The sequence below is a fragment of the Oncorhynchus mykiss genome, chromosome Y (assembly GCF_013265735.2).
Source record: "Oncorhynchus mykiss isolate Arlee chromosome Y, USDA_OmykA_1.1, whole genome shotgun sequence".
In the NCBI taxonomy this organism is placed as follows: domain Eukaryota; kingdom Metazoa; phylum Chordata; class Actinopteri; order Salmoniformes; family Salmonidae; genus Oncorhynchus; species Oncorhynchus mykiss.
Window position 1 is genome coordinate 7824659 of NC_048593.1, and position 120793 is coordinate 7945451.

Sequence of the window (120793 nt, forward strand, 5' to 3'; positions counted from 1 at the left end):
CAGGCAGGTCTGAGATACTGTTTAAAGCCGGATTTGGATACAAAAAGATTTCCCAAGCTTTAAACATCCCAAGGAGCACTGTGCAAGCGATAATATTGAAATGGAAGGAGTATCAGACCACTGCAAATCTACCCAGACCTGGCCATCCCTCTAAACTTTCAGCTCATACAAGGAGAAGACTGATCAGAGATGCAGCCAAGAGGCCCATGATCACTCTGGATGAACTGCAGAGATCTACAGCTGAGGTGGGAGACTCTGTCCATAGGACAACAATCAGTCATATATTGCACAAATCTGGCCTTTATGGAAGAGTGGCAAGAAGAAAGCCATTTCTTAAAGATATCCATAAAAAGTGTCGTTTAAAGTTTGCCACAAGCCACCTGGGAGACACACCAAACATGTGGAAGAAGGTGCTCTGGTCAGATTAAACCAAAATGGAACTTTTTTGCAACAATGCAAAACGTTATGTTTGGCGTAAAAGCAACACAGCTGAACACACCATCCCCACTGTCAAACATGGTGGTGGCAGCATCATGGTTTGGGCCTGCTTTTCTTCAGCAGGGACAGGGAAGATGGTTAAAATTGATGGGAAGATGGATGGAGCCAAATACAGGACCATTCTGGAAGAACCTGATGGAGTCTGCAAAAGACCTGAGACTGGGATGGAGATTTGTCTTCCAACGAGACAATGATCCAAAACATAAAGCAAAATCTACAATGGAATGGTTCAAAAATAAACATATCCAGGTGTTAGAATGGCCAAGTCAAAGTCCAGACCTGAATCCAATCGAGAATCTGTGGAAAGAACTGAAAACTGCTATTCACAAATGCTCTCCATCCAACCTCACTTAGCTCGAGCTGTTTTGCAAGGAGGAATGGGAAAAAATGTCAGTCTCTCGATGTGCAAAACTGATAGAGACATACCCCAAGCGACTTACAGCTGTAATCGCAGCAAAAGGTGGCGCTACAAAGTATTAACTTAAGGGGGCTGAATAATTTTGCACGTCCAATTTTTCAGTTTTTGATTTGTTAAAAAAGTTTGAAATATCCAATAAATGTCGTTCCACTTCATGATTGTGTCCCACTTGTTGTTGATTCTTCACAAAAAAATACAGTTTTATATCTCTATGTTTTGAAGCCTGAAATGTGGCAAAAGGTCGCAAAGTTCAAGGGGGCCGAATACTTTCGCAAGGCACTGTAGTTATACCCTAACACAGTAGTGTTGTGAATCTCCTAGTTTGCAAGTCACATTAGGCTGGCTTGCAAAGAGATATGCAATTCCTATTGGAATTCAGCCGGAGTTAGGATAGCCAACAATTGGCAGTGTTAATCACCCACAACCTGCATTCAGAATGACTGCCAGGATAGTCACCCTTCAGTTCAGAGACTATCTCAATCATCTAAACTGGAACAACCATCTCAGTAACGGGTGCAATGAATCAAACAATGAACGGGTGCAATGAATCAAACAGATTGGACTAGTTTAGAAAACTGTATGTTATTTATCTTTGTGCAGCATAAAATGTTTTAACCAATCGATGTACATGCAAAATCACAGATATTACAGTAAAACAAACAATCTTGAAAATCTCCCTGCAATAGAGCATCCTGGGAAATGGTATATATGGTTCTATGTAGGACCCTTCTTGCCTTCCAACGATTCCTTCTTGCCTTTCAAAGAATCATGAAAGAACCCTTTCTTCCAAAAACTGTTCTTAGTATGTTAAAGTTTCTAGGCAGAACCCTTTGCCTTACAAAAAACCCTTGTTGTCCTAAAAATGGTTTTTCTGATCAAACCAATTATTGGTAGAACCCTGTTCCTCGCAAACAATCCTTTTGGAACCCTTTTTTTCTAACAGTGAACAATAAAACTGAGGACCAGTTAATATTGCCTGGTATACGGCTTAGATCGGTCAGGAGACCAGCCCGGTCTTTCTAATACTCACATTAGTATTTCACTCTGTCTATCTCCCACCCCAAGGATTCTAGGACAATCTGTTTTTATTGCAGTTTCCATCTCTCTCTTTCTTTCTTTTGACGTCCTTCCTCAGTTTCTGTCTGTCTGTTGTGCCTCTATGGCTGCTGGCAGTCTGAACGAGGGAAGAATGTGGCCCAATTCTTTATCTTGCTCTGATTAGTTAGTGTCTAACGGCTAGGAGGCATCAGTTAGCCTTTCTTCCTAAGGCTACTGTCAAACATTTTGGCTCATTCTTGAATTGTGGTGCATTTGCGTCCCTTGCCTTTGCAACCATGAAAATACTTTTAAATAGTTTGACAAATAGTTACACATCATACATGTTTTTGTTTCATATTGAACTGTTTATCAATGATAAAACATAATGCAAGTCCTTTGACTGCAAATTGTTAAATTGATGCATTGTTTAAAGTCCTTAGGGTAAGCAAATTGGCTTATCTCAGTGGTGATGTGTAGAGTTGTAGTGACATGTTTTGGGGATTTAGAGATATCTATTTATTATTTTGAATGCTAGAAAATGAACAAAGGTATTTCATATATTGTATAGGTCAATAAAAACAAAGAAGGCTATTAAAATACCTATTTACTAGTATAATGTGTGTCCCTCAGTATTATCTCTCTGGTGCTCCCGCTTTGAAAATGACTCATTACAAAAATACACATTTACAAGTACCTTGAGCATTCCCTCCAGTGGCAAATTGCTGTTGGGCCAAGGCGGGTATATATTAAAGAAAATGATTTGCTTATCACACCTTTTGATTATGTCATACATTTGAGGATGCTATTGATCATTTTCTGTGTCTAAATTCAAAGTGTCACTTGGTGATACTCAATTTAAATTGAGACATAACAATGTGAGGAAAGGTATTAATCATATCACTTTAAGAAATTATTTTTGATGGGTTAATCACCTTAGATTTGAGCATCTCTGGCCTCCATTTGAGAAAATCCTCAGTAAGCAAATGTTGAAAGATGGAACTAAAACATAAAGCATTTTACTTGTTTACCACAAGAGTGATGGTAGTCATGTCCTTTTATGATTATCCTTTGCAAAAATAGAGTAGTAACACCGGTTTATACACAAAGTGTATAAAAACAAAGTCACAAACACATGAGATGTTATTGGATACCCTAAACAGCAAGAGCTCAGCCTGCAAGACACAAGACAGAGGCGTTTACACAGGCAGCCTGGTGGTTAGAGCATTGGGCCAGTAATCAGAAGGTTGCTAGATTGAATCCCTGATCTAATCTGTCATTCTGCCCCTGAACAAGGCAGTTAACCCACGTAAGAATTTGTTCTTAACTGACTTGCCTAGTTAAATAAAGAAAATCATGCCACATTTCTATGAGTAATCAAATTCCTCTTACATTCTTAGAGGCCTATCTTTCTTTCCATCTCAATCCTATGCACAGTTGTTCTCAATCACTCCAGCTGACAAAGTTCTTATTTCAGAGGGGTTGTGATAAAATGGGCTTCTCATAAAACCCTGTGAAAATATTTCCCCCGCTATAATAACAAACTGTGTTTCTCTGAGTTTCTTCTTTCTGTTAGTGAGGAAACCCAATCCAGATTGGGGGGGATGGATGAAAGGCTAGCCAGTCTGACCAGGTCTAGCCCGGACTGAAGCTGATCAGGGGGTGAACGCCAGTCGGTCATAGACGTGACCCCGTTATCATCAGATACCCCAGACTCAGTAGAACTCTCGGGCTGTGTCTGACATCCCACCCTAGCCCCCCTTCCAGCATAGGAGAATATCCCACACCCGAACGCACGCCATGTCTATTTCTATAAGCACAAGCACTGTTCATGACACAAATTGTTCACAACCCCTCTTGTTGGAGGAGATAAAAATGTTGCAGGTTTAAAGCTTACTTCCTGCAATTCTATACAATTTGCCATGGAATGGATACTTTTTGGGGGCCATGTTAATGCACATTTTTTGCAATTCTACACATTTTGTCATGTGGTGCAGAGAAAATGTTGCAGTTTGAACGCTAATTTCCCGCAATTCTATACATGTTGCCATGTCTTATATGTCTTCATGTGATATTTGAATGACTCAAACATTACAATAAAATCGATGGGCTAAAAAAACCTAGCTAAAAAAACGTTAGCCTACATGGGCTAGTTGATCTGGACATTTCTGACAAGTTCTAAATAGCTCTCTAAGGTTTGCAATGACAGACATAACAAGAGGAAAACTGCTGAGGCACTACCCTTTTGAAATGGCACCTTGTGCATTCTACTATTACAACTTCCGGGAGTAAGTTGAGAGTCGGACTGAGTTCCTTAAAAAAAAAGGGTGCCATTTCAGACGCAGACATAGATATGACCTCGGTGTCATCTGACACCTTTGGTTTAGCAGACCTCTAGGTCTGGATCAGAAGACCAACACCTTCAGACTCTGGGATGAGGGGGAGACGGGAAAGAGGGATAATCTCCCATATGACAGACTGGATACCATAACTGTAGCATAGGCTAACTCTAACAAGCTGTTAAAGCAGCAGAAAGACCAACCCGATACACAGACACAACACACACACACACAGTCACACACACACCCACACAATGTATTCTATCATCATGCATTGACAACATACCCAGAACACTTTGGACTTATGACCTTGCTCCAACCAAGGTGCATGAATAGAGGAGCACACTGAAGAGAAAAATATATTCAGCCACTCTTTGAGGAGAATGGAAGTTTATTGGAAGCACTGTGTACAACTGCCGAGAAAAGTACCTAATAGGGTTCAATCCCAGGTCCCTCCCGCATTAACAACATGTCCTGTTTTTGTCCATCACACAAAAGGCAGTGTAGCTTGAGTGGCATGGAATAACTGACAGATTTCTTTTTCTAAATTATTAATCTGATCGTTCCGGTTTTACTTAGGATGGTCAGTGCAAAATTGATCAGCATTGGTGAGTTCTCACTGAAAGTCCACGTGGAAACTAGAATATTGATACCTGGAGGCTGGAACTTCCTACTGTTAGTAATCGTAAAAATTTCTAATCCATATAAACTGTACAAAGCTACAAAGCAACACATTGTCCGCTAGATTTACTGCTCTGTCCTGAGATGACCTACACTCTTAGAATTAGTGGTGACTCCTGGAACCCTGGAGATCCTCAAGGAACCCCCGGAGTTCCTTGAGGAACCATTGCTAGTCAATGGTTCATATGTACACCTTTGGTTAGCTGAGGTGTTCTTGGAGGAACCTTTAATGGTTCAATGTAACGGGTTCGTGGAGGAACACTGGAGCGTAGGGGCGTGGCTTTCAGATAGATAGTTGTTGGGCCACGTGCTGTATTGTCATCACATGTTAAAAGTCAGTCTGATTTCCATGTAAAATAGCCTTTTGAGTGGCTAAAATATCCCCCATAAAACATTTTTGGGCTAGATATTTTTTTTGTATTACTTCTCTCTTGGCTAACTACTGGGAAGTTTGAAAAGACAGGCTGAGTGGGCGGAAAGCTTACATTCATGAACTGGCCTTGACTGATATCCCTTTGAAACACCTACTGTATGCAGTGAGCAATGTTGCAGTAAAACTATCTCCAGCAAATTTGGTGACGCACAAAGAAAGTCAAATAGCATTGAAATTGCATTCTAAATGTTTCTATACTGTACCTCTCCCATTTGGCATGTCTCTTGTGATGCGGTTCACAGCAACACTGACGGATGTGTTGACATGACAACTGCGTCAGAGTTTTGAATGACCCTTCTCCCCCTTTTGTTCCATGCTGGCTGATGACCTAGCTAGCCAGTAACTAGCTAACACCAGACACAGATGAAAGGGGAAACATATAAGTATCGTTGCCATAGATGAATAGTGTAAACTTTTAATTAAATCGCTACTTATTTATACTGAACAAAAATATAAACGCAACATGCAAATTGTTGGTCCCATGTTTCATGAGCTGTGTGGCATATCAAGAAGTTAATTAAACAGCTTGATCATTACACTGGTGCCCCTTGTGCCGGGGAAAATAAAAGGCCACTCCACATCCGGCTTCTTCACCTGCAGGATCGTCTGAAACCAGCCACACGGACAGCTGATGATACTGAGGAGTTTTTCTGTCTGTAATAAAGCCCTTTTGTGGGGAGAAACTCATTCTGATTGGCTGGTCCTGGCTCCCAAGTGGGTGGGCTTATGCCCTCCCAGGCCCACCCATGGCTGTGCCCCTGCACATTCATTAGGGCCTAATGAATTGAATTCCTTATATGAACTGTAACTCAGTGAAACTGATGAAATTGTTGCATGTTGTGTTTATATTTTTGTTCAGTATAAATTAGGTCAAATAATCTAATGTTACCACTGGTGTATAAAAATGAGAATCAAAGTGTTTGACATGAGGGAGGGGACCAGTAACTTTATGATCAAACTTTATCAACGTAGAAGCAACATACATTTTTCATGCGTCGCTGTTAGCCACTAAATTACATGAATTCCTGTTCATGTGTTCTGTTGAATTGTCAGCACTTGTTAATTAACATGCTAACAGCTGTATATGATTTCCCCAAGAGCCTATGCAAATCCAAAAATTGGAATAGTTACCATTTTATTAGTGTATGTCATTAGCAATGTTTATGTTATACAAAAACATGCAATATAGATAAATATTCAAGGAACAGGAATGAGACTTATGCTTACGGGTGGCCCAAAAAATATATATCTTAAAGCCACTCCCCTACTAAGCCATGCCTCCACGCCAGGGTTCTGGTAGGGGGAAAAAACAGTGGGCAGAGACGTGCTAGGTTTTCTACAAGAAATCTGCCTCCTGAAAAAGCTTCTCCCAAGTGGGTGTGACACCTACTCCCGTTGCCTACTGCACTGCAGCTTGGTTTCTACCTGGCGATCTGTTCACCGTCTGCCCTGTCCTGTCTCAGCATGTCTGGTACAGGTACCCCCACCACACACTTCCCTCTCTCCTCAGCTTTCGCTCGCCTCCAACACACACGCACTGTTGGGGCGAGTGACTCTGAACTTACAATGGCTAGCCCCAAGTTGCTATATTTTTTTCCTGGTGCCTTATGCTATTTGCCTCATGACTAATGTTTGCTTTGTTGACTATGAACTTGCTTATTTACCCGACCGTGGGACAGACTATGTTTGTTCCCACATTCGGGACTCTGACTCTCTATTGGTTACACGGACTCTTGGCCTCCCATCCTATTCTAACCACCTCTCACCGGCTTTGCATTCATGTTACCTGATGAAATTGCTGTACAAAATGATCTTGTTGTTATCTGATGCACATTCAAATGTCATAAAAAATTGAAACTGCAGAGCTCTCCCTGTCCTCTGCCATGCCCTGATGGTATTACTGCTGATGATTTCTGGAAATGTGCATGTGCACACTGGCCCACCTACTGTTGCTAGCCCAAATTCAGACTTATTCTCTGATATATGCTTCACTGATTTCTGGTCTCGTAAATGCCTGGGTTTCTGCAAGAAGCTTATTACCTAAAATTGATAAATTGAAAGTAGGGATGCACCGATATTACATTTTTGACCGATACCGATATCCAATATTTTCCCTGACAAAAATCCCCAAAAAGTCATTTTGTTGCATTTACGTATGTCCCCATCAAAACCTATTTCTTTCACTTACTTGCTGTGCTGTTTTGTTGTTCAGTCGTTTCATTCTCAATCAGGATTTCATCATATATGCCAAGCAGTGAAGTTTCAGCTCTGTCTTTCCGTGGCCTCTCTTCCAGCGTGCGCACTGTCACTGTGTCCATTTCCATCTTGTCCAGTTGTGTCTGTAACATTTCACGTAAACCCTGTTTCTTGGTTGCATCGAAGTAGCGGTCCTTGTACCTAGCATCGAGCATGGTGGTGACACAATAAAGCGGCTCAGAGAGAATGCCACGGAATCGTAGGTCACAGCCTCTTGTAGAGTACTTTTCCAAGTTAACCCCACGATCTGTGTCGGCAGTTTTGTTGAGCAGGTGTTTCAAAGCCATGACAGAGATATCACGTCTGTGGCAGACGCAGTTGATGAGCTTATTTCTCGAGTCAGTTGTTTGAATGGAGCTAGGATTGTGTTCATGTTTCCAAGTTTCAAACATGTTCTCAAATGCCATTGAAATGACAGCAGCGGTATGAGAACCAACACGTTCTTGAGCATGCAATACAGCTTTCCTCAGTACAAAATCCTCGTCGACCCACTGTGCTGTCAGACTCAGCATGTTCACGGGGCTGACATTGCTGTTCCAAATGTCAGTCGTGAAGCTAATAGCAGTGACGCAAATAATAAGTAGCTCATGGATGTGTGTTTCAACAATACTGTGTAACTCCGGTAGGGCCACATATGAAAAATAGCAGATGCTCGATGTTGGCATTTTTAGCTAATATCGGCCGATTCCAATATGCTTACCGATATATCATACATCCCGAATTGAAAGTGTGGGTTCAAGGCTCCAATCCAGATGTGTTGGTCATTACTGAGACATGGTTAAGAAACAGTGTTTTGAACACTGATGTTAACCTTTCTTGTTATAACCTTTTTTGGCAAGACAAATCTTCCAAAGGTGGCGGAGTGGCAATATTTACCAAGGAACACCTTCAGTGCTCGGTTGTCTCCACCAAGTCTGTCCCCAAACAATTTGATTTGCTGGTTTTAAGAATTAAATATTTAATTTGCTCTTTGTTGACTGTTGCTGGGTGTTATTGTCCACCTTCAGCACCGGCCTGTACCCTAAATGCCCTAAACTCTCTTCTGGCCCCTTATACAAAGTCTGAATTTGTCCTGCTAGGTAACCTAAACTGAGACATGCTTAAACCACCTGACCAAGTCCTAAAGCAATTGGACTGCCTAAATCTTTCTCAGATGACTCCAAACACCCAGAAAAGGCTACTCTCCTTGATGCTATCCTCACAAATAATCCTGGTAGGTATCAGTCTGGTATTATCTGTAATTACCTTAGTGATTACTGTTTTACAGCATGAGTTCTTAATGGCTGCACAGTGAAATGACCTGTCCTGATTTGTCATAGATGCTTGCTAAAAAAAACTTTAATGAGCAAGCCTTCCTTCATGACCTGGCCTCCGTAAATTGGTATAGAATCAGCATGATCCCCTCTGTCGAAGATGCTTGGACCTGCTTTTTTATTTGGAAGCAGGTCAGCCCCTGGTTCGGCCGTGATCTGTCAGAGTTACTCCACCTCAAGAATTCCATTTGGCGAAAGGCTCAGCACGCAAATACTCAGGCTGATTGGCTCTTGTTCAGGCAAATGAGAAATAAGTGCACTCAGGCTATCCTGAAGGCCAAAGTTAGTTACTTTAAGGAGCAGTCTCTGTGGGTCTAACCCCAAGAAGTTCTGGAAAACAATTTAAGACCTGGAGAATAAAGCCTTCTCCTCACAGCTGCCAATGTCCCTTAATGTTGATGATGTGGTTGTTACTGACAAAGAGCACATGGCTTAGCTCTTTAATCACCACTTGATTAAGTCAGGATTCCTATTTGACTCAGCAAATAGCCTTAGGGTACTCCCTTGGTGACAGGCAGTGGCTGAGACAGCAGATGTTCTGACTTTATACATTGCACTCTTTGAGAGAGTTAGTTAGCAAAACAGGCCAAAGACCCTTCAGAGACACCAATATTCCTTAGCCGGCCACAAGAATGGAATGGTCTACCGTATCAAAAGCTTTGACCAAGTCAATAAAATAGCAGCACAACATTGCTTTGAATCAAGGGCAATGGTGACATCATTTAGGACCTTTAAGGTTGCAGTGGCACATCCATAACCTGAGCAGAAACCAGATTGAACACAAGAGAGAATACTACAGACATCAAGAAAGCCAGTCAGTTAATTATTGACAAGTTTTTCCAACACTTTTGATAAACAGATCAGCTTGATCTCCCCCTAGTCGCATTAGCAGGGGTTGGAGATCAGGAAATGTTGGACGGGCAAGGAGGCGTTGCTCATGAGTGGCGCAGCGGTCTATGGCACTGCATCTCAGTGCTTGAACCAGACACCCTGGTTCAAATCCAGGCTGCATCACAACCTGGCTGTGATTGGGAGTCCCATAGGGTGGCGCGCAATTGACTCAGCGTCGTCCGGGTTTGGCCAATGTAGATTTATTCATTAACTGACTTGCCTAGTTAAATAAAGGTTAAATAAATAAAGGTTGCTACATTGAACCACCACTAATTTTAACAGTGTATAGTAGATCTCAATGTGTCACCAACAGACATCCATCCATCCCTCTTCTCTCTCTCATTCTACCTATCCAACTCTCTCTCTATCCCTCTGTCTCTCTCTCTCTCTCTCCCAACCACATCTCTCTTTCTCGCTCTCTTATTAGTCAGCTTAACGATGCTGACATACACGTGAGAGGTCCTCTATCAGACCCACACAGCCACAGAGAGAGAAATAGAGATAGAGATGGAGAGAGAGCTGATCAAATATTAACGCTCTACTCCCTCTCTGCTCCTATCAGGGCTCAGAGACACATAGCCATGTTAATTAACTATTCAACACCTATAGAACTGAACACTACCCTGAGCAATGTACAAGGTCACTTCAGTCCATGGGTATGTTCAATTATCATACACTGGAAAGCTAAAAAAAAATCTGCAAACTTTTATACAGTATGTTATATTGCCAATTACAAAGTGCTTTATTTGTCTAAAATGGATTAAGAGTTTTGACACGTAAGTAGGCCTAGGTCTTTATCAGGGCAAAGAAAACACAACAGCAAATATTCAGTGGTTGGGTATTCAACTTCTGCAAGAGTAAACCACTATAATGTACTGCGTTCACCTCCTACCCAGTCCTTGACTCCTTTCTGAACAACTAGGGCTGTACATACCACATTCCAACCAACAGGAATTCTTGATGAACAATCTATTCGCTGGTCATGCTCATTTAGGCCTTTGGACTTGCTAGCTAGCTGCGTTTGGGCAGGCATCCACATGGAGCCCTCTTGATTATATTGCAAAAGGTCCTTCATGAGTTTGTTAACCGGATGAAATCAGAGCAAATGAATTATCATCAGCCAAAGCACTACACACAATGGCTATCACTGCACCCCTATCTTCTCACCCCCCCTCCTCATCCTCATCCCCATCCTCCCTTCCCCGTTCCCCCCTCCTCACCCCCCATCCTCCCTTCCACATGCCCCCTTCTCTCTAGAAGTACAACCACACTGAAAGGGATCCAAGCCTAAATGGAATCCCCTAACCTTATCTCCCTTTTCTCTGAGTGGGGTAACTGGTGGGGTAAGGCTGGGGGTATATTTAGCTTCACTCCATAGGCTGATTCTATCGAGGGTGGTCTTGTTTCATGTAACCCCCAGTCTTACTACCATCTGTAGGGGAGAAGCCCCCATCTTACCCCCCCATGTGTAGAGGCAGAAACGGGGAGGTATGTACGCCTGGCGGGGTGCTAATGAGGAGTTGGCAGTGTGTCTCAGCGGGCATCATTTGGAGTGGATACGCTCAGGTGAGGGAGTGCGGCTGTGCGGAGCTGAGGAGTGTGGCTCAGGTGTAAAGTCTCCACCAATTAGCAGCAAATCGGAGAAGGTACCAGGTGTCCCTGTCTGTCTGTTACTCAAAGTGGATATGAGTATTCGGTACATATGCTCAACAGATCCTTTCACTCTTTGCTCATACCCTACACGTCCCACAGGTGGAGGGCTGTTATACAGCCTGTCTGTTCTGTCTGTTCTATGGGGATTAATCAGCAGACCAGAGTCAGGCCAGGCCAGGTTTGTTTTTGGTGGCTGACTGTAGTGGGCGAATCCATAGAGGCCCCTGGCCTGTTTCCTAAACATGTGGCAGTGGTTACTCCAGAGGGGGGACTGGTGGGGGTGGAGGGCGGATGTGGGTCGGTTAGGATGGAGGGGGTGGAGAGAGAGGTTGGGCTAGAAGACGGGTAAAGATGGGTTGCAGTAGCGTGACTCTCCCTGTGTCTGTCTGTGCTCTTGAGATGGCATTTTGTGGTTGGGATGATTCAGTCAGAGCAGGATGACTGTTTTTATTTAACCTTTATTTAACTAGGCAAGTCAGTTAAGAACACATTATTATTTACAATGACGGCCTACCAACAACACACTAACACATGACAACAAACATGGTAGCAACACAACATGGTAGCAGCACAAAACGTGGTACAAACAGTATTGGGCACAGAGAACAGCACAAAGGGCAAGAGACAACAATACATCACACAAAGCAGCCACAACTGTCAGTAAGTGTGTCCATGATTGAGTCTTTGAATGAAGAGATTGAGATACAACTGTCCAGTTTGAGTGTTTGTTGCAGATCGTTCCAGTCGCTTGCTGCAGCGAACTGAAAAGAGGAGCGACCCAGGGATGTGTGTGCTTTGGGGACCTTTAACAGAATGTGACCGGCAGAACGTGTGTTGTCCTTGGAGAATGAGGGCTGCAGTAGATATCTCAAATAGGGGGGAGTGAGGCCTATCTGAGATATCTACTGTTTAGTCTCTCTCTGACAACAAACATTAATTCTCTGACTGTCTGTTCCCAACATAACCTTTTCCCTTTCCCTGTTCTATTTAGTTCAACATTGGGTTGTATCATACATCCTGGGAACAGAATTTGCTATATTGTTTGTATTGTACAATCTGAGACCTAGAGTTCGTTCCTAGGAAGAATCACCATGCCCTCTGTATTTTTATTCTATCCCCTTCTAAAGTCTGGGGATGTGAATAGCATGAGTCAACGGAAGTGTGAGTCTTATTGTCAATGGTAATGATTAAACAAAGCTTAATTCATCCTTACCTCCGAGGGCAAAATGTCGAGAGCTGAGGGAGAGAGGAGAACAATAGCATAGCATCACAGACACACACACACACACACACACACACACACACACACACAACCTGCTACTGTGTTTCCCAGACGTTATATTTTCTGGGGATATTAGTTGTTTCCGCTTCATTCAGCTGTGTTGGAGAGAAAGGCCGTCTGAAACCGTACGAAGCTCATTACAGTAAAAATATCCGGGTAGAAACACAATGTTACCTTGTAGAATACATTAATGCCACTCTCCTGCATCATAATGGAGGACCATTTACATTTTTGTGTGGAAAGGAAACACAGGGGAACAAACGATTCCAACCTACATAACAGGTTGTTGGTCCATTCAGTATATGACTGGTTTACCAAACAGGGTTAAAGGGTACCTAACCCCTCTCTGGCTCCACAAGCATTACCTAGAGGGTCATTTGCATCCCAGAAGACGTGGCTAGTGGAATTTCCATCTCTAGGAGAAGCAGGCAGTAGCCTTGACGCCTTTTTGAACAAGGCTGGTGTGTGTGTGTGTGCGTGCGTGCGTGTGTACGTGCGTGCGTGTGTGCGTGTGTGTGTGTGTGTGGTGCTCTAGGGTCTCTCCAGGCAGGCAGCTCAACAGCAGAAAAACACTACTGTGCTGTGATTCTGGGTTAATTAACATTCCAGCCTAGTTTCTCAGGGTATAGCATACATGACCTACAGCCCTAGGGCATCTTGGGATAGCAGAGGCCCGTGGTGGAGAGAGCCATCCTGACACCTTAATGACCTTTGACCCCAAATGAGCATGGCTCAGGAGTTAAACAGCAAAGTAAATGTTGGGAAACAAATAGTTTTTACCGATAAGAAAAATAGCTCTGTTGCAGGTGGTTTTCTGTGGTGATTGAGGTGCGGAAGTCAAAAGCCTGGAGCATCGACAGTGTGTAAAGATATTTACCCTCATCTGAGCAATATAAATAATCTCTTTCTCTCTATCATTCTCTAATCTCTTCTCACACACAACATAGCACACACAGAGAAACAAAATACTCTGGAAACAAAGCACATGACATGCCTGAGGAACAGGGGAAATGTGAATATTGAATGGCAACCTTTGACTGACCTCAGAGATACAGAGCTCTCTCCATCGGGATTGGACAGATGTCATCCCAGGGCCATCCCTGATTGGACAGATGCCAAGCCAGGGTCGTCCCTACTGAGTCGTGGCCAAAGTGGACTCATCCATGCTGGAGAAGGGCCAAAGTGATGACTCAGTCAGGAGTACAGTGGAGGTGTGAGGCCCACTAATGAGGAGAGGAGAGGTTGATATGCGAGAATGGAGGATGGCAAAAAAATATGTCCACTAACGAGTTCCAAACTGCCTCTGGAAGCAACATCAGCACAAGAACAGTTTGTCAGGACATTCATGAAATGGGTTTCCATGGCCGAGCTGCTGCACACAGGCCTAAGACCACCATTCGCAATGCCAAGCGTTGGCTGGAGTGGTGTAAAGCTGCCCCCCATTGGACTCTGGAGCGGTGGAAACGCATTCTCTGGAGTGATGAATCACACTCCACCATCTGGCAGTCCGACGCACAAATGCATAGTGCCAACTTTATCCTATTACTCAACAATATGAAAGCAGATCTAATGAAATGGAACAATCTTCCCATAAATCTCACAGTTAGAACACACCTCTTCAGAATGGCATGGCTTAAAAATACTATACCCTATGCAGTGGCGATTTCAGCATGTACAGTAAATGTTGATGGGCCAAAATGTTTTTTTTAAAGAAGTGGGACGCATGCCAGCAAAGCCACTACCCAACACAAAACTAAACAATACATGAATTGCACTAAAACGGTGACAAACGGTGCCCACAAACTGTTAGGGCCTACATAAAGCTGTCCCAACAGCAGTCCCAACGTCTTACAACTGCTACACCTGGCTATCAGAGGAGCCTTGGCTATCAGAGGAGCCTTGTCTGGCAGCGAAACCATTCATTCAGTCTCTTTTACTGCCTTTTAAAATAGCATAGCTCATTTGGCTGACTTGCTTTAACAAATGTGGTGTCTATAGACATTTCAGATGTACAAACTATGGCATAAGGGGATGACAAGCGGATAAGAGGCAATCCGTCAATTCGATTAAGACATTAATGAGCGGGCTAGGACAGACGTAGTCAATATAACTATTTGTTCAGCACTTTTTGAAATGTACAGCGACAGAATTCAGAACATGGGCCGTTCTTACAGTGTTCTCCGTGTACACCAAGTCAGAACCGTAGAATAAATAAAGGGGGCATATAAGCAGACAATGAATGCTCTTACAAAATTCGATGATTACATTTCTCTAAAACAGGTAATAGGCTACATGTGCACCACCAAGTCAGAACAGTAGGCGAAATTAAGAGGAGTAAATAGGCCAAATTATAGGGGTGGGCACATGGGCTACTAACAGCTTACTACACAACTTACACTTAGTGTTACTTTCTTAGCTACAGTATACATATCTCCCTGCCATATTACATAATTTACGCAATAGAATAAGAGACATTTTTGGACTCACCTTCTTGTGCTGTGCTCACTTGAACAGAAAGGTGGCACGGCAGTCCTTCGTGGGCAAATTTTTTCATCAAAGGCATTCTCTGAATTTATGGTGCTTTCAAGACAACTGGGAACTCGGTTGAATCATGATGACGTCATTCATCTTCAGGTCGTAGCTCTAGAAAGAGTTCCCAACTTACAATTCCGAGTTGGATGACCGTTCAAAATGTATTTCCCCAGCGGAGCCTGTTTTTTCCAGAATTCCCAGTTGTCTTGAACTCACTGAAGTCAAGTTTTCGCAGTTCTGAGTTAACAGTTGTTTTGAGCACTGCACAAATCATGCTTCATTGATAACATGGCCAATGTTGAATGTTTATCATTTTAAACATGGAAAAGAGACTGATTCCTTTCAAACCACTCATGGTTGAATTTGCGATTTCCAACTTGTTGTGTCATGTTTATGTCCAATGGACGATGAGCACCGATACGTTTTATCTATAATTTCTCTTCATTATTTCTCTTCAAATGACAAGGATTAAAAAGGATTTGCCAGTAGATTGTCGACTTGGTTCATGATGATGACTGCTAGCTAAGATTTTGAAAGTCAGTCCAATCAAAGCTACTATAGATATAATGTGATTTGACGTCATTTTATCTGTGGCCAATGACATTGAGCCTTCTTGGATGGGCATTTCTAATGTAACTCTATGGCAGCACCCAAGGGGCTTGAATTTTCGAGGTCTACCCTTAGACTTGGCGGTGACGTACTGTCCCCACGAGTGACAGAACACTGAGCTAATCATGGCGCAACTAGAGAACATTACCAACACCTACGCTCCATATTTTCCGTTTGCTGCCCCACCACCACAGAAAGCACTGAGCTAGGATGAAACACCTGCATTTTGGAGCTGCCTTACTCAAGAAAGCAAAAAAGAGCTTTTCAGAATTCACTGATAAATTGTTCTATCTGGAAAGCTACAGGCATAGAAACTGTAAATGACTTGGTAATAGAAAATACATTTATTTCCATGACCGAATTAAAAAGCAATTTTGGACTGACCAATGTAGATATTTTGAAATACATGCAACTCAACCCATAAAAGTCTAAGCACTGTCTAAGACAGGGGAGGGGTGCATGGGAATTGTTATATATGGAATTGTTTGTCATAGTAAGGATCATTTAGCAATTTGATTTTGAATTGTAAATCCTCTTTAAGTAAAAAATTATAATGTATATATAAAAAAAAATATTTGATGAACATTTGTATTTGGCCTTGCAATTAGCCCATACACACACATTGAATAACAGATTCACTACATGGAACAAGAAATAGTCCCGGAAAAAAATATGTTTGTTCTGAAGTGTATATCCTATATCTGAGAGATATAAGAAAGATCAGGAAACATTTGATATAATTTTTTTTTTTTACATGTAATTGAACCTCTTATTTTTATCACTTAACAGCCTCCATATATACTTACATTTTTTTAACTGGTAATGGGGGACTTTCAGGTGAGTCTTGTGAAGCCTGTATACATCTTAGAGTTAAAACAACTGACATGTACATGTTCCTGAGAGTCTCATCTTTCCACAGTGGGGTATTAGTGTGTGTCCCAAACTGTTCGGACGCTACAGACAGAAGTTGGCAGATCGGCTGTACCGACTTCAGACGAGTCTCAAGACACTTGTGGGTCGTAGAGCAAAACGGAGAACACCATTATGTTCGTGAGAGTCTCATCTTTCCATAGAGGGGTAATAGTTTTGTAGGCCAAACCATTCGGACGCTACAGACAATTTTGTCAGAAGACCGATTTTTGGGGACGACTCATGGTCTGACAAACACCGCTCTGGACCTGTCACCTTTCACCGCAGATGCGGTGTGACAAAGGCAGATGTGGTGGATTGAGACGCATCCAATGCAAAAAAAAAAAAGATATCTCTAGCTTAAATTGACAAATTTTTATGGGGATTTTTTGTATTATGCTATCAACCTTATTAATTTTAAATATTTTTAATATTTTGGACACCAGAATAATATGGAGGAAATCCTATTTGAGTAAGAAAAGGATATTCATATGATAGGTAAGATATACACAACTTTTCAGAGAGCATATCCAACCGACAATCTCTTAGAAAATATAAACTACTGTAACCAAAACTTTAAAATAACTGATATTGACACAAGATGGAGGGAATGTTGGAATATAACAAAACTACAGTGAACGAAAATGTACAATCAATCCACTATAAACTAATGTGTAGAATGTATTACACAAGAGACAAAATTCCCAAATTCTACAGCACATGTCTTAAGTGTAAAACTAACAATGACTCAGTAATCCATGCCTTCTGGGAATGCTATAAAGCCCCAAGGTTATGGGCGGAGTTACAAGGTCAGCAGTCAGAAGTTTTACAATGTAAATGTACTTCTAATCCATCTGTCTACATATTTCAAGACATGGCATATGAGGGTGCAGTGAGATACCCGATGGGTTGGACAATACTTTTCTCGTCAATCATCTTGAACAAACGTGTAGTTAAAAACTGGAAATCAACCAATCCTCCATCATTAACACAATGGAAAGATCAGATAGCCTAGTGGTTAGAGCGGCAGATAGCCTAGTGGTTAAAGCGGCAGATAGCCTAGTGGTTAGAGCGTTAGACTAGTAACTGGAAGGTTGCAAGATTAAATCCCAGAGCTGACCAGGTAAAAATCTGTTGTTCTGCCCCTGAACAAGGCAGTTAAATTAACCCGCTGTTAATTGAAAATAAGAATTTGTTCTTAACTGACTAGCCTTAAATAAAGATTAAAAGAAAACTTTTTTTTTATTGTCTAAATGTTAAAAGTGCGTGGGCGACGCTGAGAAACAAAAGGGTACAATTTGAGGCCATGTGGCGGAGAGTGATACGGGCACTGGGGGTGTGAGCAGGGGTGATGTTGGTGTGGCTCGGTATGTTGTCGTTTGTATGTGTATGTTTTGTATTGTACCAACAAAAAAAATCTGAAATAAAATCTTACAAAAAAAAGAAGGGAGGATAGGGCGAGAGGAAAACGACAACAATATGTACAGAAAAAGACCTGGGATAATTATGAATTGAGAACAAAAAAGCAATTCAGTGCTTTGGTTCAGACATGTTTCATGAGAGATAGCATGATGGAGTGAGATGGGTAAACAGAGCACTGAATACACAGTTTACACTATACATAACTAATTACAGTATTACTCAGGAGTGAGATTTATTTCATGCTACACCAAAGATGCTTCAGGTCAGGAGATGTGCGCGTCAGACAGAGCCGCTGGGAGTAGTGAGAAGGAACGACCATTGGAGGGACTGCTTTTTAAATGGAAAATGTTCCGGAAGATCAGTCATGAGTGAGGGATGGAAGCAAAAGGGAGGAGGGAAGGAGAGATGAGTTTGATGGATTTTCATGGGGTCTAATAACGTTGGTGCACACAGAAAAGAAGAGATGGGAAGAGTTGAAAGTTGAGAACTGGGTCATGGTCTCAGAGGATGTTAATGTCTACAGAGAATGAGGGTTAGAGATAATGATGCAGGGAGGGAGGAAAGTGAAATAGACATCCACTCAACAAGATTTGAGGTTTCTTCTGAATTCCCCTTGAAATAGTAATTAGGAAAATATGAGGAATTTAGAAACTTAAAAATAGCCTAATACAGCTTATTGGTTGGTATATTCTGAGAAAATGAATACGAAGTGTTAGAGTCAGTATGAAAACGGGGAAGGTCCCAATGTTTCTATAAAATGAGAGAGAGGAGAAGGTTCTTCCCACGTCCGACACATCTGTTTCTGTCCCCTCTGCAGCATGATGGTATGCTTTGACGGGGTCTATTCAGAACAAATGACAATAGCTCTCTACTTCTCCCTCCCTCTCTCTCTCTCTCTCTCTCTCTCTCTCTCTCTCTATCCCACACTCCTATCACTCGGTCTCTCTAGGTCTCTCTCTGTCTCTTTGTGTCTGTCCGTCTCCTTCTTTCCATCCGTCCGCCTCTCTCAATTCAGTTCAAAGGGCTCTATTGGCATGGGAAACACGTTTACATTGCCAAAGCAAATGGAATATACAATAAGCAAAACGCAGATAAACAAGGGAAATAAACAATCTCTCTCTTTCTCGATCTCTTGAATATGTGCTAGCTTTTCCCTTGTACCACTTGTACCTGTTAGAAGCCCACATTTCTAACTTGCTGAGTGAGGGTTGGGAGGTGACAACTTTTACCTGCTCTACAGAAAATGGTCTTTGATACTCTGATACAAGGACAAGGATGTGGTCTCAGGACTCAGGATTATTATTATATATATATATTTTTAAACATAATTTCAATTAAATTCAAAGGTGCTTTATTGGCATGGGAAACATATGTTTACATTGCCAAAGCAAGTGAAATAAACAAAAAACAAAAGTGAGAAGAAACAAATTTGTCAACAAAAAAACAAAACAAGAAATGAACAGTAAACATTGCACTAAAAAAGGTTTTTCAAGTGTTATATTATCAGCTATGAACAGTGCTTTTGCATTGTGCAAATAGTTGTATTATGAATAGTGGGGGAAGATAAATAAGCAGATAAATATTGTTGGTATTTACAATGTTGTTTATGCTCCACTAGCTGCCCTTTTCTCATGGCTCCGGGCCACAAATCTTGCTGCTGTGTTTGCACATTGCAGTATTTCGCCTAACAGATATGAGAGTTTATCAATGTTTGATTTGTTTTCAAATTCTTTGTGGGTCTGTGTGATCTGTGGGAATTATGTGTCTCTAATGTGGTCATACATTTGGAGGTTAGGAAGTGCAGATCCGTTTCCACCTAATTTTGTGGACAGTGGGCACATATCCTGTCTTCTCTTGAGAGCCAGGCTATGCTCACTGTTGCTGTACATAGTCAAGGATTTTATTAATTTTGGGTCAGTCACAGTGGTCAGGTTACTGTGTAATCTCTGTTTAGGACCAGATACCATTCCAATTTGCTCCGTTTTTTGGTTGATTCTTTCCAGTTTGTCAAATAGTTATCTTATTGCGCTTTCTCATCAGTTGTTTGGGTATAATTATTTTGCTGTAGTGTGGCTCTGTGTGGTGTGTTTGTGAACAGAGCCCTGGAACCAGCTGGTGGTCCCCAGCCGAACGTCTACACTGGCTTCACACGAAGAGTTGCCTGTATTGTATAGAACTTTTGCTCTCCCCTTACTCGCACCCCTTTCCATGCCATCCTGCTGTGGGGGAACCAGTCAAAGTCTTTCTGGGTACTCATCAACTCTGGGGCCGATGAGAGTTTTTTGGATGCTACCCTGGCGTCCGAGCTGGAAATCTCCAATTAACCCCTCTTCATTCCCATGGACGTTAGAGCGCTGGATGGGTGCTCTATAGGCCGGGTCACCCACAATACCATTCTCATCAACCTACGAGTGTCAGGGAACCACATTGAGGCAGTCCAATTCATGCTAATTAAGTCTCCTTAGGTTCCCGTGGTATTAGAATTCTCTTGGCTGCAGCGACACAATCCCCTCATAGACTGAACGGCTGGTGCCATCATGGGCTGGAGCCCGTTCTACACACTCATTGGGTCGTCGGCAAGCATGTCCTCCGGGTTCCACCCTCAGTCCAACGGCCAGTCGGAGCGAGCCAATCAAGACCTGGAGACGACTCTTCGTTGCCTTGTCTCTGCCAACCCCACCACCTGGAGCCAGCAACTCGTGTGGGTTGAATACACCCGCAACACCCTCCCCTGCTCTGCCACCGGGCTCTCGCCTTTTGAGTGTTCCCTGGGTTATCAGCCCCCGCTCTTCCCGGAGCAAGAGGTCAGCATACCCTCGGCCCAGATGTTTAGATGTTTGTCTGCCGCTGCCGCCGTACCTGGAAGAGAGCACGGTCAGCTCTTCTCAAGACCACCTCCAGGTATCGACAGTACCCTGGCACCCCGGTATCACCTCGGGCAGAGGGTATGGTTGTCCACTCGAGATCTGTCCCTCCGGGTGGAGTCCCGCAAACTTTCCCTCCATTTAACAGCTCTTTCCCCATCTCCAAGATCATTAGCCCCTCTGCTGTTAGTCTTCTGTTGCCCCGTACCCTCCGTATACATCCCACTTTTCATGTGTCTAGGATTAAACCTATGTCTCACAGCCCTTTGTCTCCTGTTTCCAGGCCCATTCCTCTCCCCCATCGACGACCAACCGACATACACGGTGAGGCACCTCCTGAAGGTTTGACCAAGGAGCAGGGGAATCCAGTACCTGGTTGACTGGGAGGGTTTTGGCCCGGAGGAGAGTTGCTGGGTCCCCTCTAGGGACATCCTGTACCCGGGCCTCATCAATTCTGCTCTGCATGCATTATTGGGGGTTTTGCATTGTACACATTGTATATCTTTGCAGAATTCTGCATGCAGAGACTCAATTGGGTGTTTGTCCCATTTTGTGAATTCTTTGTTGGTGAGTGGACCCCAGGCATCACAACCATAAAGGTCAATGGGGTCTATAACTGATGTATTTTTAGCCAGATCCTAATTAATATGTTCCTTTTGATGGCACAGGCCCTTCTTTCCTTGTCTCTTACAGCCTTGTGATGTTGATGTTTAGGCCGAGGTACGTATAATTATTTGTGTGCTCTAGGGCAATTGTGTCTAGATATAATTTTTATTTGTTGACCTGGCAACTGGACCTTTTTTGAAACTCATTATTTGTGTCATACTGAGATTCACTGTCAGCGTCAATGTCTGACAGAATCTGTGCAGAAGATCTAGATGCTGTAGGCCCTCCTTGGTTGGGGACAGAAGCACCCGATCATGTGATCATGAGTCCAGTAGGGTGATGCCAAGTACTGCACACTGTTCTAGTGCCCTTGCCAAATTGTTGATACACAGTACCAGTCAAAAATCTGGCCACACCTACTCATTCAAGGGTTTTACGTTATTGTTACCATTTTCTACATTGTAGAATCATAGTGAAGACATCAAAACTATGAGATTATTCAAAGCCGCCAGCCTTTGCCTTGATGACAGCTTTGCACACTCTTGGCATTCTGTCAACCAGCTTCACCTGGAATGCTTTTCCAACAGTCTTCAAGGAGTTCCCACATATGCTGAGTACTTGTTGGATACTTTTCCTTCACTCTGCGGTCCAACTCATCCCAAACCATCTCAATTGGGTTGGGGTCGGGTGATTGCGGAGGCCAGGTCATCTGATGCAGCACTCCATCACTCTCCTTCTCGGTCTCACACAGCCTGGAGGTGTGTTGGGTCATTGTCCTGTTGAAAAACAAATGTTAGTCCCACTAAGCGCAAACCAGATGGGATGGCGTATTGCTGCAGAATGCTGTGGAAGCCCTGCTGGTTAACTTTTTAAGGCTAGGGGGCAGTATTCGGAAGTTTGGATGACTGAGGTGCCTAAAGTAAACTGCCTGTTATTCAGGCCCAGCAAGGATATGCATGGTATAATTGGATAGAAAACACTCTAAAGTTTCTAAAACTGTTAAAATAATGTCTGTGAGTATAACAGAACTGATTTTGCAGGCGAAACCCAGAGGACAATCCATCCAGGATTTTTTTTGTTGAGGTCATTGCAAGTTTCAATGCTTTTCTATGGGGAAGTTTAATAATTAGGACCCAGATTGCAGTTCCTATGGCTTTTACTAGATGTCAACAGTCTTTAGAAATTGTTTCATGCTTGTTTGTTGAAAAATGAAGTATGTGTATTCTTTCGAAGTATCCCTCTGAAGGACTCTAGTCGTTTGGAGCGCGTGAATGAGTGCGCGCTCCTCGTTCTTTTTCTCCGGTATTGAACACAGTATATTCTGTCTTAAATTGTATCGATTATTTACATATTAGGGTACCTGAGGTTGGATTAGAAATGTTGTTTGAATTGTTTGGACGAAGTTTACAGGTACCTTTTTAGATTCCTTTGTAGACATGTTGGGCGAGTTGGAACAGGTGGATTTCTGAATCAAATGCGCCAAATAAACTGACATTTTTGGGATATAAAGAAGGACTCTATCAAACAAAATGACCATTCATTGCGTAACTGGGACCCTTTGGATTGAAAAAGATGAAGATATTCAAAGGTAAGTGATTTATTTTATCGCTATTTTTGAGTTTTGTGAGACCTGTGCAGGTTATGAATTCATGTTAATGCAGGAAGTGGGTGAGGCGCTGTCCTCAGACGATCAAATGATATGCTTTCGCCGTAAAGCCTATTGTAAATCAGACAAAGCGGTTCGATTACCAAGATTCTAAGCTAAAGAATGGTGTATAACACTTGTATTTTTATGACTGTTTAACATTACTACTTTTGTATTTTGAACTTCGAGCTCTGTATTTTCACCGGATGTTGTCGAGGAAGGACGCTAGCGTCCCAATGATCCGAAAGAAGTTAAGTGTGCCCTGAATTCTAAATGAAGCACGGACAGTGATACCAGCAAAGCACCCCAGATTTCCAATGGACAGATTTCCAATGGTCTAATGTCCATTGCTCATGTTTCTTGGCCCAAGCAAGTTCTTATTGGTGTCTCTTATCGGTGTCTCCTTATTGGTGTCTCTTATCGGTGTCTCCTTATTGGTGTCTTTGCAGCAATTCGACCATGAAGGCCTGATTCACACAGTCTCCTCTGAACAGTTGATGTTGAGATGTATCTGTTACTTGAACTCTGTGAAGCATTTGTTTGGGCTGCAATTTCTGAGGCTGGTAACTCTAATGAACTTATCCTCTGCAGCAGCCAGTTACATCGTGGCGCATTTCAAAGTTCTTGAAATGTTCAGAATTGACAGAACTTCATGTCTTAAAGTAATGATGGACTGTTGTTTCTCTTTGCTTATTTGAGCTGTTCTTACCATAATATGGACTTGGTCTTTTACCAAATATGGCTATCTTCTGTAAAACCACCTATACCTTGTCACAACACAAGTGATTGGCTCAAATGCATTAAGACGGAAAGAAATTCCACAAATTAACTTTTAACAAAGCACACCTGTTAATTGAAATGCATTCGAGGTGACTACCTAATTAAGCTGGTTGAGAGAATGCCAAGAGTGTTTAAAGCTGTCATCAAGGCAAAGGGTGGCTACTTTGAAGAATCTCAAATATAAAATATATTTTGATTTGTTTAACACTTATTTGGTTACTACATGATTCATAGTTTTGACGAAGTCACTATTATTCTACAATGTAGAAAATAGTCAAAATAAAGAAAAACCATGGAATGAGTAGGTGTGTCCAAACTTTTGACTGGTACTGTACATGTAGCATACATTTTCCTAAACTAATCTAATCTGTAAGTGGTTGGATTTATTGAACCGTTACTGAGAAGTCTGTTCCAGTTTACATTATGTAGGTGGTCTCCAACAGCAGTGTGTTTATCCCTGCACTGATGTCCATGCTGAGTGTGACATTGCTGGACATTCTCCTTCTTAAATGGATCCCAATAGAGATTGGATGTCACAAGCCACCAAGTCACCATAGCATGACACAATAAGAAATACAGTATGTAAATGAGGCTTTAAACCTCAATGGGACCATATTAAACCCTAAATTACTGTTGAGTTGACTCCATAGGAGATCAAATTAACTATTGCAGTTGTATTGGGAGAGTAAACATTCCTCTAAATAATGAACTCTAGAATATTGAACAACACTGCAGAGAGTTAAAAAAGTAAAAGCGTCATTTTCTATTAACACTGTAAAGAGTGTAAAGCAATGACGCTGAGATCAATATCAACACTAAATTGAGCATGTACAACCGAAACATAACGGTTGTCAGAGTACCTTTTTCTCTAGACAGAGACCAGATGTGATCTGTGGAAGAATCACATTTTCTTCAATTAGAGGATGTTGAAGTAATATGGAGGTTTTTATGAGGTTTCTAGAGGTATAGAGGAATCACGACCTGGTAATAGAGAGTACAGTAGACTAAGCGTAGCTGTATCTCCCTAAGGTATACTGTAGTTGTACAATGAACAAAACTAGCTTTCTTCCCTCCACACCTGTAATGGTTTGCTAGCTGAATCATTTCCAATCTTTTAAATATTAAACAAAATCACCAAACATAATTGAATTGGGAAACACAAAGAAACAGAAGGAATGAGAAACATAAAGGAAGCAAGGGAGCAAGGGAGCAAGGGAGGGAGCGAGAGAAAAATATGAATGCTGTGGAGACAGAGCAGAATAAGTAGATAAAGGGACATTCCTTGGAGCATATTACCCCCATTAAGCTCCAGTATATCATGATAAACCCCAAACAGCACACGCTCCTTCTCTCTCTCCCCTGTCTCTCTCTCTCTCTACCTCCATCCCTCCGTGCTTGTTATCACATTCTGACACGTTGCCATTTATGCCGTGGAATTTTGCCAAAGCAGTATCCTGTATTGCTGCCCTTTTTTGCAATTTATACATCAGCGATTAAATCTACCCCTTGTGCGTCCCAAATGCCTATTCCCTTTATAGTGCAGAGCTATGGTCAAAAGTAGCGCACTATATAGGGAATAGGGTGTCATTTGGAAGGAGCCAAAGTCTCACAAATTCTCACTCGGAGAGACATTACCATCACTGTGTAGAGGTGAGCTAACACGCTCAGGTGCTGTGCCCAGGAGATAAAGCCGAAATAATAAAGAGTCTCATGATTAGCACCTAAGAAAAGGATATCAGCTCATGAAAAGGTCTGTGTGACTGGCCTCAGAATACAGTACTTTCTAATAAACGAGGCATGTATGTTTGTGTGTGTGCGTGTGTGCGTGTGTGCGTGTGCGTGTGTGTGTGTGTAAAAAGAGTAAATAAAAGGTAGCCTTATTGTTTCTAACAATGTAGAAGTATAGCCAAGTATATAGTAAACTATCAGAGACTGATAAGAGGCACTTTCCATTCTTCCATTTCCTTCCAGTACTTCCACTGCCTCTCCTCCCTGCCTGCCCATGTTCCATGGAGCACTATTTCTGCCCCTGAACATATAGTCCTCATTTTTCACCCTGACCCAGTCCTTACGCTGTCAGAGGAATCAGCAGAAAGAATAGTTTCTGTAATAGTCTCTGTGACTTTGTGGAAGGGTAAAGTCATTTTCGACCGTAATTGGAATGCTTTGTCACTTCATCCTATTTATCATGTCTGAACTGGTAGAGAGAGAGAGAGAGAGAGAGAGAGAGAGAGAGAGAGAGACCATTTCCAAGTGTTTTTGGTGCTTAACCCTTATTTTCCCTCTCTCAAACACTTGCAGAGTGTAGCCAGACATACTGTACACACACTTCACTTGCTCACTTGCGCATGCACGCACACATGCACACACATACAGCCATGAGGGAGCCATGAGTGAGCACAGGACATGCACACAAGCACACACACAGACACACACACACACACACACACACACACACACACAGAGCCAGGATAAATCCCCTGTCTATTCTCCAATTAAAACAGTGATAATAGCTGTTAGCATAACTTAGTGACTGCCTAGCCCTCCACCCTGAATCCATCCCTCCTTCCCTCTCCCCCCTTCAAATCTGTCACAGGGGACACACTTAAGCACACTTGCAAGCAAGTGCGCGCACACACGCACATACCCTCGCACACACAGGCAAACATTGCCGGCCGGACTCTTTGCCAGAGGATTGACCTAGATCGAGCCCCACTTCACAAACAAATTTGTGTTTAACACAAAAAGGGATTTGAGCAGATTAAGATGACTGGGACTGAAGGGTAACAGGCCTCAGAATCACTGGCTAGTCCTAAATGGCACCCTATTCCCTATGTAGTGCACTACTATGGACTACTATGCACAACTATAGTTTGGCAAGTCGGTTAGGACATCTACTTTGTGCATGACGCAAGTAATTTTTCCAACAATTGTTTACAGACAGATTATTTCACTTACGTTTCACTGTATCACAGTTCCAGTGGGTCAGAAGTTTACATACACTGAGTTAACTGTGCCTTTAAACGGCTTGGAAAATTCCAGAAAATTATGTCATGGCTTTAGAATCTTCTGATAGGCTAATTGACATAATTTGAGTTAATTGGAGGTGTACCTGTGGATGCATTTCAAGGCCTACCTTCAAACTCAGTGCATCTTTGCTTGACATCATGGGAAAAGCAAAAGATATCAGCCAAGACCTCAGAAAAAAAATTGCAGACCTCCACAAGTCTGGTTCATCCTTGGGAGCAATTTCCAAATGCCTGAAGGTACCACGTTCATCTGTACAAACAATAGTACACAAGTATAAACACAATGGGTCCACGCAGCCATCATACCGCTCAGGAAGGAGACGCGTTCTGTCTCCTAGAGATGAGCGTACTTTGGTGTGAAAAGTGCAAATCAATCCCAGAACAACAGCAATGGACCTTGTGAAGATGCTGGAGGAAACAGGTGCAAAGTATCATATCCACAGTAAAACAAGTCCTATATCGACATATCCTGAAAGGCCGCTCAGCAAGGAAGAAGCCACTGCTCCAAAACCACCATAAAAAGCAAGACTATGGTTTGCAACTGCACATGGGGACAAAGATCATACTTTTTGGAGAAATGTCCTCAGGTCTGATGAAACAAAAATAGGACTGTTTGGCCATAATGACCATTGTTATGTTTGGAGAAAAAGGGGGAGGCTTGCAAGCCGAACAACACCATCCCAACCATGAAGCATGGGGGTGGCAGAATCGTGTTGTGGGGGTACTTTGCTGCAGGAGGGACTGGTGCACTTCATAAAATAGATGGCTTCATGAGGATGGAAAATGATGTGGATATATTTAAGCAACATCTCGAGACATCAGTCAGGAAGTTAAAGCTTGGTCGCAAATGGGTCTTCCAAATGGACAATGACCACAAGCATACTTCAAAAGTTCTGGCAAAATGGCTTAAGGACAACAAAGTCAAGGAAACGGAGTGGCCATCACAAAGCCCTGACCTCAATCCTATAGAACATTTGTGGGCAGAACTGAAAAAGCGTGGGTGAGCAAGAAGGCCTACAAACCTGACTCAGTTACACCAGCTCCAGCTCCATTGAAAATGGGTCATGGATAGGTATTCCAGCATGACAATGACCCAAAACACACAGCCAAGGCAACAAAGGAGTGGGTCAAGAAGAAGCACATTATGGTCCTTAATGTGTAACGTTACCTCGTTACCTAGCCAGTCTCCAGACCTTAATCCCATAGAAAATCTGTGGAGGGAGCTGAAGGTTCGAGTTGCCAAACGTCAGCCTCGAAACCTTAATGACTTGGAGAAGATCTGCATAGAGGAGTGGGACAAAATCCCTCCTGAGATGTGTGCAAACCTGGTGGCCAACTACAAGAAACGTCTGACCTCTGTGATTGCCAACATGGGTTTTGCCACCAAGTACTAAGTCATGTTTTGTAGAGGGGTCAAATACTTATTTCCCTCATTAAAATGCAAATCAATTTATAACATTTTTGATATGCGTTTTTCTGGATTTTTTTGTTGTTATTCTGTCTCTCACTGTTCAAATAAACCTACCATTAAAATTATAGACGGATAATTTATTTGTCAGTGGGCAAACGTACAAAATCAGCAGGGGATCAAATACTTTTTTCCCTCACTGTATATATGCCCCAAAACTGTTACAACACTCTTGTTATAGAACTGTAACACACAGCACTTGTCACGTGAGCTGGGTTAAAATAGTATTCTTTCAAATACTTTAGCTGTGCTCAATTTAAGTTGCCTGATGCAACGGAATCAATGAGATAACCCTAACCATAAATCTAACCCTTCTCCTAATCTCTAATTTGTGTCACTTGTGAGGCACTGAGTGCTCTCCTCTTCCTACATGTGAACATCAGTTCCCCAGAAGAGAAGAGGCCAAACTGCAACTTTGATGTGGTCTGTAAAACCATCAGAGTGTTTGAGTGGTAGATAGGTTTCTAATCGGATGCAAGTCTCTCATCTGTACTGATGCGCAGCTTTGTGGCTTTTTGAGATGTCTTTGGAGCATGTGTGGGCTGTGGTTGGGATGGTGTCTATGAGTGTGGGGGGGGGGGGGGGGGGGGGTCTATGTCTGAATGACTTTGGTTGAGCGCATGCCTTTGTGGGTGGTTGGAAGTGTGTTTAGCACATGGTTGTGATTACGAATTTTATAGAAAAAACACATGATTTCACGTGACATTTCCACATTTTGCACATGTGAAACCATGTGTTTTTGGAACACTTAAAATGTGATTACATTTCACACGAAGTTTCATTTGTGATCGCATAACCTTTCACAATGAGATTTCACAGTTTATGCCCTGTAAACAAAAATTAGTCATTATATTACACACACAGTGCTTTTAACTTACACATTGGACACACATGACTACAATGTGTATGTGTATTTATATAAAACTGTCCACAGTGGTCATATCATCTCGAATAAACTTTTTTTTTTACATCCAAAGTAATCATTATTCAACATGTCGTTACCTGGGATTTGAACTCATAGCCTCTTGGTTCATAGCATTCCAATCTTCCAATTTCAACTGTATTCCTATACTTTGGGTGTCAAAGTTCACATTTCTGAAATAAGTCAATTATATCAATGATGAGAGAATAGTCCGAATAAATTCTAACTAAAATAACATTGCAGTTGGCACTCTTGCTAACTGCAGAGATGTATTTAATTTAATACATGTTTCGGGGAATATTTCAGACTTTGTGGTGCAGCAGAAAGATCAGCGTACCTCAAATACAGAGATTGTGAGTTAAAATTCCAGGTGTGGTTCTAGTTTAGCTGAACAGCAATAACACATGGAACTGCACATTTGAAAACGTGATCACGTGAATTGTTCCAAAAACATGATGTCACGTGAAGTGTTTCAAAAACGTGTGAAATTGGGATTTTCAACATGTGATAACATGAAACAACACTATTAGCCATTGATGCTAATTCGGTGGTACATTTTACAGTCATTATAAGGTACATTTCTACAGTAATAGGTCATTTGCAATAAAACGTCACAACAAGGTGTAGAGTGTTGGATTTGACGGCTGGGGGGCAAGGAGACCCACAGCTCCGCTAAAACCATTGACAACTGTGTGCATTGTCAAAAGAGCATAGTCAAACCTACACATTTCTGACTATCCCATGCAAAACAACTGCGCACATTTAGCTCCATTGTGAGAGATATACAGCAAGTAACTGCATGCTTTTAATTATCAGTAAAACATCAATCGATCATGTCATTTCAGATATGTAGTGTAGCCTCACGATATCTCTCAATATTGGCCACCGTGAATTGACAAGTTAACTAGGCAAGTCAGTTAAGAACAAAGTCTTATTTACAAGGACAGCCTACCAAAAGGAAAAGGAGTCCTGCAGAGACAGGGGTTGGATTAACAACAACAAAAAATAGGACAAAACAAGCATCACGACAAGAGAGACACTACAACACTACATAAAGAGAGACCTAAGTCAACAACACAGCACGGTAGCAACACAACATGGGAGCCGCGCAACATGGTAGCATCACAAAACATGGTAGCATCACAAAACATGGTACAAACATTATTGGGCACAGACAAAGGGCAAAAATGTAGACACCAATACATCATGCGAAGCAGCCACAAGTGTCCATAATTGAGTCTTTGAGTGAAGAGATAAAACTGTCCAGTTTGAGTGGATTTTTTTGCAGCTCGCTCCAGTCACTAGCTGCAGCGAACTGAAAAGAAGAGCGACCCAGGGATGTGGGCTTTGGGGAACTTAATGTGACTATTTGAGTGACATAAAATAAAAGTGAACTATACCTGACAAGTATGAGTGGTTTAGGTTCATTTCCCATCTTCTGTGGGCTCTGCCTGTCATGCAGCAGAAGGGTGCATTTTCCTTGGTACTGTTAGCTGATCATTTACTTTGCATTCTACCGGTAGAGACAGTTGGCTAAACATAGTGGTAATTAGACTTAGTGTACTTTTTTTTCTCTGACCAATGTAGGCCTACCTAGCGAAGTTAGCTGCCATGATGCCCTTTTCAATGTTGTTTTTAAGAATGTTTCATTAGAATTGCTGCTGACAGAAATGCTATAGGCTACATTGATTGATGGGCCACGTCAAATTGGCTAGCTAACAAGTAATTAACCTCTCTAGGGTAGGGGGCAGCATTCGGAATTTTGGATGTAAAGCATGCCCAAATTACACGGCCTGCTACTCGGGCCCAGAATATATGATATGCATATAACTGGTAGATGTGGATAGAAAACACTGTAAAGTTTCCAAAACTGTTAAAATAGTGTCTGTGAGTATAACAGAACTGATTTAGCAGGTGAAAACCTGAGAAAAATAATTTCAGGAAGTAGTTTTGTTTTTGTTTTTGTAGTTTTGTATTCAATGCCATTACAGTATCCATTGACTTAGGACTCCATTTGCAGTTCCTATGCCTTCCACTAGATGTCAACAGTCTTTAGAAATCGTTTCAGTTTCATATTCTTATAAATGAGGGAGTAAGACCAGTCTGAATGAGTGGACCCTAACGTGACGCAGAGTTTTTTCAGGCGCATGTGCATTTCTTGTTTACCTTTTATATTGACGACGTTATTGTCCGGTTGAAATATTATAGATCATTTAGGCTAAAAAACAACCTGAGGATTGAATATAAACATTGTTTGACATGTTTCTATGAACTTTATGGATACAATTAGGATTTTTTGTCTGCATGTTGTGACTGCGTTTGAGCCTGTGGATTACTGACGAAAACTCGCATTTGAGGTTTTTGGGAAACTAATAATTGTAAGATATGCTTTCGCTGTAAAGCATTTTTGAAATCTGACACCGTGGTTGGATTCACAAGAAGTTCATCTTTAAACCTATGTAAAATACTTGTATCTTTTCTGAATTTTTATAATGAGTATTTCTGTATTTGAATTTGGCGGAACCATTCCGTATTTATTCTAACAGGTGGCATCCATAAATCTAAATATTCCTGTTACATTGCACAACCTTCAATGTTATGTCATAATTACTTAAAATTCTGGCAAATTAGTTCGCAACGAGCCAGGCGGCCCAAACTGTTGCATATACCCTGACTTAATATTTTAATATTGCCTACTAACATTAATTTATTTTAACTAAATATGCAGGTTTAAAAATATATACTTCTGTGTATTGATTTTAAGAAAGGCATTGATGTTTATGGTTAGGTACATTCGTGCAACGATTATGCTTTTTTCGCAAATGCGCTTTTGTTAAATCATCCCCCGTTAGGTGAAGTTGGTTGTCTTTGTTAGGAAGAAATAGTCTTCACAGTTCGCAACAAGCCAGACGACCCAAACTGCTGCATATACCCTGACTTTGTTGCACAGAACGCAAGAGAAGTGACAATTTCCCTAGTTAAAATAAATTCATGTTAGCAGGCAATATTAACTAAATATGCTTGTTTAATTAAAAATATATACCTTCGTATTGATTTTAAGGCGTTGATGTTTATGGTTAGGTACACATTGGTGCGACGACAGTGCTTTTTTTGCGAATTGCGCTTGTTAAATCACCCATTTGACAAAATAGGCTATTCAATGATAAATTAACAGGCACCGCATCGATTATATGCAATGCAGGACAAGCTAGATAAACTAGTACTATCATCAATCATGTGTAGTTAAGTGATTATGTTAAGATTGATTGTTTTTTATAAGATACGTTTAATGCTAGTTAGCACCTTACCTTGGCTCCTTGCTGCACTCGCATTATAGATAAATCGGCCATTTATGATTAATCGGGTTGACCTCTACTGTAAACATCTTCTCCGTTGGTTTGTTTTTCATGGTCTGCATAGGCTCAGTTTCTTGGATGTTATGTGATGTTGTCATCTGAATGTCAAACAAATCGCTTAAATAAAAGTAGGCTATATCTGCGCAGTTCGATCCACATAATAATTCCATAATAATTTATTTAGCTGATGCATCTTACTTGTACTAGCTTAGGCTACTGTCTCTCCTACTTTTGATAAGTTTCTACTTAGAATTTTAGACATTTGGTAGGCCATTTGTTCGTTAACTATATTATATATTTCTTTTTTTACCCATCTAACAATAGGTGCCCTTTTTTTGCGAGGCATTGGAAAAACCACAAAAACCTGGTCTTTGTGATTGAATAGGTGTTTGAAATTCACTGCTCGACTAAGGAACCTTACAGATAATTGTATATGTTGGGTACAGAGATGAGGTAGTCATTCAAAAATCATGTTAAATACTATTATTGGACACAGAGTGAGCCCCATGCAACTTATCATTTGACTTGTTAAGCAAATGTTTACTCCTGAACTTATTTATGCTTGCCATAACAAAGGGGTTGAATACTTGACTCAAGACATTTTCAGCTTTTCAATTTTTTATTAATTTGTAAACAAAACTAAAAACATAATTCCACTTTGACATTATAGGGTATTGTGTGTATGCCAGTGATAAGAACATCTAAATGTAATCAATTTCAAATTCAGGCTGTAACAATACAAAATGTGGAAAAAGTCAAGAGGTGTGAATACTTTCTGAAGGCACTGTATATTATATATATATATATATATATATATATATACACTGTTACTTAATCGTAATGTTGTTGTATTGCTATATCCTGATATTCTATTCTAATTACAAAAAATTCCTCTTTATTGTGTCCTTTCAGAAAACACACATTCAAACAGTATATAACATTACTTGCCTACCTCATACCTGAACTGAACATATTTATCAGCAAAGATTGAGGTCAGCTTTTGAATGCTAGCAACATACTGTTTACTGAAGGAAAAACCAGCAAGAAAAGACAAAGGCCTATACAGTATATATATATACATACATACAGTGCCTTGCGAAAGTATTCGGCCCCCTTGAACTTTGCAACCTTTTGCCACATTTCAGGCTTCAGACATAAAGATATAAAACTGTATTTTTTTGTGAAGAATCAACAACAAGTGGGACACAATCATGATGTGGAACGACATTTATTGGATATTTCAAACTTTTTTAACAAATCAAAAACTGAAAAATTGGCCGTGCAAAATTATTCAGCCCCCTTAAGTTAATACTTTGTAGCACCACCTTTTGCTGCGATTACAGCTGTAAGTTGCTTGGGGTATGTCTCTATCAGTTTTGCACATCGAGAGACTGAATTTTTTTCCTCCTTGCAAAACAGCTCGAGCTCAGTGAGGTTGGATGGAGAGCATTTGTGAACAGCAGTTTTCAGTTCTTTCCACAGATTCTCGATTGGATTCAGGTCTGGACTTTGACTTGGCCATTCTAACACCTGGATATGTTTATTTTTGAACCATTCCATTGTAGATTTTGCTTTATGTTTTGGATCATTGTCTTGTTGGAAGACAAATCTCCGTCCCAGTCTCAGGTCTTTTGCAGACTCCATCAGGTTTTCTTCCAGAATGGTCCTGTATTTGGCTCCATCCATCTTCCCATCAATTTTAACCATCTTCCCTGTCCCTGCTGAAGAAAAGCAGGCCCAAACCATGATGCTGCCACCACCATGTTTGACAGTGGGGATGGTGTGTTCAGCTGTGTTGCTTTTACGCCAAACATAACGTTTTGCATTGTTGCCAAAAAGTTCAATTTTGGTTTCATCTGACCAGAGCACCTTCTTCCACATGTTTGGTGTGTCTCCCAGGTGGCTTGTGGCAAACTTTAAACTACACTTTTTATGGATATCTTTAAGAAATGGCTTTCTTCTTGCCACTCTTCCATAAAGGCCAGATTTGTGCAATATACGACTGATTGTTGTCCTATGGACAGAGTCTCCCACCTCAGCTGTAGATCTCTGCAGTTCATCCAGAGTGATCATGGGCCTCTTGGCTGCATCTCTGATCAGTCTTCTCCTTGTATGAGCTGAAAGTTTAGAGGGACGGCCAGGTCTTGGTAGATTTGCAGTGGTCTGATACTCTTTCCATTTCAATATTATCGCTTGCACAGTGCTCCTTGGGATGTTTAAAGCTTGGGAAATCTTTTTGTATCCAAATCCGGCTTTAAACTTCTTCACAACAGTATCTCGGACCTACCTGGTGTGTTCCTTGTTCTTCATGATGCTCTCTGCGCTTTTAACGGACCTCTGAGACTATCACAGTGCAGGTGCATTTATACGGAGACTTGATTACACACAGGTGGATTGTATTTATCATCATTAGTCATTTAGGTCAACATTGGATCATTCAGAGATCCTCACTGAACTTCTGGAGAGAGTTTGCTGCACTGAAAGTAAAGGGGCTGAATAATTTTGCACGCCCAATTTTTCAGTTTTTGATTTGTTAAAAAAAGTTTGAAATATCCAACAAATGTCGTTCCACTTCATGATTGTGTCCCACTTGTTGTTGATTCTTCACAAAAAAATACAGTTTTATATCTTTATGTTTGAAGCCTGAAATGTTGCAAAAGGTCGCAAAGTTCAAGGGGCCCGAATACTTTCGCAAGGCACTGTATGTAATGGTTGCCTATTTTATTGAAGTAGTGGTTGAACAACAAAAACAAAAAGTAGTTTTACTATAGGAGCAAAAACTGCAATAAATATATGTAACCCATGTCACGCTCGTTGAAAAGAGTAGGCCAAGGCGCAGCGTGAATAGAGTTCCACATATTTTTAATAAACTGAAACTTTCCAAAACAAAAAAATAAAGCACAAACGAAACGAGGCGCACTGGAGGCCTGATGTGTGTCACCAGCCAGGTACTACCAGTGCCGACACCACGCACCTCAGGGCAAGTGCAGGGAGGAGGCACAGGACGTACTGGACTGTGGAGGCGCACTGGAGGTCTGATGCATGGTGCCGGCACTGGTAGTAACTGGCTGGTGACACGCACCTCAGGGAAAGTGCGGGGAGGAGGCACAGGACGTACTGGACTGGGAAGGCGCACTTGAGGTACCGGACTGGGAAGGTGCACTGGAAAAATGCCATGCATACTACGCCAAACCAACAGCTCTCTCTCTTCACTCTCCTCCAATTTGTCCAACAGCTCCTCGACAGTCTCTGACTCACCCTTCAACTTCGCCGACCACTCCGTGTGCCACCCCCAAAACAATTTGGGTCTGCCTCTCGTGCTTGCTTCGTTGAGCTCTCTCCTCGTATTGTCGCTGTTCCGTTTTCGCTGCCTCTATCTCCTCCTTCGGACAGCGATACTCCCCGGCCTGCATCCAGGGTCATTTACCATCCAGGATCTCCTCCCAGGTCCATTCCTCCTGTACACGCTGCTTGGTCCATTTTTGGTGGGATCTTCTGTCACGCTCGTTGAAAAGAGTAGACCAAGGCGCAGCTTGAATAGAGTTCCACATATTTTTAATAAACTACAACTCACCAAAACAAAAAAATAAAGCATAAACGAAACGTGAAGCTACTGGTGTGCACTCAGGCAACTCAATGTAAGACAAGATCCCACAAACACAAATGAGGAAAATGGCTACCTAAATATGATCCCCAATCAGAGACAACGATAAACAGCTGTCTCTGATTGGGAACCATATCAGACCAACAGACATACAAAAACCTAGATGACCCACCCTAGTCACTATCACGCCCCAACCAACATAGAGAATAAACAGCTTACTATGGTCAGGGAGTGACAACCCATTTTTCAATATTCATGTACTGATTGAACAACAACTGTATTCTCACCCCTAAAGGCATTTTATCATGGCAGGTCACCTGTCAGGTCAGTCAGTGCAGATTTGCTCAATAGTGCTTGAGCGTATGGTACTCATCAAAGCATAACGCAACACACAGTGGTGTGTCACAAGCTAAAGACGTACTTTGTCAACCTCCCCTGCTTCCTTCTACTGGTGCTGGACAGGCAGACTCTGCAGTGCATCTGTGTGCGACCGCCTTGGGCAGAAATTTGAGGGGAAATGCCTTGCAGTGAGGCGTAGGGGATTGTCAGCAGCAGGACAGCCCCCTGTGGATGGACGCTGAGGGGTGTAGTGCTACTCCAGCAGCTCTCTCATGAGGTTCTCTGTACTTTTGGTAGGTAATTACTTTATCTATGGGGGAGAGGTAGTGGGGAGGGTGATGAGGGAGTGGGTAGGTGTAAAAATATTATTTTATCCCTTGGTAGTTTTCCGAACGCATTTCACAAAGCTGTTCATCATGTTCGCCTTATCCACTGCCCCCATTTTGAGGTTATAGTCAAGTACACAGTCTGGTTTGATCTTTCTCTCTCCCGTCAGTTGGTCCACCTTCCCTGTGGCTGACATGGTTGCTGAATGTGCAATGGAGAAGGCATAGACGTCTCATTTGTCATGCCACTTTACTGCCAGCTGTTGAGCTCCACCTCCCCCCTCTGCATCTCCCGAATGCCGTCCTCCCCTTCCTGTTCAACTGAACTGTGCCACAGTCCCCTGTGCTGTTGGAGAGCAGATGCTGAAAGAGTGTGGGACTGCTGTAACAATTGTCCACATACAAAGTGTGGCCCTTCCCGAGATGAGGAGCCAGCATGGTCATTATCACGGACCCGGACACCCCAAGCCCCTCATAATATTGGATGTCAGGGGTGGACCCTGATGTATAATGTATTGGATAAATTGTGTTCTCAAATCAAATCAAATTGTATTGTTTCATAAACAACAGGTGTAGACTAACAGTAAAATACTCATTGTCAGAATTGACAAAAGATTTTGTGTATTTGTGAGTTGTCTCCTTTTGAAAGATATTGCTAGTGCTACAGCTTAGCCCACTAGCTACATACATAAAAAACAACACTGAAGGGCTCCGAGTGAGTGTCAAAGTTAATGTGATTGACTGCCAGTATGTCCCACTTGTATCAATAAATCATTATCAGAAAAGTGGTTTGTGTGGGAATTATTGCATGCATTCTGATTCTTGAGACTTCTATAATGAGTGTAAAACACCTTTTTGAAGTTTGTACTGTTTATGATTAGCAATTACTAAGCTAATTGTTAGCTATATTTGGAGCCATGTTTGCTAACATCATAAAATGCATTCTGGGTGTCGCGTAAACGTCTGTCAGACCAAAGATTTTTTTAACAATATGAGGTGAAGGGACGGTTCTATCATCTTTCGAGTAAACTTCCGGAAGTGAATTATGGGAAGAGAATGATGGTAGACGACACACCCCCTTCAACATGCATACTGCCTCACCTCTTCTTATCGTTGGTTGATGCGGAAAAACAAACATGGTGGCGCGTACAAACTCTACTCGTCGTCAGATTACTTTAGACTTTATTTTGATCACTGGTAAACTTACCCGTGATGTGAGGAATTGTAAATAGCAATTGCTATTAGGTCAATATTATTATGTTTCTGTTGAAAAACTGTGTGGCCAGCTGATACGCTGACTGTTGCGTCAATCGTAACTTAAAGTTCTAATTAAGTGTTCTAATCACACCGGTTTGAGCTGCAGGGACCATTGTTGAATGATCACACTTGTGGGTTTTTACACGTCAAAGAGTTAAAGAAAACTGAATCATGTATTACAGTTTCTCCTGGCCCATAGATTACCTTCAACTGATTACAGGCTACGACTTACGGCTGGCTGCACCATGTCATTTGAAAACAGTGGAGAAAAACAACTATCTATCTGATAATCAAACGCTGCTATTCATTGCTGACCAGCAGATGTCACTAATGTGCATTTTGAACAAATAATGAAGCGTTGAGTAATTAACACATTTTCGGCACAATTTGGGGAAAGAGCCGAAGCCTTCAGAAAGCCTCGGTTTCCCCTCAATACTTTTCAGGGTGAGAAACCATCTAACATCATGTTGTAAAAATAGTGAACAACTCCTTTATGGCATGACAATGGGCCTCAGGATCTCATCACAGTATCTCTGTGCATTTTCGTTGTCCGTGACTTATACCTGACCATACCATAACCCCACCACCACCATGAGGCACTCTGTTCACAAAATTGAAGTCAGCAAAACGCTTGCAAACATGGCGCCATACACGCTGTCTGCCATCTGCCTGGTACAGTTCAAACCGGGATTCATCCGTGAAGAATGCATTTCTCCAGCGTGCCAGTGGCCATCGAAGGAGAGCATTTACAAAAATTCTCTAGAACGACGTTGTAGGCGGCTTATGGTAGAGAAATTAAGATTACATTATCTGGAAACAGCTCTGATGGACATTCCTGCAGTCAGCATTCCAATTGCGCGCTACCTTAAAACTTGAGACATCTATGGCATTGTGTTGTGTGACAAAACTGCTCATTTTAGAGTGGCCTTTTATTTTCCCTGGCACAAGGTGCACCTGTGTAATGATCATGCTGCTTAATCAGCTTCTTGATATGCCACGCTTGTCAGGTGGGTGGATTATCTTGGCAAAGGAGAAATGCTCATTAACAGGGATGTAAACAAATTTGTTCACAACATTTTATAGAAATAAGCTTTTTGTGCATATGGAACATTTCTAGGATGATTTATTTCACCTCGTGAAACATGGGACCAACACTTTACATGTTGTATTCCTAGTTTTTTTCAGTATATTATGTGTTATGGATTTATGAAACAAGGCAACTAATTACAGTATAACGTTATCAATGTTGTATAGGTAGAGATGGATGGACACAAAAGCGCCTTACCTACTGCAGAGGAGGAGGCCACTGACAGCTCTGATGAGGTCAGACTCATAGTAGATTAGGATGTGGAGGAAGAGGACCATGAAGGCATTGGCTGATTTGCCATTTTATTATTATGCACTTTTAGACTAACATACTACAGTGGGGAGAACAAGTATTTGATACACTGCCGATTTTGCAGGTTTTCCTACTTACAAAGCATGTAGATGTCTGTAATTTTTATCATAGGTACACTTCAACTGTGAGAGACGGAATCTAAAACAAAAATCCAGAAAATCACATTGCATGATTTTTAAGTAATTAATTTGCATTTTATTGCATGACATAAGTATTTGATCACCTACCAACCGGTAAGAATTCCGGCTCTCACAAACCTGTTAGTTTTTCTTTAAGAAGCCCTCCTGTTCTCCACTCATTACCTGTATTAACTGCACCTGTTTGAACTCATTACCTATATAAAAGACACCTGTCCACACACTCAATCAACAAAACTCCAACCTCTCCACAATGGCCAAGACCAGAGAGCTGTGTAAAGACATCAGGGATAAAATTGTAAACCTGCACAAGGCTGGGATGGGCTACAGGACAACAGGCAAGCAGCTTGGTGAGAAGAAAACAACTGTTGGCGCAATTATTAGAAAATGAAAGAAGTTCAAGATGACGGTCAATCACCCTCGGTCTGGGGCTCCATGCAAGATCTCACCTCGTGGGGCATCAATGATCACGAGGAAGGTGAGGGATCAGCCCAGAACTACACGGCAGGACCTGGTCAATGACCTGAAGAGAGCTGGGACCACAGTCTCAAAGAAAACCATTAGTAAACACATTACGCCGTCATGGATTAAAATCCTGCAGCGCACGCAAGGTCCCCCTGCTCAAGCCAGCGCATGTCCAGGCCCATCTAAAGATTGCCAAAGACCATCTGGAAGATCCAGAGGAGGAATGGCAGAAGGTCATGTGGTCTGATGAGACTAAACTAGAGCTTTTTGGTCTAAACTGCACTCGCTGTATTTGGAGGAAGAAGAAGGATGAGTACAACCCCAAGAACACCATCCCAACCGTGAAGCATGGAGGTGGAAACATCATTCTTTGGGGATGCTTTTCTGCAAAGGGGACAAGACGACTGCATCGTATTGAGGGGAGGATGGATGGGGCCATGTATCGCGAGATCTTGGCCAACAACCTCCTTCCCTCAGTAAGAGCATTGAAGATGGGTCGTGGCTGGGTCTTCCAGCATGACAATGAAACCAGGGCAACTAAGGAGTGGCTCCGTAAGAAGCATCTCAAGGTCCTGGAGTGGCCTAGCCGGTCTCCAGACCTGAACCCAATAGAAAATCTTTGGAGGGAGCTGAAAGTCCGTATTGCCCAGTGACAGCCCCGAAACCTGAAGGATCTGGAGAAGGTCTGTATGGAGGAGTGGGCCAAAATACCTGCTGCAGTGTGTGCAAACCTGGTCAAGAACTACAGGAAACGTATGATCTCTGTAATTGCAAACAAAGGTTCCTGTACCAAATATTAAGTTCTGCTTTTCTGATGTATCAAATACTTATGTCATGTAAGTAGGAAACACTGCCGATTTTGCAGGTTATCAAATACTTGTTCTCACCACTCTATATACAGTATATTAGGTCTATCTTTTTAAAATTATTCTCTCCCTCTGTAGGACAGTGTGATGGACTGCCGGCTCTCAGACCTTTTTGAGAAGGACACTGTAGAAGCTGTCCCCACGGGGGCAAGGACTGGAGAGACTGGATAACATGCTGCTAGGGCTGCAGAGAGGGCTGAGGGACAATCACATCCTCACAGGACACACCCTCACAGCCCAGGTGAGCACAATATGATAAGCAAAGGTAAAAGGACACACACTAACACACAAAGGACAGGCAGGTGAACATTGACTGGCAGAGAATCGACATTTGGCTAGCCTGGTCCCAAATCTGTTTATCCTGCTGTATGATTGTTGTCATGCCATGTTACCATAGGAGTTGGCTATATGTTACAATCTGATGGAAGACCACACTAACATTTGGCTGATAGAAGCTGGGTTGTGTGAGAAGTCTGGCTGTCAAACAGACTGAGATTCTGAGGAAGGCATCACACAAGCAGATGGGTCAGTATGTCCAAACACATAATGCAAATATTAAAGATTATGCTCCATATTGATGTTGAATAGAATACCCTTGTGAAACCAGATTGACGACTGTGCTCACACTGGTTTCACTTCACTTGCAGTGAAACAGAACGTGAGCTTGCAAGATCAGGCTGGTTTAGGGAGGTGATAGAAATATGCTTGATGCCATGCCAACTGTTGTAAAAGCCATTTATTGTTATTATATGCCTTATTCGTATCATATTATGTAATTCAACATCGATTTTGATGACAATATCCCTGAGATGAACGTTGTATATAATGTTAAGGCTATGATAGCGATGTAAATTTCACTTTTTTTTACAGGTTTCAATGAGACAATATATACCCCTAACCCTATTATTTCAATAAGTTATTGTTTTATTAATATTATATTACTTGTTTGTCTTTCTTTATCATATGTAAGACTAACTACTATTTGTATTTTGTTTTGATGCAGATTTATGTTTAATAAACTATCCAGATAAGAAAGCATCTGATCACAGAACATTCCATAGAATAAAATGTTAAAAAAAACATTGGTCACTAAAACAGTTTGCAGTAAAAGCTATTTCTATTCTGATTTCAGATATTCAAACCTTAAAACTCAAGGAAGACTCAATGTGCTATATGTTTTTCTGTATCTTCATTAGAAAGTTGTGTAAATGGCAGTTGTTTGGGTGAAAAAAGCATTGATTTTCACATCAGATACCCATTTTCGCAGGTGTTATTTCTTGAATGATTACAATTTGATTGATTGGGTTATATTTTATGTCAAATCATGCACATCACTTGCTGATTGGCAGCATACTGTAACAGCTGCAGCCTATCAGAAGATAGCAGGCATGGCTTTCAACTAGCTCTTTTTGGTTTTCCATAAGCGGGAATTTCGTCCCAGTTAACAAAATGACAAATTCACAGCAACAAGTTGCCATTAAGTTAGTTGAAAATGCACAACAAACTCTTCACAGTGCAGCTCATTACTGACACATTCTTCACAGTTTACAGAACAGTTTACAGAACAGACAGTGTCAAAAAAGGTTATCTACTTACATCCGCACAACCATCAAACTTCTACAACACTTCCACTGATAGTTGGCGCAAATATACATATATTTACCACACCTGCAATGTATCAAATTGCAGTGGTGATCATACCTTATATTCAAAATATTGAGTAGAAAAATATCCTATTATACCTACAAAGAACCGAATGGCACCTTATGAGTTCATATGTGTACCTGGGAAGTGTACCTTTGACCTTTTTGCACCCAGGTAACAACATTGTACCCTAAACATACCCTTATTTTTGGATAATGTAAAGTAGCATGAATAAGTATGAACCTGGTGGCACTGCAGAGGTTGTAAATTCAAATCTGTGTGATCACGTGCTCCGCAGCCGATGTGAGTAAGACCTTTCAGACAGATTACCAGGACGTGTAATCCGAGCATGCGCTGACCAACTGGCAAGTGTCTTCACTGACATTTTTAACCTCTCCCTGTCTGAGTCTGTAATACCAACATGTTTCAAGCAGACCACCATAGTCCCTGTGTCCAAGAACACTAAGGTAACCTGCCTAAATGACCAACCCGTAGTAGCACTCACGTCTGTAGCCATGAAATGCTTTGAAAGGCTGGTCATGGCTCACATCAACACCATTATCCCAGAAACCCAAGACCCACTCCAATTTGTATAATGCACCAACAGATCCACAGATGATGCCATCTCTATTGCACTTTACACTGTCCTTTCCCACCTGGACAAAAGGATGCTATTCATTGACTACAGCTCAGCATTCAACACCATAGTGCCCTCAAAGCTCATCACTAAACTAAGGACCCTAGGACTAAACACCTCCCTCTGCAACTGGATCCTGGACATCCTGACGGGCTTCCCCCAGGTGGTAAGGGTAGGTAACAATACATCCTTCACGCTGATCCTCAACACGGGGGCCCCTCAGGGGTGCATGCTCAGTCTTCTCCTGTACTCCCTGATCACTCATGACTGCACGGCATGGCACGAATCCAACACCATCATTAAGTTTGCTGATGACATAACAGTGGTAGGCCTGATCACCGACAATGATGAAACAGCCTATAGGGAGGAGGTCAGAGACCTGACTGTGTGGTGCAAGAACAACAACCTCTCCCTCAATGTGATCAAGACAAAGGAGATGATTGTGGACTACAGGAAAAGGAGGACCGAGCACACCCCCATTCTCATTGACGGGGTTGTAGTGGAGCAGGTTGAGAGCTTCAAGTTCCTTGGCGTCCACATCACCAACAAACTAACATGGTCCAAGCACACCAAGACAGTCGTGAAGAGGGCACGACAAAACCTATTCCCCCTCAGACTGAAAAGATTTGGCATTGGTCCTCAGATCCTCAGTAGCCTCGGTTTTTCGGATGACTGCCTTGCCTGGTTCACCAATTACTTTGCAGACAGAGTTCAGTGTGTCAAATCGGAGGGCATGCTGTCCGGTCCTCTGGCAGTCTCTATGGGGGTGCCACAGGGTTCAATTCTCGGGCCGACTCTTTTCTCTGTATATATCAATGATGTTTCTCATGCTGCGGGCGATTCCCTGATCCACCTCTACGCAGACGACACCATTCTATATACTTCCGGCCCGTCCTTGGACACTGTGCTATCTAACCTCCAAACGAGCTTCAATGCCATACAGCACTCCTTCCGTGGCCTCCAACTGCTCTTAAACGCTAGTAAAACCAAATGCATGCTTTTCAACCGTTCGCTGCCTGCACCCGCACGCCTGACCAGCATCACCACCCTGGATGGTTCCGACCTTGAATATGTGGACATCTATAAGTACCTAGGTGTCTGGCTAGACTCTAAACTCTCCTTCCAGACCCATATCAAACATCTCCAATCGAAAATCAAATCAAGAGTCGGCTTTCTATTCCGCAACAAAGCCTCCTTCACTCACGCCGCCAAACTTACCCTAGTAAAACTGACTATCCTACCGATCCTCGACTTCGGCGACGTCATCTACAAAATTGCTTCCAACACTCTACTCAGCAAACTGGATGCAGTTTATCACAGTGCCATCCGTTTTGTCACTAAAGCACCTTATACCACCCACCACTGCGACTTGTATGCTCTAGTCGGCTGGCCCTCGCTACATATTCGTCGCCAGACCCACTGGCTCCAGGTCATCTACAAGTCCATGCTAGGTAAAGCTCCGCCTTATCTCAGTTCACTGGTTACGATGGCAACACCCATCCGTAGCACGCGCTCCAGCAGGTGTATCTCACTGATCATCCCTAAAGCCAACACCTCATTTGGCCGCCTTTCGTTCCAGTTCTCTGCTGCCTGTGACTGGAACGAATTGCAAAAATCGCTGAAGTTGGAGACTTTTATCTCCCTCACCAACTTCAAACATCTGCTATCTGAGCAGCTAACCGATCGCTGCAGCTGTACATAGTCTATTGGTAAATAGCCCACCCATTTTCACCTACCTCATCCCCATACTGTTTTTATTTATTTATTTTTATTTTTCTGCTCTTTTGCACACCAATATCTCTACCTGTACATAACCATCTGATCATTTATCACTCCAGTGTTAATCTGCATAATTGTAATTATTTGCCTACCTCATGCCTTTTGCACACAATGTATATATAGACTCCCCTTTTTTTCTACTGTGTTATTGACTTGTTAATTGTTTACTCCATGTGTAACTCTGTGTTGTCTGTTCACACTGCTATGCCTTATCTTGGCCAGGTCGCAGTTGCAAATGAGAACTTGTTCTCAACTAGCCTACCTGGTTAAATAAAGGTGAAATAAAAAAATAAAAAGGTTTTACAGCTGCACCATCAAGAGCATCCTGACAGGTTGCATCACTACCTGGTATGATAACTGCTCGGCCTCCGACTGCAAGGCACTACAGAGGGTAGTGAGTATGGCCCAGTACATCAATAGGGCCAAGCTTCCTGCCATCCAGGACCTCTATACCAGGCGGTGTCAAAGGCCCTAAAAATTGTCAAAGACTCCAGCCACCCTAGTCATAGACTGTTCTCTCTGCTACTGCACGGCAAGCGGTACCAGAGCACCAAGTCTTGGTCCAAGAGGCTTCTTAACAGCTTCTACCCCCAAGCCATAAGACTCCTGAACAGCTAATCAAGTGGCTACCCAGACTTTTGCATTGCTCCCCCCCCCCCCCCCCCCCCCCTCCCACACTGCTGCTACTCTCTGTTATAATCCATGCATAGCCACTTTAATTACTCTAGCTATATGTACATAATTACCTAAATTACCTCAACACCTGTACCCCCTGTATATAGCCCTGCTTTTGTTATTTACTGCGGCTCTTTAATTATTTGTGATTCTTATCTCTTACTTTGTTTTTGTATTTTCTTAAAACTGCATTGTTGGTTAAGGGCTTGTCAGTAAGCATTTCACTGTAAGTAACCTGTTGTATTTGGGGCATGTGACGAATAAAATGTTATTTGAAATGTTTTATGTGAAATCCCCAAAGAATGTATGTTGTACTCTATGTTCTTGAGCACTGCTAGTTTTATTTTGATGGTGATAATTGGATAATTATTTACTTGATTCTGGGCAGCTTTCAGGAAAGTATATATCTTTCATGATCACAGATCTGGTGGTGTAGCTGCACTGTATCAATATAATTCAGATTCCTAGCAACCAAGAGGTTATGAGTTCAAATGTTGAGTCACAGTACAAAAATAAACAATATTTTTTACACTAATTTAAATCAGAATACAGCAGCATACTGTCATTTTATAGAAATAACACCAAGTTTAAAAAAATATATTTCCCATATTTTCACTGCAACTTTAGGTTGCAGTAAGAACTTCAGGTTTATGAACTTCATAGTTCAAATCCCAAGTGAGTCCCAAGTAATCAGCATACAGCATCATACTGTCCTTCAACATGAACATCTGAATGTAGCTGTAAAAATACACTAACCTGTCGTAGATTAACCATATTTTCACCTCAACTAGACAAAAACCTTCCAGGGAACCATGACACAACGTTCTAAGCAGGTCCCTGGAGACGTCCCTGAAACAAACTGGGAACTAGACAAAGTCAAATACTCTAAATTACATTTAACACCTGGGTTTTCACATGTGCTCAACTGTTGTCAGACGTGTAGTTCATGGTATCACATGTTGAACAAATGGAGAAACAAAAGCAGGACACTCATCAGTAGAGTTGGCGTGTGCACAGCAACGCGGAATTCTAAGCAGATAAGAAGAGAGATGAGGAGGAACAGAGGCTTTCACCCATCCAGTTCCCATACACAGCACAGGGACATACAGACACCCTGATGTGGACCACATGGTTACAGTAAGTGAAGCATCCTTGTGATTAATGGACACTACAAGTTTGAAGTTTGACGCTAGACTATATCTCCCCTGCCTGTAGTTGAGATACTGTGTGTGTGGGGGTGTGGGTGTGCGTGTGCATGCTTGTAGCAGAGATACAGTATGGGGAGTGAAGCTGCATGCCACAGGTCAGGGGTCAGTCCTAGTTGGCGGAGAAGAGTGAGTCTCTCTCTTTGAGACCGTTAACAAGCCTGGGGGACAGAGCATAAAAACAGTCAAACTCTTCGCCAGCTGTTGGACATCCTGCTTAACTCTGCTAATTACAAACTCAGTGGGCTTCCGCTCTCCCCAAACTCCCCCTGCACACACACACTTACGCACATGCGCAGATACACAGGAACACATATGCATGCATGCATGCACACGTGCACATACACACACACACACACTCCACCACACACACACACGCCACACTCCACCCTCATTCCCCCACACACACACCCTGTCCCGTCCCGGTCACGTCCGACCCCTACCTCCGCTCCATCTGCTAGCGAGCTGTTTAATTAGGAGCAGCTCTTTTAATTGATGAAAGAGAGTGAAGGCTTGAAAACTTCAAAACCACCGTCTGACTCCACACCACAGCGCGCCTGTGCTCCACTCAACACCACATAAAAGTGCCTCAGAAATGGGCCTCCTCCCTGCTTCATTTACATTAGGTAACGGTGGCTACGCTAACTACCTCATCATGTCAGACCCCATTCATTAATCACGAGTCTTGTTTCAAGCATCGGTAAATAAAGGCTTTTCCTGCAGCTATGTTTTTCCTTGTTTTCTTAACCGTTTTCTATCGGTGGTTGATTTTCTTTGTAGATTGAGGTCTTTGCTCGGGGCTGTTGTTTGTACTAGCTTCCCTGACAGGCTGGCAGGAGCACTGACCTTCTTACTGACAGGTATTTTCATTAGGGGTTTGGTAGAGTGGGGTCAGTTGTTTTCTGTGGAGGGAGAACAGCAAGGAATATTGATTGTTTTGATCCATCTACAACATTGCCCATCATTTGTGTGTGCTGTTGTCTTGTCTGTGGAGAGACAACACTGGACGTCCTCCCCTCCTCACTCAAGTTGTTCCGATGGAGCATCTGACCTGCTTCCCCCTCTTTACTTTTAAGGATTCCCTCCCGAACACAATGTCAAAAGTTTTAGAACACCTACTCATTCAAGGATTTTTCTTTATTTTACTATTTTCTACATTGAAGAATAATAGTGAAGACATCAAAACTATAACATAACACATATGGAATAATGTAGTAACCAAAAAAGTGTAAAACATTTTATATTTTATATTTGAGATTCTTCAAATAGCCACCCTTTGCCTTGATGACAGCTTTGCACACTCTTGGCATTGTCTCAACCAGCTTCATGCGGTAATCACCTGGAATGCATTTCAATTAACAGGTGCACCTTCTTAAAGCTACCTCATGAAGCTAGTTGAGAAAATGCCAAGAGTGTGCAAAGCTGTCATCAAGACAAAGGGTGGCAACTTTGAAGAATCTGAAATATAAAATATATTTGATTTGTTTAACACTTTTTTGGTTACTACATGATTCCATATGTGTTATAATTGTGTTATACGTTTTGGTGTCTTTATAATTATTCTACAATGTAGAAAATAGTCAAATAAAGAAAAACCCTTGAATGAGTAGGTGTTTTAAAACTTTTGATCGGTAGTACACATACCCCAACCAGAAGCCATGGATTACAGACAACGTCTGCACTGAGCTAAAGGGTAGAGCTACCACTTTCAAGGAGCCTCCGGCCCACAACGAACCATCAAACAGGCAAATCCTCAATACAAGACTTAGATTGAATCCTACTACACTGGCTCTGACACTTGTTGGATGTGACAAGGCTTGCAAACTATTACGGACTACAAAAGGAAGCACAGCCGTGAGCTGCCCAGTGAGCCTACCAGAGGAGCTAAATGAATTATATGCCCGCTTCGAGGCAAGCAACACTGAAGCATGCATGAGAGCACCAACTGTTCCGAACGACTGTGTGATCATGCTCGCCATAGCCGATGTGAATAAGACCTTTAAACAGGTCAACATTCACAGACGGTTTACCAGGACGTGTACTTTTAAGCAGACCACCATAGCCACTGTGCCCAAGGACACCAAGGTAACCTGCCTAAATGACTACTGACCCTTAGCACTCACGTCTGTAGCCATGAAGTGCTTAGAAAGGCTGGTCATGACTCACATCAACACCATCATCCCAGAAACCCTAGACCCACCCTAATTTGCATACCACCCCAAGATCGACAGATGTCGCAATCTCTATTGCACTCCACAGTGCCATTTCGCACCTGGGCAAAGGGAACACCTACGTGAGAATGCTATTTATTGACAACAGCTCAGCATTCAACACCATAGTGCGCTCAAAACTCACCACTAAGCTAATGACGCTGGGACTAAACACCTCCCTCTGCATCTGGATCCTGGACTTCCTGACGGGCCGCCCCCAGGTGGTAAGGGTAAGCAACAATACATTTGCCACGCTGATCCTCAACATGGGGGCCCCTCAGGGGTGCGTGCTTAGTCCACTCCTGTACTCACCCATGACAGGGAGTACAGGAGTGGACCAAGCACGACTCCAAAACCATCATTAACTTTGCTGATGACACAACAATGGTAGGCCTGATCACCGACAACGATGAGACAGCCTATAGGGAGGAGGTCAGAGACTTGACTGTGTGGGAACAGGACAGCAACCCCTCCCTCAACATGATCCAGAAGAACAAGATCATCATGGACTACATCAAAAGGAGGGCGAGCACACCCCAATTCTCATCGACGGGGCTGTAGTGGAGCAACTTGAAAGCTTCAAGTTCTTTGGTGTCCACATCACCAACAAACTATCATGGTCCAAACACACCAAGACAGTCGTGAAGAGGGCATGACAACGCCTATTCCCCCTCAGGAGACTGAAAAGATTTGGCATGGGTCGTCAGATCCTCAAAAGGTTCTACAGCTGCACCATCAAGAGCATCTTGACTGGTTGATTCACCGGCTGGTATGGCAACTGCTCGGCCTCCGGTCGCAAGGCCCTACAGAGGGTAGTGAGTACGGCCCAGTACATCACTGGGGCCAAGCTTCCAGGACTTCTATACCAGGCGGTGTCAGAGGATAGCCCCTAAAAATTGTCAAAGAATCCAGCCACCCTAGTCACAGACTGTTCTCTCTGCTACCGCACGACAAGCGGTACCGGAGCGGAAAGTCTAGCTCCAAAAGGCTTCTAAACAGCTTCTACCCCAAGCCAATAGAATGCTGAAGAGCTAATCAAATGGTTGCCTTGACCCCCCCCCATTTTTACGCTGCTGCTACTCGATGTTTATTATCTATATATAGACACATTACCCTTACCTACATGTACATATTGCCTCAATTACCTCAACTAACCTGTACCCCTGCGCATTGACTCAGTACCAGTACCCCTTGTGTATAGCCTTGTTATTGTTATTTTATTTAGTAAATATTTTCTTAATTCACTCTTCTTTTTCTTGAAACTGCATTGTTGGTTAAGGGCTTGTAAGTAAGCATTTCACAGTAAGGTAAACCTGTTGTATTCGGTGCATGTGACAAACAAAAATGTATTTTATTTGAATATTGACATCCTCTGTGCTGGTTCCTCATTCTAATCACCTCTGTGTGTTTGAAAAGGGCAGCTAATAATAGTGGAGGCAGGATCACTGGCAATATCCGAAATGGCACCCTATTCCATATATAGTGCACTACTTCTGACCAGAGCCAATAGGCACTGTTCAACTGCCAGGCAACAGATTAATTGGCACATTCCTAGTTGTAATTAGAAGGCTGATGTAATATATTGTTTTGATTCCACCCCCTGTTAGCTCACTTCAATTGGGGAATAATGTTTACTGTTTAACAGACTTCACTAAAACTCTGCTACTTTAAAGTGAAAAGAATAAAGAACCCACCTAGCTAATTCAGCAACCCCTCCTCCTCTCTCTCACCCTCTCTTTATCCCAACATCAACCTTAACCACACCCCAGCGAAGAAACCCTTAGAACAGCAGAAATTGCAGGGTCAGACGAATGCCTTTGCTTTGAGTGAGAGCCTGATTAAAAGAGAGATGTTATGAGGCTGCCTGCTGCACCGCCCGCCCGCAGTGATTTAGACCTGTACCACACTGTTATTACATCTGCATCCCAAATGACACCCTCTACCCTATGGGACCTGGTCATAAGTAGTGCACTTTATAGGAAATGGGGTGCCATTTGGGACACAGCCTACGTCCACCTTATGAAGCAGTCCCTGTGATGTTTCATCTCCATCCATGAGATAAGCCTCTGAGAGTTGAGGTAAGCTAAGTGGCCCTAAAAGCAATACTTAAGACGTTAGTAATTACGCTCTAACGACCCTAAACACATTTTATCTTACATGAAAGAGTCTGATAGAAAAATCCTTATCGTATATTCAACGAGGCCATGCATTGGGAGGGTTTGGGATTTACAAGCACAAAGTATGAGGGAAGGAAGGCTTTTAAATCCGCTGCTGTCAGAGGAATGCGAGCGGGCAACGAGTTGCTAGGCTGCGACACAAAGGTATGGGACCTCAGCCCCAGTGCTTCGCAGAGAGAGAGAGCAGCAGTCAGTTTTCTTATCAGTATGGGATAAGGAGTTTCATTCCTTCGCAAGGATAAAGCCTTGTAAAATCATTAGCCTCTAGGCGTGAACCTGGAAGATTTGCTGCACGGTGACGTAGGTAGTTGTTGGACAAAGCAGAGCTTTTTTGGGCTCCTCCATATAACGCCCTAATAAAACATATTGCTTCTGATGACATTGCTATGAACAGCCATTTTCACAGGCTTTTTCGAAGTTGACAGCACACACCTAATCTAGAGTAATGTAAACGTGTACAACTATCCAAAGACATTGTCAGAAATATCTTATTTATGGAATTTGGCAATGTACTACATGCATATACTGTGATTGGGCAAAGTCAGACCATTCTGACCCTAGGCTACTTCCCCCAAAAAAGCCTCCAGAATCTGTTGCAATATTGTCTTATTAGTCAGACAAGACTTGACGCCCTCCCCATACGCCAACATCAAATATAGTCCCTTTTGTTAACACTCACATCAGAACGACAGCATTGAGCAGCACATCGTGACCCAAATTGTTTGCCGTGTCACGTCCAGTCAGCATCTGTAAACCCGCTGAGAGGTGTCTGGAATGAGACAGGGACGGATTAGGGAGTATCCTGGTGCTTTATCCCACAGATGAGGTGTGTCAACTCTGACACTAATAAGCCAAGCGGCGCGGAGCAGCTGACTGAGACACCAGGCTCTGTTTCCCCTGCCCTTCTCCTGACACTCACCCATGCTATGTCCCAAATGGCACCCTATTCCCTGTACAGTGCTGTGTGTGCCCTGGTCAAAAGTAGCACACTATAAAGGGAATAGGGTGCCATTTGGGATGCACCCCCAGTCACCGGTCTCTTCACATAAGCAACAACCCCAAGAGCTTGTGTTTTGTTTTCCTAAAGAGTTTTAGGTTTAAGCTTCTTTAAAAGCTTTTTTTTTAAGTCTTTGTAGATCCAATCTGGAAGAGGAGCGAGGATAGAGGCAGAGCGGACAGGCAAGGGTGGTTTGTTGATCCCCAGCGTTCTATTAATTACACTGCGTAACTAACTACCGTCCTCATTCTAATGGAAAATCACTTCCGATGATGTTCAAGTAGGAAATCAGGCACTGATTGCATTTGGAAAGCGACCCAATCAGATCTCTCCCTGAATAGCGCACATAGAGCAAAAAATGACAAAGCTAGGAGGACAAGATGAGGAAGAAGGGAGTTAAAAGAGAATGAGTGCAGAGAGCGAGAGAGAAGAAGAGAGCAAGAAGATATGGAGAGAGAGAGAGAGAGAGAGAGACCGAATGTGGAAGCGAGAGAAGATCAATTGTAATGCGTTCTGACTGGTTCATTATATCCATTTCCAATCACGCTGCAAAGGGTCAAAATAACCATCTCCTCTCTCTCCCACTCTATGGAAAGATTGGGACCTTTCAGATACGAACAGAGCACTTGTACTCATATTCTTCTCTCTAGATTTTCTCTTGTGATGGAGCAATCAACAATCTTTCAGCAAGGGAAGTGCAATCTATGTGCAATCAGATTCCGAATGTCATTTACAACAGTCAAAGATAATCTTCATTTTCACTCTACCCAGCACTATGCAAAACGCAAAAAAAAGACACAGAACCTGACCTGCGTTAAGATACTCTTGTGTGGTCCAGACCTACAGTAGACCCCTGAGCCCCTCGTCTCCTTTACTGCTGCAGTCCAGCGTCTGTTACTGAGCTACTTTCTCTGCCCTTACACTTTTTTTTTCTCGATTTCACTTGTTTTTGAGAAACTTACTCCAACAATTCACTTCCTCATCCTCATTGTGCAGTACAGGGGCTCTGGGGGGGGAAAAAACGAGAAAAAAATGATCCAACAACACCCAAAAAGGCCTATGTCCTTTTAAAAATGGAAACACCTTCAGTATAGTGATGCAGATCTTTAGATTTTGTACACATGAAATTGTGTCATTCCAAACTTTATCCGCAACCACATTGTGTCATTATGAACTCTATTCCCCAATTCCACTGTTTCACGTGTAGCCTACTGCTAAAATGAACAGAGATGTATCGCTCGAGTCGCAACATAATGGAATATAACATTGCGGATAAAGTTCAGCTTTTCCGTTTCTAAAAGTAGCCCCCTATACTGCAAAACAAGGATGAGGAAGTGAATCACTGGTTGGGGTAAGCTTAAAAAAAACAAGTGACATTGTCTGGACATTTACATTTTTTTTAAATTATTTGGTTGTAAAAAAGCAACATTCTCCTTTCAAACCAGTACATCTAACCACTGTGTGAGAGGTCTATGTTTCCTCTCATTAATAATTCAACTGTATCCTATTGACCATTTCCCAACTCCCTCACAGATCAGCAACCTTGTCTCACAATTGGAAATTAAATGGGACCCTAGATTCGACATGAAAATGGCCCCAACATTTGAAGAGAATGTTTTACTTTGTCACTTACAGCCCCTCCAGAGGTCTACACAGTCTTCTGCAGTCTGACTTTCACAGATTGCTGTCTGCCTGAAGCTCCTTGGTCTCTGTGCAGATCTATCTGTATTTTATTTGTGATGTAACATAGCCTGGCCTAAGTACTGTAAAACATACAGTACTTCAGATTTTACTGAGCACCTCCAAGACATATCCCACTGGGCAAAAACAGTTTGAATCAATGTTGTATCCATGTCATTTCAGCCAGAAAAATCTATGCGATGACGTTGAATTAACATGAAAAACTGATTGGATTTGCAGAAAGTCATCAACATAAGGGCATTTTCTTTCACCCAACTTTTAACCAAATCCAATTATAGTTTTTTTACAATCACTTTGGCACTAATTTCGGAACGTTAATGTCATTTTTCAAAACTCTAGAAACAAAACTCACAAACCAATGATCAAAATGCACATTTTTCAAAACTAACACTTTTTCCAATTGCTTGGATACAATACACATAAAGCTAAGATCATTTGTTCATTGAACTAAAATCACCTGTTCAAAATGACACAACTTGACATCAAAGTATTACCATTTCAAAATGCAATTCACACTTTACATCTGAGATGACTGTCTATTCCTTTCATTACAATGATCTAACTATCAATTGATACAACTGCTCAAAATGATAAGTAACTGTTGCATTACTCTTAATGCATAGTTTTATGGAAACTGACATGTTTAGATCATGAAAGTTTCAGGATAACGAGATCCCTTAACATCAATTACCGTGGAACATGAACCAATTGGATTACATTATCTATGGGTGTAATATTTCATCATCATTCTTTATCAGACATATGGTCCCATGTACCACTTTTCCAGACCATGTTTTCAGATTTGACATTACTGTACACTCACTTTATTAGGTACACTTATCTAGTACTGGGTAGGACCCCCTTTTTCCTCCACAACAGCCTGATTTATTCATGGTGTTGTATGTTAAGAGATGCCATTCTGCACACCACTGTTTTAAACAGCTGTTATTTGAACATTTGAGGCCTTTCTGTTAGCTTGAATGAGTCTGGGAATTCTCCTCTGACCTCTCTCATTAACAAGGTGTTTTTGTCCACAGAAATGGCGCTCACTGAATGTGTCTTGTTTATCGCACCATTCTCTGTAAACTCTAGAGGCTGTAGTGCGTAAAAATCCCAGGAGGGCAGCTGTTTCTGACAAGCTGGAATCACCATGTGTGGCATCAACAATCATACCACAGTCAAAGTTGCTTAGATTACTCATCTTGCCTGCACTAATGTTTGGTTGAACAACATCTAAAGCTCTCTACTCTATATACTCTATATACAGTGCCTTGCGAAAGTATTCGGCCCCCTTGAACTTTGCGACCTTTTGCCACATTTCAGGCTTCAAACATAAAGATATAAAACTGTATTTTTTTGTGAAGAATCAACAACAAATGGGACACTATCATGAAGTGGAACGACATTTATTGGATATTTCAAACTTTTTTAACAAATCAAAAACTGAAAAATTGGGCGTGCAAAATTATTCAGCCCCTTTACTTTCAGTGCAGCAAACTCTCTCCAGAAGTTCAGTGAGGATCTCTGAATGATCCAATGTTGACCTAAATGACTAATGATGATAAATACAATCCACCTGTGTGTAATCAAGTCTCCATATAAATGCACCTGCACTGTGATAGTCTCAGAGGTCCGTCAAAAGCGCAGAGAGCATCATGAAGAACAAGGAACACACCAGGCAGGTCCGAGATACTGTTGTAAAGAAGTTTAAAGCCGGATTTGGATACAAAAATATTTCCCAAGCTTTAAACATCCCAAGGAGCACTGTGCAAGCGATAATATTGAAATGGAAGGAGTATCAGACCACTGCAAATCTACCAAGACCTGGCCGTCCCTCTAAACTTTCAGCTCATACAAGGAGAAGACTGATCAGAGATGCAGCCAAGAGGCCCATGATCACTCTGGATGAACTGCAGATATCTACAGCTGAGGTGGGAGACTCTGTCCATAGGACAACAATCAGTTGTATATTGCACAAATCTGGCCTTTATGGAAGAGTGGCAAGAAGAAAGCCATTTCTTAAAGATATCCATAAAAAGTGTCGTTTAAAGTTTGCCTCAAGCCACCTGGGAGACACACCAAACATGTGGAAGAAGGTGCTCTGGTCAGATGAAACCAAAATTGAACTTTTTGGCAACAATGCAAAACGTTATGTTTGGCGTAAAAGCAACACAGCTGAACACACCATCCCCACTGTCAAACATGGTGGTGGCAGCATCATGGTTTGGGCCTGCTTTTCTTCAGCAGGGACAGGGAAGATGGTTAAAATTGATGGGAAGATGGATGGAGCCAAATACAGGACCATTCTGGAAGAAAACCTGATGGAGTCTGCAAAAGACCTGAGACTGGGATGGAGATTTGTCTTCCAACAAGACAATGATCCAAAACATAAAGCAAAATCTACAATGGAATGGTTCAAAAATAAACATATCCAGGTGTTAGAATGGCCAAGTCAAAGTCCAGACCTGAATCCAATCGAGAATCTGTGGAAAGAACTGAAACTGCTGTTCACAAATGCTCTCCATCCAACCTCACTGAGCTCGAGCTGTTTTGCAAGGAGGAATGGGAAAAAATGTCAGTCTCTCGATGTGCAAAACTGATAGAGACATACCCCAAGCGACTTACAGCTGTAATCGCAGCAAAAGGTGGCGCTACAAAGTATTAACTTAAGGGGGCTGAATAATTTTGCACGGCCAATTTTTCAGTTTTTGATTTGTTAAAAAAGTTTGAAATATCCAATAAATGTCGTTCCACTTCATGATTGTGTCCCACTTGTTGTTGATTCTTCACAAAAAAATACAGTTTTATATCTTTATGTTTGAAGCCTGAAATGTGGCAAAAGGTCGCAAAGTTCAAGGGGGCCGAATACTTTCGCAAGGCACTGTATTGAGTTGCAGGCAGCCACATGATTCGCTGTTTGAATGTAACCTTCCTTGATGAGCTAAATCAGGTCTGTAGAGCTGATTGCATGACCTATGTCATTGTGTGGGATAATGTCAGGTTCCACCATGCTCAAATGGTGCAAGCATGTTTTCAGGCCCAACCACAATTTACCACCCAGTACTTACCCCATACTCTCCTTTCCTTAACCCGATTGAGGAATTATTCTCCACATGGAGGTGGAAGGTATATGATAGGCGCCAGTCACAGGCAGCAGAGAACTGGAACGAAAGGTGGCCAAATGAGGTGTTGGCTTTTGGGATGATCAGTGAGATAGACCTGCTAGAGCGCGTGCTACGGGTGGGTGTTGCCATCGTGACCAGTGAACTGAGATAAGGCGGAGCTTTACCTAGCATGGACTTGTAGATGACCTGGAGCCAGGGGGTCTGGCGACGAATATGTAGCGAGGGCCAGCCGACTAGAGCATACAGGTCGCAGTGGTGGGTGGTATAAGGTGCTTTAGTAACAAAACGGATGGCACTGTGATAAACTGCATCCAGTTTGCTGAGTAGAGTATTGGAAGCTATTTTGTAGATGACATCGCCGAAGTCGAGGATCGGTAGGATAGTCAGTTAGAGCTGGCACAACTCAAAGGACATCTCTCTCTTTTCAACTCTACTTTCACAGAGGAAAGGTGTGTGTGTGTGTGTGTGTGTGTGTGCGTGCGTGCGTGCGTGTGTGTATGCTGGTGGGCGTGTGTGTGTGTGTGTGTGTGTGTGTGTGTGTGTGTGTGTGTGTGTGTGTGTGTGTGTGTGTGTGTGTGTGTGTGTGTGTGTACTGTAAAGGCTGAATCAGAGAGCTGCTATATGTGTTACCAGGCGATGGTGACATGCGGGGACATTGTTTTTATCGCCAGAAGGCACGTCGTACACTCTGCCTGTGTGTAAGTGGGTACCTGGGTAGGCAATCATTCTGTTCCTGTTATAAATTAGATGCAGTTTTTCTTAGTCTGAATACACTTCATTGCTCTCTCTCTCTCGCTGTCTCTGTTAGTCCCTCTCTGTCTCACTCTCTCTTCCTCCCTCCATCCATCCATTCATCCATCCATCTGCAACACACACCAGAGGTTTGAAGTGAACTTGGTGAGGACAGACTTCCTACTGTAGAAATCACTGGAGGTCAAGTCATCGTTGGTATGTTATGTTTAGAGAAATAGGAGCTATTTACTGCTAGAAATGATATTCAACTTCCTGTCTTGATTAATAAGGGAATATTACTCACAGAGGGGCACTAGAGGGGCCTCCCAGTCCCTTACACACAGACCCACACATCAACTCATGTGCTAGTCTGTGTATCCTTATTATGCAGTATTGCCGCTGGGGGAGAAGAAACGTACTTACTTAGTCCTCGTCATCCTGGATGGGACATAAGGCCGCAACAATCTAAGGCCGCAACAAGCCCTGTCCCATGAGGAGGAAAGGAAAGAGGGAGGAAAATTCATATAATCTCACTCATTCACTGCAAAAATGGCTGTGCATCACAAACTGTTGTTTGAAGCTGAATGTCCAACCTATTAACTTTTATGCTTCTTTCAGTCGCTTTCCTGTGAAAGGCTGTGTGTGTGTTGTGTTTGTCTACATTTAGGGCCAGGACTAGAGCCAGTTCAACTGGTTTTTCTCAACCTGCCATCACCGATTAGGAGTTGTTTCAGACAATGAATGTAAACAGAAATACTAAGTGGAGCAGAGAGGAGAGGAAAGGAGAGCATAGAAGCTGGACTCCACAGTGCTTGAGAAATACAGTGATAGGCTGAGTCTCAAATAGAACCCTAACCCCATAGGGCTCTGCTCAAATGTAGTGCACTAAATAGGGAATAGTGGCATTTGGTGTGCTGTCTTTAGTGAGCAGCTGGGCTGTGCTGTGTGCTCTCTGCTCTGCAGTATGCAAACTAATGGAATGCTAAACGTGTTAGAGAGAGACGTCAAACACATGGAGTCGACAGTTGCCAAGCAGTTCTGCACTGTATTCTCTGCACTGTCTCATGTGGAAAGATTGAGTGGAGGGAATAGGAAGTGAGAGATGAGGGAGGGAGAAAGCGGAGAGGAAGAGATAATAAGAAAGCGATATAAAGGCTTTTTTTTTCATTATCTCCTTCTATCTCATCCCCCACAGTTTTCATCAGATAAAGGTTACTGTTGCCTAGCTGACTCGTCAGAAAAAGGGAAAGTGTCTGGGTTGTGTTTAGTTTCCTTGTTCCTTCCCTCTCTCCCTAACCTCTTCCCCTTTCTCCCTCTCTCTCCCTCTCCGTTACTGTGACCAGCTGCGATCCCAGAGGAGGAGCGGTGCCGAGACCTGCTTCTTTAACCTCATCAATCCAGCCCCAGCACTGCAGGGAGACCAGCTCAGAGAGAGAGAGAGCAGAGAAGAGCAGAGCGGAAAGCCAGAGGCATAGATAGGGTGATTTCAGTCTCTCCTCCAACAGAACAAAAGGCTGTTTGGATGGATAATACACTGGGCTTTAATACCACTAGGACAATTAAAGTGAACTACATTCCCTGTAAAGCTGCCTAACTATATGAAACGGGGTAATGAGCTCGCTAGGCCTTCATGACCCAACGCTATGGTGCTGCTGATGGAATGAGTGCGTTGTATTTTTCCTCGTACCAACTACTACTCAAGAGTGATGTCAAAATATTTGCAGCAGGTTCATGGGGGAAGTTTGCCTCAGGAGTGATAGATAGCCTATATGTAAAACCTTCATATGCTTTGAGTGTGTAGCCTGGGAAACGTGTTGGATTTTGGTTTAAGCAAAAACCATAGATTAGTTCAAACCAATCTTAAAGAGGCTATTGTGTGTGTGTGCACCAAATAGTTACACAGTTAATATACCAAACATTAGGAACACTAATATTGACTTGCACCCCATTTTGCCCTCAAAACAGCTTCAATTTGTCGGGGCATGGACTCTACAAGGTGTCGAAAGTGTTCCACAGGGATGCTGGCATATGTTGACTCCAATGATTCCCACAGTTGTGTCCAGTTGGCTGGATGTGCTTTGGGTGGTGGACCATTCTTGATACACACGGGAAACTGTTGAGCGTGAAAAACCCAGCAGCGTTGCAGTTGTTGACACAAACCGGTGCACCTGCCATCAACTACCATACCGCATTCAAAGGCACTTCAATCTGTTGCCTTGCCCATTCACCCTCTGAATGGCCCACATACACATTGTCTCAGGGCTTAAAATATGTCTTTAACCTGTATCCTCCCCTTCATCTACACTGATTGAAGTGGATTTAAAATGTGATATCCATAAGGAATCATAACTTTCACCTAGATTACATTTGTCAGTCTATGCCATGGAAAGAGCAGGTGTTTGTAATATTTTACATACTCAGTGTATAAAAGCTCAATTGCAAATAAAGACAGGCAATTACAGTCAAGAGGAAAAGCTCTTATGTTTATTTTGCTATGAATTTCACATTGTGAAAAAAATCTGTCACATGTACAAAACAATGTTGTAAAAAAATGGAAATAAAATTTTACTTGGACATGAAAAAGAAATGAAAGCAAACGCACATTGATAACAGTGCTTTTAAAGATGCATCCTGTCTGAATTTTACATCATTTTGGTGAATGCCTACAGCAAGCCTGCCGGGGAGAATACACTCTCATGTGACCGAGCTGAGTCTCGATAAAGGGGGAAGAGAGAGGGGGCAAAGAGAGAAATGAGAGAGGTGGAAGAAAAATGCCACTCAACAATTATGTGTAAATTGGAGGGGCAGTCATTGTTGACTGTTGCCAGGGTAATTTGTTGTTCTAAAAGGGATTATACTACGGGTGGGTCTAATCCTGAATGCTGATTGGTTAAAACTGCATTCCAGACAGTGTCTATTCCACAAATTACCACCGGCTAAATCTATGACGTTAAAATGCCTGTTTCATATGACTGTGCAATCCACTGTCTCATCAGCCCAGCCAGGCAATTAATAAACTTGATCTCCACTATAAAAAGCATCTGGACATTATCTCACATTTATTTTAGACTAACATTTTGATTTCAACATTGGAGATTTGTATAAACCTTGCTGTCTGTCTCTCCGACATTTGCAACATTGTTTCAATATTCAAATTCGATCTCCTCTAATGAATGAGTCGGGACGAGACAGACAGGCAGGCAGCGTTTCTCAGCCAGTCAAAATCATGAATCAGCTGGCATAATTTTTGGCATATGTACAAAAAAATGTCAATTGAAAAAAGGTTAAACTAAACTCAGCTAATTTGCAGTCTTTCCAGCTTCAGGTTGAAGTGATTGTGTTACTGTAGCTTTATTGTTGGCTAGGTACTCTGAACAACAGTGTCCTGATGAGGGAGCACGTTTTCTATGCCAGGCGAAATCGTGCCTCATTAACTTATTGTTATGGATGTATCCAAATAAATGTCACTAGAAAACAGCTTAAACAAATGTAAATGCAGCTACTTTGCTGTTATTCTGGCTGCACTTTTTGACATGACTGTAAATTACCCGTAGTTGGCTAGCTAACAAGCAAGGGGTAAGAACGTTGCCAGCCAGTATGGCAATGGAACATTTAGAACGAACGATGGTGTCGCGTCTCTAGCAACCATAGATTTGTGTCGGGACTATATCTTGTGGAAGGATTAAATAGTATGAATAAATTAATCAAAATGTTAAAAAATTATGAAAATGTGTCAATCATTATTTGAATATGTTGGTAACCTGTTGTATAAAAGTGATAATGCCCTCCAAGCCGGGGTTTGGAGGATATATTGTCCCGTTTTGCCGGGACAATAACAACACCCATGCCAATTTATCCTCCAAACCCCGGCTTCTCGGGCATGATCACTTAAGTAACCCGCTTGTCTGATTTGTGAGGCCAGTTGGGCAGTGTTCTGTGAACGGGTTGGTTAGGGGGTTGACATCAAGGTGCTAATGAGTCTCCATAGAATTCCTCAAACGATTCCTGCTTTTGTAGGCCTGGGAGGTGGGCTATGAAGTGGGTAGCTCACACAATCAAACAGGAATGTGGAATGTTGCCCATTTAGTTCTTAGGGGTTGAGGCGATTCACTGAATACAACCATTATACATCCTGGGAAAATCTATACAACTGTTAGCTTTTTTGTTGACATACATAATGATTTCATTGATGCTAAACTGTATATGTCAATGTTTTGGCCACCTAGACAGATAAACAGACAAAAAGTCCAGAATTCCCTTTTTTGGTCTTAGGATCTCTCCCCTGTCATATTTCTTCCCATACATCAGTGACACCATTGTGAAAAGCACTGCGGTGTCCGCCTGCCCTTATCAACACCAACACACCAAGATTACAGGATTCAACGAACCCATCCGCTTCCTCATCTCCCTCATTTTCACACTACACTAAACGGGAAGTATTCTGACTTGAGATCGACATGCTCAAATTGTCATGCAAGTCTCCTGTTGATATTAATAAATTATTTACAAGAAAGTCTGATTTACATACACTCATCTCAAGTCAGAATATTTCATATTTGAGTGTGGGACTTAAAGGGCCCAGGGACTCAGAGGGGCCCAGGGACCTAGTGAGGGGACCTAGAGTAACGCCTGAAGGGGTTGAGCCCAGGGTAGATGTGACACAGTCAGTCCCCCAGCTGTTCCAAGGACAGCTGCCACCTTCACATTCCTCACATAACTACACGGGGCCTGGCTAGCGGTGTCAGGGTCACAGGGTGTGTGTTTGTGTGTGTGTGTGTGTGCGTGTGTGGTTTGTGTGTCACTGTGCTGATGTTCCTCACAGTTACTGCACGCCTCTGCCGCTAGCTTCGAACACATACAAATTCTCACAGCCTGCTTGCTTTTGTCGTTAACATTGTTGTTGTTGTTTTTCCTCTAGCAGTGTCTCTGTTGACACAACAACAAGGCCATTTGGTGTAGCGCTTTAGGCCCCAGTTTGACCAGAGTCAGTTAGTTACATTTAATCACATTAAGCAGATATGCCTCATAGAAGTCAACATTAATATGTGAGATATTACACTACCCACTTGCACTCTGGGTAATCTGAGCGACGTCCATCCTCCCCATGTCCATCCCTACTCTGACCCCTAACCCCTGACCTCTTAACCTCTGATCTGTACACCTCACTGGCCAAATGGTTGGAGGTGTTCATACAACCCCCCACCCCACTTTAAAAAGATAAGGTTCCACATTGGGAGAAACTGTGCAAAAAAAGCAGCCCAAATGAGAGAAAAAAATAGAGCAGCTTTAACTTGGGCCATGCATGATATACCCCGTTAAACGATAAACATTCATTCACTTACTAATGTATGAATGCAGGCAGAGAAACAATATATAGGATTAAGCATTATTTTACATAAACAAATAAAGTAAAGTCATTTTCTTATAAATGAAGACTTCTGAAACATAATACATTGCAGCAAGATCAGAAAATTGATATTTTCAGTTTCAGTTTGGGTAAGCAAATTGACAAGATTCTCTTGACCAGAGAATTTCATGACAAACGTATCAAGTCACCATGACCATAGATGTTTTGAAGAATTCAGTATCACCGTTTAGGCAAAGCGGAAGATCAATCCATCAGTACTCCAACAAAACAATACTTCTCATTGGAATAACATCAGAACAATCCGTAAATAGTGTCCAAGACTAAACAGTACTTTGTGTAGTACTACTGAGCTTGAATGAGCATTTTCTTCAGTTCTGTGTTGCATTGTCCTTTACTGTTCTTGGATTTGTGTTATTTTGCATGGGGAGAGTATAATAGCCTACAGCCAAAATGGGCTTCCTTTGGGGTTCCTCACATCAATATTCATGTCACCCCCTCCGCCAACCCCCCTCTCAGGCTCAGCTGGTGCTGGCACCTAAAGTCCCCAGGACACGTAGTGACAGCTAGAGCCAGGTCTCACACAAAACTGCCAAACAGGAACTCCCAAAGCCCATTACAATGTTTTAAACCCCAAACGCCCACTAGGTGATGGGGACGGGAAGAGGAAGGGGGGAGGTTCTCTCTCTCTTTTTCCTCTCTCCTCTTCTTTGGCTAGGGCAGAAGGACTGGTGGCCAATAGAGCAATATAATCTCTCCCAGATGGAACGCAAGGAGTCTAATGTATCAGATACACAACGGAGGCAACTAACAGAACGGAAGAGTAAAGAGTGGAGGGGAGGAGAGAGAGGGGATGTTGTTGTTCCTTCATTGTGCATATCCTGGATCAGTTTGTGGATCAGCTGGTTATAAACAAGCTGAAGAGTTTTGTCTTTGTCCCGTTCTCTGGTCTGGTCACACACATGCTGATCACTGACTCTCCATCACGCACATGTTGATCACTGACTCTCCACTCTCCTCTCTCCATATGTATCCTATGTCCAGCCAGGTATTCTTCATGCCATTATATTAAAGTCCCTGTGCAGAGGGCGTGTTTTTTTCCGTTTTTTTCCCCCGTTTCATTTCACAGAATTATCAGAGTGAGAAGCGCAACGACATAGCAATACGACAAAGTCTTTCATGATTGGATGGAAAGAAATGCTGTGTGAGTGTGTGACTGACTGGTAAAGGCTGCGAAGCAACGGCGTCATTTGCCAATAGTACACTGGGATTAAGGGGTTGTTGTTATTTTACAGCACAAGCAGCAGTTTGTTGAGCATGAACAATATCCAAACCTCCCTCTCAGAAACGACATGACATCATTGACATTGTGACATCATTCTGTGTACAAGGACCTCCCAGGAGCATTGATGCTTCTTTAAACATCTGTGTACTCACAGCATCATCAGGATGGATCAAGGTGTTTTTTCACACTCACACCATGGTTCAGGTCTATTTATGGATTTTTTTTTTTTTTTTTTTTTTTTTTTTTTTTTTTTTTTTGCACAGACAGGAAGTTCCAATCCAGTGGATGATGCAAAACAGGGAAATCTAAGGAAAAATAAGAGAGAGAAAAAAAGCATTAGACAAAGAACACGACAGAGGACTTGTGTGAATGAAAAGCAGGAACACAAACAGTGTTTAAGAGGTCATGGGAAGTATCTCTCCTTCATGCCGGCAAAAAAGGCTAAATAAAATGAACACACACTAGTAAGAGTCACTAGTTTAGGGATGGAACAATCACTCAGATAGGCTCCAGATCCTATCTTCACTATTTTACCATAACCCCTCATTCATTTTTTTTCTCCCCTCAGCAAAAACAAAACAGACACTGCCTGCCCTGGCCTGGCATTTGCACCTGTTTCTCTACAGACGTGTGTCAGCGATATCAAGTATTAAAGCTAAAAGGCTAATTCTCTCCTCTGTGAACGTCCTCTGTGAACGTTATCCACTTTCCTCCCATTTCCTCCCCCAAAACAGTTAGGCTTTTATTTTTTTAGCATTCCCCCAACTCTAAATCCAGCTAGATATTTCACATCTGACCAACTTTGGTTCTGCATCTCATTCTGACCTTTTTGTTTTAAAAGCGCATATCTTTATTTTTCCAGCATTACGCCACCGATGATTTATAGCCTAGGGAACACCCCATATCAATTTGAAAGATCCGTCTGTCTCGCCTTCTTCCCTGTGGCCCTAACTAGTCGGCCGAGGGGGGAAGCCGGTCTTACAAATGACTGTGGTATCTAGAGGACACACACACACAGGCGCACACAAGCACACACACGTGCACACATGTGCACACAGGCACACACATAACAGTAGCCCCCGTACATCCAGTGCAAGCAGCCAACTCTTCCTCCCAAAAGAGGTTTCTCATTTAGGCTTGGAGAAGCTCTAGGTATTCTAGCCTAGCGATGGGCAGATCTGCCTGGATGTCATAGCATAGCAAAGGAGGAATAACAATAAGCAAACATCTGTATCCTCTCCAACGCATCAGTGGAATGAGCAATCTGACTGATAAAATAAACCTAATTTGAGATTTTTGGGGGGGTTCTATAAACTGGAGTTCGCTAGTCTTTACCAACCTTGGAAGTTATGAAATAGAATGATAACACATTTGATTTTATCAGTATTGGCACTCTTGCGAAACTAAAGCAGATCTCTGAATAAAAACATGGATTTGCTTGAAACCAGATTCCTTTGGGGCTTTAACCAGCAGGAAGGAATATACCTAAGGAAGGGAAGGGAGGAAGAGAGAGGGGAAAGTAAAGTTGAGTAGAGACCCTTCTCTCCTCTCTTCTTCCCCCTCTCCTCCCCTCCCACTATTTGGTAGACAGTAATATATCACTGTGTCTCTAAGCAGTCAACACTTACACTACCTCAGTGACTAACTGCCTTCTGAAATAATTGTACAACCAAAATCAGTCGTTTTGCATTGGTCTAGAGAGGTTTAAAGCCTTCACTACAGTCTCTGTTTCAGAGATGAGTCACTGAAGAAAAAGGGCCCCTTCTAAGTCAGGGAGCATTTCATCCAAGGAGAGCAGAGCAGAGAGGAGAGGCATATCAGAATCCCAGACAGAGCAGTGAGGCTGCTCCTAGCCGCTCCCTGACATTACCAAACAGGAGACTGGAGCATGCTGGACAGCTGCAGCCCAATCATACTTCTCCTCTCCTCTCCATCTCTCCATCTCTCTCTCTCTCTTTTGCTCTCTCTGTCTCGCTATCTATCTCTCTCTTTCTCTGTCCCTCTCTCTTGGTCTCTCACTCACTCTCTCTCTCTCTCTCACTCTTTCCTGTTTCTCTCGCCCTCTCTTTGGCTCCCATCTCTTATGAGCTGAGAGCACGCAGCCATTTCACAAAAGGTTTGCGAAATAAGTTCTGCCAAATGTGTGTGTGCATGCACGTGTGTGCACGACTGCCTGTTTGCGTGTGTGCATGTCTGCCTTTATGCATTCGTGTATGAGTGTGAAAGCGAGTCAGACTATGACACCAGGGTCTCCAGTGTTCAGAATGAGCAGGGTTGCCAATGGTCTATGCACTACATCCGTCTGGCCTGCTTATCGTCACTGAGGCCGAGAGAGGTTACTATGTAGGCCAACAGTGAACACTTACCTCCAGGTTAGGCACTTTTATTTGTCAGGGCATGGTATATGTGTATGTGTGTGTGTGTGCGTGCGGGCTGTGTGTTTTTCCTCATCTGTATGGCTGTGCAGCCGTGTTTTCTCTAAAAGACAGGCGCCAAAGCTTTACTCCTTCCCCACTCCTCCCTACGACCACCCTGTGTCTTCTCATCTCAGTAACCCCAGACAGAGACTGAAGAGCAGCAGTCTGCCTCCCTGAGTCGCTAGTCTGCCTCCCTCCCTCTCTCCCTCCCTCACCCCCCTCTCTCTCCATCCATCCATCCATCCATCCCTCCCTCCCTCTCTCTCTCTCTCTCTCCCTCCCACCCAGCAACACACCATAAACCCATAAAAAGGAGGCGATTGAGAGTTGATTAGCCTCAGCAGGCTGTGGTAGCCTGCCTGCCTGCCTGCCTGCCTGCCTGCCTGCCTGCCTGCCTGCCTGCCTGCCTGCCTGCCTGCCTGCCTGCCTGCCTGCCTGCATGTAGATTGTTTAATTGGCCTCCCCTCCGCTCACTCCCCTCAGACAAATTTCCCCCACAGGGACAATAAAAGTATTCTATTCTGTTTCAATTACCCCTCTGTCCCTCCTCCCTCACCCCAACCCTGTGTCCTCAAAACTCACTTAACCTACCCATACGAACCCCTATCCTCTATTCTAGCCCTCCCACCCCTCTCTCTACATGGTCCCCCACGCACACGCACAAACACAAAGGGATGTCCAGCTATGGTGAAATATGTGGTGGGATGCATTTAGTTTATCCCTGTATCTGTGGTTTTCCGTGGTATCGACAGACACAACCACTCAAAACACACTCAGTACTCAGACAATGGAGGCTGTGTGAAGATGTTGCTTATTCAAAAACAATACACTTTAGTCTACCATCCTCCTCTTCTCTCCTTTCCCAATGGGCATCTCATTCTCTCTCTCCATCTCCTCAGTAGCCAGACATAGCAAATCCAGCTTTGCTGCTGAATCACTGAGCAATCACCTAATGGCATCATGGGAGAGATCTGTGTCTGTCATGGAGTAGATTCTCCTGAAATGTAACTGTACATACATTTCATGTCAAACATACATACTGTATGTGGAAAATATGTCTATCCATTACATGCTGTATTTGTGTTGGCTCTGCCTACACATTATTTTAGTAGTGCCAGACAGAGAGTCAGCAAGCCACACATACTGTCTGCTCGGGGCTGAAAACCAGACGACAAGACTAGGAAATAAATAAAGAAGTCAAATAGCAGCGGCTGCTTGGTTAGTATTCAAAGCATGCAGTTCAGCTATGGCCAAATTCTCGTGGCAATATAATTAGTCTATCAATAGTCAATTTGTCCTTGATTCAATCAGGATATTTGTCCTTGTCCTTGTCAAAGAGAGACGGCTACTGAATGAAAACAGCTGGGAATTGAAGTTACAGTATGTGAATGTTCCAAAACACAGCCCTGATAGATATATGACTGAGTGTGTTTATAAGAAAAACTGACAACAAGAAACTCATGCACTCAGCTCGGCTTAAAACTCTCCAGTTTGGACTCTCCAGAATATCACTTATACATTATACATTCCATCTCTCTCCCCCACAGTAACAAACAGACAACAACACAGAGAGCGAGAGAGATAGAGAGACTTATCTCCATACCTCATGGGAGGGGGGTTGGGATGGAGGTGTCAGGCTATCCCAGGATCCCTTGCAGCTCAGGCAGGGAGATGTTTCCAGGTGCTGACGAAGGCTGTTGGGATGAGGGAGTAGGGTACGGTAGTTATGCTGTTCCACGCGTCCAGTGTCGGATCATAACAGTCCAGAGTCTTACACCGCTGCGTGCCAAAGTAGCCCCCCACCACGTACAGTTTGTTACCTGACGCCACGGCCTGGCAGCTCATTCTCTTGGCTGTCACGTCTCCCACTTTAGTCCACTGGTACGTGTCGCTGCTGAACTTATAGGCCGAACACGCTGAGAACTCTGTGTCCCCACCCATCACAAATATCTGGTTTCCAAGGACAGCAGCGGCGGTGTAGCGCCAGGGCTGTGGGCAGGAGGCGGGCACCGTCCAGCGGTTCTCCTGCGGGTCATAGCACTGCACCTTGGGTAGTTTGTCGTGGGTGACGCTGGTGCCTCCGAAGGCAAAGAGTTTCAGCTTTACGCTGACCACCGCTGCGTTGCTCACACCCTCCCTCAGCGGCGCCACCATGGTCCATTTATTGGCCCCCGGGTCGAACTGCTCCACCTGTTTCAGGGACACTGAGGGCGAGGCGGGGAGGCAGCCAGTGCCGGCCGTGTGTCCTCCAACTACGTAGAGGCAGTGTTTCAGCTCGGCCGAGCCGTGGCCAAAGCGAGCGATGAGCATGGGCGCCGCCTTGGACCACTCCTCGTGCAAGGTGTCGTAGACCCACACGTCTTTGGACACACCATTCTCTGAGCCCCTCCCGCCAGTCACATAGACATTACAGCCGATGGCGCAGGCGCTGAACTCCTTCCTGGGGCTGGGGATGTCTGCCTTGGGGATGATCTCCTTGGCCTTCTGGTCCACCAGGTACAGCTTGTCACACATAAAGGTCTGTCCTCCCAGCAGGAACAGGGCGTGGCTGGTCTTCCTGGGCCGGGCGCAGGGGCTTTTCACCACACCATCGTTCTGAAGGATCTTCAGCTTGCAGTGGATAGCCTCGTCCACCAGCTCCTTGCTCTTCAACTGGTCATTGATCAGCTCCTCTGTGGACACATTCTCCATGAGGAAGATGGCAGGGAGTAGAGCCAGGCGGACGGTCTGCAGCAGCTCAGGCAGGTTGCAGTGCCTCCTCTCCAAGTCGTAGTTGACCCAGTTGAGGGCAGCCTCGTAGACCAGCCTCTCATCCTCTGTCTCCAGCTCTTCGTGGGACAGGAGCTGCACCACCATGTCTTTGGGAAGCTGGAGGAAATCCTCTGTCTTGCAGATGGTGGGGAAGTTGCTGAGGCACATGCCCCAGGAGAGCTCAGACAGCTTCGTACACTGGTGGGCGTCGGAAAGCAGCAGCATGCCCAGGCAGTTGGACGGGTGCAGGTTCCTCTCCAGGAACTCGGCGCAGGCGTCCCGAATGTCCTGGAACTCCAGCATGTCCCCGGCCTCAAGGAGGGACTCTGCATTCTCCTCATTGATGACAACCCGGGATGTGTAAGCATAGTCTAATAAGAGCTCCAGGACCTCCGGGTGGATGGAGTCCCTGAAGTCCACCTCGCTGGCCTGGCTCTCCTTCAGCCCGCCAGAGAACATGGCCTGTCAGAGAACAAAGAGGATCGGAAACCAAGAGCGTTAGCTAATTAGTTCGTAAACCTTTTAGCCCAGCTAGTGTTAGCATGGTGGATAAACATGCATGTTTTCTTATGGGAAATGCTAACGGTTCCCTCTCTTGGTAATAAGTGTCTTTACCTCAAAGTAGCGGCTGCAGGCAGCCAGCACAGCACGGTGGCAGGGGAAGGAGCGACTCCCGGCATGGAGGAGGACGTCGGTGAAGAGACGCTGCTGCCGCAGCGTGTTCAGGTGCATGAGGACACTGTCGGCATACGATGACTTGTGGAACAGGTAGATGTTCATGGAGCCGGTGCTGGCACGCGACTTGCGGTTCTCGTGGACGCAGACAGACATTTTCATTGAATCCTGGGAAAGAGAAGAAAAAACAGAAATTGGATTTAGAATACATAACGTATCATAACAAAGTAAAACACACAGCCATTGGCATGAGTGATTCACAAAATGAAAACCAGTAGCCCATATATACCCAATAATATGGAAACAGAAACATGCATGATAAGATATTCAAAGCATGGGGACATAGAGACTTTGAACTGTAGATTTTTTTGACCAGAAAACCAGAATATAAATGAAAGCTAGTCCAAGCTAAACCCTGTTAGAGTGCATAACTCATCTCTACACAGTCCTAGGGAAAAGTACTGAGTCACCATCTCAGTCTCAGGGTGCTTCCCAATTGGCACCCTATACCTTATATAGCCATATGGGCCCTTGTCAAAAGAATGCACTATATAGGGAATAGAGTGCCATTTGGGATGCAGGCTCAGTCACATTTTGATTCCGGGGACAGGTGTCTGATGTGATCAATATCAGCAGGGTCTCTCACTGGGCTAGGACAGGCTGGTCTCATAGACAAGACTTAACATAGTAAACAAAAATCCAGAACACTCAAATACATTTGGTATCGTTACATAAGACAGAAGGTTACTTAAGGGAAAAATGAAATGAGGGTGGTGGGTCAGGGTGGATGGGTAGCTGAATAAAGCGAACGTCTAGCAACCCAAAGGTTGCGTGTTCGAATATCATTACTGACAACATCACCAACATTGCAACAACTCACTACTTTTTACATACCTTGCAAGGGTTGGCTAGGGGGAGAAAACTTTCAAAAGTAAACAGCACGGCATGCACACCCCTAGAGTTCCTTTAGGAACAGATGCTAGCCAATGGTTTACATTTGCACCTTCGGTTAGTTGAGGGGTTCTTGGAGGAACCTTTTTGGTTCAATGTAGCACTGGGTTCCTGGAGGAACACTGGAGTGGAAGCGTGGATTAGTAGGAGTGTGGCTTTTTTTGGTGCCCCGTTAGAGTAAATGTCAGTCCTGTTCATCTGTTCTGTTATATTGTCATCACATGTTAAAGCTGATCTAAAATCAAAAATGTCTCAAGTGATTCCATACATTGAAACTATACTGAACAAAAATGTAAACGCAACATGTAAAGTTTTGGTCCCATGTTTCATGTTCTGAAATTTTAAAAAATCCCAGAAATGTTCCATACGCACATATATTAGACTGTGTGCATCCACTGCACACTCCATCGTGTTGATCATGATGGTGATCTAGTCAAAAAAAAAAGCTTACTTCTCTAAAATGTGTGAGCACTAAATTTGTTTATATCCCATTTCTCCTTTGCCAAGATAATACATCCACCTGACAGGTGTAGCATATCAATAAGCTAATTAAACAGCATGATCTTTACACAGGTGTACCTTGTGATGGGGACAATGAAAGGTCCACTTTAAAATGTGCAGTTTTGTCACACAACACAATGCCACAGATGTCTCAAGTTGAGGGAGCATGCAATTGGCTGGATGCTTGGATGCCAAGCGTCACGTCTGGAGAAAACCTGGCACCATCTTTACGGTGAAGCATGGTGGTGGCAGCATCATGCTGTGGGCATGTTTTTAAGCAGCAGGGACTGGGAGACTAGTCAGGATCGAGGGAAAGATTAACGGAGCAAAGTACAGTGAGGTCCTTGATGAAAACCTGCACCAGAGCACTCAGGACCTCAGACTGGGGCGAAGGTTCACCTTCCAACAACGACCCTAAGCACACAGCCAAGACAACGCAGGATTGACTTCGGGACAAGTCTCTGAATGTCCTTGAGAGGCCCAGCCAGAGCCCAGAATTGAACTCTTTCAAAAATCGCTGGAGACCTGAAAATAGCAGTGACACTCCCCATCCAACCTGATAGAGCTTGAGATGATCTGCAGAGAAGAATGGGAGAAACTCCCCAGATACAGGTGTACTAAGCTCGTAGCGTCAAATTCCAAGAGGACTCGAGGTGGTTATCACTGCCAAAGGTGCTTTGACAAAGTACTGAGTAAAGGGTCTGAATACTTACGTAATGTGATTTTTTTTTTGGCGCACATTTCTAAAAACCTGCTTTTGCTTTGTCATTTTGGGGTATTGTGTGTGTAGAAAAAACGATTGAATCCATTTCAGAATAAGGCTGTAACGTAACAACATTTGGAAAAAGTCAAGGGGTCTGAATACTTTCTGAATGCACCGTATGCCCTTCTTTGGAGTTTGACGTCACAGATGTGAGTTTTATGGAAGAAGGCACAAAATGTCACTGTCTTCCGTTGATAGATACAGACAGGTGCAGAAGATGGCCAGTAGCGATAAAAGACTGGAAATACGAACAAAACATCACTACAGCCAATCTTGCAAATCTATGTGTTTAGTAAGCACTTAATTGATGATGACTATGAAAGAGATATACAATCAGAAACGATGGTAACAAAACACAGAAGAAAATTCAAAGACAGAGCTGTACCTTCTGCATTCCCATGGATTGGATCTGTCGCCGTGCCAAAATACAGAGGCGCTTTTGAGAAGAGAAAGCGTCAAAGAGAGCGTGCGGAAGTTTGTAGTCTAGTCATCGCAGTTCGAGTTGATCTTATAGTGTTGTAGTATAGGCGCTGTACTGGTTAGCATATGTTGAGGAGATCATACACAGTAATTGTGTCACCTTACATTGTAATAGAAAGTACATTTTGTCATGTCATATTGCAGAATGGACAGAATAAAAATGAAAGGTGTTGTTGCATTTTAAAACCTTTTACTACAGTGGGCTTAATCAGGGTCACACAGAATGTTTATTGGTAGTCTTAAACAAATCTACTTTGAAACAAAAGCACACACCTTACACACATGGTTGTGGCCTTTAAAAAAAACACCTGCATCATGTCAGATGTAGCGTTGAAATGTATTACAGTGAGTACTTGCATCCCAATATTACACTTTATATACATCACAGAAGATGTAATATGTGAAATATAACAAAACTGTTTGACATGGATCGCAGCCGGCCGCGACTGGGAGACACATGGAGCGGGGCAAAATTGGCCCAGGGTCGTACGGGTTAGGAGAGGGTTTGGCCGGCAGGGATGTCCTTGTCCCATCGCGCACTAGGGACTCTTGTGGCGGTCCGGGTGCAGTGCACGCTGACACGGTCGCCAGGTGTATGGTGTTTCCTCCAACACATTGGTTTGGCTGGCTTCCGGGTTAAGTGGGCATTGTGTCAAGAAGCAGTGCTGCTTGGTTGGGTTGTGTTTCGGAGGACGCACGGTTCTCAATCTTCGCCTCTCCCGAGTCCGTACGGGAGTTGCAGCGATGAGACAAGACTGTACCTACCAATTGGATACCACAAAATTGTGGAGAAAAGGGGGTAAAAAAAATGAAAAATGAAAATAATAAAAAACATTTTTTTTTTCATGATTAATTTTTATGTAAAATAAATTTAAAAAATAATGAAAATCCACAGTTTCTATGTCAAACTGTTTTTTAAATTATATTTTATATATTTTTTAAAAAAGTGTATTTTCTAAGTAAAATAAAAAAAGTAAAATGAAAATAATGAAAATAATAACAAACATTTTTTGTTGAAAATACACTTTTTTAAATATATAAAATATAATACAAAAAGCTGTGACAGAAACTGCGGATTTTCATTTTTTTTTTTTTTTTTTTACATAAATATTAATTATGAAATTGTAAAACATATGAATAAAATTCCAGCCATGAGGCCAAAGAGGGCACCTTTGGTCATTGACTGCAGGAAAGGGCAATTGACTTAGTATCAGGTTTACTATTTTTCTTCATAATAATAATCACCAACGTCTGATGTGTTGGCTAGCCATGGTTCATTTGCATGACAACATTTCATGTTTTTAACAACTGTATAGCCTTGCGGGAAATACATGGTCCTGGGAACCACCTGGGGTAGGACTATTTGGTTGCATGTAGTCTGGTCTATTGTGTATTCGTAACCCCCACCTCCACCTGTCGATAGTGGCTATGAGTATCCTAACAATATAATTACTTTGAGCCCCATTGCCATAGAAAATATATTACAGATTATAAACATCTGTGGCCCTCCGGTAGTTTTCTTCCTCACTCTCAAATATTTTGTCGTCAGACATCTTTGTAGGTGGCTGTTTACTTCGTATAACTAATCTGTAATGCTAGGCTACTGTTTTCACTTCTTCCCCATTTAAGTTGAACACGGACAGTTTTGTAGCTTCAACAAATCTAAAAGAGGTGTACGAGTTCCTCAAAAGCCTGTGCTAATCCCAAAGTTGGATCAGTTACCACTTTATTACGAGTGGAGCAGCGGTCTAAGGCACTGCATCTCAGTGCAAGAGGTGTCACTACAGTCCCTGATTTGAATCCAGGCTATATCACATCCGACCGTTATTGGGAGTCCCATAGTGCGGCGCACAATTGGCCCAGCGTCGTCCGGGTTTGGCCGGGGTAGGCGGTCATTGTAAATAAGAATTTGTTCTTAACTGACTTGCCTAGTTAAATAAAGGTTAAATAAAATATTAGCAATGTTAATATCAATATTATATTTAAGAATATGTCATATGCATAAATATTCAAGGACATTTTTCTTTGCAGTGTACAAACTTAACACGATGAACGGAATGACATTAATGCCAACGGGTGGCCAAAATGAACTATCTGAAAGCCACACCTTCAATAAACTGCGCCTCCAATCTGATATCCAATCAACAATATATTATTAAAAAGGTTCAAAATTGAACCCCTCCCTCACAAAAAAAAGATCCCAGTTTGAACCTTGACACAGGGGTTCCTCAAACACCCTTTTCAGAAGGGTTTCCTCAAAGATTCTGCCAGTGTGGCAACACAAAAGGTTCTTCCAGGCACCTTTACTTCTAAGAGTGTAGGCTATATCCTTTAACTGTTCAATCGCTGCAGGAAAAATTAACCCTGTCACCGGGCAAGATGTCAACAATACCCGTCTGGGTAAACTGCCACCATATGCTCATCTGCAGTGTATATTAAATATAATCTGTCCTAATTGTCATGTAACCGATATAATCAGCGCGGTCCCCAAATGGGTGTCACCATCTCTGCACGAGAGGTTAATTGTGTTTAAACCCAACGCTCAATGGGACTAAAATTGAGGTCCTACCGAATTTAACCAAATTAGAAACATAAATGACACATCAGCAGCTATGTTGGAGCCATATCGCACCTGGTGCCCCGATTAATACGGTTACACCGGGAGCAGCTGTAATAGGGCACCTCTTAGAACAGACCGGGTGAAATCAATGATAAGAGAACACAATATAAAGGGTATCCTAAAATGCAAGAGTTACATTCGCAAGAGATGATTTCTTCTGTTTACAAATAGCCAATAGCCTCATTTGGTGTGTTGTCTAGATGGGACTGGCTTGAAGACGAGCAATCAAATATTGTATTTAAACGACATAGCCTGCATAGTCTAAAACTCCTCATAGCCTACCTATATGCCCTAACAATAGCACATTTTATATGATCACAATCCTTGCTTTGTCTTGCTTCTCTCCTTGAGTTAGGCTAGAATTCATGCAGCCTAGAATAATAACATGATAAAGCAAACGTTAAACAAAATACAGTTCCCTATGAATATTGCCCTCTAAACTGTTATAATTTGGCATCTGATCTCATATAGACCTATGTATGATGAATTGCTTTAAATATCTTGCTGCAAAATGCATTAAAACAACGTGTCTTTAGGCTATGTCCATAAATTACGCGTTTCCCCAAAATAAGGCACAATAATGATGGAGCTTCTCCATGAATTCTGAAGTCCACGACGCCACATCTCAATAGATAATGAGAGAATGAGAATGCTCAGCTACTCCATGCATGGATATAAATCATAACAATAATGACAATTAGCAATTCTCTAATGTGGAAAATACAAGTAGGCTTTGTGCCGTACATACCTCCTTAGGTGGGAGTTCAATTTTGTCCGCTTTATCCCTCGAACATGCCACTGCTGTAAAAGTAGCCACGATGCTGGTTCAAGCAAGCCACTTGTGCTTGTGAGTATGCGCGTCTTGTGTTCCTCCGTACGGAATAGCTATATTTGGGGAGGACCTGGACACTATTTCTATCCCTATATAAATGTCAATGGACTCGAATCATCCAAATGTTTAGTTCAGTGATTAGATCTCCAGTTCTAAATTCAGCGTTCTGTCCAGGTTAAAATAAGGACCAATAAATACAAAATAAGGAAAAGGATTTGCGCTAGCAGCCTGACTCCAGACTTGCGTCTGATCCTATAGTAGTTCTATGTCGCTAGCTAGTGCCTGTCGTGCGCTCGGTGAGTCGGGTCTTCCCTAGGTAAAGTCAATGGGGTGTGTTTATAGTGAGAAAGGGGGAGGACCGTCCCCGTGTCGAAGAAGCGAATGGGAGGGGTATGCAAAATAGCCTAGTGTTGTGGTGAGAACCAAGCAGCAACAGAGGTAGAGGCGATGGATTGAGAACGCAAGACCTGAAGATCGGGCCCTCTGTTGATCAGATGGCAAGGTGGATGTAATAAAACAGTAAACTAGTGTGAAAGCCAGGGAGAGAGCACAACTGCCGACTCACATCCAAGAGTGTGAATATTTACTCATCTGCAGAACTTTATTACAAACGGAAGTTTGACAGACGAATTGGATCGTGATCCATGAGTAGGGCTATACTAGCACTTCTCGTGGCTCCAATTGTAAGCATTGGCTCATTCCACATCCAACGCTGAACCGAAGCTCTTTCTTAACCTTTATAAGACTTGTTTGAGATACGTTTTTAGAAACATTTGGAGCTTAACCTTCATATCAGCAAGAAATAATAAAAAAATAAAAAAAAACGTGTTGTAACTGAAAAATACTTTTGGTTGCTGTTAAAGCAAGTTGAAACAGTGTAGAGTATGTGTATATTTAGCATTTGTGAAATGATTTGGATGTTATATGAAAGAAGAGGGCTTTATGTTTCTAGAACCATACCATAACTTAGAATCAATTCATGTTTAGATGGAGTATTTGGCTGTTTTGGCTTCCAGGACCTGTTTGTTTCTGAACATAACAAGTAAGGTCCTTGGATGTTAAGGGTCGGCTCACCTACACTCCTTAACAGTACATTCTTGGGACAGGCCTATACACTCTGTAATGTAGGCTTTTATGTGCTCATATTTTTTGCATCGTATTCTACTGGATAAAATGCACCAGATATTATTTACATGAGGCTTCATTTGAATTCCAGGAAGTCCATTTCCATACATTTTTTATAACTTCCTCATGGAGTATTGATGCGTTTCATCATCAACATTTTGTATGCAGGGCCTAGTGGCTTGTGCCATCATACATTCCTAATAGCCACTCCAGCACAGGTGTAATCTCGGTTAACCCAGAATTGAAGTCTTGTGTAATTGGTCAGCTCCTCAATTTAACACACTGAATCTGTCCTTGAAAGATTAGCACAGGCGTGGGATTGCAAATATTCACCTGCACTTTGCTATGTTGATCTTTGGTTGGGTCCTTTGCCCATAGCAGCAAATATAAAATAATGGCAAGAATTCCATACGGATCAATTTAATTACCATAGGCACATATCAAAGGTGTACACGGTGAGGACGATAAGAATAACGCTTTTTTTCATATAGGCCTCTCTTTGACTGAATGCACTCCATACCTGTGCATAGCCACAGAAGGTGGTTTGGGGTGGGTAAGTGTCCCATGAAAATCTCACTCTTAAAAGCTTATAATCTGTTAACTCCCAACTAATGTTGTTGACTTGTCCTATATTTGTATTTGTGGCCAAAGCATAAATTAGAAAAGAAACTCTTCAAAAACCCCACCTCAAACTTGTATCTCAAACAGATGTTAAAAATAATGCTGCTATTTCCTCATAAATAATGAACATCATGTTTTTTGTAGAGACATCTCATTGGCTGAGCTGGCCAATCAGCTGTTTACTTGTCACATTCATATTTTTTATGGACCAGTATACACCCACACCAAGAAGTATTATGTAGAGTTAGGGGTTCAGCCAAACTCTTTCTCTTTTGCAAAGGTAGCAACAGTCAAAATAGTCAGTATGCTGGCAGAGCTTAAATGCTCCAAAGCCACAGGCCAGGATAATATTCCTGCAAGGTTCCTAATAGATTCTGCTCAGCAAATTGGCCCTTGTATTAAGCATATTGTTAATCTCTCTCTTGAACAAGACACCTTTCCCAGGGACATGAAACAAGCTAAAGTTATACCTCTGTATAAGAAGGGGATAAAATCTGACCCTGGGAATTATAGGCCTGCATTTATCCTCTGTGTAACATCAAATATCATGGAGAGAATTGTACATGAGCAAATGTATGAATATGTTAACAAACAGGGTCTAATGTATGATTTTCAGTCGGGTTTTAGAAAAACATACTCCACTGATTCATGTCTACTTTACTTGACTGACTTCATCAGGAAAGAGATTGATGAGGGAAATCTCTGTGGTGTGGTACTGCTTGACCTACAGAAGGCCTTTGATACAGTTAATCACTGTCTCCTAATCTCCAAACTGGAGCCACTGGGGTTAAGCAGTATCCCTCTAGGCTGGATAAAGTCCTATTTATCAGGAAGGGAGCAAGTAGTAGAGGTTAATGGTTCACTGTTTCAGGCAAAACCAATGAGTTGTGGCGTTCCGCAGGGAAGCATGCTTGGGTCTCTGCTGTTTTTATTGTATATTAATTGATATGAAAGATGCTTGTTCTTGCCGTCTTTTTCTTTATGTGGATGACTCTACACTTCTGGTGTCTCACAAAAGTAAAACTATGTTGGAGAGTATACTTAGCACAGAGCTTACTAACATTAGCAAATGGCCTGGAGATAATAAGCTATCTCTGCACTTAGGGAAAACTGAAGCAATTATTTTTGGATCCAGACCTAAATTGTGTAGGTTGTCTGAAATCAGAGTGGAGTTAGGGGGTGAGGTGCTGACTACTAAAACCTCTGTTAGCTACTTGAGATGTATCCTTGATGGAAGCTTGGGAGGTGTGAGCATGGCCAATAAGGTGCTAGGGAAGGTTAATGCCAGGACTAAGAATTTGGTTAGAAAGTCCAAGCTGCTTGTATAAGGACTCCATGAAAGTGCTAGCTACTGCCCTCATTCAATGCCATTTTGACTATGCTAGTACTTCCTGGTTTGGGGGCTTATCTAAACTTATGAAGAGGAAGCTCCAGATAGCCCAGAATAAGATCAGGGTAGTATTGAAGGTGAGTTCACATACTCACATAGGCAGGAGCTGCTTTCAGGAACTAAACTGGCTGCCTGTTGAGGCTAGTGTGTCCCAGATTAGACTAGGTTTGGTTTACAGGAGTATTTATGGTCCTGCGCCCAGATATCTAAGTGATTACTTTCCTCGTGTTAGGGATGCACACAATCACAGCACCAGAGCAGGTGTTGCTGATGTGCGCTTATACAGGTTCAGGAGTAATGCTGGGAAAGGTACTTTTCTTGTATACTGGAGCCTCAGAATGGAATGAGTTGCCTCTGCCTATAAAAACAACGTCCTCTCTGGACAGCTTTAAACATAAAGTAAAAATATGTTTGATGTCCTCTGTACCCTAAGAATAACCCCTATGATGTAACTGGAATGATGAGATTGATGTTCTTCTTTTATGTTTTTGTTTTATTATTTCACTGCTATACTGTGTTCGATTTTGTATAGCCATATTGTCTCAAGAGGACCACAACGGAAAATAAGTCCCAGACTTTATTGTGTGTTATCCTCGGTGCTTGTTTTTTTTTAAATGGTTGAATTAATAAACTAAACTAAACTGTTGTTGGGGTATGGCAACACCATTCAAACACAGAAAAACTGCTTTAGACACCTTGCTCTTTGAAGTTTGTAGAATCGACCCTCAAGCATGAAAACAAGAACATGTCCTTGCATCAGAAATTAAAATATGAGGCGATGCAATATTCTGCAGTGTCCTAACAAATACATTTTAGACTATGTTAATGGCCATCAGAGTTCTTTCTATAAGCAAAATGAAAGACCATATAATCAGTATCAAAGTACAAACCCCTCGGTATGCATCTGTAACGGATGTGAAACGGCTAGCTTAGTTAGCGTGGGCGCTAAATAGCGTTTCAATCAGTGACGTCACTTGCTCTGAGACCTTGAAGTAGTAGTTCCCCTTGCTCTGCAAGGGCCGCGGCTTTTGTGGAGCGATGGGTAACGATGCTTCGTGGGTGTCAGTTGTTGATGTGTGCAGAAGGTCCCTAGTTCGCGCCCGGGTATGGGCGAGGGGACGGTCTAAAATTATACTGTTACATTGGTGCCGTGACCCGGATTACTGGTTGCTGCGGAAAAAGGAGGAAGGTCAAAAGGTGGGTGAGTGTAACGGATGTGAAACGGCTAGCTTAGTTAGCGTGGGCGCTAAATAGCGTTTCAATCAGTGACGTCACTTGCTCTGAGACCTTGAAGTAGTAGTTCCCCTTGCTCTGCAAGGGCCGCGGCTTTTGTGGAGCGATGGGTAACGATGCTTCGTGGGTGTCAGTTGTTGATGTGTGCAGAAGGTCCCTAGTTCGCGCCCGGGTATGGGCGAGGGGACGGTCTAAAATTATACTGTTACACATCCAGGAGTAATGTAATATTCCAAACATATTATATTGCAAGATGTTGCAAAATGTTGATACACTTCAATATCGTAGACACACAAAATAGAAGTTTAAGACAGTTAAATATCGTACATATCATTGAAAATATGAAATATATCAGAATTGTTCATTGTAAATAATGTTTGTTTAGCATTGGCTCTTTTAGAATAATTACATTTTTGGGGAAGGAAAACCATTTCACTCATATTGTAAATAGTTATAGATCATATTTCATAGAAATCTTGAAACACTGGACAGCTACCTTAAGTGGAATATACATTTTGCATGCCTGGGTCTTACAGCATAAATTAGTTCATATTTGTGAAATTGTACAGACACCACAGCACAATATGATTTAGATGTATATACTGTACATTACTTGGCATGCAACATTGACAACATTTAAAAAGCTTAACTGTAGAAAGATCTTGTCTGATCAAATTCTCCCAAATCAAGTTAGAAATTGTGAAATGTGGAGATTTTATTTATTTTAATTTTTTATTTAACTAGGCAAGTCAGTTAAGAACAAATTCTTATTTACAATGATGGCCTACCAAAAGGTAAAAGGCCTCCTGGGGGACAGGGGCTGGGATTAAAAAATATATATTAGATATAAGTATAGGACCAAACACACATCATGACAAGAGAGACAACACACCACTACATAAAGAGAGACCTAAGACAACAACATAGCAAGGCAGCAACACATGACAACATGGTAGCAGCACAAAACATGGCACAAAAATCATTGTGCACAGACAACAGCACAAAGGGCAAGAAGGTAGACACTTATACATCACGCAAAGCAGCCACAACTGTCATTAAGAGTGTCCATGATTGAGTCTTTGAATGAAGAGATATCGATGAAGAATGAAAACCTAAATGATACGGAAACAACTTTGAAACTTCATCATCACCAATGATTTTGTGAATCACTTATTTAAATGACAACAACGCCACTTGCTGGACAAAATTCACGCTTGAGGGTTGAGCCTGCAAAGTTCAAAGAGCAAGGAGTCAACAGTCTTTATAGCTGAACATCGAGCATTCGTTTGTTTAGGCAGCCGGTAATATGTGACCATAAGAACTGTCATAAGATTACCTTTCAACCTGCTTCTTATGTATTTTGTCCATTTGCTTATTGTTCCCTAATTTATTTCTGTGGCAATAAGTCTTCGGTACATCTGGTGAGAATAATTATGAAAATTAACATATCTAATCATGGTGTGGTGTGTTTCTGCAGATATTCTCGACATTAGTTAGTAAGTATTTACAATAAATAGCCTCGGTATCTGACTGAGGACATTTTTAACTCTCAGGAATAACCAGAATAAATTGTTTTATGCATATATGAATTTAACAAACAAGTACACTATGCGTTCACGAATACATCACATTATATATTGTTTTACGGTTTTTGCTCAATAATTTATTTTTTTAAATGCAATGTTCTGATTTGTTAGTTAACATTTCCGCGTTGATTTTAAGCCCCGCCCTCTCCAGGCTATATTACCAAAACACCCCCACTGTCTCGCCAGTTGTCAGCTGACTGGTAGTTGGCAATACAGTAGTTGTACATCATGATCGCGACGCTGAAGTTTACAGCATTATTACTTGCTGTTGTTGTCTGCCGGGCAACGCAAGATTATGGTTATAAAGATGTCGAGGAACCTACCCTGGGCGATTCTCAATATGGATCTCTCTGGCCGTTGCCTCAGAAAGTCCAAATGTCAACGGTAGCATTCAAACTCAGCGGTGTTAGTTTCCAGATAGTTGACGCGAAAGAATCGTCTTCCGGTGCGAGCTGCAGCCTTCTTCAAAATGCATATCGAAGGTAATATGTGATTATTTTCAAAGACACTGTAATGTAAATGTTTGTTTGGCGTTGGCTCTGTTAAATTTGAAATCATTCACGTTTGAGTTAAATTGTATTAAAATACAACTTAAGTGAAAGCCTACTTCTGAAAAACGTTGTGTGCTGAATAGAGCTATAACTGTTGAATGTGTTATATGCACAGAAATTCCCCGTTTTTTTCACATACAGTCACGTGAACTGGTTTGTTCTTCCTTCCTTGTCCTGCAGGTATGACGAATACATATTCCCAATTTCCAGAATGCAAGGGCAAAACAAAAAGAAGGCATTTGCCTCTGTGTCTGAGTTACAGGTGTGGATCACATCAGCTGACTCTGAGTGTGACAACTACCCAAGTGTGACATCTGACGAGTCATGTGAGTGCCCTGGCATGATGTTTGTCTTCCTTGTTGGTGCTCTAAGCCAGGTACCGTATTCACAAAGCATCTCGGATATAGGATCAGATTTCCCTTTTAGATCATAATGAATAGGATTATATGTACAGGGAGACCTGCTCCGAGATCAGCGCTTTTCCTCTGAATTCAGACCCAAGTTTGCAAGGTTGGGACTCTAGCAGGGTAAATACAAATAGCAGAGTCTTCACAAGTATAGTCGAGGGGCCTTCCCAGTGGGATTGAGGCCCAGGTCTCGTCATCCTACATCAGTGTTTAGGAAGGTATTATCCCCCAGTAGACAGAGAAAGATTACCTAGAATGTCTTGGAAGATAATAGGTCAGTAGGCATAAGACCACCAGATCTTTGTTGTTAAGACACTTAGCTACTGTTTCATGAATGCACACCACTAGTACACGTGCAAGTTTGGTCTTAGCTGTGTCTTAAGGCCCCAGACTAAAAAAGAGAAACTAACATGCATTTACTTACTCATCAAAGAAGAAACATCCACTTACCTAGATGGGTAACAGTGACATATGCATGCAATTTAAATCAGTGGGCATTATCAGATAAAACCATAGGATTGACAGTCTTCTTTCTGCTGCCTGTCCACAGACAAACTCTCGGTGGACTCTCCTGTTGCTGTGCTGAAAGCACCTAAGGTGTGGGGCGCGCTGAGAGGTAGGGGTCATGGCTTTTATGCTATACACACATACTTTTTTGCTATGTTTAGTGTGAGGCCTTCCTCTATTTACATACCTATATTGTTATAATGTTTCACTTGTTTTCATAACGCTTGTGCAACTTCTGTGGTTGCGTTGCATAGCATCTTGTGTCTTGACCTTGAAAGCTACAGGAAATGTTGTAATTCATACCTACGTACTGAGAGGAAAGCTTGCAAGTTAGCATTTCATTGTACTGTGTACAGCACTACACTGTATCCTGTGCAGATTACAATAAACTTTGATTAGATTTGAGACTATATACATATCCAAGCTGTTTACAGTGTGTTGTAAAGCATGTGTTTACAATCCTGTTGTGGTTGTTCTGTGATTCTGTTGATTAATCATTGTCCATGTGTCTCACTTTTTATTACCAGGTCTGGAGACTTTTAGCCAGTTGGTGTATGAGGATGAATATGGAGCAGTAAGTTGACATGAATGCCATATGAATAGAGTTTGTTAAACAAGGAGGCCTCGCTCATGCCTGAACACAAGTCACATGATGGAGGAAGTAGCCTACCTTACTGGTTTACAGTAGCTCTATTCCAAGTCATTCTAATGCATCAACGCATTTGGCAATTCAGTTCCCAGCAACTTAGCAAGCTATTTTCAATTCCACATTGTGGTTTTTGCCTCAGAAGTATTAATCAAATTGATTAAATTGTAGAAATATTTCAATGGTACTTCTATTTTTTTTAATGGATCATTTTCAATTTCTTTGTTTTATTTTCACAGAAAAGCATCAATAGGACAGAGATCCAGGACTTTCCACGGTTTACACATCGAGGCCTCTTATTGGACAGCTCTCGTCACTTCCTGCCCATCAAAGTCATCTTAGCCAATCTGGTTAGAGGACGATACATGCGATTTCAGTTCACTTTGTTGTTGTTATGGTTAAATTAATTTGTATATTAATGGCATAACATTACATAACATAATGTCATCATCAACCTCATTCTCCCCTTACCCACACACAGGAAGCAATGGCGTGGAACAAATTCAATGTGTTCCACTGGCACATAGTAGATGACCCCTCCTTCCCCTACATGAGCCGTACCTTCCCACAGCTGAGCCAGCAGGTGAGTGGGTAGGCAGACGTTGTTATCAATAGCCTGGTCCCATTTAAGCTGCTATACCTACAGCTTTCACACACCTGAAAAGACCAGATGGGCAAAGGTCATACGGCAAAAAATGTAATGCTGAAAAGTATATGGTGGGAGTGTCACAAGCCTTGTGGTCTTGGTGGATCTATCACTGTATTGCTTACAACAAATCAGTCATTTCAAAGTTGTAAATGTGTAAGGGCTAGTGTAAAGGTATAAACTACTCAATGCATATCCATATGTATATAATGATTCCCTTTTGTGTATGACAGCTTTTGTTTTGATGTATCGTTTTTTCTGCAGGGAGCATACCACCCGTACACGCATGTGTACACGCCCTCTGACGTGAAGATGATCATTGAGTTTGCTCGCCTCAGGGGCATTCGTGTCGTCTCTGAGTTTGACACCCCTGGACACACTCAGTCATGGGGCAAAGGTGAGTGTGGGGTCACTTAGGGGTTATTTCAGATGTAAGTCCTCTGGCTGTATCAAGGGGTTCATTTCTAGGGGGTCAGGGTAGTCTTTTGTCCTTTTAGGCATGCACATTTGCATAATGTTTTTGTATGAATTGAAATGAAATATGCAGCTACCTGATATTGCATTGGTTTTATCTGCTCCTCTCTCATGCCCCCTTTCCAGGCCAGAAGGACCTACTGACCCCCTGTTATTCTGGAGCCAGCCCCTCTGGCTCGTTTGGACCGGTCAACCCTATCCTCAACACCACCTATGACTTCATGGCCATGTTCTTCAAGGAGGTCAGCACAGTGTTCCCTGATGCCTATATCCATCTAGGAGGAGACGAGGTTGACTTCAGCTGCTGGTGAGAGGCTTATAAGGACATTTTATATTCGTAATTTAGCAGACACTTTTATCCAGGGTGACTGGCAATCGGTGCATATAACAACTATGTTGAGCAGGGAGAAACAACCACATAAGTCATTGCTAGTAGACCCTAGCAGATATTTATTTCAAACGTTACTTAATCAAAGTCTAAATATTCAGCACCAACTGACCCACAGACTCCTTATCCACTACAAAGGTACAGTATATGACCACAATTGTCAACAGCCATGTGACTCTGGCTTGTTTGACAGTCAATGGAAATGAAAACGGTACTGTAGGCTGTCTCCGCCAACATCAAGCACATCAATAAAAACACTACTTTCTGCCTCTGTGATCCACAGGAAGTCCAACCCAGACATCCAGAAGTTCATGGCGCAGCAAGGCTTTGGGACGGACTACAGCAAGCTGGAGTCTTTCTACATTCAGAGGTGTGTGGCTTCAGTTAGACATGGCCTTAAAGTGAAGCAAATGATAAGTAATTCGGCCAACCTAAAATAAAAAACCCACTAACTTCCGCATATTCTAAAAAATGTCCCACTCTATTGTCCAAAGATGAATTATTCATATTATCATGTGGTTATTTTCTGTCACATGATAGGCTCTTGGATATTGTCACCACTACCAACAAGGGCTACATGATCTGGCAGGAGGTGATTGACAATGGAGTTAAGGTAACGGAGCAGCAGCATTTATTAGCACAGGCAGAGGGAAAAGCAGCCTCTCTGATATTTAGAAATCCGACTCATTTTCTGAAGTGAAATTCTAATAGTTCTATGATCAAAATATCTTCAGTTATCGTTGAAGTCGGAAGGTTACATACATTTAAACTCGTTTTTCAACCACTCCACAAATTTCTTGTTAACACACTATAGTTTTGGCAAGTCGGTTAGGACATCCTACTTTGGGCATGACACAAGTAATTTTTCCAACAATTGTTTAAAGACAGATTTATTTCTCTTATTCACTATCACAATTCCAGTGGGTCAGAATTTTACAAACTAAATTGGCTGTGCCTTTTAAACAGCTTGGAAAATGATGTCATGGCTTTAGAAGCTTCTGATAGGCTAATTGACATCATTTGAGTCAATTGTATTTCAAGGCCTACCTTCAAACTCAGTGCCTTTTTGCTTGACATTCTGGGAAAATCAAAAGAAATCAGCCAAGACCTCAGGAAAAAAAATTGTAGACCTCCACAAGTCTGGTTCATCCTTGGGAGCAATTTCCACGCCTGAAGGTACCACGTTCATCTGTACAAACAATAGTATGCAAGTATAAACACCATGGGACCATGCAGCTGTCATAACGCTCTGGAAGGAGATGCGTTCTGTCTCATAGAGATGAACGCACTTTGGTACAAATCAATCCCAGAACAACAACAAAGGACCTTGTGAAGATGCTGGAGGAAACCGGTACAAAAGTATCTATATCCACAGTAAAATGAGTCCTATATCGACATTACCTGAAAGTCCGCTCAGCAAGGAAGAAGCCACTGCTCCAAAACCACCACAAAAAAGCCAGACTACGGTTTGCCACTTTACATGGGGACAAATATCATACTTTTTGGAGAAATGTCCTCTGGTCTGATGAAGAAAAAAAAATGCTGTTTGGCCATAATGACCATTGTTATGTTTGGAGGAAAAAGGGGGAGGCTTGCAAGCCGAAGAACACCATCCCAACCGGGAAGCACGGGGGTGGCAGCATCATGTTGTGGGGGTTCTTTGCTGCAGGAGGGACTGGTGCACTTCATAAAATAGATGGCATCATGAAGAAGTAAAATTATGTGGATATATTGAAGCAACATCTCAAGACATGAGTCAGGAATTTAAAGCTTGGTTGTAAATGGGTCTTCCAAATGGACAATGACCCCAAGCATACTTCCAAAGTTGTTGTCCTTAAGCCATTTTGCCACAAAGTCAAGGTATTGGAGTGGCCCATCAAAGCCCTGACCTCAATCCTATAGAACATTTGTGGGCAGAACTGAAAAGGCGTGTGCGAGCAAGGAGGCCTACAAACCTGGCTCAGTTACACCAACTCTGTCAGGAAGAATGGGCCAAAATTCAGCCAACTTATTGTGGGAAGCTAAACAATTTAAAGGCAATGCTACCAAATACTAATTGAGTAAATGTAAACGTCTGACCCACTGGGAATGTGATGAAAGAAAGAAATCATTCTCTCTACTATTATTCTGACATTTCACATTCTTAAAATAAAGTGGTGATCCTAACTGACCTAAGATGGGCATTTGTACTAGGATTAAATGTCAGGTATTGTGAAAAACAGAGTTTAAATGTATTTGGCTAAGGTGTATGTAATCTTCTGACTTTAACTGTACCTTATTCACTTCTTACCTGGTATTTACATACGTAGTAGTGCATGTGGCTTCATGGCTTGGCTCCTGTGTGTGTATATGTGTGTATATATATATATATATATATATCTATATCTATATCTCTCTCTCCTAACCACCACCAGACCTGTGTTTCAAATACTGAAAAAAAAGTATTTATCTGTGCCTGTTTGAGCTTGCCTGGCTTAATAAACCAATAGAAAAGTCCCAGAACTGCAAATCCCGCCCATCTGGCACTCCAGGCAGACTCAAGCTAGCGCTCAAAGTATTAGAATAAATGATTTCAAACCAATGTCTGACCACCACAGCCGCAAATAATAAACATGCTTTCTGAGTAACATATCAGTGTAATACTTGCAGCTGAAGTCAAACACAGTAGTGCATGTGTGGATGGGGAACAAGTTTGAAGAGGAGCTTCAGAAGGTGACGGAGGCGGGCTTCACCACCATCCTCTCCGCCCCCTGGTACCTAGATTACATTAGCTACGGACAGGACTGGCAGAAGTACTACAAGGTCGAGCCACTCAGCTTCAATGGTCAGTTATCTTCATCAGACACCTCCCTTTTGTTGGACCCCAGTAAGATTAGCTGACGTTATGGCGTCAGCTAATGGGGATCCTAATAAAAATAAAAATAAAGTAATCTTTAATGTTTAAAAAAAGAGGACCGGGTTCTAGGAGATCTGGAATAGCTCTTGAGTTTTGGACTAACATTGCCACGGTTGAAAATGCAAAAATTGTCCTTTCAAATTTGAATGACTTCATTCAACAGGTCTGCACTTGAATATTTCACCGCTGTATCATATTGAAACATCTGCTCTCTGGACCAAAGTCGTAGTGTATAGAGACATGGTTCTTGTTGGAAGTTTTTTTTGTGTGTGTGTTTTAGACCAGCACGGTAAACCTGACATACACATTTTTTGTATCCAGCTTTGGTTCATGGTAAAGATGGAGGTTGTTGGGTAAACCAGTTAGGGCTGTGCATTGCCTTTGCTTGGTATTCATTTTGGTTCTGGTCTAGGTTGAGGCCTATGGCTGTCTTGTTTGTGGTTTGTACTGGGACATTGAACTTCTTGATTTGATCATTGTTGCTTGCTGCAGCGCGTTTGGCTTTCCAGATACTAGCCCTGACAACTCTTGCATGTTCACTTGGCGTACATGATTCATGGCTTCACAGCGCTGCTCTTATTTCGGGGTACATTCAAGATCAGCAACACTGTAACATGTTGAACATTGTAAGCAAGAAGTTGACGTGAAACCTTATAAATCCAGCCAACTTCACAACTTTACTCCATTTGTTTTGTGATGCCCCACCATGAAAAGAGAGACACCCATGTGTTGAAAACCACCTCACTGGAAGCATCTTGCAAGGGGACAGCTTCAATTTGTCACTTCTCTACAACGTTGTTTTGCGTCTTGAATGTACCCAGAGGCACGCTTATCCATGGAGGGCTCTCCTGTGGCATATTCTTTCTTTCTTTTTAAGTTTCTTCACCCCCCCCCCAAAAAAAAAAAATACTAGTAGTACTAATACTACACCTAAATACTAAGGATACTCCTCAATCACACGTTGCATGTGTATCTACAGTATGTGATGTGTCTCTACTGTATGTAGCTGAAGGCAGACACGCTAATCCACGTGTGGAAAGGCAACCAGCAGCAGTACCAGGCTGAGATGGCAAGGGTCACAGCATCAGGCTACCAGGCCCTGCTCTCCACACCCTGGTACCTGAACCGCATCTCCTACGGCCAAGACTGGCAGGCCGCTTACAAGGCAGACCCACAGGACTTTAATGGTGTGTGTGTGTCTATCTGGACACTTGGCAGATGCTTTATTTCTGAAAAAAATACTACTCTTTGCTGTGTTATTTATCGTCGACTGGTCGCGACGCTTAGCGCGATACCTCACTGTATATTTACATTAGGGCAGCAAGGACCAATACATTGACTTTTATTGTTTGTGATAAAGGAAGACTTTGCCCTAACCATGCTGTTCTAAATTGATAGACCTGTGTCATACGAGTCCGCTAAGGTCCAACCCACCTGCTCTGAGCCTGAACAGGGAAAACGCCTTCCGTGCCAAAAGCCATCCACTTCTGTCTTGTGATCCGATGGTCATGCGTTTTTATTTCTGTGCAACCCTGTTGACTGAAGTAGTAGAATGAATAACTCCATTCACATCATTTAAAGATTAAATGCAGAAATGGGCATACAGAAACTTTTCCGTGTGATTGCCTCCTGACCCCTGAATTACATTTGACCTTGTGAACCCAGGCACAGATGCTCAGAAGAAGCTGGTAGTCGGCGGAGAGGCCTGTCTGTGGGGGGAATACGTGGACGCTACCAACCTGACCCCCAGACTCTGGTACACTGCAGACAAACCCAAATGTTTAAAAAAAAAAATCTTAAGATACCTTTCCTCTCCATCCATTTTACACTGCACTGTCTGTAATATTAGTCTGTGAAGATGTTTCTCTCCTATCCCCAGGCCCCGTGCCAGTGCTGTGGGGGAGCGGTTGTGGAGTGACAAGGATGTGAAAGACACAAACGATGCTTATAGTCGTCTGATCCAGCACCGCTGTCGCATGGTCCAGTAAGTCGCCCCCATAGAGAAACGTACTGTTCCATTTAATTATGTGGTGCGCCCCCCTTATAAGAATTGGGGCAAAAAAACTCTTGACTCAAGTATACAGTTGTGGTGAAAAGTTTTGAGAATGACACAAATATTAATTTCCACAAAGTTTGCTGCTTCATTGTCTTTAGATATTTTTGTCAGATGTTAGTATGGAATACTGAAGTATAATTACAAGCATTTCATAAGTGTCCAAAGGCTTTTATTGGCAATTACATGAAGTTGATGCAGAGAGTCAATATTTGCAGTGTTGACCCTTCTTTTTCAAAACCTCGGCAATCCGCCCCGGCATGCTGTCATTTAACTTCTGGGCCACATCCTGACTGATGGCAGCCCATTCAGGGATTCAGAGAAATTAACCTTTTGCAGAATATCAGTCTGTCCCAGATGTTTTTCCTGGAGAGAAGTGGCTTCTTTGCTGCCCTTGACACCAGGCCATCCTCCAAAAGACTCACTATGTGTGCAGATGTACTCACACCTGCCTGCTGCCATTCCTGAGCAAGCTCTGTACTGGTGGTGCCCCGATCCCGCAGCTGAATCAACTTTAGGAGATGGTCCTGGCGCTTGCTGGACTTTCTTGGGCGCCCTGAAGCCTTCATCACAACAACCTCTCTCCTTGAAGTTCTTGATGATCTGATAAATGGTTGATTTAGGTGCAATCTTGCTCGCAGCAATATCCTTGCCTGTGAAGCCCTTTTTGTGCAACGCAATGATGACGGCACGTGTTTCCTTGAAGGTAACCATGGTTGACAGAGGAAGAACAATGATTCCAAGCACCACCCTCCTTTTGAAGCTTCGTCTGTTATTCAATCTCAATCAGCATAACAGAGTGGTCTCTAGCCTTGTCCTCGTCAACACTCACACTTGTGTTAACGAGAGAATCACTGACATGTCAGCTGGTCCTTTTGTGGCAGGGCTGAAATGCAGTGGAAATGTTTTTTGGGGGGGATTCAGTTCATTTGCATGGCAACGAGGGACTTTGCAATTAATTGCAATTCATATGATCACTCTTCATAACATTTCTGGAGGAAATACAAACTGAGGCAGCAGACTTTGAAAATGTACATTTGTCATTCTCAAAGCTTTTGGCCACGACTGTACAATGTGGTAACACCCTCTCTTTTCTTCCTGTCTTTTCTCTTCCCCCCTTCTGTCTTCTCTTGCTCTACTAGGCGTGGTATACCAGCTGAGCCTCTGTTTACAGGTTACTGTGCACATGAGTACAAAGGGGTATGAGCTGACAGCCACTGTGGGGCTACAACCTGAGAAGCAGCGTTAACCACAATGAGAGAGAAATAATCTCACAAATCAAACTTGATTGTCTTCATTGATGCACTGATATGAGCCAAATTCTGCCTTTTTAATTTTTTTCAAAACAATCCTCATTGCAATGTCACACATTGATTGGTGTGTAGGAACACCTTTTTATATTAATGTTTATGAATTAAAAGAAACTTTTGCAAAGTTTGTCTGTGTAAACACTACAGTGATAGACACCCGAAGTGCGACGCAGTTTACCGATTCATGGAAATTACACATTGGAACACATCTTTTATACAATTGCTATACATTTAATGACTGATACCGCCACTTCTACAATATGTTCAACAGAAGTACTGAATGCCCACATGCATGTTCTTGACCCGATTTTCATGTTTGCACAGCAAACACCCTCACGGGAGTATTTACAGTGCTTTCAGAAATGATTCATACCCATAGACTTTTTCCACATTGTTTTATCATAGCCTGCATTGAAAATGTCACTGGCCCATATTGTCAAAGTGGAATTATGTTTTTTTAAATGAAATGTCTTGATTCAACCCCATTTGTTATGGCAAGCCTAAAGTTCAGGAGCAAAGATGTTCTTACGTTGCATGGACTCCGTGTGCAATAGTGTTTTTTATTTAACCTTGAAGTAGGCAAGTCAGTTAAGAACAAATTCTTATTTACAATGACTGCCAAACCCATATGATGCTGGGAGAATTGTGCACCACACTATGGGACTCCCAATCGCGGCCGGCTGTGATACAGCCTGGATTTAAACCAGGGACTGTAGTGACGCCTCTTGCACTGAGTTACTCGGGAGCCCCTGTTTAACAGTTTTTGAATGACTACCCCATCTCTATACCCCACACATACAATTATCTGTAATTCCTCAGTCAAGCAGTGAATTTCAAACAGATTTAACCACAAAGACCAGGGAGGTTTTCCAATGCCTTGCAAAGTAGGGCATGTATTTTTTCAAAAGCAGACAAATATCCCTTTGAGCATGGTGAAGTTATCGATACACCCAGTCACCACAAAGATACAGGCGTCCTTCCTATCTCGGTTGCCGGAGAAGGAAACCGCTCATTTCACCATAAAGGCCAACGGTGATAAAAACAGTTAAGAGTTTGATGGGAGAAAACTGAGGATGGCTCAACATCATTGTAGTTAAACCACAATACTAACCTAATTGACAAAAGTGAAAAGAAGGAAACATTTGCAACAAGGCACTAAAGCAGGGTTTCCCAAACTCGGTTCTGGGGCCCCCCCTGGGTGCACATTATACACTGCTCAAAAAAATAAAGGGAACACTAAAATAAAACATCCTAGATCTGAATGAATGAAATATTCTTATTAAATACTTTTTTTCTTTACATAGTTGAATGTGCTGACAACAAAATCACACAAATTATCAATGGAAATTAAATGTATCAACCCATGGAGGTCTGGATTTGGTTTCACACTCAAAATTAAAGTGGAAAACCACACTACAGGCTGATCCAACTTTGATGTAACGTCCTTAAAACAAGTCAAAATGAGGCTCAGTAGTGTGTGTGGCCTCCACGTGCCTGTATGACCTCCCTACAACGCCTGGGCATGTTCCTGATGAGGTGGCGGATGGTCTCCTGAGGGATCTCCTCCCAGACCTGGACTAAAGCATCCGCCAACTCCTGGACAGTCTGTGGTGCAATCTGCGCAGTCTGTTGGTGGATGGAGCGAGACATGATGTCCCAGATGTGCTCAATTGGATTCAGGTCTGGGGAACGGGCGGGCCAGTCCATAGCATCAATGCCTTCCTCTTGCAGGAACTGCTGACACACTCCAGCCAAATGAGGTCTAGCATTGTCTTGCATTAGGAGGAACCCAGGGCCAACCGCACCAGCATATACTACGCTAGTGGTAAGGGGTCTGAGGATCTCATCTCGGTACCTAATGGCAGTCAGGCTACCTCTGGCGAGCACATGGAGGGCTGTGCGGCACCCCAAAGAAATGCCACCCCACACCATGACTGACCCACCGCCAAACCGGTCATGCTGGAGGATGTTGCAGGCAGCAGAACGTTCTCCACGGCGTCTCCAGACTGTCACGTCTGTCACATGTGCTCAGTGTGAACCTGCTTTCATCTGTGAAGAGCACAGGGCGCCAGTGGCGAATTTGCCAATCTTGGTGTTCTCTGGCAAATGCCAAACGTCCTGCACGGTGTTGGGCTGTATGCACAACCCCCACCTGTGGACGTCGGGCCCTCATACCACCCTCATGGAGTCTGTTTCTGACCGTTTGCGCAGACACATGCACATTTGTGGCCTGCTGGAGGTGATTTTGCAGGGCTCTGGCAGTGCTCCTCCTTGCACAAAGGCGGAGGTAGCGGTCCTGCTGCTAGGTTGTTGCCCTCCTACGGCCTCCTCCACGTCTCCTGATGTACTGGCCTGTCTCCTGGTAGCGCCTCCATGCTCTGGACACTACGCTGACAGACAAAGCAAACCTTCTTGCCACAGCTTGCATTGATGTGCCATCTTGGATGAGCTGCACTACCTGAGCCACTTGTGTGGGTTGTAGACTCCGTCTCATGCTACCACTAGAGCGAAAGCACCGCCAGCATTCAAAAGTGACCAAAACATCAGCCAGGAAGCATAGGAACTGAGAAGTGGTCTGGTCACCACCTGCAGAACCACTCCTTTATTGGGGGATGTCTTAAATGCCTATAATTTCCACCTGTTGTCTATTCCATTTGCACAACAGCATGTGCAATTTATTGTCAATCAGTGTTGCTTCCTAAGTGGACAGTTTGATTTCACAGAAGTGTGATTGACTTGGAGTTACATTGTGTTGTTTAAGTGTTCCCTTTATTTTTTTGAGCAGTGTATATATTTTTTAAGAAACCCTCACTAAAGAAATACTGCAAAAAAATGTGGCAAGGCTTTTGACTTTTGTCCTGAATACAAAGTGTTATGTTTGAGGCAAATCCAATACAACACATACTGAGTACCATTGTCCATTTTTTTCAAGCATAGAGGAAAACTTGGTTCCGTCTGCTTTCCAGCAGACACTGGGAGATGAATTCACCTTTCAGCAGGACAATAACCTAAAAAAACAAGGCCAAATCTACACTGGAGTTGCTTACCAAGAAGACAGTGAATGTTCCTGAGTGTCCGAGTTACGGGTTTGACTTAAATCTACGGCAAGACCTGAAAATGGTTGTCTAGCAATGATGAACAACCAATTTGACAGAGCTTGAATAATTTTGAAAAGAATAATGAGCAAATGTTGCACAATCCAGCTGTGGAAAGCTCTTAAGAGACTCACAGCTGTAAACGCTGCCAAAGGTACTCCTGGTATTCCTGTATTTAATTGTCAATAAATTAGCTGAAATTTCTAAAAACATGTTTTCACTTTGTTATTATGGTGTATTGTATGTAGATGGGTGAGAGAAAAAATATATTTAATCCATTTTGAATTCAGTCCAGCACAACAACATGTATACTTTCTGAAGGCACTGTAAATGGACATTCCTGCTGGCTTACATTTCGCAGAATTACTCTTCCATCTCTGCGTGATGTCATCAGGCGAGGCCAGCCATCTTGTTGAGCAGGGCATTCTGGTGTTGGGGGTTCATGGCCTCATAGATGTCCAGCTGGAGGGAGAAGGTGGCGTTGCCAGAGGTCAGAGTTCGCAGGGCGGTGGAGTAGCCCTGAAACAGAGGAGGAAAGATTAGATCCAAGGAGGGATACTGCAGTGTCACTTTTGCATTTAGATGCATTTAGAATATGCTGAACATGATGCGTCATTCGCAAGCATTGGACTTGATTCGGTAGTAACAAGACGGGAGATGTACAAAACAGAAATAGTGAAACTAATTTTAAAAAAAGCACTTTTATACTATCTTGGTGGTGTTGTCTGCCCTGTCACTACAGGAGGTTTCCACGGCAACATTGAACCAACCTACCATCATCTCAGCCAGGGGTGCGGTGGCAAGCAGCACCTTGCTGTCATGGCGACTCTGGATGTCCCGGATGGCCCCTCGTCTCTGAGCCAGGTCACCCAGCACAGAGCTCAGGTGCTCCTCCCCCACCGTCACCTCCAGTGACATCACAGGCTCCAGCACCTGCCCCCCCGCCTGCCTCAGAGCCTACAGGGGACAGAGACAACACTGTTACTAGCGTAGTATAAGTAATAATATGAGAAATAGGGTCACTGTTACTAGCGTAGTATTAGTAATGGTATGAGTAATAGGGTCACTGTTACTAGCGTAGTATTAGTAATAGTATGAGTAATGAGGTCACTGTTACTAGCGTAGTATTAGTAATAGTATGAGTAATAGGGTCACTGTTAATAGCGTAGTATTAGTAATGGTATGAGTAATAGGGTCACTGTTACTAGCGTAGTATTAGTAATAGTATGAGTAATAGGGTCACTTACTAGCGTAGTATTAGTAATATTATGAGTAATAGGGTCACTGTTACTAGCGTAGTATTAGTAATAGTATGAGTAATAGGGTCACTGTTAATAGCGTAGTATTAGTAATAGTATGAGTAATAGGGTCACTTACTAGCGTAGTATTAGTAATAGTATGAGTAATAGGGTCACTTACTAGCGTAGTATTAGTAATAGTATGAGTAATAGGGTCACTTACTAGCGTAGTATTAGTAATAGTATGAGTAATAGGGTCACTGTTAATAGCGTAGTATTAGTAATGGTATGAGTAATAGGGTCACTGTTACTAGCGTAGTAATAGTATGAGTAATAGGGTCACTTACTAGCGTAGTATTAGTAATATTATGAGTAATAGGGTCACTGTTAATAGCGTAGTATTAGTAATAGTATGAGTAATAGGGTCACTGTTACTAGCGTAGTATTAGTAATAGTATGAGTAATAGGGTCACTTACTAGCGTAGTATTAGTAATAGTATGAGTAATAGGGTCACTTACTAGCGTAGTATTAGTAATAGTATGAGTAATAGGGTCACTTAATAGCGTAGTATTAGTAATAGTATTAGTAATAGTATGAGTAATGGGGTCACTGTTACTAGCGTAGTATTTGTAATAGTATGAGTAATAAGGTCACTGTTACTAGCGTAGTATTAGTAATAGTATGAGTAATAGGGTCACTGTTACTAGCGTAGTATTACTATAAAATGAAATGTTATTTGTCACATCCGCCAAATACAACAGGTGTAGAACTTACCGTGAAATGCTTACTTAAAATTCCTTAACCAACAGTGCAATTAAGAAAAATAAGAGTTAAGAAAATATTGAATAAATAACAAATACAAAAATAAAAGAGTAACAATAAAATAACAATAACGAGGCTATATACAGGGTGTAATGGTACAGGTTAGTCGAGTTAATATGTACATGTAAGTAGGGGTAAAGAGACGATGCATAGAGCGAGTAGCAGCAGCGTAAAGAAACCCATATTTCTAATGCCTTTCTCCTTCTATCGACACTCACAGAGCCATCACAAGACTACAGTACAGAGGCAGAGATCATCTCACATTGTGTACACAACACTATCATGTGCAGGTGTTAATGTACCTTGAGCATACAGCGGGACACGCAGGCAGACAACATAGCTAGAGACGTCCCCGGCTCCATGCTCACACTCTGGATCATAGTGGACACGCCCTGGACCGGGTAACCAAGCAACGGACCTGGGAGAGTGAGAACATAATGAGTATCAGAATAGGGGCTACAACAGTACAAGACTCATCGAAAATGGGGGTCTTCTTCCATAATCTGTGATGTCGTTACCTTGGAGATAAGAGCTGTTTACGCCGTTCTCCACGGCGTCCCTGACATCAGGGGACAGCTGCTCCTCCACTTCCTCATCGTAGGTGATTTCACAGGAAGTGAGCGAGGAGGAGGAGGAGTCCATGATGGGGCAGACCGCCACACTCACAGTCACCATGTGTCTCCTCTCCCCAACTGTACGGTCCAGCGTGTCTGAAACACACACAAGCAGGAATCAGAATAAGAAGAATCAGTACGATCTACACTGATTGGAAAATATGGTTTCCACCTCCGTACTGATTGGCATACTATACCTGTGGTGGCCATTGATTGGAGGATGGTCTCCCTGTAGGCCACCTGTAGAGGTCCCAGGTGGGTCTCGATGCCGTACTCTCTCCTGATCCGATCATGGAGGATCTCAATGTGCAGCTCTCCCATTCCACACAGAATGGTCTGGCGAAGGAGACGGTACAAAGACCATTAAAACAGATATTGCATATTTTATTAGTCTAATATTATATGCTAGCTAGCTAACATTCATTCAATCAATCACTTTCAACCAAGCAATTAATCAATCATACATGTTCCTCCTGTACAGGTGGTATTACCTGTCCAGAGTCTGAATCTACCCTGACCTTCAGGCTAGGGTCTTCTCTCTGGAGGCAGGTCAGGGCATTCTCCAGCTCTAATAGAAAACAGAGGATAATAACATTCATAGGTTGTTATAACAGTGTTACAAGAGTTTTAGGCCAGGTGGCTCAAACAAGCCTGTAGAACAGTGCACGTTATGAGGGGATTTGAGCAGGGATCCCATGCTTAGTAATGGCTGCAGGGACACTGACCTGCCTGTCTAGACATAGTGGGGGGTTCTATGGAGCAGAAGAAGACAGGCTCAGGGACCTCCACTCCAGCCAGCACCAGACTAGCCTGCTCTCCACCCCTCTTCCTCTCCCCCTCCTTCTCGTTCTGGGCCCGCCGGACCGCAGCCACTGCCGAGGCCTTGGAGGACACAATAGTGTCCCCTGTCACTGTCTGAGAGAGAGAGGAATTTTTTGTAAACATAATGAAAGATTGCTTGGAAATTAAAGTGTTTGGTTTAATTGTCAAGCCACTGTCACCCAACAGATTCAAAACAATGTTTCAGTTTCAAAAACATATTACTCTTTACTGAGAATGGATGTGGTTTCAATTCCAATTTATGGGGCAGCAAGTAGCCTAATGGTTAGAGCGTTGAACTAGTAACCGGAAGGTTGCTAGATTGAATCCCCGAGCTGACAAGGTAAAAATCTGTCATTCTGCCCCTGAACAAAGCAGTTCCTGAACAAAGCACTGTTCCTAGGCCGTCATTGTAAATAAGACTTTGTTCTTAACTGACTTGCCTAGTTAAATAAAGGTAAAAAAAAAATCAAAAACAGGTAGTCTCTCAAGAAGTCCTACCTGCTTGAGGCCCACACAGAGTGCAATGTTTCCTGCAGTCAGAGAAGGTATCTCCACATGCTGGTCAGCAAATGGCAGCAGCAGCCGACTCATCCTCTCTCTACAGTGGAGACCAGTGGAATTCAAAATGGCAAGCACAGTAATTAGAAAACTAACAGTACTTGAGTTTATTGGAACAGCCTGAGAATTTGTAAGGTTCACCATTTTAGAGGGCTCCTACTCAGTTATACCCAATGCAACAAAACCTTAAGAGATACAGAGTTAATTCATTGATGAGCATTAATTGAATCCCATTCAGCAAGCTGCTGTAGCAGTAAGCAGGTATTGGGTAGTAGTGGGATGTGATGGACCTACGTACGTGTTGTTCCTGTTGATGTTGAGGACAGCAGACTGGGGCTTCATGGTCCCAGAGTAGATCCTCACAAACACCAGAGGACCTCGCTGCTTGTCATGCACCACCTTGAAGGCCAGGGCACACAGGTCATCCTGGTACCAACGCCTGTGTGAAGGGAATAGACCAAGCTGAATCAAACTGGGTCTGACTCAAGAATAAATCCCTGACTGATATATGTGGTAGAGAAGAGTAGTGGCTTCAGCCCAATGATATGGATCAGATTGAATTACATTTTGGTTAGGTATCCCACAAAATAATTTTATAGAAAAGTCCTATTGGGGTTAGAGCTGAGTGGGCTATTATGGATAACACACTTTGTTGACTCTACAAGGTAAAGGATAAATGTTACTCACACCATGGTGCCTCCTGTTGGGGGCGAGGAGATAGGCTGTGATGGAGTTCTGGTTAGGGGTAGAGGATGTACTCACACTAGGTCGTGGTGCCTCTCGTTTGGGGCAGGGAGGTAGGCTGTGATGGCGTCCAGGAGAGGCTGAACACCTTTGTTCCTCAGAGAGCTCCCACAGAGCACAGGGACTCCTTTACGTGCCAGAGTCACCCTCCGCACTGCCTCCTGGAGCTGGAGAATACACAATACACCAGATACACACACAATACCACATGCAGAACTCAGTCCTACTGATATTTTACCTGAGATAAATATTGCTTACTTTGGCAGGAGGTACCGCATCAAAATTTTCACCGTAAACTCCAAGTAACAGCTCCGCAAACTCATCATCCAGATCAGCAACCTGTGTATGAAAAAATGCAAATGCCAACTTTGAAACATAGCATTTACACATGTTTTTACTATACTTATGTTTTTATAGCGATCTAAGCTATCAGCAATAGCATAAAAATAAGCACTCGATGACTGTTGGCATGATGATGTCATTTCCTGTACCTGTTCTATCAGAGCTGCTCTGGCCTCCATAGCGTCCTGAAGAAGTTCCGGGTCATCTGATTGGCTGAGAGATTTGGTCTCAAAGACACGGCCATCCTCTGCTCTGGATTTCACCCGCCACGTCATTTGCTGGTTGGTAATCAAGTCAATCAATCCTGTGAAGCTCTTCCCGCTGCCAATTGGAATCTGTGTAACCAGTTGTTTCTCATTTATACTGTAATGTATGTCATTTGATATGGAGGCATTATCACAGCAGGGAAGCTGAACAATGTAAAATACATAGACGGCCTATTGAGAATGTTGTCTACCTGGAGGAGCACAGGATTGGCTTTCAGTTTCTTCTTTATGCTCTCAATGGAAAAGTGTAAACTATATAGGAAAAATAATATATTTTTTTATCAAAATGAACACTGTAGTCCCAAATCCTAACAGCAAGCAAGCATATGTCTGGTTACAACAGAAGGGAGTCACTATGTGATGCTGGTTGTTTTACCTGGCCCCAGGCTTGTCCATCTTGTTCAGGAAACAGATACAGGGTACATGATGTTTCTCAGCCTGCCGCCACACTGTCAGAGTCTGAGCCTGGTGATATCACAAGACACAACACACAGCCATACCGAGTCACTAACACACACACTTACAATACAATCAACACCTCGATTCTAGGTCAGTTCAATTATAGTCTTTTATTTTATTTATTTTTTTACAGACAATACAGTCAGGTAAACAGAGATGCATAGGCCTATTTCAGTACAGGGTGGGAACATGGCATCGTATCAGGGCTTGACTCACCTCAACGCCAGCAGACGCATCAAACACTGCCACCGCCCCGTCCAACACACGCAGGGCTCGCTCCACCTCCAGAGTAAAGTCAACATGTCCTGAAACACCCACCCACACACACAGTGTTGTACTATGGAGGGTCTATGGGTTGATTTTGTGCCAGGGTTGCCTGTCTATAGGATTCGTGTTTGTGTTTTTGCACGATTTATTGAATGGGACTGGCTCTGTACCTGGCGTATCTATGAGGTTGATCCTGTGCTTTTTCCAGTCGAAGGTGACTGCAGCAGACTGTATGGTGATTCCCCGCTCCCTCTCCTGAACCATGAAGTCTGTCACAGTGTCCCCGTCATCAACATCTGGGAAACAAGAAAAGAGAGAGAAATTGAGTTGCTAGCTTGGGACTCTGTTAAACAATGCAGGAAAAAGCTAACAGAGGACGTGGAATTGAAATTAAATTACTGACCTCAACCTGCTCATCCCCCTACACATGTCTATCCCAATCCCCTCCTACACACCTCCCAAAGCCCTGGTGTATCCAGAGTAATACAGCATTCTCTCTGTGGTGGTGGTCTTCCCTGCATCTATGTGTGCCATGATGCCAATGTTCCGGATTCTGGGGACAAACAATAGTGAGTATTACATCTGATATTAAGGGGCTACCAAGGACCATGAAGTAGGCTATAGAGTAGTAATAAACATAGGCTGGAGCTAGTTTTACCACTTACTTCGATATATCTGGATTGACGACAGCTCGTGGGGATTTGACATCATCTATAGGATATATAATAAAAACGTACAAAGTTGTATTACAAAAGCACTGAGAGATCATCAAAGTTCAGTCTAATATGGGAATGGGACATGTCATATACCTGGCAAAAAGCTGTACTGTCTTCTTCCTTGTAGTCTCCACCTGCACGTCTGTGGTCCATTCTTCAGTAGACCTTTACCCTACGCAACCCAACACAGGGCAATACACATTATCCATAGAAAACAGTAGCGACTAGTGACAAATAGCCAACAGTCTACAGCCTTTTAACCATGTTTGTCCCTGAAATGTAAGTCTTACCCCCCCAACCAGGACACTGAACGTCCCAATGCCTATTCCCAGGACATTCCGAAGTCGCATCTTCAACCTGCTTCGGGCTTACAAACGTATTCCAGTGAAAATATTGTAGACAGTCTTGACATGGACAGGGCAATGTCGACTGCTCTGTGTGAATGTCATTCATCAACCATAAACCCTGTTGGCATTGAACTGGCTGTCAAATAAGGTAAACGCATTCTCTAAATGCCGTGCCTCCCGAGAACAATAATCAAAATCAGTATAATGTATTAATTATCTCAAATTATCAACAAAAATATATAATAATATGAATCGACGTTGATTCACGCTTTCCTTATAAAGTGCATCTTCAAAATACACCCCAAGCAGCAGTCCTATCTGAATTTAAGTTCCGGCTTTGACTTTTAAAATAAATGTGTATTTATAGTTTAATAGTTCTGACTATTTTAATAAATAGTAAAACCGTGCTGAATTGTTTTGATCATGATTTGCTCAACTTACTACGAATTACTAATAAATATGCAACGGGACTGCTCAGGAACTCTCGTACCTGGTTTCATTCCGGAATTTGTTTTAAGCGGACACTCCCATCACCTACTTCCTCTAAAATATTGGCTTCGGAAAACAACACCAACGACCCAAGCCTCTAGCAAAAACTGCGAAAAAAATCAAAATTTGAGACAATAAATTCCATCAAATAAGTATCGTATCTGAATTACGTAACTTTCAATACACAAAATGGTAAGCTATACACATATTTCACGTTCTTTATGATACGTAATCTTCTAGCATACGAAGTTGGCTAGCAACATGTGGCAGACATCCGACTCCTAGCTGCTATTCAACCAAGAATTGTCTTTTGACATTGTGATGGGAGACATTGGTCTTGGTTGAATTGCATCGATCCGACCACATGCAGTGTCTAGAATTCGTTATGTTGGTCAAACTGCTCTGGCCAATAAATGAACGTTATAGTTAATTTATTTGCACGAAATTATTATGAATACACCAGCTGGTCTGAATTGTTTTGACATTGCCTTAGCCTGGGTAGCCAGCTAACTAATCTGTCAGCTATATACTTGACTGGTCCCACTGTTCGCGCTGTCATGCCAAACATATTTTAAGGATGTTTGATCAACTAGATTAAGCCCACCTTGGAAATTAATGTACAGAAATCATTCATTTTATTCTGATGTTTGTTGACTTAATACATTCAGAAAGCCTTAAATAAACTATTAAAATGTGCCTCCTACCTCAGCCCCAGAACGAGCACATTGAGTTACATCGCAAGCGCCATGGCCAACGCCTGGACCACCAGGAGAGGAAGAGGAAGAAGGAGAGCCGTGAGGCCCACGAGCGGTCACACAAAGCCAGGAAGATGATTGGTCTGAAGGCGAAACTCTACCACAAACAGAGGCACTCTGAGAAGATCCAGATGAAAAAGACGTAAGTACAGTATAACCATAGATGAGTAGTACACACTACAGTAGTACAGTAGTGTAGTACACTACAGTAGATCAACCAATGGGCTCCTTTATAGAGTGAAGAGTTGACTCTTAGGATTTAGGTTCAGGGACATGATAGATTTAACAGGTTTAATGTCCTATTTTTAAACAAATTCCTTGGTTATGACATAGTAATTAAGACATCCTCCAGTAACTGCTATTGTCAAAATGTTGATTGAAACGGCATATGCCATTGCCACCAATCCAAAACGTTTGTTGATCTATTGGTGCCAACACCACTTGTCTTACCACAGCCTCAAGATGCACGAGCAGAGGAAGACCAAGCAGAAGAACGATGACAAGACTCCTGAGGGAGCAGTACCAGCCTACCTGCTCGACAGAGAGGGACAGTCCCGCGCCAAGATCCTCTCCAACATGATCAAACAGAAGAGGAAAGAGAAGGCTGTGAGTATTCAATGCCTTTATTTTACTTGTTTGTGTTTTCACCACCATGTCCCACTGAAGACAGGTAATAGTGCCTGGCCATATGATCTCATATAGAAGGGAACAACACCTAGGTTAACCCTATCTATTGCCAACCGGCATGCATTTTGCATGCCATGCAAACAATTTGAGGTCAAAGTACTCCGGTACGAAAAACTGGGCCAATCAAGAGAACTTGAGCTAGGAGGGAAAAATCTCTAGTTCTCTGCTCCAGCCCGTCCCCCGTAGTCGTAGTGCTATTTTCCTCCCTCGAGCTGGATGGCAGATTTTTTTCCGTTGGTACCGTCGATGTGAGGAAAATGGAGGGGGGAAATGGTGTATTAGTCGAGCACTATTATTTCGTAGTTAGCTCCTTAGCTAAGGCATCATTGTGATTAAGGTAGTTAGCTACAGCATTTAGTCAACTAAGCGAGAACACTTTCTTGCCCGCACATGCTATGATCTCCGCAACGGTAGTAGGTGCGAGCGCATTGACGTGCAAAGAAATGTGCGGTGTTCCGGTAGTTCAGTGCGCGTCGCTGCGTGGATGGAAACAGACATGGCAGAGAGAGCTGTTCCGCAAATACCGTCTTTCACTGAGTTATGTTAGACTGTTAAAGATTAGTAGACCTATGTTAATTAATCCGTTCGTGAGCTCTAGGTTTCAGGAAATGGCAGTTACAGTTAAAATAAATAAATAAAATACAGCCAATTGCTCCAACTTCCTGAGGAGGGAGTTGAATGACCCCATCCGGACCTATAACAGTCCTATAGCCTGCCATTCCTACTGAGCCAGTCTTCTGCTAACATCATTATTAGGCAAAAAGTGCATTTGCCTATGATTTGAGCAGTGTGGGTGTTGCACGCGTGCTGTCGTGAGGTCCGCAGGGCAGAGATTGGCGCCGCGGCGTTGAAATGGTACTCATAAAAAGGATTCAAGGATGGCATGTCTGCTATTGTCAGATTAATTGTTTCAAATGTCAATGTAATACTGTTGACTGTTTTCCCGCAATCCCATTAAACCTAGTCCTGGATTAACATGCACTTTCAATGAAATTGTCCCTAAGTGTGCAAAGCCCAAGCCAGTTTAGTTAAAAACTGGTGTCCTGATGTATTCTATGTGTGTTTCTTCCTGTAGGGTAAATGGGAGGTGCCCCTACCCAAGGTTCGAGCCCAAGGGGAGACGGAGGTGCTCAAAGTCATCCGTACGGGCAAGAGGCAGAAGAAGGCCTGGAAGAGGATGGTCACCAAAGTGTGCTTCGTAGGCGACAACTTCACCCGCAAGCCTCCCAAATATGAACGCTTCATCAGACCCATGGTAAGGAGGAAAGAAACACTACTCACTAGCATACAGTGTATATAGCAGTGTTGGATTGAAACTCTGATATGTAAACACCCTCGTTATCACTGTGAACATCAGAGTAACTTTGACTACATTTTTTTCATTTAGCAGACTATGTAGAGAGACTTTAGTTACAACCAGTGCAATCAACTAAATTAGGTTAAAAAACTAAATTGACTTACTTGCTCTTTGGGGAGCATCGGTCATTCACAAACTTCCTCCTGCGGGTTTGAAGAGGTAAACAACCTAAATTACCTGAAATAAATGTCCCACCATTGTCTGCCCTTCCCTCTCTCCAGGGTCTACGGTTCAAGAAGGCCCATGTGACCCACCCGGAGCTGAAGGCCACGTTCTGTCTGCCTATTCTGGGGGTGAAGAAGAATCCCTCGTCACCCCTTTACACCACTCTGGGGGTCATCACCAAGGGAACCGTGGTAGAGGTCAACGTCAGCGAGCTGGGCCTGGTCACGCAGGGGGGAAAGGTCATCTGGGGTGAGATATCTCCTATCCTCTCAAATGTCTATTGATATTCATCTGGATCAGTATGGGACAGTTTCCCGGCCACAGATTAAGCCTAGTTCTAGAATAAAAAGCACTTTCTATGGAGATTCTCCATTAAACATGCTTCTTAGTAGGATGTCATTGTAAATAAGAATTTGTTCTTAACTGACTTGTGTAGTTAAATAAAGGTTAAATACAAATTAGTACACCACTAGGCTACATCTGTGTACACAATACCAGTCAAAAGTTTGGATACACCTACTCGTTCCAGGGTTTTTCTTTATTTTTTACTATTTTCTACATTGTAGAATAATAGTGAAGACATGAAAACAATGAAAGAACACATGGAATCATGTAGTAACCAAAAAAGTGTAGTAACCAAAATCATGTAGTAACCAAAATATATTATATTTGAGATTCTTCAAAGTAGACACCCTTTGCCTTGATGACAGCTTTGCACACTCTTGGCATACTCTTAACCAGCTTCATGAGGAATGATTTTCCAACTGTCTTGAAGGAGTTCCCATATGTTGAGCATTTTTTGGCTGCTTTTCCTAGCATTTATGAGGCCAGCAAACACGTTCCTTACACGCTAGGAACATATTTCCTCCAACGTTATATTGAAAGGGTGCCTCTCGGTCCCAAAACACGTTTTCTGGAGACTTGTGAGAGGAGTACTGATGACATTGCCCACTGTTTGCTTTTTCGGACGCCTGATTGCATCCAGACTGAGGAGAAATCCAAACACAATGCATCTCTGACTACCTTCTGAAGTGGTCAGCTAGATCTGAACACAGTCAGACCACAAAGTGACTTTTGTGTGTCTAGACATGTCTTTTCAATGTGATCTTTGTATTCTGATAGCAGAAGTCACATGTAAGTGTCAAGTGTAGACACAACCTTATTCAACTTCTGAAGTGTAGTGATTAAAATATCTCATTTATTTCTCTTCTCTTCAGGTAAATACGCCCAGGTGACGAATAACCCAGAGAACGATGGCTGCATTAATGCTGTACTGCTGGTGTAAATTAAGAACTCGATGGGACGGTCCCCTGGACACAGATTAAGCCAAGTCCTGGACTAAAAATAATTTAATGGAGATTTTCCAGTGTTTTTTTTATAGTCCAGGACTAGACTTAATCTGTGTCTGGGAAACGACCCCATCAATACAGACTGTGCCTGTAACATACAGCCAAAGCTATGGCTGGCATGGAATAACAGACCAGACCAGGAACACTGAAACATCTGGGAATAAACCATGTGTGTTCAGCAGTGGAGAAAATCAAGAAAACACAGAAAAGATCAGATGCAGTATTTTGCTACAAGGTGTCTTGTAACTAAATACTAAAACATGCGCAAAGGTATGTGTGACTAAATATAAGGGGTTGTGCTTTTGTCCTAAATTTGTTATATAAATTGTTTTTGACTGCTCTGAGAAGTTTCCAGTGTTTTTTGGGGGGGGGGTAAAAAAAACAGATTACTTGAAAGAGCAGTAAACTTGAAAAAGGATGGTGCTATTAATGTGAGAAAGGGATAATGTAACAAGATATACTAGTCCCCTCCACAACTCCGAGCAAGCCAACACAAGTGGAGCCACAGTTTGAGACGGATGTCATACCTGCAGTGATACTGGTGCTCATCTACTGGAGTACAGGTAGGATAGTGATACACCTGTATTGTATGTAGGGCTGTGCTACACTAATATACAGGGCGGCAGGTAAACCGAGCGGTTAAGAGCGTTGGGCCAGTTACCAAGAGGTTTTTAGTGCATGTAGGGCTCTCTTACACTTATATACGCATGTGTTTGTGCTGAAATTGTACAGTGTTAAACTGATATACAACTGTGTTACTGCATGTAGGGCTGTGTTGGTGCCTTCAGAAAGTATTCATACCCCTTGACTTATTCCACATTTTCTTGCAGCCTAAATGATTTTTTCCCCCCAGGCCCATCTACACACACTATCCCATAAATATTTTTGCAAATTTATTGAAAATTATATACAGAAATATCTAATTTACATAAGTATTCACAGGCATGCTGTCAATACTTTGTATAAGCACTTTTGGCGGCGATTACAGCTTTGTTGTCTTTGGTATGTCTGTATCAGCTTTGCACTTAATGATTTGAGTATTTTCTTCCTTGTATATTTTCTTAAGCTCTGTTAAATTAGATGGGGAGTGGTGGTCAACAGCAATCTACAAGTCTTTCCACAGATTTTCAATGGGATTCAAGTCTGGGTTTTGGCTGGGCCACTCAATACGTTCACATTCTTGTTCTGAAGCCATTCAAGCGTTGCTTTGGCTGTATGCTTGTGGTCATTATCCTGTTGGAATGTACATTTTCGCCCTAGTCCGTCATTTGCATTCTGAAGCTGGTTCTCATCAAGGATTTGCCTGTATTTGGTTCTTCATTGTTCCCTCTATCCTTGCCAGTCTATCAGTCCCTGTGGCTGAAAAGCACCCCCATAGCATGATGCTGCCACCACCATAGTGATTTGCATTCAGGCCAAAGAGTTTAATTTTTGTCTCATCAGACAACAGAATCTTTCGCTTTTTTCTCCATCTTTCACGTGCTTTTTTGCAAATTTCAGGTTTGCTGTCATGTTTCTCAGGAGTGGCTTCCATCTGGCCACTCTCCCATAAAGCCCAGATTGGTGAAGTGCTGTAGAGACTGTTGGGTTTTTTGCCACCTCCCTGACCAAGGTCCTTCTTGCCCAGTTTCTCAGTTGGGTCGGACGGCCAGCTGTAAGCAGAGTCTGGGTAGTTCCATGCTTTTTCAATATCCCAATGAAGGAGACGACTGTGCTCTTGGAAACTGCACACTAGAAATGGTTTTGTACCCTTACCCAGATACTCTTTTTCCACATTTTGTTACAGCCTGAATTTAAAATGGATTAAATTGAGAAGTCACAGGCCTACACACAATACCCCATAACGTCAAAGTGTAATTATGTTTTTAGATTTTTTAAAACAAATTAATAAAAAATGAAAAGCTGAAATGTCGTGAGTCTAGTTTTCAAACCCTTTGTTACGGCAAGCCTAAATTAGTTCAGGAGTAAAAAATGTGCTTAAGTCACAAGTTTCATGGACTCTGTATCTGTGCAATAATAGTCTTTGACATGATTTTTAGAATGACTACCTCATCGCTGTACCCTACAAATAAAATTATCTGTAAGGTCCCTCAGTCAAGCAGTGAATTTCAAATACTGATTCAACCACAAAGACCAGGGAGGTTTTCCAATGCCTTGCCAAGAAGCACACCTATTGGTAGTTGGATAAAAAATAAAAAAGCAGACATTGAATATCCCATGGTGAAATGACACATGGATGGTGTATCAATACACCCAGTCACTACAAAGATGCAGCCTTTCTTAACTCAGTTGTTGGAGAGGAAGGAAACAGCTCATGGATTTAACCATGAGGCCTATGGTGAGTTTAAAACAATTAGTTTAATGGCTGTGATAGAAAACTGATGATGAAACAACATTGTAGTTACTCCACAATTACTAACCTAAATTTCAGAGTGAAAAGAAATCCCGTACAGAATTAAAATATGCCAAAACATGCATCCTGTTTGCAACAAGGCACTAAAGTAAAACTGAAAATGTGGCAAAGAAATTAACTTTATGTCCTGAATACAAAATGTTATGTTTGGGGCAAATCCAATAAAACACATCACCAAGTACCACTTTTCATATTTTCAAGCATGGAGCTGGCTACATCACGTTATGTGTATGCTTGTCATCGGCGAGGACTAGGGAAATAGAATAGAGCTAAGCACAGGCAAAATCCTAGAGGAAAACATGGTTTAGACTTCAACAGACACTGGGAGACAAATTCATCTTTCAGCAGATCAATAGCTGAAAACACAAGGCCACATATACACTGGAGTTGCTTACCAAGACGACATTGAATTTTCCTGAGTGGCCTACAGTGGCTTATGAAAGTTCATCCCCCTTGGCATTTTTCCTATTTTTGTGCCTTTACAACCTGGAATTAAAATTGATTTTTTGGGGGTTTGTATCATTTCATTTACACAACATGCCTACCACTTTGAAGATGCAAAATATTTTTTGTGAAACAAACAAGAAATAAGACAAAAAAAAACTGAAAACTTGCACATGCATAACTATTCACCCCCCACAAAGTCAATACTTTGTAGAGACACCTTTTGCAGCAATTACAGCTGCAAGTCTCTTGGGGTATGTCTCTATAAGCTTGGCACATCTAGCCACTGGGATTTCTGCCCATTCTTCAAGGCAAAACTACTCCAGCTCCTTCAAGTTGGATGGGTTCTGCTGTTAAGTCATACCACAGATTCTCAATTGGATTGAGGTCTGGTTTTTGACTAGGCCATTCAAAGACATTAAAATGTTTCCCCTTAAACCACTCGAGTGTTGCTTTAGCAGTATGCTTAGGGTCATTGTCCTGTTGGAAGGTGAACCTCCGTCCCAGTCTCAAACCTCTGGAAGACTGAAACAGGTTTCCCTCAAGAATTTCCCTGTATTTCGCGCCATCCATCATACCTTCAATTCTGACCCGTTTCCCAGTCCCTGCCGATGGAAAAACATCCCCACAGCACGATGCTGCCACCACCGTGTTCTCCTTAATGGCCAAAAAGCTCAATTTTAGTCTCATATGAGAGAGTACTTTCTTCCATATGTTTGGGGATTCTCCCACATGCCTTTTGGCGAACACCAAACTTGTTTTCTTTTTCTTTAAGCAATGGCTCTTTCAGGCCACTCTTCCGTAAAGCCCAGCTCTACGGCTTAAAATGGTCCTATGGACAGATACTCCAATCTCCGCTGTGGAGCTTTGCAGCTCCTTCAGGGTTACCTTTGGTCTCTTTGTTGCCTCTCTGATCAATGCCCTCCTTGCATGGTCCGTGAGTTTTGGTGGGCAGCCCTCTCTTGGTAGGTTTGTTGTGGTGCCATATTCTTTAAATGTTTTAATAATGGATTTAATGGCGCTCCGTGGGATGTTCAAAGTTTCTGATATTTTTTTATAACCCAACCCTGATCTGTACTTCTCCACAACTTTGTCCCTGACCTGTTTGGAGAGCTCCTTGGTCTTCATGGTGCCACTTGCTTGGTGATGTTGCAGACTTTGGGAACTTTCAGAACAGGTGTATATATACTGAGATCATGTGGACTTTATTTCACTAATTATGTGGCTTCTGAAGGTAATTGGTTGCACCTCATTTTATTTTGGGGCTTCATAGCAAAGGGGGTGAAATCATATTCACACACCACTTTTCAGTTTTTTATTTTTGAGATTTTTTTTTAAACAAGTTATTTTTTTCACTTCACCAATTTGGACTATTTTGTTTATGTCCATTACATGAAATTTGAATAAAAATCCATTTAAATTACAGGTTGTAATGCAACCAAATAGGAAAAACACCAAGGGGGATGAATACTTTTGCATGGCACTGTATCCATAAAAAATTATGCCAGCTGATTCATGATTTCGACTGGCTAAGAAACGCTTCCTTACCTGTCTCTCGTCCCGACCCCTACACGTTCACTACTATGGGACAGTTGGAGATTGAGGTTTATACAAATCTCTGCTGTTGAAAACTAAATGTTAGTCTAAAAGAAATGTGAGAATGTCTAGACGCTTTTTATAGTGGAGATCAAGTTTATAACTTTCCTGGCTGGGTTGACAGTGGATTGCACAGTCAGATGGAACAGAGTGAATAGGCATTATAACGTCATAGATTTAGCCGGTGGTAACTTGTGAAATAGACACCGGCTGGAAGGCGCTTTTAACCAACCAGCACTCAGGACCTTTTTTTTTTTTTACCTTTATTTAACTAGGAAAGTCAGTTAAGAACAAATTCTTATTTTCAATGACGGCCTAGGAACAGTGGGTTAACTGCCTGTTCAGGGGCAGAACGACAGATTTGTACCTTGTCAGCTCGGGGGGTTGAACTTGCAACCTTCCAGCAATATGACTCTGGACATACATGGCAACAACTCCCCCATTTGCATTTAAATCTTTCCTAAGTAAGCATTTCACGGTTGTATTCGGCTCATGTGACAAATAAAGTTTGATTTGATGTATATATTCTATAACCATTTACATTTGAGTCAATGGTACTGAGTGGGCTGCCCACAGTGGGCTTCTTTCTAAGGCAGACAGTTTCAGTGCAAACAATGGAATTCAATTCTATGTGTATATGATTATTACAGACAATACCCTTGGAGCTAACAGTTAAAGGAGCGTTGGGCCAGGGGTGAGTGTTCTGACAGTAAACGAAAGGTTGCTGGTTCAAATACCTGAGCTGACAAGGTGAAAAATCTGTCAATGTGCCTTTGGGCAAGGCACTTAACCCTAATTTGCTCTAGGGGCGCTGTACTTCTATGGCTGACCCTGTAAAACAACACATTTTACTGCACCTATAATGTGTATGTGACAAAACTAGTTTTTTAATTGTTTTATACTTTACACAAGCACATAGCCTCTGGAATTCGGGATGCTGAGGGTGTTGCAGAACCCCGATAAATCTCTCTCTCATGTGAACTATGCCGTTATTACTTCTCTATGAGTGGAGAAAAATAACTCCTAGGCTGAGCTGAGCAAAAAATATTCCTCAGCACCCTCTAAATTGGCAATAGAGTATTGTCCACATATGTAGAAAGGATGCCAGGTAATTGATTTTGGTTCAGTAGCATCCTATGCTGAGGTGATCTGCTCAGATCTACTGCTACAGCCTAATAACGCCCTGACTGCCCCAGTGGGAGGGGGCTCCAGGGGCCAAAGGTGTTATGGGGCCACAGCTTCAACATCACCTGCTCCACATTACCCAGGAGTCGCCTTCCTCCTCATGTTCCCCAGCGACAACAGACCCAGACCCAGCTAGCTGCCAATCACTCTGCTACCTTCCTCTTCCCTGCAGCAGATTACTTCCACCAAGGGCATTACACCTGTGTTAATAAGAATGACGTTTTCCGTCATAACTTCTCTGACAGTGAGCTCCACTCCCTCATTGTCACAGGTAAACTGAACATGGAACGAACTTTTGACTTTGTCAACATTGCCAGATTTCCACAGATGTTTAGATCTGGGCCAATTTTCATAGTCTAAGAGTAGGAGACTTATCTAAGATTAATCTTATTCAATATGCACTCCTAATCAGAGACGCTTTAATTCTGAAATAGGATGTTTTGCTGGTAATGAGTGCTGACCTAGGATCAGTTTTGCTGATGATCAATCCTCTCATTTTGTGTTTCTATTGCAACCAATCCTCTGACATCTTTTACAATCAGACTGGTAGTAGTGCTACGGTCCCGTTCTTCAAGACCACCAGGTGGAAGAAGAGAGTAGGAGTTCTTACATTTCCTTTAACCTTTTTGATATGTCATTTAATCAATCGGTGGGGAAAAAAAAAAAGTACCCATTTGTCATACTTGACTAAAAGTATAGATACCTTAATAGAAAGTTACTCAAGTAAAAGTGAAAGTCATCCAGTAAAATACTACTTGAGTAAAAGTCTACAATTATTTGGTTCTAAATATACGTAAGTATCAAGAATCAAAATAATTTCAAATTCCTTATATTAAGCAAAGCAGATGGCATCATTTTCTTGTTTGAAAAATGTACTGATTGCCAGGGGCAGATTCCAATACTCAGACATAATTTTCATTAGGAATGTAGTGAAGTAAAAAATGACAAAAATACAAATAGTAAAGAACAGATACCAAAGAAAACTTCTTAGGTAGTACTCTAAAGTATTTTTACTTAAGTACTTTACACCACTGCATGTACTCAAACAAAATTAAAACAAAAACACATTTTCACTACATAAAAACATTTGACTGAAAAATAGTGAACCTTCCTTCCTGTAATACTTTCTTGTGCATTGTTTAGATCGAGAACAGTAACTGCATGCCAACTGTAAGGCACAGTATACAATTGTACAAAAAAAAAAATATTTCATTGTAATTAAGCTATCTATCTATATATATATATTTGTTTTAAATACATTAAATGTACAGACACAGAGCTGTTGGGCTACTCAATTAAATGATTTAGGACAAATCTGGATCAATCTTGAAATAAGTGAAAAATGAAAAAATGTGTGGACTGCACACTAAATACTTGTATACCCACAAAGCTAAACTGACAACAGATGTTGAAATGTACACAATGCTTCTGGTGAATGAGTAAGGATAAAAAACAAAGGCAAAATAGATGTACGTTTTAAGGTGGATATTTCCATGTCTGTATTGACGACAGATATAAAATACACATTTTATGGGTATCCAGTGCACCACAAATGCACAATATTTCATTTTTAATAACAATTAAAAAAGGTGCAATCTGCAAGTTACAGCTGTTCAATTCTTATTTCAATTAACAATATTTACACATTGATTCTTGAAGAATTTAACTATCACGTTGATCTCATGTGGACTGTGTGAGCTCTTGCATCCATAGCACCCTCTCATTTGGAGAGAGTGGTTACACCTAAGATTAACAGCAAACCAAGTGGCAGGGCTGCCGTTTGATTTCACAAATTATTATAGATTGTAGCTTTAAACCACATTTGTTTCTAATATACAACTAGTTTTCAATTGCCACTGAGTTCATGTGCAGCAGAATTCCCTGAAAAAAATATATTGTTTTTGGAGATTCTCATTTACAGAATATATAAATTAGGATCAAGCACATTGATTGGATAAAAATTATAACTTTAAACACTTCCCTGTGTGATTTTTTATTTTTATCTCCTTCCATTCAATCTCCTCTCTCTCAGTAGTCCATTGGTTCATCTTCAGGGAGTGCCATCAGAGAGAGACCGTTGATGTCCTCCACATGGTTGTGTTGACATTGGGAGACCTGAGGGGCAGGTCATCATTCCCTTTCTGGGTTCAGTCACTGACTTCCTCACCCCGACTTGCGGAGATGTTCTCATTAAGAAAGAGCTCACAGTAGAGTAGGAGGTAGATAGATACAGTAGCTGTTCCCTCTGAGATCGTCTACATTACAGTCAGCAACTGCAGACAGACTGATCAGACCGACAAACCACCTTTCATCCTAAATTACTACTCATTATGATTAGATTGGTCAGTCTGCAACCGCCGGCAGCAACGTAGGCGATCTCAAACACGCACTACGTGTAGTAATCTAGCTTGCCTCCGATGGTCTTGCAGCCATTGACGGAGAAGATCTTATCGCTCTTGGGGAAATAGACCAATTCTCTGGCCATCTGGTCAACCACGTCCTGGTCGGGCTCCAGGCCCTTGGCGGACATCTCTGCCATGCCACACAGCAGCACATGTCTGTACTCCAGAGGCAGGAAAGGGATGAAGAAGTCAACTAGGTTCTTGTCTATCAGACTGGTGTGCCACAACCCACCTACACAGAAAGGGAGGGAGGGGGGGACACAGTCATAAGATGGGCAAGAAGACGCTACCACCAATTCCTCTCAGATGTACACAAGTGCCTCGGGGGTAAGGATAGTCATAAGATAGGCAGGGGCAAGAAAGGCAGGGGCAAGAAAGGCAGATGGACAGAATAGAGAGATACAACACAGGTCATCTTTGTACTGAAGGACTGAAAAGTCTCCAATAACATCCCAAGTCTTCTAACCCCAGGCTTAGTAACAAAAGGGAAAAATCCTAACCTAAGAGAAACATACACTACATGACCAAAAGTATGTGGACACCTGCTCGTCAAACATATATTAATATGGATTTGATCCCCCCTTTGCTGCTATAAGAGCCTCCACTCTTCTGGGAAGGCTTTCACCTAGATGTTGGAACCTTGCAGCGGGGACTTGCTTCCAGTCAGCCATGTACATTAGTGAGGTCAGGCACTGATGTTGGGAGATTAGGCCTGGCTCGCAACCGGTGTTCCAATTCTTCCCAAATGTGTTCGATGGAGTTGAGGTCAGGGCTCTGTGCAGCCCAGTCAAGTTCTTCCACACCAATCTCGACAAACCATTTCTGTATGGACATCGCTTTGTGCACAGGGACATTGTCATGCTGAAACAGGAAAGGGCCTTCCCCAAACTGTTCCCACAAAGTTGGGACGTTAAGATTTCCCTTTAGTGGAACTAAGGGGCCTAGCCAGAACCATGAAAAACAGCCCCAGACAATTATTCCTCCTCCACAAAACTTTACAGTTGCCACTATGCATTCGGCCAGGTAGCTTTCTCCTGGCATCCGCCAAACCCAGATTCGTCCGTCGCACTGCCAGATGTTGAAGCGTGATTCATCACTCCAGAGAACGTGTTTCCACTGCTCCAGTGTCCAATGGTGGTGAGCTTTACACCACTCCAGCCGACACTTGGCATTGCGCATGGTGATCCTAGGCTTGTGTGTGGCTGCTTGTCCATGGAAACCCATTTCATGAAGCTTTCGACGAAGTGTTCTTGTGCTGACGTTGCTCCAGAGGCAGTTTGGAACTCGGTAGTGAGGGTTGCAACCGAGAACAAACTATTTTTACGGGCTACGCACTTCAGCGGTCCCGTTCTGTGAGCCTGTGTGGCCTACCACTTCGCGGCTGAGCCGTTCTTGCGCCTAAGCATTTCCACTTCACAATAACAGCACTTACAGTTGAACAGGGCATCTCTTGCAGGGCAGAAATTTGACAAACTGACTTGTTGAAAAGGTGGCATCCTATGACGGTGCCAGGTTGAAAGTCACTGAGCTCTTCATTAAAGGCCATTTTCCTGAGTGGCCTACAGTGGCTTATGAAAGTTCATCCCCCTTGGCATTTTTCCTATTTTTGTGCCTTTACAACCTGGAATTAAAATTGATTTTTTGGGGGTTTGTATCATTTCATTTACACAACATGCCTACCACTTTGAAGATGCAAAATATTTTTTGTGAAACAAACAAGAAATAAGACAAAAAAAAACTGAAAACTTGCACATGCATAACTATTCACCCCCCACAAAGTCAATACTTTGTAGAGACACCTTTTGCAGCAATTACAGCTGCAAGTCTCTTGGGGTATGTCTCTATAAGCTTGGCACATCTAGCCACTGGGATTTCTGCCCATTCTTCAAGGCAAAACTACTCCAGCTCCTTCAAGTTGGATGGGTTCTGCTGTTAAGTCATACCACAGATTCTCAATTGGATTGAGGTCTGGTTTTTGACTAGGCCATTCAAAGACATTAAAATGTTTCCCCTTAAACCACTCGAGTGTTGCTTTAGCAGTATGCTTAGGGTCATTGTCCTGTTGGAAGGTGAACCTCCGTCCCAGTCTCAAACCTCTGGAAGACTGAAACAGGTTTCCCTCAAGAATTTCCCTGTATTTCGCGCCATCCATCATACCTTCAATTCTGACCCGTTTCCCAGTCCCTGCCGATGGAAAAACATCCCCACAGCACGATGCTGCCACCACCGTGTTCTCCTTAATGGCCAAAAAGCTCAATTTTAGTCTCATATGAGAGAGTACTTTCTTCCATATGTTTGGGGATTCTCCCACATGCCTTTTGGCGAACACCAAACTTGTTTTCTTTTTCTTTAAGCAATGGCTCTTTCAGGCCACTCTTCCGTAAAGCCCAGCTCTACGGCTTAAAATGGTCCTATGGACAGATACTCCAATCTCCGCTGTGGAGCTTTGCAGCTCCTTCAGGGTTACCTTTGGTCTCTTTGTTGCCTCTCTGATCAATGCCCTCCTTGCATGGTCCGTGAGTTTTGGTGGGCAGCCCTCTCTTGGTAGGTTTGTTGTGGTGCCATATTCTTTAAATGTTTTAATAATGGATTTAATGGCGCTCCGTGGGATGTTCAAAGTTTCTGATATATTTTTATAACCAACCCTGATCTGTACTTCTCCACAACTTTGTCCCTGACCTGTTTGGAGAGCTCCTTGGTCTTCATGGTGCCCCTTGCTTGGTGGTGTTGCAGACTTTGGGAACTTTCAGAACAGGTGTATATATACTGAGATCATGTGGACTTTATTTCACTAATTATGTGGCTTCTGAAGGTAATTGGTTGCACCTCATTTTATTTTGGGGCTTCATAGCAAAGGGGGTGAAATCATATTCACACACCACTTTTCAGTTTTTTATTTTTGAGATTTTTTTTTAAACAAGTTATTTTTTTCACTTCACCAATTTGGACTATTTTGTTTATGTCCATTACATGAAATTTGAATAAAAATCCATTTAAATTACAGGTTGTAATGCAACCAAATAGGAAAAACACCAAGGGGGATGAATACTTTTGCAAGGCACTGTATCCATAAAAAATTATGCCAGCTGATTCATGATTTCGACTGGCTAAGAAACGCTTCCTTACCTGTCTCTCGTCCCGACCCCTACACGTTCACTACTATGGGACAGTTGGAGATTGAGGTTTATACAAATCTCTGCTGTTGAAAACTAAATGTTAGTCTAAAAGAAATGTGAGAATGTCTAGACGCTTTTTATAGTGGAGATCAAGTTTATAACTTTCCTGGCTGGGTTGACAGTGGATTGCACAGTCAGATGGAACAGAGTGAATAGGCATTATAACGTCATAGATTTAGCCGGTGGTAACTTGTGGAATAGACACCGGCGCTACCCAGGAAGGCGCTTTTAACCAACCAGCACTCAGGACCTTTTTTTTTTTACCTTTATTTAACTAGGAAAGTCAGTTAAGAACAAATTCTTATTTTCAATGACGGCCTAGGAACAGTGGGTTAACTGCCTGTTCAGGGGCAGAACGACAGATTTGTACCTTGTCAGCTCGGGGGGTTGAACTTGCAACCTTCCAGCAATATGACTCTGGACATACATGGCAACAACTCCCCCATTTGCATTTAAATCTTTCCTAAGTAAGCATTTCACGGTTGTATTCGGCTCATGTGACAAATAAAGTTTGATTTGATGTATATATTCTATAACCATTTACATTTGAGTCAATGGTACTGAGTGGGCTGCCCACAGTGGGCTTCTTTCTAAGGTAGACAGTTTCAGTGCAAACAATGGAATTAAATTCTATGTGTATATGATTATTACAGACAATACCCTTGGAGCTAACAGTTAAAGGAGCGTTGGGCCAGGGGTGAGTGTTCTGACAGTAAACGAAAGGTTGCTGGTTCAAATACCTGAGCTGACAAGGTGAAAAATCTGTCAATGTGCCTTTGGGCAAGGCACTTAACCCTAATTTGCTCTAGGGGCGCTGTACTTCTATGGCTGACCCTGTAAAACAACACATTTTACTGCACCTATAATGTGTATGTGACAAAACGAGTTTTTTAATTGTTTTATACTTTACACAAGCACATAGCCTCTGGAATTCGGGATGCTGAGGGTGTTGCAGAACCCCGATAAATCTCTCTCTCATGTGAACTATGCCGTTATTACTTCTCTATGAGTGGAGAAAAATAACTCCTAGGCTGAGCAGAGCAAAAAATATTCCTCAGCACCCTCTAAATTGGCAATAGAGTATTGTCCACATATGTAGAAAGGATGCCAGGTAATTGATTTTGGTTCAGTAGCATCCTATGCTGAGGTGATCTGCTCAGATCTACTGCTACAGCCTAATAACGCCCTGACTGCCCCAGTGGGAGGGGGCTCCAGGGGCCAAAGGTGTTATGGGGCCACAGCTTCAACATCACCTGCTCCACATTACCCAGGAGTCGCCTTCCTCCTCATGTTCCCCAGCGACAACAGATCCAGACCCAGCTAGCTGCCAATCACTCTGCTACCTTCCTCTTCCCTGCAGCAGATTACTTCCACCAAGGGCATTACACCTGTGTTAATAAGAATGACGTTTTCCGTCATAACTTCTCTGACAGTGAGCTCCACTCCCTCATTGTCACAGGTAAACTGAACATGGAACGAACTTTTGACTTTGTCAACATTGCCAGATTTCCACAGATGTTTAGATCTGGGCCAATTTTCATAGTCTAAGAGTAGGAGACTTATCTAAGATTAATCTTATTCAATATGCACTCCTAATCAGAGACGCTTTAATTCTGAAATCGGATGTTTTGCTGGTAATGAGTGCTGACCTAGGATCAGTTTTGCTGATGATCAATCCTCTCATTTTGTGTTTCTATTGCAACCAATCCTCTGACATCTTTTACCATCAGACTGGTAGTAGTGCTACGGTCCCGTTCTTCAAGACCACCAGGTGGAAGAAGAGAGTAGGAGTTCT

At 42.5% G+C, this 120793-nt stretch overlaps 4 protein-coding genes across 8 annotated transcripts; 2 read left to right on the top strand and 2 right to left on the bottom strand.

The window, feature by feature from the left end:
* Positions 1-65110: 65110 nt before the first annotated feature.
* Positions 65111-77156, bottom strand: LOC110509579 (ectoderm-neural cortex protein 1). Its single transcript, XM_021590551.2, has 4 exons — positions 76773-77156; positions 70650-70877; positions 68887-70496; positions 65111-65171 (listed from the first exon to the last, which is right to left on the bottom strand). Exons 2-3 carry the CDS (start codon positions 70869-70871, stop codon positions 68943-68945), a joined length of 1776 nt encoding a protein of 591 aa, XP_021446226.2. The 5' UTR covers positions 70872-70877; positions 76773-77156; the 3' UTR covers positions 65111-65171; positions 68887-68942.
* A 5783-nt stretch (positions 77157-82939) lies between these two features.
* On the top strand, positions 82940-92816 carry LOC110509581 (beta-hexosaminidase subunit beta). Of its 3 annotated transcripts, none has more exons than XM_021590555.2 (14): positions 82940-83293; positions 83543-83688; positions 84320-84385; positions 84804-84850; positions 85162-85272; positions 85404-85505; positions 85833-85965; positions 86169-86349; positions 86714-86800; positions 86971-87043; positions 89080-89254; positions 90992-91082; positions 91206-91310; positions 92522-92816. In XM_021590555.2, the coding sequence occupies exons 1-14, from the start codon at positions 83040-83042 to the stop codon at positions 92583-92585; spliced, it is 1635 nt and encodes a 544-aa protein (XP_021446230.2). In that variant the 5' UTR covers positions 82940-83039; the 3' UTR covers positions 92586-92816. The 3 variants fall into 3 exon arrangements, with proteins under 3 accessions (XP_021446230.2, XP_021446229.2, XP_021446231.2); XM_021590554.2 differs by lacking the exon at positions 89080-89254 and adding an exon at positions 90333-90513; XM_021590556.2 differs by lacking the exons at positions 89080-89254; positions 90992-91082; positions 91206-91310; positions 92522-92816 and adding exons at positions 90333-90513; positions 90725-90972.
* On the bottom strand, positions 90727-103287 carry gfm2 (GTP dependent ribosome recycling factor mitochondrial 2). Of its 3 annotated transcripts, none has more exons than XM_021590552.2 (21): positions 102924-103287; positions 102727-102805; positions 102583-102628; positions 102373-102470; positions 102088-102213; positions 101867-101955; positions 101568-101656; positions 101383-101443; positions 101075-101260; positions 100842-100922; positions 100602-100750; positions 100138-100278; positions 99780-99879; positions 99185-99374; positions 98951-99027; positions 98657-98795; positions 98364-98555; positions 98148-98263; positions 96559-96741; positions 96137-96303; positions 90727-90865 (listed from the first exon to the last, which is right to left on the bottom strand). In XM_021590552.2, exons 1-20 carry the CDS (start codon positions 102981-102983, stop codon positions 96175-96177), a joined length of 2331 nt encoding a protein of 776 aa, XP_021446227.2. In that variant the 5' UTR covers positions 102984-103287; the 3' UTR covers positions 90727-90865; positions 96137-96174. The 3 variants fall into 3 exon arrangements, with proteins under 3 accessions (XP_021446227.2, XP_036823339.1, XP_036823337.1); XM_036967444.1 differs by lacking the exon at positions 90727-90865 and adding an exon at positions 95466-95697; XM_036967442.1 differs by lacking the exon at positions 90727-90865 and having other exon boundaries at positions 95823-96303.
* A 209-nt stretch (positions 103288-103496) lies between these two features.
* On the top strand, positions 103497-108126 carry LOC110509583 (NSA2 ribosome biogenesis factor). The gene is made up of 6 exons (XM_021590557.2): positions 103497-103661; positions 104179-104366; positions 104680-104830; positions 105987-106166; positions 106490-106682; positions 107651-108126. The coding sequence occupies exons 1-6, from the start codon at positions 103659-103661 to the stop codon at positions 107716-107718; spliced, it is 783 nt and encodes a 260-aa protein (XP_021446232.1). The 5' UTR covers positions 103497-103658; the 3' UTR covers positions 107719-108126.
* Positions 108127-120793: the final 12667 nt, after the last annotated feature.

Bases quoted from the DNA above. Each gene is read 5' to 3' on its own strand.
- LOC110509579 (XM_021590551.2), bottom strand. From the start codon at position 70,871: ATGAAAATGTCTGTCTGCGTCCACGAGAACCGCAAGTCGCGTGCCAGC. The intron at 70,497-70,649 runs GTAAAGACACTT...GTTCTCTGACAG, and splicing joins CCTGCAGCCGCTACTTTGAG to GCCATGTTCTCTGGCGGGCT.
- LOC110509581 (XM_021590554.2), top strand. From the start codon at position 83,040: ATGATCGCGACGCTGAAGTTTACAGCATTATTACTTGCTGTTGTTGTC. The intron at 83,294-83,542 runs GTAATATGTGAT...CTTGTCCTGCAG, and splicing joins CTTCAAAATGCATATCGAAG to GTATGACGAATACATATTCC. The intron at 85,966-86,168 runs GTGAGTGTGGGG...CCCCCTTTCCAG, and splicing joins CACTCAGTCATGGGGCAAAG to GCCAGAAGGACCTACTGACC.
- gfm2 (XM_021590552.2), bottom strand. From the start codon at position 102,983: ATGCGACTTCGGAATGTCCTGGGAATAGGCATTGGGACGTTCAGTGTC. The intron at 101,444-101,567 runs GTAAAACAACCA...TTTCCTATATAG, and splicing joins ATGGACAAGCCTGGGGCCAG to TTTACACTTTTCCATTGAGA. The intron at 96,742-98,147 runs GTACATTAACAC...TGTCCCCTGTAG, and splicing joins TGTCCCGCTGTATGCTCAAG to GCTCTGAGGCAGGCGGGGGG.
- LOC110509583 (XM_021590557.2), top strand. The intron at 104,367-104,679 runs GTAAGTACAGTA...GTCTTACCACAG, and splicing joins AAGATCCAGATGAAAAAGAC to CCTCAAGATGCACGAGCAGA. The intron at 106,683-107,650 runs GTGAGATATCTC...TCTTCTCTTCAG, and splicing joins GGGGGGAAAGGTCATCTGGG to GTAAATACGCCCAGGTGACG.